Here is a 144179-nt window from a genome sequence, read left to right on the forward strand (position 1 = left end):
AGGTGACCATTTTATACAGGATCATCTTTCAAAATGAACAAATACATGTAACATGTACTGAATATCAATATCATGATCATTATTATTGCAATGAATAGACTTTTCATGTGCACTATTCAACAAAATCCATGTATATGTTGTTCTGCTCACAAATTTATTTTGAATACAAGTATCCTGTTCACTTTAACCCATGCTATAAATTAATTCATCACTGACTCTTAAAATAATCACTTATCTTTTGTGCATCATGACGAAACACTAATTTCACTACCTTAAATATGACTGTAAAACTGAGGACTCTCTCTTTGGTCAGCCAACATGTATACACTAGGATTAGAAACAACTGTACACACTTCAAAAACAGTATCCGGATTAATTAGTTGACCAACTTGCCAGGATCAAATAGACAGTCACCTTATGTGAGAAGCCTGTGAAATAAAAATAGTAAGAAGCTATATATGGCTAGTCTTTGTGACATATGAACTGATAATTATCCTGCCTTACTGGCAAGCTTTTGGGGCCCCCCGAGTGGTCTAAAGCACTCGCTGTTACGGATCATTGCAATCTCACTCCTGTCTGCATGGGTTCAAGTCTCAGATTCAGCAAGGTTCAAGTCTCAGATTCAGCAAATGTGGTTATGTGAGAAAACTTTCCAGTAGCTTATTGTGGGTTGATGGTTCTTTCCGGGGTTTTCCTGGGTTCTTCCTCCACCATTTATACTGGCCACCATGAATAGCCTATCTTGTGCTGAAAAATGATGTTAAACCCTACAACAACAACACCACCACCAACAGATAAGCTTTTAGAAGCTTACTGTGTCAAAATTGTTTTATATATTGATTAAGAATTTATTATAAATTTTACAGTGTCATCCCTATGTCATATAATGCCATGCTATCAGATAAATTAGTCTTTCAAGTTAGCCATTTTTATAAAATAACTGAAAAACTGAATTCAATTAAATGTTGTATGCATTAAAGGATGAGTAATGTTTGAGTTCTTACAACTGATAATTTTGCAAGTCATTGCTGGCATTCATTGAATCAAACACCACTATCTGACTAGTTCTAATAGGTGATCAACTCTGTTTTTATCCGTTAGACCTTTATCTTTGATAGTGAAGAAAATCCTTCTAGCTTGCTATTTGTGTTTCAAAACTAAATATTTATAACCAATAACATGTTGAAATGTCTTCCCAAGATTTTCCCATATTCATTTTGAGAAATTCTGTGATGACAGAATTAGACTCTTGTAAGGCAAGATGAAGGATAACACGAGTAAACCAAACTATTTTTACCTAACTGAACCAGGGGTTAAGCCTGTTGCAGCCTGGATGTAGAAATTATGAATCCATTGAGATTATTATTGTCGGACAGATTCACAAACATAGTTGTTATAATAATAATAATCTTGAACAGTTTTTGTGATCAATTTTTTTTAATGTATAATGAAACAATTTCGTGTGCAAACATGTGTAATGTTTATTATTATATTTGTGTTTAACCTTGTCTCATGTATTACATGACTCAGTTATTGTTTTCTACCTGTTTTCAAGGTTATTGTGGAACTCCGGGGGGGGGGGGGGGCAATCCGAATGCTGTGGTCCATGCTGATGTTGGCTTGAATAATAGTATTGGTTTACTCACAGTGAGAGACCAATGGTTCTGGGCTAAACAAGTCTGCAGGAAATAATAAGGCTTTCAAGGAATTCTTTGGCAGACAGTGAGTGGGCCATGCATGGGTGTTCATTGAATAATTTGATGAAAGCTGTGGAACCAGAAATGCACCACGATTGTCAACTATATGCCACAAAATAAAATGCTCCATTTTTTAAACAATATTATCCAATATTGTCATATGAGTGAAAATAAATTATACATACATCTGACTAGTTGATGAATTAATACTATGTTCCCATTTGTGTATAAATTCTATACTTTGATCATACAAGGTAATGGATCCACATCTCCATCATATTTATTCATGAGTTCCATCCACTGATTCTCATCTAACCGCTTGTTTGAGTTACATGTTCTTTTTTTTCATTTTGGAATGTTATGAATTCTCATTTCCACTGCATTCAGTTAAATCCTTTGTTGGACCATATACTTATGAATATGGTGTCAGATTCGTTCTTCATTAAATTACATTATAAATAAATATCTCATCCATCAAACAGTGGTCAGTGTGTTTGCTAAATTCATTCCAACCTGTCTTCATCCTGTTATAGGATTACAGTAATGGCGGCTATAGGTGGAAGCTAGTAAAGTGGGCTCTGTAGATTTTGGCAGTTATAATTGGTTATTTTTACAGTGAAATGGTTCATACTTGTTGGGATTATGTGTGAATATTCAAGGAATGCAGGACATACAACATTACTGGTAGATCTTAATAAATTTTGGAAAAAAATGTGTTTTTACACTCAAAATTCAAGTATGATGGAATAGAGATGGAAATTTAGTGGTGCAGTTTTGAGATATTCCCTACCTGATCTGTTTGACTCATTTACTTATTTCAGTATAGTTTGCCTTCAATTGTAAGAATTGTTTGGCACATGGTGAGTAATAAATGTCAGTGTCACAACTGAGTAGTGAGAAAAAATTAGTCCAAACAAGATTATCTACAAGCATGAGTGGAAAGAAAGATCAAGGCAAGCAACAAATAAAAACCAGATTACAGAGTGGCACCCTAATGGAGACATCTGACACAAGTATGAGTGAATCAACCTTGAGTACAATTCAGCTGGACTTGGATGAAATAAAGCAAAGTCTCAGAGGGAGCATTTCAAAAGCAGATTTTACATCTGCTATTGCAGACTTGGTGAAAAAAGATGACCTAACAGAAATTGTCACAACTATTGTGAGGAAATTGTTAGAGAATGTGAAGGAAGATCTGAGAAAGGAGATAGTAGTAGAAAGTGAAAGGGGAGTAAAGGAGAGGACAGGAGAGTTGATGGATAGGGTAGATTCACTGGAATTTGAAAACCACCAACTGCGAGAAAAATTACAAGAAGCAAAGAAGGAAAATGATAAAATGAGGATTGATGTGAAAGATTCTGAGAGGAGATCAAAGCAAGCAAGTGCAGCTTCAAACCAAATTGAACAATATTCAAGGAAGCTGAACATAAAAGTTTTAGGGCTGGAGGAGGAGGAAAATGAAAGTCTGAGAGAGAGAATTCCGAAATTGGTGAAGGAAGTCACAAAGATTAATTTAGATAACAGGGACATAGTGGCTGTGCATAGGATTCCAGGTTGACAGGGACAACCAAGGCCAGTGATTGTCAAATTTTGGAGTCTGGATTGTAAACTTCCAATTGTCAAGAAGCGGAAGGATTTTCTGCAGTACAAAGGAATTAGACTGGTAGAGGATGTAACCAGGCTGAATACTGAACTTATCAATAAATTACCCAGGCATCAATAAATTGACAGTGCATGGTACTTTAATGGATCTGTGTATGGTAAAACCAAATCAGGAAAAAGGATAAAATTTGACATCTATGATGAAATTGATGAGAAAATTAGATTATAAGTGTAATATGCAATTCTGTGAACTTATGAAATTGACCAAATAGGTATGTTAACTTTCGTTTTTATACTCCTTTTTCTACTCTAATTTGTTTTAATATTTTGTTTATAAGACACTTCTTTCCCTCACCAAATTAGTCCTTAATTAATATGTTTGTTTATTCGCTGGTCCACTGTCATATCTCTCCCTAATAAATACTCTCACTAGTTTATAAATCATCTTTCACTCTTATACTCTCATATACACATTTATTCAGTTGTTTACTCACTTTTTTCAACATTACTCTTCCACGATAAATCTGTCTCACATTTTTCGCTCATACATTCAATCACCCACCACTTCCATGTATGCGCTCTTTCACCCTTTCTTTTTCTTCCCTTTTACCCCTTCTTTCATTCATTAAGTTGTAACTTATAACTTATATTCTTTTTTAATCTGTGCCGTTTGGTTTACAAAACTGTCTTAGCTCCGGAAAGGTCTGTCAGAGGTGCATAAGAGTTATCGCAAATGGAGTTGTTTCACTTGTTGTCCATAGTATACTGTATCAATGTTAAACGCAGCCAAAGCTACAGCATTTACTGTAACACCAGGGATGATTTTATTATGGATGTTTGTATTCTGTGTGAGTGTGAGTGTGAAAGCCATGCATATGATAAACTCAAGGTGATAATTACTTCATACATTCCTGTACAAGAATATGTATGTGTAAAATTTCTGCTGTTTTCATGGATAATAACATAAAAATTATATCAGTTAATGTTAGAGGCCTGCAAGGTTCAGTCTTAAAACAAAGGGATATTTTCCACTGGGTAAAACAAAAGAATGTATCTATAATATGCTTGCAAGAAACTCATAGTACAAAGAACGATGAAATATATTGGGCAGCTGAATGGGGATACAAATGTATATTTAGCCACTTCTCTAGCAAGAGTGCTGGGGTTGCAATATTTTTTAGAAATACTTTTGAATTTATAATTCATAGAGAAAGATGTGACAGTCAAGGGAGATTTATTATTTTAGATATTACAATTAATGGCAAAAGAATAACCTTCATGAATTTGTATGGTTATAATGATGATAATCCTAGCTTTTTTAGAAAGTTAAAGGAGGAGACTTTATTTTTTGAAAACTCATCAATTATAATGTGCGGAGACTGGAATACTGTTCAAGACTTAGATTTGGATACTTATAATATTTTACATGACAAATACCAACAGTTTAGAGCAGCGATTCAAGACCTGAAAAACGAATTGGAATTAATTGATCCCTGGCGAAATTCCAACCAAGACTTAAAGATGTATACCTGGAGGCAAAAATCTCCCTTGAAACAAAGTAGACTAGATTACTTTGTTGTATCGGATGACATTCATATGAATACAGCTGATGCATGTATCTTACCAGGGTACAAGACTGATCATTCAGCTAATGTTTTGAGTGTGGCGTTTTCAAGGTTTCCAAGGGGAAAAGGATATTGGAAATTTAATACCCAACTGTTGAGGAACATTGAGTATACCGATTTGGTCAAAAAGTGTATAACTGACCTGTAAATGAATATTATGTAGGGGGAAATAAAGATGACTCTCTCCATGTTTCTCTTTCCTGTAACGACCAAATGTTCTTTGAAATTTTGAAAATGAAAATAAGATCTGAAACTATATGTTATTCTATTAGGAAATCAAAAGAGAAATGGGAAAAATTAAAGAAAATTGAGCAGGAAATAATAGAAATTCAGGGGGGACTGTCAAATAACATAAATGGGGAAATTCTGGAAAATTTCGAGAGAAAAAAGGCAGAATTAGAGGAATCTAGGAAAACATACATAGAAGGTGTTATATTAAGATCTAAAGCTAGATGGTATGAATTTGGGGAAAAAAGCACAAAGTACTTTTTAAATCTTGAAAAAAGAAACTATGTTAATAAGACAATAAAGGAAATTATTTTAGATGATGGGACAAATATATCTGACCAAATAGATATTTTAGAAGCACAAAAACAGTTTTATATGGAATTGTTCAAAAGTAGAATTGCTCAGCTTGATGACAAGGCTACTCAAGAAACTCGAAATAGATTTTTTAATCACAATATTAAACTTAGTCAAGAGGAAAGAGAATCATGCGAGGGTCTGCTTACAATTAACGAATTCGGTATGTCTCTAAAATAGATGGAAAATGGAAAAAGTCCTGGCTCGGATGGATTCACTGCAGAGTTCTATAAATTCTTTTGGAAGTCTCTGGGGGGATTTATATGTAGATCAATAAATTACGGATATACTGTAGGAAAACTTTCAGATTTTCAGACTCAAGGAGTCATCACATGTCTACCAAAGGAGGAAAAAGACAGAAGATATTTTAAAAACTGGAGACCTATATCACTTTTAAATACTGATTATAAGATTGCTTCGGGAGCAATTGCAGCTAGGATTAAAAAGGTTCTTCCATCAATAATCGGCGATACTCAAAAAGGATATATGAAGGGTAGATTCAATGGAGAAAACACCAGACTATTATATGATATCATGGACCAACTTGAGAATGAAAAGAGATATGGTTTATTATTGCCAATAGATTTCAAAAAAGCCTTTGACTCAATTAACTGGATCTTTGTGGAAGAAGCTCAACAATCTTTTAATTTTGGTGATTCCGTCTGTAAGTGGTTTAAACTGTTTTGTAATGACTCTAACAGTTGTGTTATAAATAATGGACATATGTCATCTTTTTTTAGACTTGAAAGAGGATGTCGTCAAGGAGATCCCCTTGCACCTTATTTGCTTATCATTGGGGTTGAGATTTTAGCTATAACTTTAAAGCAAAATGTGGATGTACGGGGAGTAATCTTTGACACCAGTGAATATAAATTGGGTCAGTATGCCGATGACACTTTTATTCTTCATGATGGATCTAGTTTTTCTCTTGAAGAAACTATGAATATCTTGAAAGGTTTTTCTCTATTATCGGCACTTAAATGTAACATAACAGAAACAAAAGCTATTTGGATTGGAAACAGGAAATCTTCTAATGAAAGAATATGTCCCGAAATGGGCCTAATTTGGTCTTCTTCTAACTTTACACTCCTTGGGACAGAATTTTCTCCAGATTTACAACAGATGGTGGAAATTAATTATATGAAGAAACGAACAAAGGCAAAACGAATACTGGCAAGCTGGAGTCAAAGACATCTGTCAATAGTTGGTAAAGTAATTGTTGTAAAAACTCTTGTTCTGCCCATATTAATACATCTTTTTTCAGCGCTTCCTAACCCATCAGCAAAAGTTAAAGCCGAAATAAATCGCACGTTATTTAAATTTGTATGGGGTGGAAAAGTAGAGAGAATAAAACGTGATATACTAGTTTCCCCAGAAAACGAGGGAAGACTAAATATGATACACATATTTTCATTCATTAGGTATATTAAGATAAGATGGGTTAAAAGATTGCTGGAAAAGGAAAATGGAACGTGGCAGAACTTAGTCAATACAACTATACTCAGAAATAAAAAGGATATTTGGAATTTAGGGAGAAGGAAATTAGAAGAATTTTTAGTAGGTTCATTAAAAACAGTTTTTGGAGAGATGTAATTTTGGCAGTATCTAAATGGAAAGAAGAACCGCAAAGTCCTAACGAGTATCTATCTATGAATATTTTAAATTTTGTCCCCCCTAAAATGATCTATCAATACAAATCCTGGACAGAAGCTGGTTTTGAAATTCTGAATGATCTAGCAGATGATCATGGTTATTTAATACCTTTTGAGATAATAAAACAAAAAACTGGAAGTGATGATTTCTTGAAATACTTCTCCTTAATATCCAGAATTCCTAAAGCATGGAAAGATGCCATAAAAAACCATCTAGTACATAATAATTTTGATAAGCAGGAGGATAAAATAACGAACTTGCGAAAACAAGATTCACTCATTTTTTTTAACAAAGATCTTTTACAGGAAGCTAAAAGGCAACACACTGCGAAGCAAGAAACTTGGATGCAAGTATTTAATAAAAATATAAGTAGTGAGGAGTGGTCTGATATATATAGCCGGGCAAAATGCTGTACCAAGGATACCAAGTTGATCTCTTTTAACTTTAAATTAATCCATAGAATAATCGCTACTAATGATTTTCTTAAAAGAATTAACATATTTGATGACAACAAATGTACTTTCTGTAAGAGTGAAACTGAAAGTATTGAGCATCTCTTTTATGACTGCAGTATTACTTCACAGTTTTGGTACCGTTTTATTGAAGTTTTTGCACCTTTTTGCCCAAATATTGTACATCTGTCCAAAAAAGAAACACTTTTAGGAAGTGAACAACTGGACAGTTTGGGTAATTTTCTGCTTATTTTGGCAAAATATTATATTTATACTTGCAAATTCAATATGAAAAATCCTTCTATTTTTGCTTTTAAGCAAATAGTTGCAATGCATAAGAACATTGAAAAATACACTGCTAAGGTAAATAAAAAAGAGGACCAATTTCTTCAAAAATGGACCTCAACAATGAACATTTAACTTGTCTGTGACCTGATGGTAAACAGGAACAAAATACTGTAATATCACAAAAGCCATGTCACCTAGATTGTGTGCCATATGCATGTGTATATGCGTGTGTGTGTGTTCCTTTTTACTTTCTCTGTAGATTATATTTATTATCCCAAGATTATCTGATAACCAGAAATGTTTGATTGTAAGGTGACCCTGGGGTGGTTCCCCGACCCATTGGCCAACCTATTACGGGGTTAATAAATAAAAAAATAAAAAAAAATTATGAAAAAAAAAAAAATTAACTGAGCACATTGTGATTCAAATTAATATTTAAATAAATAAATAAAGACTTCATCCGGTTATTATAACTTGTATCTCCTTTCATAGAAGAATTTGTGTCACCAAAGAGATCTTTAATTCACAGGCATATCCATGAAGATATAGAACTAAACCTGTCAGACTGACACAAAAGGCAACTTCCATTTCTGCTGTGATAACAATACCTACTTTTACCATCATCCAGCAAATGAATTGTTTCAACCCTCTACCCTCATTATAGAAACTGCCTCACTTTCAGTTTAATATATTGACACCTCTCAGTTACACTGCCAATGTGACTCTGGAGTTCAATGAGTACTTGTGAGATGAGAAATGTTTGCACATTGATTCACACAATATTCCTGAATATTAACAATGACTTCCTCATGGAGCAAATATTTTGTTTGCATGCACTAAAGATATGCTCCAGTGACTGCTTAAAGCAGTGAAAAACCATTATTTGTTTACTAATACCTGATTGATGACTGTAGAAAGATGTTGACCGTTATATACCTGATATTTATGCAAGAAATGTTTGCTGTGAGGGTGGGGGTTTAGTAATTAGACTGAGCATTGAGACCAGGTGCCCACTATATAAAGGTTACTCTTCAGACATGTTTGATTACACATGTTTTGCAGAGATAAGGAATTCTGAATTTGGTTTTGTTGTTTGTTTGGTTTTTAATGACACATCAATATGTGAAAAGATATATTCTGCTGAGGAAAATGGGGTAAAGTGACTTACACAGCAACAGTTGGCCTGGTTTCCATCTAAACATTTCAAAAATTAATGTACAAATATTATCAATCAAAGATTACTGTATATACTCGCATATAAACCCATTCACGTATAAGCCAACCCCAAAACAGAACAGGTATAAACACTAAGTGCATGACCCGTGTATAAGCTGACCTACAACTCCAAGACATCTCAAGATGCACTTAAGTTCTAAATGCATTTATTTAGGCAAATTTATATTAAAAAAATACATGTATATTTATCTTGAGGTTGGCGTGCATGATTATTAAAATGAAATTTGTTTGAAAAGTAATTTATTTGATTTTCTGTTTTCTTATTGTTTATGCCTAACTTTGACAAGAATTTAGCAATCGTGAGTTGCTGTGACACTACCTCTCCCTTCTAACTCGATTATTGTTTATTTATGCATTATTGCATTGGACATTTTATATCAGTGCACCGGTAAGTGTTTTTACTTTGCTTTGAAATTGTAAATACCTAACTCATTAAAATGTAATCCCAGAATGACAACACAAGGAACAAACAATATGGTTCGATTCAACGCTTGCAAATAGGCTACTGAACGTATTTACATAATGGCACCACTGCATGTACATTGTAGGTTTGATTACATGCTGAATTAAGAACTTCCCTTGGAGTCGAATCATGGGCACCATTGCGCTAAACTTTAATGATATCTCCAAAATATAATAATAAAGGTTCGGAAATAATGCATCAAAAATTATACTAATACCATAAAAACTGAGTTGTAGTTTGCTTTGATGTAAGCGACCGTACAACATACCTGTCAACTTTCATGCCAGGAGGAAAAACAAAACTCTTAATGTTGTGGGTTTCTCCACGCCTACCTAACGATTTCATAATATCTTCCGATTTTTGCAGAGAACTTCCAATTATTACATTATGTCTTCAATTTTTATATCTTCTAAACAAGAAAAGTAGTACATGTTATGTTATGTCACCTGTGAATTATTGTTGTGACGAAATAATTACTTTACTATAATGAATTCGCTTCTTCACTAAATAGAATGTTAAATTTAAACATTAATCACATAAATTAATGATTTTTTTTACCTCTGCAATAAAAAAATAAAAAAAATAAACCAGAACAAAAGAAAAAACACAACAATAAAATCATCCACAATTAATTTCAATCCCAAGAATGATCACTGTAAATACTATAACTCCATACGCTATAGCACCATTCCCATGAAAGGAACTTTACATGAGTGAACACCTGGCAATTTTATACGGTATATACCATGTTAATTAACATAGCTAAATTAAAAGAAGGAATGAAAATACATACCACGCAGCAAATGTGTCCTCAAAAAACTAATTCAGAATACATTTTTTATAATAAACAATACTAAATGCTTTACGAGCTGACAATAAGGGAATAAGGTTGGATATAGAAAGAGGGGAAAATAGCTGCCACATGTACAGTACCATGAGGCTGGCTATTTGGAAACCTTTAGTTCAACAAAATTGGGAATCCTTTATTTGCCAATCAATTGCTGGTGCTTGCTTAACACACAATATTGTAGAATGTGGTTTCTTTGAATTATGATGGAGGGCCAACTGTTTTCACAAAATAGTTGCATTGCTAAGGATTAACTTTTAATTAGTCATGCTGGCTTTCTTGCTTGTTTATTTAAGACTAATCTTTAGCTATTGTGCAGTTTGACCACAGCTGACCAGAATATGAAAATAGTGCACATCCTGGGGGAAAATAGGGCACATCACAGTCAGAAAGTCTTTTTGTGAATTTCACGCATATTGGACCAGGAAGATTGATCAATATTTAGTGAAAACAAGACTTTAAAAATGCCATGCAAAGCCTACCAATTTTAGGTCCCAATCTCTATTTATTTTATTCAGTCCCCCTACTTGGTTTCTTAAAAGTTCATATGTATACCTTACACCCTGTTTTACAAAACTACGGCAATCATGCTAATATTCTGGAATAAAAGGCAATTACACATAAATGAACTGGTATAGTTACCAGTCAAAATTCCCTCTTATCACAAGCCAGTTTCAGGGTTTTAATGATTAACTGGCATGTACTGCTGTCACAAAATGAAAGACAAATTCACCGACTATCAACATGGTAGACACCGAAACATCAAGCTTTCCATTGTGTGTAAAGTTATGATGTTTGTTCAGCTAAAACACAAAACTAAAATTGACTGATGTTGATCTTAATTGATCTATATGAGAATTTTAGCCTTTATTATTACCACTCTTCATGAAGATGTAAATTATGATGGCTATGTGCCTTGTACAATTAAACGTGTGTAACTTTTTAAAAATATTACCTTAATTTGTAGGATTGCTTATATCATTAAAAATAAGTAACTTGTGAGCGCATGATTCAACGTAAATGAAACAGCTATTAAGGACTGACTTAATTGTTATCTGGAAGAATGCAACTTGGTCGAAACAATGAATAAAGCAACATCTGCATCTAACATGTTTGGGAAGAAGTAAGGATTTAAGTGATGCTATGCATGCTTTGCACTGTGTAAGTACTGTACATTATAGTTCAGAATGGTCTCCCTGGTAAACTCAACCAGCCCATGAATTATGAAGTCTGCATTTACCTTTATTTAACTTCGTGTTGGAGAAATCAGAAAATATGAAGTTTAATAATTGTCGGGTCACCGAAAGTTTCTTTTCTTTACATGCCTATGTCTTAGGAAACAGAAAAAAATATTGTTTCATGTCCCAAGATTTACAACCATTACAGTAGTCAACAAAAAGACCTAAAAACTGTCAAGTTTAAACACTGGCCTGCGAATGAAGCTGCCCACCCCCCTTCTTCCAGGCCTTTATTTTTCCTAAATTATTTGGCGTATATGTGAGTGTATATGGTAATATGTTGCAAAGAACAGAATTCCGCAACTGTCAAAATCATGGTATCACTGTCATCATTCATGACATGACAAACAGATTAATTTGTACTGATTTTGCTAAATGTAACAAGAAGAACTCATGGCTGTTCCAGGGTTGCATCTAGGACATGCGATCGTGCAAATTCCCCCAAAATTTAAGATGTCCCGCAAAATTTTTATTCCTATCGGGCAAAATCGTGCAAAAAATAAGAATTGTGCGCATTTTTCTGTGAAGAATGCGTTATTTTATTATTTTTTTTGCTGTAAAATTCCCGGTCGTCACTCTCGGCAAATATGTTGTACTTGCATAGTCCTAAATACATCACGTATTTCTGTGTGTCATGTGCTCAATTCTGAATGGTTAATAAGAAAGCTCAGAAAAGCACGTTTGGTACAGAGGCTGGTTTGGTGGGACAACGTGTTAAATAGCAAAATCAGTTTAAACTCGGACATGTTTTCATTATTTTAGCAGTAACACTTCTAATAACAGTCAGGGTGCAGAAGTTTCTGTCAATAGGCACAATGACAGCGAACAAACACTTCCTCAGGCTAATCCCATATCGGACAATGCTAGTAATGATGTGCTTAAAGATGGCAGTGTTAAGACTAAGGGTCCATCTAACACCAAGAAAAAAAAGAACTCTTTCAATTGAGACTGGAAACAAAATTGACCATGGCTGGAAATGAATGGAAAAAAAATGAGATGCTTTGCAGATGGTGTGTAAAAACTGGCAAAAAAAATTCTTTCACACTTGGAAATGCTAATTTCAGGACATCAAGTCTTGAGAGACATGTTGAATTACCAGCTCACAAACAGGCGATTCAGGATTTGAAACTAAGCAAAAATCTTAAAACTAAATGCATGGCAGCTATCAGCAGGAAATCTGAATCAATTATTCATGCTATGTCAGTTGCCTATTACTTGGCGAAGGAGAATACTGCTTCTCTAAAATATGGCTCACTGTTTGATTTTGTTGAATTTCTGGGTGTTGGTGTTGTTAACATGCAAGTAGGCAGAAATGCAACATATTCATCAAGGGCTTCTGTAAAGGAATTTCAGGTAAGTTCTTTTATTTTATTTTCTTTTTTTTCTATTGAAATTTAGATTGAAAAATGGTGTATACTAACAAGCAACCAAAACATGATCAGTTAGGTTCTGATCAGTGCATATCTTGAGGAATCCCTGTATTACTAAAAAAAGAACTTAGCATCGTAATTGGGCAATGAAATTGCATTCGTTAGCTCATCGTCATAACTTCCTGTCAATTTTTAATGGTGTATAACGTTTTTCTTTTATAATTAATCTGGATTATTGGTACCTGTTATTTTTTTGTCCTGAAATTCTTTCCTGTCTAGACAGGTCACATTAAAGTATCACTGTAACAAGTTTTCGTGTGTTTGAAATGATCATTGCAGCAAATGACATTGACCCTGGTCTGGTTATATCACAACTGTGCACGTGTAGGGACCCATCAATGATGTATATAATACTAACGTTTTTTTTTTTTAAAATTCTTGTATACAGACAGGCATTATGACTTCCTTCATTACTAAAACTGAATGACTGTAATTAACAGAGAGAGAGACTGTATTGCCATATTATGTTAGCAATTAAACACTTTGATGGGATTTCTTAAAACGATCAAATTATCACAAGGCAACATCCTCAGACACTCCATGGTCTTAGGTTAAGGTTCTTGCACAATTTGCGTCTGATTTTGGTCATTTTACTTTGGGTTTTTTAAAAAGCATATTTATTTTACATTTCACAAATACTTTAATAATAATGATAATAACATACTGTTATACTTTATCATCAAGCTTTATTTTTATTTTTGAACAGGATTGCATAGCAACAGTGATAGAATCTGAGTTAATGCAAAAAATTCTATGTAGTCCATTCATTAGCATCTTAACTGATGAGAGTACAGACATTTCTAATACCAAGAAGCTGGTCATTTATGCCAGAATCATTGAACCAACCATGTTTGTTTCTACAACTCATTTTCTTGTTAATGTGTCAGTGGAAGGCCAATCACACACTGCTTAAGTTCTTTTCAAAGAAGTTGTCCAGTTCTTGGAAAAGAAGGAGATTCCTCTTGAAAAAGTTGTTGGTTTTGGCAGTGATTGGACATCAATGATGACAGGTCACAAAAGTGGTGTAGCAACATGGTTCAAGGAGAAAAGCCCTCACTTGATCAGCATTCACTATATGGCTCATAGATTGAATCTGTGTACCTCTCATGCATCAAAAAACATTCCGTACCTCAAGGAAACCTTTGAAGGCACAGCAAAAGACCTATATATTTTGTAACAATAAATCTCCCAACAGAACAGCTGAACTGAAGGAAATCCAGAAAATTCTGGACAGTCCTCAACTGAAAGTCAGAGAAGTGCATGACATAAGATGGTTGGCATTTTATGATGCACTATATGCAATTTTTCACAACTGGGGGGCTCTTGTGAATTATTTCAAAAAGAATAGCCGGACAAGAGTGTCAGGATTTGTTGAATAAACTCATAGACTACAGATTTGTGGCATGCATGAATATTATGATGGATATCATACCTCACTTAGCACAGCTAAATATGCTATTACAAAAATCTGACTTGGATATAGCAGCTGTGTCATCGGTATTTTGAATTCTACCTTACAGAAAGCAGACATGGGAAAATCCTATCACCAGACCTGTATGTCTGAAAAATTGAAATCATCTAAGGATGGAGACAATACTAAAATCACTTACAATGGTGTTGAACTCAAGTTACACAGGAGTACATTGAAAAAAGTTTCAGATGATGTGTCTAACCTTCGCCACGAGTTTGTTACACATTTGCAAATGGAGATGGCTGCAAGATTTCCTAAGAGCAGCATGCAGGTGGCAACAGCATTTGAGGTTCTTGGTCTACGTAACCTCACATTCCTATCTTCTGAAGAACAAGAAATGTATGGTTATGACCAGATAAAAATTCTCTGTGATCATTTTGGTCAGGAGAAGAAATCAAAAGAAGCTATCAGTCCCCCTTTGTGTGACCCAAAACATGTTTTGACGGAGTGGTCTCTTGCTAAAACTATCATTAATAGAGAAATGTACCCTAGAGACAAAATGTGCGGACTCTGGCAGATTGTACATCAACATCATGCAGACACATTTCCAAGTCTTCTTCAATTAGCATCAGTGGCAATGGTTATGCCATACCAAACCACAGACTGTGAGAGAGGATTCAGCAATTAAAATCAAACCATTACTGCAGGAAGAAGCCATCTAGAAGAAAGGGTTCTCAACAGACTCATGATGATTTCAATTCAAGGACCTCCTCTGAGAGACTTCAACTTTAACAAGGCTTTGGTAGAGTGGAAGATGAGGAAGGACAGGAGGCTGTTTAGGAAATGGTGATCATATTTGCAGAATAACACAATCACAATTAGTCAGTCTGAATGCAGATATATATATATATATATATATATATATATATATATATATATATATATATTCCAGTTAAGAGTTAACTGTAATAAAAACTGTATATTGTATATATTTTCCCTAATTCATTTTAAGCTTTGGACTTTTCCTTAAAAATTATTTTTTGTCATCCATGAAAGGAAAATATGGATTTGTAACCAATCAGAATTGAGAATGTGACATGCAGGAAGTACATGACACCTTTTTTAAGATCAGCCAGAAGAGTGACACTATTTGCAGTCTATGGTTTGATTCTTCAATGGTTAGCATGTAGATAAAATATTGTTATTAGAAAACATAAGACTTTGATTTCAGTTTTAAGTGTTCTACTATAATATACAGAAGACATGATATGCATTTAATGCACTTATAATACTTGCTATTGCTCTTTTTAAATACATTGAGGTTTTTTACACCATACTGCAAGCCCCCCCCCCCCTTTATGGCTATGTTGGACCCCCCCTTTTTTCAGATTCAGTGGGGGCAAGTACCCACATTTATCAAATCCTAGATGCATCCCTGCTGTTCCATTAAACATACAAGGGACCCAGGGAATGCACTTATAAAGTGAGGTACTCACCCATAAATGCAATTTAGAATTTTCTGATCATATTAACATGAACTCAACGATATCAACCTACACTGGCACATATTTCTTTTTTGAAAACTGCCTTCAATAGGTACCACATATGTTTAAACAGAACAGCCCTCAGTGGATTTTCTCAAAGTTAATGGAATTTATTACATGGTCTAACTTCAAGCAAACTCTCCTCAATAAAGGAGTGCTTCTAACTAGAATCCATCCAACATATATATTCTAGAGTAGGTTCATAATGAGATTACATTTTTTATAAATATTTGTAAGACAAAACTATAATAATGACTGCAACTTACACTGAACATTGAGGTAAAACCATTCCATTCCATTCAGGGATTCTTCTTTCTGTCCACTGGGATGAATCCTGTTGACAGCTCTACATCTGTATGTCCCACTGTCATACCTGCTAATACTGTCTACTGTCAGCATGGCTGTGTTGTGTGAGAAGGTTGCATTATTATCTTTTGTCCACGATACAGACACTGGCAATGGATTGGAATCAACCTTACAGGTCACTGAAAACATCTGGCCCTCACTGACTGTCTTATTTGTAATTGGCTCTATGACAGGGCCATCTGAAATTAAAAATAAATGTCTACTATGTTAAAGAAGTAACATATTTCACTATATCATTTCAATGACTACAAATAACCTAAAATGTATCCTATCTGCATAAAAATATGGCTAAATGTAATTACAAACAGCAACAACAGTTCGGTTCTGCAATTAATTTTACATCAATGCTTCATGATGAAAATGATAATAAAACCACTGGAATTCTAACATCTATTGCATTTTTTTTAATGTGGTTGCCTATTTAGCAACTGGATAACTGTACGATGACTAATACAACTTTGTACAACACCATGATAATAAATCTGTTTGGATTTTCCACCTTAAACAAGTAGTTACCTTCAACATTACTTAAAATTTAATGTGTGTCAATTATCAATTAATTTTGCATATACTGCCTACTTGTTGTCAGTCCAGAACATAGCACAGAAGAAATTGACTTTAATTTGTACACAAGTACTCAAAGCAAACTTGACAATAAACTGGGCCAATTTCATGAAGGCATTATGCTTGGTGTGACAATGGGTTAAAACTCTTCTAACATGGCCACTTATATAAACATATATTAAGAAGAAACAAGGTTTGTATATTAAACACAAGTTGCAGTTTCACACAGTCATCAATTTCTTAACTCATTAACTCCTGGCACCATATTTATGCATTAGGAGGTAGTAACCTACTTCAGAGGTCATTTAAGATATACCAAAGAGGGTGGTATTAAATAAAAGTAGACAGATATAGTTCTACAATGATACCATATAATCTGGACTTTCTACTAGTATTGTAAAGGGAACAAATACATTTTTTGAGACCTGATTTTTTTCCACAAAAAAAGCACCCATTCCTGGAATTGGATTTTATGTCCAGATTTAGACTTTCTGGCCTCAGACCTAAGGTATACAGTCTGAACAACATACAGACAGGCAAACCTTTGCAAAAAGCAGGATAAGTTGGGGATTGGGACTAAAACGTGGCCAGGAAATGAAAATCAAGGGTTCAATTGGGAAAAGAAAAGAACTGGATCTTACACCTTTCTGAACCAGTGTGAGTGAAATAGATAATGAAAAATTGTAGTTCTAACAACTAAGCATCAGGCTAAATGAAAATCTCTTGAACGCAGATTTATTTGGCTGTATTCAGAAGTTGCAACCAAAAAATCTGTTTCCTACTCGCATTTCAGGTGAAAATTACAAAAATCTTAAGCGGTTAATGAATTAATGGCATTCACATTTTTACACTGACACTAAATCTTTCAGTAATGTAAGCATTATTCAGATGCGGAGAAATTTTCCTTTCCAAAGTGTTTGGGGCTCCGAGTGGCCGAGTGGTCTAAAGCACTCTTACAGATCATTGACATCTCACCAGTTTTAGTGTAGGTTCAACTCTTGGGCTCAGCCAATGTGGGTACATGAGAAAGCTTGCCATAAGCATCCCCTGGGTCAGTGTTTCTTTCCTGGGTTTTCCCAGGTTCTTCCTCCACCAGTTATACTGGCTGCCATGTATGGCCTATCTTGTGCTGAAAATGACATCATACACCATAACAACAAAAACAATGGCATGTTTATTAGTTACATCCACCATAAGTTAATATCTGGCAAATGTTGACAATTTATGTAATCATTTGCAATGTGATAGATTCCCATGCCTGGATTTGATGATGAAATTTTATTTGCACAAGGAAATTCCTTCTGTTTTGAAGACAACATTGTAATGTCTTCAAAGTTTAATGAGATATAAAATTGGTAATAGGATGTTTTCAAAGAATTCATGCCATGCAAAACAATGGGCTTGGTGGCTTAAACATTAAATGGCCAAAAATGCTGAATGAAACTCACTGAAAACCAACAGGTAGTCTGGTGGAGAGTATTTTTGTTTTCTTGTCATCTATAAGAATTGCATATAAATATATGATAACTGTATCTCTTTACATAATCTGCATACTGGAAATACAACATACATAAAAGGGCATCACCTACCTTCCAAAGGTGGAAAGACCATAAAGTTCATTTGTGGATTGATACGTATAGTGAGTCATATCAATACACAGCACAGGTGTATAGTTTCACTTGATTCAGCTATGTCCACCTAAGCGTGACATCGGTGACCTGTTGGCTCTACCCAGTTCATATTGAATTTCCATAGGGACCACAAAGGGGAGAATATCAGTCAAGCAAATATCAATCACAGGTACATACAGTCAATTTGTTAGTGACAGTGTATGCTAAGTAGGAAACTATGCCAGTGGAGAATCATGGGTAATTATGATTGATGCTCTGGCCAAAATCAAAGTGCATAATAAACATGCATGGGTTTGACTTTCCTTGGGTCAGAAATGGGGAAAATGTAAATTCCATGCATCAAAACCCAAGGGTACAAGTCTATTGAAAACCGTTAGATGTGTTGAGAAGCAAACTTTCTCCACATTAAAATGGCACCTAGATGCCTGAAAAGTACCAATGAAAATGGCTCCATATAGTCCACTGTCAGATCCTAGTGTTTGTTGAAAAGAGGCTGTGAAAAACATTTCAGAATTTCGTTGCCCATAAATATTACTTATTATGCATATTCATATTCTACAGTGAAAATAATGAGTTTTGACATTAAAAATGTGTTTGTTAATTCATAATTTCCTCTGTAATCACTGAAAACATTACATTATAGAAAGATCAAAATGGGACAGTACTCATCTACATATAAAAAATTAAAATAGCTTTTTTATTATTGCAAGTACATAAAACAATGGATGTTTGGTATAAATGTGTATAACCTGATATCTAACCTGTAATATTGTCTTGCTGGTTTGAAAAGTTTTAAATAATTTGATTTGTATAGCCCCAGTTACATGTGATGTTAAATCACATCTGACCAGTTAAATGATCAATGACTTGTCTTGTCCGTACATTAAATAGTAAGATGAGTGCTGTGGAATCACTTTACATTGTGTTTGAATAAAGAAAACTTAAAAATATTTTTATATATTCACTAGTTGATAAATTTAAGAATTTACAGAAAAACTGCCCATGTCTGTCTGCTTTCATGGTTACATGAGTAAAATTTGGGTTCTATTGTTGCACACAAATCAGTTTGCTCTTGGCACACTTGCTATCCTGTTGTCAAAAACCATCAAGTAACCAATCAAATGTTGTTTACGGTTGATCAGGATGTGTGCTGAGGATGTCCGTAAGGATGTTATGTGATGGTTATGTGAACCTTTAAGTTAAGAGATATGTGACAAGATAAAAGAATTCTTTAAATGGGTAGCATATATACTTAACATAAATTGTTTATCTTTAACTACAAACATGTGATGAACAGTACAATGAAAGAATTCAGTGAGAAACACCAGTATTTTCTCTGCACTCTCGAGATGGTAGTTTTTGACTGATAGCGAAGCCAACCTCACATAACATTTACAAACTGTAAGTGTTTGTCCATGTTACGTTGTTACGCATGGTCAGATGTAATGTTAATAAACTGAAATTCAATACCAATTTATTCTACTGACAGGCCTGAAACGATTAACGATTAGTGGTGTCAGCACACGCACATCAAAATATTAACTAAAGCAAATTACTACATATGCTAATCTTTCAATATCACAAAAATTCCCACACTCAAAAAAGCTGTCTTCATTTAGTGTTTTGTTTTAAAAACAATTACTGTTGCTACAAGTATGTACATATGCCATTTAAAAAAAAAATCAGTTGGGCACCGGTTTTGTTCACGAGCATTTGTAAAATTTCTGTTCTAAATATAATTATTTACTTTACAATGCTTGCTACAGGGCAAAGTGTAACAACTGATTATAGTTCTACAAACATCGTGACTAGCAATACAGGGCTATTACTGGCATCAGCGGCCAGTGCTGCTATTTTTACATGCACTTAATATGACAAGGTCATTTTGTTCTTGATTTAAGCCGATTGAGAATTTGGGAATTTGTTATTTATTTGCATGCGTGTAAATATGTGAATCAATATCGAATGTTGTGAAATTCATGCCAAAATCGTTCCAGTTCCAGTTCTCTGAATATGTTTTGTTTTGGCTTCTTTTAAAATCAAGATGATCATTATGTAGCATTTTACAATATTATACAGGACCCTGGGTGGACAAGTAGTCTAAGCACTCACCTTTACTGATCACTGCCATTTCACCTGCGTGGGTTCAACAACAACATTATACACAATGCTATGACAAACTGATAATAAACCACAAAATACACTTACACTACACATCAACCTGAAGCTGACTCTCTAAGGGTGTTCCATACACCCCAATGTTCCTGAGCATTTTAAAGGTTAAGTGAACTTCTAAGTCATTATTATTATTATTATTATTATTATTATCAGGTCATAGTGACAACAAAGTAGACAATAACAATATATGTCTTACATTGTACATCAACTTGAAGCTGACTGTCTATAGGTGTTCCATATCCATTGAGTCCTTTACACCCCCATGTTCCATTTGTCTGTCTTGTGGCTACTGGGATGCTGAGGTTAGATCTTGATTCCCTTTGTATTTCATTCCCATTGTCTGTCCAGACAAATAAAGAGGGTTGTGGATAGGCATCTACTACCTCACACACAAAAACCACATTCTCACGGCCTTCTTTGACTCTGTATGGATTAACGTCTCGTACTGCAGCCTGTAGCTTGACAACAGGTGCATCTGAAAAGAGGATTATGTTGATCAACCCTACTATTGAAATTATTGCAATATACCTTTACATGTACTACATGCAAAACATAATTCTAAATTTACCCCTGGTTTCAAGATTGTAATAGTATCAATATACTCCAGCTCAGATTAGTCTTACAGTGTTTGATACCTAACATAAAAGCAATGACAATTCAGTGATAGAATTGTACTTGCTTTATGGTTGAGGGCTTAGTAGAGGACTACCTCTACTACCTCACACACAAAAACCACATTCTCACGGCCTTGTTTGACTCTGTATGGATTAACGTCTGTACTGTAGCCTGTAACTTTACAACTGGTGCATCTGAAAATGTACATAATAATTAAAATAGCTGATTAACCCTCATCTTCAGACTCTTATTATTCTCACTGTATATCCAAAGCAAATTTCTCAACTTTCTCAAATCATACAAACATTACAAAGTTTGATACTTAACATCACAGTGATAGACTCTGACCTCAGTTTTGGTCTCAGTGTAAAGTCTTCATATCTTGAGGGCTCAGTAAAGAAAATCAATCACAGCAAATGTAAATAAATTAATATTAAATAAAAATATTAGAGGTATAGAATTATTTGATTTTCTCAATTAAATTGTTTATGTACTCAGAGATTAAAGACCTCATTATCAAGAGATATATAAATCCCAGGTAAGCACGTATGCTGAAACAATTTGGTGATACTGAGGAAGGAGAAATTACTGAAATATGTATCAATTTCAATATGTTTTAGCAATTAGATCAGCATTTCCCAACTTTTGTGGCCATGATCTTAAAAAATATTTTTTTGAGCCTCACAAACCCATTTTCACCTTTATAGTAAATTTTGCCACCCTCAAAATAAAAAACCTGGTGTGGACCATCCTTGACCCTCCAAAATGCCCTCACAACCATGAGTTGGGTTGCAACCTGGGGTTGGGGATCACTGAATTAGATGGAAATATCTACATTCTTCTTCACCTTGACAATGGGTCTGAAAAAAGGCCAGAAGAATATGTCAAAAATTTTGAGGGTATGTTTTCATTTAGGTCTTTTATGGTGCAATATTTATCTCATGTGACATTCTGCCATTATTGTACAAGTACTAATATCATCCAGTGCCCAGAGTGCTACACAAAACTGTATTTACTGTAATTCCTTCACAAAAGCATTCAAGTTAATGTGTTACTGCTGTGATACAATATTGGTGAATTTGGTATAATGAACTTTCACCATTATAATTCAGGTTGTATTGGATGTCAGATTGGCATCGTTTTGATCTAGGACCAACCAAACCTAATATGCCTTCTGGTGAATACTCCAAGTTGATATGACATTTTTGTTCAGCAAAAACAAGATTTTAAGCAAGGGTACCATGGTGGTCATTTTGACAGATCATTGGCATTAGTTAGGACCATGCAGACATTATAAGAAGGCATTTGCTGAACACCAGATATTACTTTACATTAAAAAAAGTAGCCAAAACAAACTTTCCAAGATGGTTTCCATGGTGGCCATTTTGTATGTCAAATAGACAAATAGCATAGAAAGGCATAATAAGACCAAGGGCTATCCCGTCTCCCTCAGAGACATCCAATTTAACAAGCAAATCCAAACACTACATTAAAAAATGCAAATGAAGAAGGTGGGTTTAGATAAAATGGGCAGTCACACAACAGATGCTTTTCAATATTCCCCATTTTACTTTCTGAGACAATGTTTTGATGTAAACTAGTGATAAAGGTAGTACAGGTCATGTAAATAGATGGGGTCCCTCCATAAAAAAGCATGCAAGTGACAGGGCATAAACATTTCGTCTTTAGTTGGTAATAGCAATGTCAATATATGTACTTACCAGTCTGCACCTTGAACTTCCTCAAAATGTACTTTCTTAGTTATTTCTGCAAATCTGAATTATATGGGTCCCTAACACTGATCCGAATCACACAACTGTACTGTATTTTCAGATTACATTTCCAACAGAAATCACATTCTTCTTACAACATTCAAAAACTAAGGGAATGATATTGCCAGTAAAACAATATTTAATCCTGTCTTTTTGAGATTTTCAATTAAAAGAATTCACATTTTCCCCAAATTATAATTTAAAACAAACAATGACAGAATAGAACACTTCAGTGTGCAGCTGCATCAAGGCCAGTTCCTTCAGTCACAAGTACATCATACAGAACTATCCCAGCTAATAAATCCAGTCCATCACAACCAGAACATGTTATTGGATCAACAGAAAAAACTAAACAATCCTTCCATTCTAGACCAATAGGAACAATTGTTCAATATGCATTCATTCACAATATGACCCAAATTTCATATTTTAATTAGGAATAAAACAAGATTTATTTTTTAATGAATGACTGCATGCTGGGCAGTGCTATTGCATATTAGTACAGTACCATTAATGTGTATTGTTGAACCTACAGTTGTGTATTTACTTTTGAATCCGGCATAAATTCAGTCACTTTGTTTGTTGATGTGTTTTTGTTTTATCATTTAGCCTAAGGTAGAAAAGCAAAAATGAGTATATAATAAAAAGGTTATTACATCTGTATGGGGAAAAATGAACTCATAATGATGTGCAGTATTGCTCACAAAAAATTGTATGCCAAAAAAATGTATTAACCTTTAAATCCTGCTTCATTTGTAAAACACTCTACATGATTTAATCGTTTTGATTTTACATATAAATTTATACTTAGAATTTAATTCCTTAAATCAAGCAAGTGTCCAGTCTGGTCAGTTAGTTTGAAATGTATCCTTGATAATAGCGGATTATGACATCGTAGATAAATCGGATTGTTCGGTTCTTGCACGATCAAATATGAGGCATAAATGTATACAAAATGTATCCTTGCTGAGCCCGATTTGATTCTTTAAGATCAACCCGATAACTACCATCGACTGCATCACATACAAGATTAACTGCAATCGTTAAAGTTATATTTAAAATTCCCAGCTAAATATGACAGCCTCCACCATATCGATCATTGTTATATTGGAGAATACTTGCTGGTGGGCCTATTTTTTCCACTCCAAGTATTTTTGGAAAATATTCATTGATGATATCATCGACTGATTTCTTTAGTTCAGCAGCATTAAATCCAGGAAAATTAAATATTGCTAGATCGGCTTCTGATAGTGGATTTGCTGCTATCAAATATTTTATTATAAAATATTGCCTAAATGTGTATGCTGACTCAATTACAGTTTGCATAATACTTTGATAAACATGTTCAAGATCAAATCTGATTTAATATTTCTATTTGTGTAATAATCTCTTTTTTTGCAGATGTCACATCAAAAGGATACTCGGTAAACAATTGGCATAATTTTTCTTGTTGTCGTTCATGCTCAAGATTAATTTTATCAAGTCTCTTATATCGCTCTCTTCATATATATTTATGGGGTATCCATATAGCCACTTTACATGATCGTGTGTGGCGTCAAGTGAACCATCTTAATTAGCTTTTACATGGCATATAGGTCCCAGCCCTCATACTATGGAACAATTCCCCAGTACGAGTGTTTATCCCAAGTAAAATCAGGTTGCACAGGCTCAGGTATTGCTGTAGGTGCTGGCGGTGCTATTTTGGGACATCCTAACATGGTTCTGATCGATGAAGAATATATATAAACGACGTAATCGGGTGAATTTATTTCTATTGCAGCTGATAAAGTTGGTTCATGAACTGTGATAGCTATTTTTGATTCTCTTCTAGTTATAGATTTGGTTGTATGCTGGAATTCTTTGTTGATTTGTTCAATTTAATAATTACCTGTTGGTATTCCAACAACTTGCCAATCAGGAGTTCCATCCGGTTTATGTTTATTTGCAAATACAAGCAAATTATTTGCAGATAATCCACCAAATGATTTTGATCTGATATTTGGCCAACTGTAATATACTCATAATTGTGTAAGAGCTATTTATTTCACTGAAATTGCAGTTGGAAAGTTCACGCTACATTCAGGATTGGTTGAGCTTACCGATATCATCATGGTTTTCAAAGGTGTTGTATTCATGACAATTTGCTGAAGTAACTCGGTCATTATTATTTAAATCCCGAGTATCTAAATCAATCACAGTCATTGCTTCTTTGTAGATTTTAATCATCTCCATGAACTAAAAATCTTATATTTTTCCAACGTTAAGACTTGTTGACAATAACGAGGATAATTTCGAGTATTCTAGTATTAATGTATGTAATTCTACTACATAATCATGTAAATTTGCATTTGTGTATGTACATATCTTTTTGTGATGATATTAAACAGACCAGCAATTGTTGTTGCCCCTGAAACAAATTGTTACAACTACTAGCGATGGTGTTATTGTTTTTAGTAAACGCTGGTTACAGCAATAACAGCAGACACCAAATACACAATTATGTCAATGACAACTACACATCTACGCTATTGTTTTACTTTTACTGTATACTCGTCAACAATATTTTTTAGTTTTGTTTGCCATTCACGTGCTTGATTATATCTATAATACTGCACTGCAATATCACGTTGAATGTTGATTGGGTAGCTCAGATTTTAGTTATTTAGTAATCAATTGAGGTGTTTCAGCGACAAATTCCAGACACCATCTGTAAGACGCTGCGACTAATTTTGTATCAGATGATTCCAGCATAAACGTTTCTTCGTCTCCTTTATTTAACACAATAGACACAGTTCCAGAAAAACTATCAGTTGAATGATGCCAGGGATATGTGGTAAATATACTCAATTTTGCACCGCTGAACACGGACAGCCTATATAAACCAGTGACTTGTACAGTATGTTTGATAGTGCTATTTTGCTGTGAACATGTTGAGAATCCTGATGACAATGTGTTTACTATGTTGGTAATCTGCTTGTGGGGAATTTTAATTTTTTAGTTTTTTCTAATTGTTTCAATATCTGAAATAGGTATTTTAATATCATTGAGTTTTGTGTTAATTTCAGAGAGTTTTACATCAACAGTCAACAGACTTCCAAAGAAATCTGTGATTTCATTAAGTTTTCGAAAATTTCAATGGAGATTTGAAAACATATTTAAGTGAACGTTATATTCAGTTGGCAGCATGGTTAATTTAGTATCTACTGTATTATAGTTATTGTCTACATATTTTTATGTTGCGGCATCTTCATCAGATGTTGGATCTCTTAAAACAACTATTTTATTTCCATTCATGCTGAGTTCACCTGCCATTGTTACACCGGTCGATCATAAAAGATTAGCAACACTTTTTGCAATTTCATTTCTAATAGTTGTGATTGATATATTTGAGTCTCTGATTCTACCGTCATCAGTAAATACTGGTATATTATCGGCAGTAGCATCGAGAACTCTACAAATTACATCATTCCATTTGACATTACTATCATGAAAAAAAACTTCATCCCTGTCAACTCCAGAGAGGTTCATAATATCAGCAAGTTCATCTTTAGTCGCGTAATTTGACAAATCAGTATCATTTTTTTCTTGTCTTTGATAGAAGATCTTCCGTAAATATCTACGATTATACTTTAAGATCTATTTAAATCATCTACTTGTATAATCATGCATGACTTTATGAGGTGGTAATGTTAATGAAGATATAGCATCAAGTACAGCAATTGCTTCACGCCTGCATATTGGCAGATTGATTATTGTCTGTGTTGGTAATGTTGAATACCAGACTGGAGTTTTTATTGATTTCATGTAATTTTTAAAATTCTTTTGGTGGAGCCAACCCATACGAATCAAAATAATTCCACATGGATCAATTGCATATGCCACCCAATGTGTGCCAGGACCAGAACTATTATCCAGATTACTAATGCCTTTTTCAATATTGTTTGGTTGTTTTGGTAATCAATCACGCATAAAAACACCTCTAAAAGTTTTAATATATTTTTAGCAGTGTCAAGTAAATCAAAATTTGACATTGGAATGACTAACAAACTGTTCCTGGAAGTCTCAGACCTTTTCCATATCGATAAGAAGTTCCTGGTAATCTTAGGCCTTTCCATCTTTTTTTATTCATGGTCCTGTTGTGTTCTTCTTTAATGCCATTCCAGCAGCGGTTCCAACAGCACCAACAGCTAGAAATGCAGCAGCTATTAACACTGGTATAGTTGCAAGAAGTGGAAATATACCACCCGTTTTAATTTAGTCTTTAATGGCACCAGTAGAAAGATTGATTTTAATGCCTGTTTTTGATTGTTTGGTGTTACTGATATGTTTAAGCTGATGTTCAGTTAGTGATAATTTATTTTGACCACCAGTGATCTGATCTTTTTTAGTGATATTTTTATTCCACAGTTCTCTGCTGAATTTGATTGAATCTTTTTAATCTGACCAGGAGTCAGACTCACACTAACATGATTATATGACTTAATAAATATTGTGAGCGTTTTAATAAAATGTCTTCTACTGGAGCGTCAATAACTCATTCTTCCACCAACACCTTCAAGTAACATTTATTTATCACTTAGTATAACAGCGACTGCTCTCTAACCAGCAGCAGGTAGTCGAGCTACATGAGCTTGAAAGTGTAAATCAACGACAGATTGCCTGAATAAATCTAAATGTTCCAACAAAAAGTAATAATAATAATGCTTTATTTATAGAGGGTGACTCATTTGTCATGGACTATTCTCCCTTGAGGCCCTCTTAAGGAGAGTATAACAATGCACATTATATGAAGATAGCAATAATTAGTGTTTATTTTAACATGTTTAGTATTAAAATACAAAATTCCATTATCTATTAGAAACACATACATGCTCATGATATCTTTTCTTAAATACTCTAATATTTTCAGCAGATTTTACATGTAGTGGAAGCTTACTCCACAGAACTGTACCAGAGTATTGAAAACTCTTTTTAAATTGCTCTGTTCTTGGTTTTGGTACTAGAAGGTTTCCATGTGATAGTGATCTCAACTGGTATTGTGTTGAAAAAGGCCTGAATAAGCCCTAAGATACTCTGGTGCAGTTCCATGTAGGCATTTATATAAAAGAACTGCCTTGTGAAAATCTATCCTGTCATATATTGTGAACCATTTGAGTTTTGTAAATAATGCTTTTGAGGGATGATCAATAGATGCATCTCAAATTACACGTGCTGCTTGTTTCTGAAGTTTATAAATCCTGTCAAGCTCAGATTTAGCACGTTTTCCCCATACATTAGAACAATAATCCATTGTTGGAAGAATATATCACTTGTAGTATAGATTGCGAGTTTCCATAGGTAAATATTTCTTGATTCTGCTGAGAAGGGCAATTTTGGATGACAGTGTTTTACAAAACTTATCAATATGGTCATTCCATAAGAAATTATTATCTACGGACACACCTACAAGCCCTTCATGTTTGACATTTTCTAATGGATGACTATTTATTGCAAGAGATAGTTTTGGGTTCCCCAACTTGTGTAGCTTTTGTGATGTCCCCAAAATCATACATTTTGTTTTACCTTCATTAATTACCATTCTATTTTGTTGTGCCCAGTTTTGGACTCTAATAAGGTCTGAGTTTAATCTTGTTTGGATAACTTCATTATCAGAACTAGATGTATACAAGGTTGCATCATCTGCAAACAAATCTGTATTTGTGGATTCATTATTTAATGGTAGATCATTGATACAGATAAGGAAGGGGAGAGGGCTCAAAACTGAGCCTTGAGGGACTCCTGAATGAATAGTGCGAGTTTGAGAGCTAATATTGCCAATGCTTACTTGTTGAGACCTTTGGTTTAGGTATGATCAAAACCAGTTTAAAGAAGGATTGTCAAACCTGTAACAGTTCAACTTTTTGCAGCAGAATTTCATGATCAACAAGATCAAAGGCTTTCTTGAAGTCAAGGAAAACAACCCTAGTCATGTTCATTATCCATTTCCTTCAGCCAAAGATCAATTAATTTGGTAAGTTCTGTTTGGCACAAGTGGTACATTCCAAATCCTGATTGTGCTTTAAGAAACAGAGAGTATGTTTCAAAAAATTTGTAGACCTGAATGGCTACATGCTTTTCAAACAGTTTTGACAATACAGGTAGAATTGATATTGGTCTGTAATTTCCTGGATCCTCCTTTTCTCCTTTCTTAAAGATAGGTGTAACCTTTGCACATTTCAGTGTTTCTGGAAAATTACCACTCATTTTACTTATATTTATGATATGTGTTAGTGACTTTGTTATTAGTGGTGCAGCAATTTTAAGAATTCATGGACCAATACCATCCAATAGATCGGATACAGCATTCTGAAATCCCGCTGAGATATCCGCAAACCAGAATCAACATTCTGATCAAGCCCCATGAATGTCATCATATGATGATATGCACATGCAACATGATTGTGTTCAAAATTCAGAAGGTTCTTGATGTCCATTTATTCTCAAAGCAGTGAGACAAATACCAATGGATTTCTTTCCTGTGAATCTACTCTGGCATTTTCCCGAAATATGATGAATATATGTCATGGTGCTGACACTCCCTGATGTGATGCTATCTGCCATGTGAATAATCCAGCAGCATTACTCTGAATACTATCTGTGGTCATTGTCAACCATGATTATAATGATTTACCACCTGAATTCATAAAAGAAAGTAATTTTTGTTCTTCATCAAGCGATGGAGTCACTGTTGGCATCCACAGCAACAGTTAGTGTTACTTTAACAACACCAACAGCAGCATCACGCCATATTGCAACTTTGTCACTGGCTTTTCTAACAAGTACCTCAGTGTATTTAGTGCCAAGTATAAACTTTCTAACATTTCTGCAAAATCCAAAAGTATGAGTCAGTGGAATCACACATGAAAACTCTTCATCACCGTTTAACATTGATCGAAGTGCAGCAAATCCTCAGTTCCAGCTGCATTTAGTGTTACATTTCTGTTTTCTGGATTATCAGTTGCATCCCTTGTAAACATCACTGACAGACCAGCTGATCTTGAGTAATCATTGCTCTATCTTGCAAGGAAAAGTATCGTAGCAACGCTTACATTTTTGAGACACCATTCAGTATAATTTTTTCCGTCAATCATCTATATAGCGCTGTTAAATAACGCCATGAAACCATTATTAACAAAACCAACTCGATCACCAATTCCATATGCTCTCAAAAGTCTACCTTCAATCTCGACAAATGCCTCAGTGGGCAAGAAATTCCTGCTTGTATCCTGAACCTGTAATTTGATTCTTCCAAGTGTATTAGGTACATGTGCATCATAAGAATAATACTGATGATCATACACACCCATCTTTGAGAATTGGTGTGTACATGTCAAATGCTGGATCAGATACACGCTTGAATATTTTATTTTAATTGTAATCATCTAACACGAAGACCACTTCCTGCTATCAGACATGCAGTTATATTTTTTTTTCTTTTCTGATAGTGGCACATTAGCCAGCTATGCTCGTTTTTTATTTGTGGCTGAATTTATTATTTTACTGACATTTGCTGTCATTTCAGTGCTGGCCAGTTTCACTGGTGGCTGTGGTTTTCGTCGTACTGTGTTAGTCTGTCCTTGAGTGCTGAAAACGCTTTACTGGCAACACTACCAATTGCGCTAGAAATTTTTTCATTAACAAAATCAATAGATTTCATTGCTAGTTGTTTTGCAATCCATATTGCTTTTGGGGCTACCCTTCTAAATAGACCATGAACAACATTGCTGAGCCCATCACCGTTAAGTTGCTTTGTATGTAGGTATTTGCGAATTGATCACCCTGACCATTACAGGTCCACGTTAAGCATTATGTACAATCATCTTATTTATTATTTGTTTATTTAATCACTGTGATAATCATCAACGATTTCATCAATGAGAGACCGATAAACATCAATGTCCATGATACCACCTGTAAATAATCTTTGACAAATATCAGCCGCTTCATTTATACTTTCAGGGGAATTATTTCCAGCACATTTCCCACCAATCAGAATTTCTAGTCGTTCTACGTCGGGAAAAAAAACATTGTTAGGACAAGCAATAAAACCACTTCCCTTTGTAGTTTGGGAAGAAAAACCACTTCCAGTAGCGCCAAAAGAATCATCGCCAGGATCTCTTTCCTCACTTACTGTTTCTTCTGCTTTTTCTTCACTTAGTGAAGAAAGCAATTTCTCCCATTGTCCAGTTTCTTTAAATCTCAATTCTTCTTCTCTGTTTCTTTTCTTCTTCTCTTTGCTTCACTTCTTTTTCTCACTGTTTCCTTTCTTCTCTAGACTTTTCAAGTTCCAACATCATCTCTTGCTGTGGTGAAGAAGATTGTTGTCGTTCTATTTGTTATTGCAGTGGAGAAAGTTGATATGAAGGCTCTTGCTGGGGAGGTTGTAGTCTTTATTGAAGTTGTTTTAAATGAAATCTATTTATGTCATTAACATATTCATTGTATACTTCTTCATCACTTTTAGCCTTATAATACACACGATATAGCCATTTAAAATAACTATCTGCACTTATGTTAACATACTCAGGTTTTAAAATTTTAGACTTTTGAGAATAACTATCATAAGCAACATGAGAAAAATCCTTTTCTTTAATTTCTTTATGCTCTTCAATAACACCTTTTCTAAATCTTTTAGTTAATTCAACATTTTATTTTCTTACTTTAGGTTTAGGTGCAAGATCTTTTTTTACCTTGGCTATTTCAGTACAAAATTTGCCAATACCTTCAAGTATTTCTTCATCTGCAGGGGGAGGCTGTGCGGCAGCTATCTCAGCTGGAAGATCCCGTAAAATCTTTTTTGTTTGTTTAGTTCTTTTTGCTATTTTTTCAGCTTGCTTAACAGTTTGTCTAACTGATGGAAGAGAACCTTCAGCAGCCTCTGCAAATCTTTCAGTAACTTTTCTAACAGGTCTAAGTAACTGTTCTGTACCTTCTGCAAAAATTCAACTTGTGCTCCTTGACATTCTTGCAATTTTTGTATAACAGAATCACAAACAGGACAAAATTTTTTGATTGCTTCTAATCTCTCTCGAGTTAATCTCGCTGTATAAGACTCCACAGCTGGTGCCATTATTGATATAACAATGATTTAATTACAGCAGCAGAGGAGGTGCAACCTCAATGAAACATCACGGTGGGTAAACACGAGCGCATACTTTATAAAAAACACTAACGACAACGATAAAGTAAAAAATGAACTAACACAATTAGAGAACTCTCGGTTAGTTAGAAGCATAGGTTTGACGTCACTGACTTTATTTTTTTTTCATTTTCATAGGAAGCTTAAATTTTCCAAAAACGATGCTCCAGCAAAAGTTCTGTTCACCCCCTTTGCTGCTCATACACACCGATGAATTTCTCATGGCAATGTCATGTCTCTCACATCAAGATATGTTAGTAGACAATATTTATTCATGTAAAGTGTAGTGTTAGCAAAGAGATCTCATTTATTTGAAAGAAGGTCCAGTAGTTGGTTCATAATTAAAATCTTACATAAGAAGTCTGAGTTTGAGTGATCCTTAATATTCCAAATATAGTCCTCATTGAGTATTATGTACAGAAAAGTAGTGCAGGTGGTCATGGCTTCATAAAAATTGGGTTCATACAGGTATGAAATCATAAATTCAAATGGGTCAGGCAAATCAAATTGTTTCAAGTTGTAATGACAAAAGAAAAATTTAATTATTCACGGAAATCATATTCAATTTAAAAAATTGCTACCCAAATTCATGTGAATGTCTAGATCATCTGTTGACTACAACAATTTATGATACAGTAAATACGCACATTTGACAATGACCTCCAATGATATGTTGGATCCTCTCCTTTGCCCACGGATGGTGTTAAATGCCTCACACATGTATTTTCCAGTTTCATTTTTCTGTATAATGCCAAGAGAAAGAGTGTTACTGCTATGTATCTGTACAATGCCTTTCATCCATCTGTATAAGCATGCTGGATTACATGTAGCTCTGCATATGATATCCACTGTTTTCTGACCCTCTTCTACTTGATACACAGAAATATTCGGAGTGAGGTAATTGCTGTTCCCAGGGCTATCTGAAGAAAAATAAAACAACACTTGGACAATTATACATCAACAGATCAATACAGAGAACTAGTTGGAGTTAAATAACTGCTGCTTCCAGGGCTATCTGTAGAAAACTTTAGCAGTTATATATCAATACACAGAAAAATTGGGAATGAAGTAACTGCTGCTCCCAGGGCCATCTGTAGAGAAAAAAATCTTTGGCAGTTATATATCAATACAGAGAAAAATTTGGAATGAGCTAACTGCTATTCCCAGGGCCGTCTGTTGAAAAAATCTTTGGCAGTTATATATTAATTTACAGAAACATTTGGAATGAAGTAACTGCTGCTCCCAGGGCCAGCTGTAGAAAAAAATCTTTGACAGCTATACATCAATATACAGAAATATTTGGAATTAGGTAACTGCTGTTCCCAGGGCAGACTTTTGCATAAAAATGTTGCATCAGTTATACATCAAAATATATACATATTTGGGGTAAGGCAACTGCTACTACCAGGGCCATCTATAGAAGATGGAAAAAACCTGGACAGTTATACAGCAGTATACTGAAATATCTAGGGTGAGATAACGTAATTCCTGGGCCACCTACAGAATACAAAAAACTTGGAACAGATCAACATCAATAGAGAGAAGTAGCCGACATGACAGAATTGCTCCCAAGGTCATCTACAGAAAATATTGGACAACTATACATCATTGCATAACCCAAACAAAGTAATTAGAAATTTAAGTGGTGTATCTTTACCTCTTCTCTATCCCGCAAGGTGTGGCTCACTAAAGATTTCTTCAATTTTTCTGAATTACAAAACATCTGAAGATGTTCTCTGATGACCACAATCTTTACAGCTGCTTACTGTAAATTAACAATTTCATTACTCTAAGTTGATGCTTTTTTACTTGAAAGTCAGGTCTTCATCTTCATCTTCCAAATCAACTTATATATGGATTATGTCATTGAACTTGCATCGACTTATATATGGATGATAATACCCAGTATGCTATTAAAATTGCTCTGAAATTAGCATAATCGAAAACAGGTCAGATAGAATTAAAAGTCTTGTTAAATTACTATGTCAATAAATTGTTACATGACTGCGATTATAGTTATAAGTTTTGTCATTATTTAGTTTGCATTCTGCATGTATTTTCTTATTTCTCAAACATGAAATAAAAGAAAACAATAACCGGTACAAAACTCACCGGGCCACATAGCACACTTATGGTCTATACTCTATGGTGTACTGTACTAATTCAAAGCATATTGTTTGTTCCCATAAAAATATATGAAATAATTTTGTTTTATTCATCCATTTCAAATATACCTCATTCTTCCTGATCACATTTTAGCAACTGGTCCAATGATATTTGATTTTCCAGCATACTGGTAGCGATTACTAGCATAGATTATTCATTGATCTAATTGATCCTACAAAAGGAAGTAATCCAGATTAACTCGAGCATTCTATGATTATTCATAAAATACTGTAGATTATGCTTTCTACTGAATCATATAAATCATATGTTTATAAATGTATTTGACAAAGTTTCTCAAATAAATATGGTTTAAACTAAACTAAAATCAGATATATAGATGGACTCAGTCCTCTAGTTACGTCCATTGTTATTGTGACCATGTTCCCATGACTACAGTTATTTATATCACCAGTATGCAAATTTATTGGCACCTACAAAATGGTAACTCACAGATCATCAATGATCCATTTTCAGTTTCGCATTTCAGTTTAAAGCCAATTGTACTGTCAACACATTACCTATATTTATTCTTAACCAGCTGTCGTTTCGGTGTCTCTCTTTGATTATACTGAAAGGTGGGAATATGGCTGCTCACAGGAAATATGGTGTTAGTGAAAAATGTGTCCGGGATTGGTGTAAAGCTAAGGTTGCATTATGCTCTACAAAAAAACCCAAAGAAAGCAAGCCATGGCTGCAAAGCAAGATGGATTAATACTGAGGATAAATTAGAAGAATATGTCTTGACACAATGCGCTGCATGTCATGGAATGAACTCTGTTGATCTCAGACTCAAGGCAAAGGAAATCGCAACTGAATTAGGAATTAAATGTTTCAGTGGGAGTATGTCATGGTTTTATTGCTTCATGCAAGGAAGGGGACTTAGTATAAGACAATGCACCACTATGGCACAGAAATTATCAGTATGCTTTCTGGAAAAATTGAACAATTTCCGTGAGTACATCCAAGTCAAGATTAAGACTGACAATTTGGAAATGACTAACATGATAAACATGGATGAAGTGCCATTAACATCGACATTCCAATGAACAGAACAGTTGATCTTAAAGGATTTAACAGTTTTACTATTAGTACAACAGGTCATAAGAAGTCAAACTTCACTGTAATTCTCTCATGTTCTGTCAATGGCGGAAAGTTGACACCAATGTTGATTTTTAAAAGAAAAACAATGTCAAAGGAGAAATTCCCCAGTGGAATCATGCTTGAAGTAAATCCAAAAGGATGGATGGACAATAACATGATGGAGAAGTGGTTAGATAAATGTTGTGCACATCAAGTTGGTGGATTTGTCCTCACTAAGAAGTCTCTTCTCATTATGGATTCTATGCGTGCACACATCACTGCCAAGACAAAGGTGAAAACTGAAACCAAAAAGGCATCGTTAGGCATCATCCCATGTGGTAAGCCAAAGTTATTACAATCATTAGACATTTCCGTTAATCGCTGTTTCAGAATTCAGCTTTGGCAAGTTGTGGAAACATTAAATGACAGCATGTGAGCACAGCTTCACAAACATGGAACGTATGAAGCACACAACATATTCCCAGGTTACACACTGGGTTAAGGATGCATGGGACAGGGTTCCTGAATCAGCTATAATTGTGAATGGCTTGGAATGAATTACAACATCGACATGCTTTCAATTATAATTGACATGTATTATAAAACTGTTCATTTGTGTAAATTTGTACAGCATTTCACAGATATGTTAAAGTATAATAAAAAGTATTTTTGTTTCATTTGTAACATATTTTTCCTTAACTTTGTTAACATTTCTGATTTCCCTATGGATAGCGTCATTTCCCCACTGTTAGCCTCACTGAGTTTATCTCATCTGTTGAATTCTGCACTCAAGACTGGTTTCAACTGGAATAATCAGGTTAAAACTTTAGACCTTTAATTAACATGTGCGTAGCATGCACATCCATGTGGCTCTTGTTGCAATGGATATCATAATTAAAACAAGCATAGACTGTTTATTCAGCTGTGTCAATTGATAACAGAATATAGCACAGGAGTAAAATAACAAGCATGGTAGCACTGGTGATGCAATTTCACGATTGCCAGTAATATGGAATATGATAATGATAACGATAAGTTACTGTGTAAAATATGAAACCAAGTTTTTGACCTGGCCTTATCTTATACTCCGAATCAACTTATATATGGATGATTAGGATGGCAAATTGACAAAATTAGTGAATTCGACTTATACTCCGCATCGACTTATAGGCCAGAAAATAGGGTACATGCAAAACTTGATGAACTCGTGGACTTGTTTGAAACTTTTTTAACAAGCTTCCCTGTTATGTGTCCACAGTGGTTGACTAGAGGGCCTAGGCAGTAGACACTTTCAGTGGGATAATTTGTTCATTAACCCCTTCCAACCCTTGAGGCCAATCCAGGAGGTACTTAAAGTATGGACCTCTCATTCTGATTGCCCATTTGTGGCCCCAGCAATCACGGTTCAATGATCTTGTCTGTTGGTAAACTAGCCAAGGACATTACCCTAGAGAAGGTACCTCCCATCACATAACAGCATTTATCTTACAGCAGCCCAGATTCTCCACCTTCACACTTGGCTCATCTCAAGCAATCTCTCTGCCAGAGAAAGTCTTCCAGCAAAGTTGCAGAGTTTATTGCTCAAGCAAGGCGACCCCTGACCTCCAAGGTCTATGATGCCAAGTAGAGAATCTTCTGCTATTGGTGCAATTGGAAATTTATTAATCCTGGCAGTCCCTCTATTGAGTGCAGTGACTGATTTTCTTTTCCTTTTATGATAAGAAACAAGGCTTGGTTTCTATCATTAAGAGCTATTGGCAGGCTCTTTCTTACACGTTCAAATTTTAGAAAGGTCAGACCTTTGATTTGGATTTTCATTGCTGATCTGATCAGGTATTTTGAGCTACAGAGACCAGCAGTTTTTATAATGAAAGCACCTATGGACCATTGAGTAAAGTTTCTTTCAAAATCCCTCAAAGTAAAGCTTCATGACCTATCAATAGAACCAGTTTGGCAACCACTAGAGTATCGACATATGACTTAAGTATTTTCTTTCAGTGTCGCCTTTTGTTTTGCCATTTCTGCTTCACCGCGGACCAAAGCAACAAACTGATTGTTGTTGTACTTGTCACTAAACTACTAACTGAGTGTTGTAACTGTCACTAACAATATCAAATATTACCATGTTATGGAGTCAGTTGTTATTGAAGGCATGCTGTTATCTGTCAGTGACCTGAATGTTTGCTTCACAAGTTGTTCTATGATGCAGTTTTTTATGGTCTGGATGAAGGTATTTTGTACAGCTGAGGAATTACAACACTCAGAACTGGGCATGGAATAAATTCAAGGAAGCGATTGATAACATTGTCTGTTGTAACTTTGGTCAAGTTTGATAAAGAGGGTCTTTCGCATAGTAAAAGTGACTGGTCCTTTCCAACGATAAGACGTGGCACTGAGACACTGTTCATTATTTAGTCCCAGAAGGGATTGCAAGCCAGGGTTAAGTCACACCTTGAGCAACAGATATGGAAGTGGGCTGCAAGCTTATCAGAGCTGTAGAGGGCTATGTGAATTCTTTAACAGTGTACTCTGCAAAGTACTGCTACCTGGTTGTATTTGAAAGCTTCATTATTAAGCCAACCAAGCCATTAGTGACTTACTGAATGCCAACCATAAAATCCCCCCAAAATTTGTCAGTACACTGTAACAGAGGGATTGCCTCCTAATTGTGTACAGTTTTATACAATAAACATGATATCTGCACTGGACACCTATAAAGATGCTAAATAATAAGAGATGAGGAGTGTACAAGATGATGCTGGTGGGAAGTGACTTGATTTGGGCCATCAGTCATAATCATGAAATAGATTTCTTGTCAGTGTACCTGACATTTTTATTAAGTAAAACAATCTGACTGTTTCTAACCCTGAATGAATATAAAATTGGCAAAACATGCCAATGATATATTGAAAAAACCAGCTAAACTTTGCTGTTTAGTGTGCATTAGCAATTTGAATTTGTGGTGTGTCAGTACAGGGTTAGGGCTGCAAACATAAGGAAAGGCAAAACTGCTCTTTTTTGGTTGATATCTTCTATCAAATAAGAAGAATGATAGCTCAAATGTCTGTTTCCACAGAACATGGCCTCCAATGCCTACAGTAAACCATGTTACTACTGTGTCTATCAAGAAGTCATTGTTAGGTTGTGAGTGTCTTCCCAATCAGACTGGAGAAAGACAAATAGTATTAATGTGGCTTTTACTGAGGCTTACTACAATGATTCCCCATGTTAAAAACATAAAACAGTACACAAGTGTTTTGCAGAAATTAAACACGCTGTTGTACTAATGTACCTATGCAGCAAGTATAATTGAATACTGGAAAAAAAATTAGTGACAGCAAAGCAAAGGAAAGATCTGGTCCCTACTATGATCGGTCTACCATAATTGCCTTGACAAGTTTACAGAGCTTTACTATATACACTAGATATACTGTCCACCAATATATTCTTTTTACCAGGAAGGTGGCAGATTCAGAGTATAATCCCTTCTAATGCTACCCAGCAAAGGAGGATCCAAACCTCAACACATTGTGTGCATGCCTACTTCTCTCTTAAAGTATGCTATTACCAATGCACTGTCGTCTGAGACCATTATGCAGTGACCTGTTATTTTCTTGATGCACCCCTATAAGACCCAGGAATATGCTGCCTTTATCTCCATATTCTTTATGTATGGATTTTTCTGGGGACCACAAATCATGATCAATCAGTCCCTCTGGCTCAAGATGAGCATCCCACCATGAATCTGATGCATCTGCAAGCAAAAAGGATTCGGGTTTTGGGACGTGTACAGACTGAAAAGAAACCAGTCCTGACCTATCCACCAATAAATGGAAATCCTCACTCACAGAAATCTGAGCATTCAAGGGTCCCTGAGAAACTGGAGAGGATGCAAGTATAGTCTGCCAAGAGTAGCAGGTATGCTGTGGAGTTCAAAGTCCCCAGCAGAGAAAGAAAGAGCCAAGCCAACAACATAGTTGGACATAAACTAATCCTCTACTGATGAGGAAGTTCATCCCCACATATACATAATCTTGAGAAGGAACCAGCTCTGGGATCTCAAGGTTGCATGAAAGGTCCAGTCTGGTGACCAGACCATCCAAGAACTTGAGCTTGCATGAGGGACTCTAATCAGCAATGAATGTGGATAAAGCAGACAGCCTCCCATGATTCTGATGAACACCCTGGTTGTGGAACTAGGCCAAACAACTGAGTGCAAAACTGGAAAATCTGCCCACAAAAAACAAAGATTCTTCATGTGAGGAGGAATGATTGGGAGGTGAAAGTATGCATCTTGTAGCTTGATGGAGAGGTTCTTAAGACATTCCTGATTGAGGCTGTAGTCTCCATCCTGAAAGGTTTATCATGCACAAAAATCATTTCCTTCAAGTCAGATGGTTAGAGCACTTAACCACCTTAACAAATGACCAAATATCCTCCACCACCACCTGGGATGATGGTTTGGAGGAGGAAAGGGACCCAAAGGGAGGAGGAGCACTCCCATATGTTCAGAGTCAAAGTTACTCGAGTCCATGAATGACGCTGACAGTCTTGTGAAGCAGAACTCTTTGGCCCCAAGTTACTCTGACTGGTCTCACTTCTGTCCAAGTGCATTCAAGTCTCATGTTTGATCAATGTTGGCATGTGATAAAGCTTGCCAGTAGTTTCCAGTGGGTTGGTTGTTTTTACTGGTGATTTTTCTTCACTAGTCATACTGGCCACAGTGTGCAGCTTATAGTGTACTGAAAATGGTGTTAAACCCACAGCAACAACAATTCTGGCTGGAAAAAGATAATTGGAACTTCATCCCTTAATTCCTCAAGTAGAGCAGAGGAATTGTCTCTGGGAACTGATTCTGCATACCCCTTTCCATCTGTTCAGTCTCCACTACATGAGAGGACCAAGTTGGTCTGTGAACTGAAACATCGATCTCTCAAGAATGAGGCCAAGAGCCTGAAGTCCAGGATGCAGAAAACTGAAGTAACAATCTCTTTTATGCATTTGATGAGCCAGAATCCCACAGAAATTGAGTGGGATAACAGTGTGGTGGGTGCTAATCCAATCATCATCCCTAGTCTGGTGCAGGAACATCAAACTCCCAGTCCCTAGTGGGTTTCAGTATTAGTGTGGAAAAGCAGGGTATGGACCTGATCTCTATTCTTATACAGAGGGTTTACCATGACCAGTGGCCATTGCTAAAAGACTAGTGACTTTACCTGGTGACTGGTGTATGACCAGTCAGACAATTCTAATTCAAAGTAAGACCCTTCCTCAGATCTTAAAGACACATAGCTGCCAACCTTCCAGGCTCACAATTAGTGAAAATAGGGATAAAAAGTCATGAATTTGGACATGAATTCGTGAAAAATACCATGACATTAACTCTATCCACTCTGACCACTCCGACCATCAAAACTACACTGTATCAAGTTCGCAAAATAAAAATAATACACTATATATATGCAGAAATATTTATTTATCAAGACATGATACTGTGGCAGACTTGAACTTCCTCAACTGTTTGATCGTAAATTTGTTTTCTAAACAGTTCCGACTTCTTGCCTGCTGGTTGATCTTGGGGACTAAAATTGCTGACAAATTTTCTGCAGCTAAGGAGGCCCTAAAGTCTGTCTTATTTTTCCTCACAAAAGAAAATACTCTTTCGCTGTCACTGTTGCTGTAAGGAATGCACTGGAGCTGCAGCATTTTTGGTTCTTCCATAGGAAAATTTGGAAGCGATTTTCGAGTCCGGGAACATTTGTCAGAACAAATGTTTAGCATGGTCTCCAGCTGATAAAGGTAGCTTGTGTTCGACAAGAAAACTCACAAATAATGCTTCAGCCTTGGTAGCCTGCAGGTCTTCCGCCAATGGTATAAAATATTCCAGAGCTGAAATCTGCAAATTCTTAATTTTCCCAATTTCTACGTGTTTTTTGCAACCGACGTTCTTCCTCACATCGTCTCTGCGATGGCACACTGAGTGCAAAAAGCATGAATGAATATCAATGTTTAATGGCAGAATGCACGGCCAAGTTTTGATATATTCCAAATTAAACATCACTTTTTGAGTAATACATTTCTTTTTCCTTGGTAGTGAAGACATTTTCAACATCTTACATGGGATGCTGAACGGTGACTCATGCGCATAGCAAATTTCTGGTTAGGCCCCAGTTTTCTCTCAAAAGCATTTGTAAAACTACTCTTATACATATAGATTAAAATAGGCTCAACTGCTTGCTACCGGGCCAACTGTACTATTCGGCTGTAGATCTACTCTACTAATATCGTGACCAGCAGTACCGGACCGTTTCGGCAACTGCGAATATCATGACTAGCGCTTAATGGGAAATCGGTTATTTTATTAAAGATTTAAAATAATTCAGGATTGGAAAATTCATGAATTTTTGGCTTAAGGCGTGAATCCGTGAATCGCTGAAAAAGTCATAAAATTCACACCAAATTCGTGAGGGTTGGCAGCTATGAAGACATGGATCATAGCTCTCCCTTATAGGGTAGCTCAATCCTGTTGCCAAAAGCAGGCTTGTAGAGATGAGAGGACACTGCTCTTCCTGTGTGGGGTGGGGGACAATGACTCTGTGTCCAAGAAATTCCCTTAGGAAGTCTCTAAGGAGACTAATACAGTCCTGCTTTGAACCCAAAGGGACATGATGATGATCTTTTACCAACTCCCATGTAAGATGCAATGTGTACCCTATAAATCACCACTGAGACTGATCCAGTCCTACTCTTAACCCTTTAGGGCTCAGCAAGGGGTCCTTGACTAACTTTCTCGAGAGGGGCCCTTGTGAACCACTAGTGTCTCTGAATAAAGCAAACCAATTAAAATTAAACTCTCCACGATGAAAAAACCTGAAAATTCATAAGATGATATGCATGCCTAGTTTCTACCTTTGTATGTATGTATGTCTTCAGCAAGGTCAAAGACCTCATCTGACCACATACATCAAAAGGACAACTGTCTGTCCTTACACAACTGGTACATGCCCAGAAAGTGAGATACAATCCCCAAGGGTATTCTTTATGTGCACACTTTACCAACAATTTGTCTCTTAATCCATAAATCCACATTTCAGATCCAGAAATCAAAATCAGGCACCAAAGTGTAAAAGTTACTATAAAATTTGCTTCAATAATCCATAAATAATCTGTCCAAAATAAGAAAATTCAAAGAATCATATATGAAAATACAGTCAGTCAGAAAACATAGATTCACCTATGCAAATTTGGAGGTGTGTTAATTTATCAATATCTGATCAGTCAAATTCAAGTAATGCAAGTGTTAGTGTTCATCACTAGACCCACTAGAGACTGGATTATCTTACTGTTCAAACTTCTCTACTGGATTCTCTGAGCCAGTGATAGAACTAAGTTGACATATGTCAATCTGAAGTTTGCAGTATGTTCAAAACTCATTTAACCCCTACCCACCTTTTTTTTTTTGCTTTGTCAACCAGTTCTGAAATTTATTTTTTGTAGGCTTTGCTGATACTACTGAGAGTTAATTGCTTCCTAAATTGGCTTAAAAAATGAATTAAACTTGAACACTATTCTGACAACTGAAATAATTATGCTTTGCGTTTATATTTGCAGTAAAAACTGACTTCAAACATTGCCGCTATTCACAACCTTGTCCAAAATATAAAATACACATAGCTTAAACATTTTAACTCAAAGCAATGATACACAATAATTTTTGCTCTCATACATGCATCTAGCATCTCTTTGATTTACCTATCGGGTTGTTTCAGGTCACGAGGATACCTATGCATAGTTCACCCACTGCAATTTTCAAGCACATCTTACTTGCTGTTGTCCAGTTAAGTAATATGTGAAATGGTGTTTTGTACCTGACCACTTTGCCTTTTAATTGCCACTGTTTAAACAGCCCAAAGGAGAGTTTTGCATCAGCTCCAATCATGACTGTTTACTGCTTATACATGCTACATATAATGGGCATATACTGATAGTCGTGTTTATGTATATATTTTCTAGGATTACTGAAAATAGCTTTCTCAAAACACAGCAGTGTCAGGGTGTTTTGGAGTACACAATTGTGTTTTTAGCATGACACACTGTGTTACAATTTGATTAAAATCATATCTCCACTTCGCTCAAGACAGTGGCTATCTGACTTTAATCAGACTGCATAGTGTTATGGTAGGTGTGTCAACATCTAGAAAATAAATTTCTGCATATCGTCAGTACAGTCAAAGTTTTCTCTGAAATATTTTATTATTTTTTGTTACCAAGCATGACGGACACCTCTTTTATAATACAGGACAGGCCCAGTCTGAAATTAGAGGGGCTATAGGATTTTTATATTACTGACCAATGTTGGCTACACGAAAGCATATGTCATGCCTATGATAACGAAGATGTGACACAAAAATAATACTGGACAATTGCTTTGATGATTTTTCTTAATTTTCCTATTAGTAACTGAAAATATATTTAAGAATGGAATTTGTTATCTGGACAATTATTTCAATAATTTCAATAATTTATATTTAAAAAATTATATTTTTCATGCATTCCTTTTGTTTATATACATGTGCTAGCCAACATATGCAGCATAAAACATAGTGAAATGTCAAAGTCTATCAAAACATGTCCAGTAATACAATATGTATTTGGGGCCCTGAGTGGCCGAGTGGTCTAAAGCGCTCTCCGTTACGGATCACTGCCATCTCACCTCTGTCTGCGGCGGTTCAAGTCTAGGATTCAGCCAATGTGGGTATGTGAGAAAGCTTGCCAGTAGCTTCTCGTGGGTCGGTGGTTCTTTCCGGGGTTTTCCCGGGTTCTTCCTCCACCATTAATACTGGCCGCCATGTATAGCCTATTGTGTGCTGACAAATGGCGTTAAGCCCCAAAACAACAACAACAACAACAACATGTATTAGAATTAATGGCTTGAAGGTTGTATATATGTGTACTGTTCTGGTCATTTATGTATATTAGTAAACATATTTTTTTAAATAATTGCAGTGTTATTTATGTTTAATTTACATTGTTAGTTTTTTTTTAAAGTTTTTGTATTTCATTGTATGTTGGACTTGACCTTGTCCAAAACTGAGTTTATTTCTGTTTGACCCAAATTGATTTTTTATTTTATTCTTTGTAAACAACAATAACATAGCTAAATTATTCTCTCTGTGTATGGGCCTCATATCAGGATTATTATTAATAGAAGTAAATATATTTATTTGGGTCTACGTTTTGGAATTTTCTGTGTGTAATCCCGGTTATGATTTTTATTTTGTAAACATTAGGATCCTTCTAAGAGGTTATTTTCCATTAGGTAATGGCTTTTTATAGAAAATCCAAACTGTGACCTGAGGCCAAGTAGAGAAATATATAATCTTGTAGCTGAGAGGATTATTTAATTTGTGCTTTAAGTCTTAGAACGATCAAGTTGTATTATCTGTTGTGACCAGTAATTTTGCTGAATTTTTTTCCTTCAAATTACTGAATTCAAGTAATTATTTTCTCAGAGATACAAAAGCACTCTTATAACATTCTTGGATAGAGAGATTCACTGGAAATGACAATGAATTAAAACCTGGAATTAGATTACTGTAATTCAACAAAAAAACTGTTGACACATCAACACTTTATATAAACTACCACAGACACATCATCGCCTTCAGTTTGTGGACTTAATCTGGACTTCTAGTGAATTTTATAAGGACTTTAAATTACTAGGACTTGTGTCTGTAATTCTTGGACTATTTTGGGGATTTAATTTGTAATACCAAAGTTTCTTTTCTCATTTTCACTTTGTATTCTAGGGAAATACAGTATTTGTTAAATTTTACAAAGTTTGTTGCCTTTCACTCTTTTCTGTGATTTATTTTAAGGGTATATATTCGTAAGAGCAGTAAGATAACACCTAATAATCCTGTAGTCCATTATGAATATGCAAGTAATGTTATACATATCAAATTACTTCTATTCCATTATGAACTGAAATACTTACACAAAACATTGATCTTTATGGTATCTGTTGCCATTAGAAGAATAGATGACTGCCCAGTTGGATATAAAACATTGCTGGCTGTACAGGTATAGTTTCCGTCATTAAGCCTTGAAATGTAGGGAATCCTCAAGGTATCAGATGATGGTACTATTACTCTCCCATTTCTGGTCCACACAATGTCTGGCTGGGGATTGGCTGTCACAATGCATGCTATGCTGATATTTTCTCCCTCTTCTACTTCCGTGTAATCAATGAGGGATATTGTGGGTCCATCTAAAAATAAATTTACATTATGACTCTTTTTTAGCTTAAGAACATACAGAGATGTTTATATATATATATATATATATATATATATATATATATATATGGTCTACCAGAAATATAATGCATCACACTGGGTCAATTAGATCAAGTAACAGTAACAACATAATTTGTTTGTATGTAAATGTGCCAAGTGCATAACTGTCAATGTTGTGCACTTATCATAAAAGGAAAGTTGTGTCTGGATATTTGTTTTATGCCATTATTGGGAATATCAAAGTATACTTTCACAAGAATAAGTCACTCATGAACTAGTTGCTAAAATTACATAAAAAGTTATTTCTATATCAGAAATAGCTAGTATCATGTAGAATTTTATTTTCATGGGATTTTTCTGTGTTAATATTTGGGGGGTTAAAACTAAATTTATGTTTAACTTACTCGCTGCTATTGCATTGCCTTCCTTTTATAGGATGCTTGGTCCAAAGTCCAAACTAATTATTCTCTCCTCCAATTAATATTGGAGGGCCAGAACTGAAATAACATGATCCAAGTACAACATATGAATTTTGGACAATCATATGACCTCAAGTGATAATTTTGAATTGATCCTTTAAGCATGGAGTTGTAATGTTTCAATTACTCCCAAAAAACATCGGTGACCTCTGCTCTTTGAATACATGACCACTGTGGTGTAAAGACACCAACATTTGTGTACTCCTGCACGTTTATGGTGGACAGAGGGGTTCAAATAGTTGCACAATGTTTTGAACTTGGTCATTTTTTGTCAAGTTTCAGAAACAAATAAAAAGAAATATTCTAGTTGCAGTTTATTTTGCCTATTAGCAATTATGTTAGCATAATCTCTGACATATTTAAGCTACTCATTTACGATAACAAAATATCATATAATTGTTTGCTGATCGGCAGATGAAACAGTATACCTATTTTGTCACTACAGTTGCATCTATGTAAATAAACACTGGCTCTATGACGATGGAAATAGTTTAAATTGTAACAGATCGATGAAAAAGTTCAACAACAAAAAAAATGGTCAAAATTTCAACATTTCGTTTTAAATTAATGCAGAAACAGACTGAGTGTTGCAACTGATTTCAAGAACGTGAGTTTTTCCAGCTTATGTTCCTGCCAGATAACCAATTTTGTTCATGTCCATTGTTACATACTAGTTAGATTCCAAATTTACATAACACTTTTAATATTGGGTCTATAATGGTTTCATAACTGATTTTCTTTCAGGTCTTTCCCGAGATACATCCAGGTAAAAGCCAAGAACAACTCAAAGGACTGTACATCACATATGTGGACCTAATATAAAGACCAGCTTGGTCAGGTCAGAAATAATAATAACCTGTCACAGACCTTCCCCATCTTATTTTTTAGCCCCCACATTGTTCTCAATCTTCTTCAGCATGATGCTCAAAAAGTAACAGAAGACCTTGAGGACAAAGATGCCATCTATATCTGATTTTGTACTGATGGCAACCTCTTCAACTTAAGGCAACCTCAGGCCCACACCAAGACCTTGGAAAAACTAATTAAAGAACTTCTCTTTACAGATGCCACCACCGTTGTTGCCCACATGGAAGCCACCTTACAGCACACACCATCCTGCTTTGCAGAAATTTGCCAGCTCTTTGGTCTTCAGGTCAGCCTAAAGAAAACAGATACTTCACCAGCCTGCACCCAAGGAGGGGTACTGGCCACCAAACATCTTCACTGACCAGACAGAGCTGAAAGTAGTCCACCAGTTCACCTACCTGGGCTGTATGATATTCTCTGATGCCAAGATCAATAAAGAAATAGACAACAGACTGGCAAAGGCAAACAGCGCTTTTGGCAGACTTTATAAATGAGTGTGGTACAATGTCGTCTGTAGAGAGATACAAAGATCAGCGTCTACAGTGCTGTCATACTGGCCACCTTCCTATATGGCGTCGAATCCTGGGTCACCTACAGCCGATACATCCGCCTCCCTGAATGCTTCCAACAGCGCTGCCTCCACAACATCCACTGGAGTCACTTCATCACCAACACTGAAGTCCTCAAACAAACAGGGATCCCCAGCCTTTTGAGGCCATGCTTATGAAGATACAGCTACACTGGGCAGGGCACATGTCCAGGATGGTGGATCATCACCTGCCAAAGATCTCACTGTATGGTGAGCTGTCCATTGGCCACCATGATAGAGGGGCACCTCGAAAGAGATATAAATACCACTTGAAAAAGACCCTCACCAACTGTGGCATCGATCACCATCAATGGGCATCACAACCTGGTGACCATCAAAGCTGGCGACATACAGTTCACTGGGTTATTGCTATTTTTGAATAAAACAGACGGGCCAGCTTGGAGGAAAAAAGATGGCGAAGGATAAACCAGGAACCATCGGTAGCAACAACCAAACCCCAGACATTTCCCTGCAGCCTCAGTAGGCATATGTGCCTGTCATGTATTGGGTGCATCGGCCACCAGTGCACGTGCAATAGATATGGACGTATTCCTTCCTAAATCTTCTCAAGCAAAATCAAGCCAACAACAATGTAAAATGTTCCTGCTATCCCCACTCCATGGTTAGACAGTGTGTAAACAGGTCTGACATCATATTTCCTTTAAAAAAACATGTGAATGGAAATGACTTGTCTGTAAGAATAACAGAAATGGCAGAGGGTGGAAATGAACCATCATATATGAAGTGTATTTAGATGATGTAATGAGACTATGGGTATATTCAAAAAACATTATGGGCAAGAAAAATCCAATCATGGATGTAACGAAGGACATGAAATTTAAATTACCTAAATAAGAATATTAGCACAGCAAAAATGTAACGCAATTATGTATACTTAAATCTTTAAAACTTAAGGTTATTTATTTGGACACTCCTTTCATTTATTTCATAATCTGTAGTTAAATAAGCAAAAAACTGTTGCATCACCAACCAATTAATAATTAAAATTTTCATATACAGATCCAAATGTTCAGTGTAGTAAGATTGGTTCTTTGGTGTCTCCATTATCTTTATTATCTCACTGTCACAAAATCTTCTCGATCTTTTCAATGACATTAGGAAAAATGTTGGAAAAAGATCCCATTGGTAACTGACTTTCCATTTTATTCTGAACATAATAAATGTTCATTTTTTCACCAAAATACCAATGATCTACAATCTTTACATTTAATTTAAAATACTGCTGAAAGGGATACTGACCATCATGCCATATATTTTTGTCCATCCAACATGTACATTGGACTCGTATTAAACACTGTTTTCGAGCTCATATTCACTCAATGGTATGTCTATTAACAATTTTCCTGCTCCAATTATCTGATATGCTTTATAACTTTAAAAATTCTTGTCATCATCACTAACATCAGCCAGTATTTGCTGAAAGAAATTGTAATTAACCACATCGGGAATCAAACATATTAAGTTTTCTAGGTAGCCCTAATTTTAAACACGCATTTGTAAAACTTCCTTCATGAAAGGTTTAAACTATGCCATAATAATGCTTCTTCCTGGGCACCATGTGCAAATCAAATTTAGTTTAGCAACCATTCATAATGTGCTTGAAGAACCCAGATGTGTAAACAGTTGCATACCCAACAAACTGATGTCATGAGAAGAACAGTTAAATAAAAACTGCATACTTCGCTGAGCACATTTTCATATGCAGGCTTTTTAAACTAATTTGCAGGAGTTCACGTGCAACACTGTTCTCTAAGTTCACAAATTCATACAATTTTTGCATCATTCATGCAATTGCAACCCTGTGATAGCATCAGTGTTTAAGTACTTTACATATCAATTAATGACTTCTGCATGAAGTTTCTCTGTTGCTTTGGCAATAATTCCTGGTTGTCACTCAGGGAATAAGCTACATTGATTTCTGATTGGTGGTTATTGTATAACTGGGAAAGAACAAGCAGTAACCACCAATGAGAATTCAGTGTAACATATTTAACCATGCGACACACTGGTAGTGTAGCTTTCAAACCGACCAAAGCAGACATGATACAATTTTACGTAGAAACATCACTTAAAGGAGGTTATTAAATGATGAGTAAACTACTTGATTATGCATGTGGAACACATCTGGAATGAATAGTATGTACTGAACATGTTGCTGGGTTAAGATAATTACCACGTTTACTGTATATATTGGGACATGATAAAATAATTATTTTTTTCCTGTTCCAGAACATATGGTAAAATAAATTTTTGCTGAATTTGTGCCCTCCCTCCCATACATTGCAACTAAATAGATAAAACACTTATCTGATAATAAAAAGAAACAAACTTATTGTTATCATTTATTCCTTTTTTCTTCATCATGAAAATTAAAGAATAAAATATATCTACAAATTCTGTATATATAGTGCAGTCTTCCATACTGCAGTGTGTATCATTTCGTCAAATAACACACAACACATTCTTCACTGACATGAACATTGAGAAACAAATCGTGCTTGGTTGTACTCAAAAGGTTTGACTATGTTATCCAACTTAAAACTGGATCCAACAAAATCACAAATGAGAGGGAAATAATCAGCCGAGAGATTGCTTGAGACACATGGCATTCACACATTACACAGTATTATGTGCAAAATAACCAAGACTGAATTATATCCAGGTCAACTATATGACAGTATCTCACAAATAAAAATCATTATTTGAAAATACATTCACTTGAGTGCAAGTGATAATCTTTTTCGCTAGGGTGGGTTACAAAAAGTATCATTAATGTAAGTTACTGCTGTGTATACTATTTACCTGCAGACATCAATGCATTTTCATATTAATTATAACTACAGATGCCAAGCAAATAGAAGCCCAGGTGGTGAACAAACAACTGGCAGCAAGCAGTAGACTCAGTGTTTGAACTTACCAACAGGACATCAAAGACAAAGCCTGTTTTTATTAAAAAGCAAGCTGACTTTGGAAGCCAGCTTTGGATAATTTGAAGCAGATTTTTTTAAAAAGGGTATTAATAAAAAGGTTAATTTACTACAAAGCAAGCCAAACTCGAATGACAACTTTCTATTCCTTTATGTGTGACAAATTGTTTTTTGAATATACAAAGATGGCTGAGATGTGGAAGCTAACTTTGGTTCCTTTAAAAACAAACTGAAACATTGGAACAATTTTTAATGTGACACAATATAGTGCTTTGCTCACACACATCAACAACCCAGTGTCACCCAGAATATTTGGTGAAAAATAAAATCATTTGATGAATTCATTAAAGCCAGAAGAGAAGATGATTTTAAAGACAATATGATTATTAACATGGATGAAATTCTTGTGTACTTTGATCTCATTCCTGGATAGTCTGAGTTTTCTCTGACCCCCGCCACCCCATTTTTGATATTGGACATTGATGTTGGGGTGTAGGAACAGAGTCCACTGCCTGTCGAAAAGTTGGAATTCATCAACACCATTTGGTGTCGGCATAGGGTAGCTGCTTAGTAGCCGGCCTAGCAAATTTGAACGACCTTTCATCAAGATATACCTGCATGAAACTGACAGGAATATGATTTATTTTCTCAGAAATTGCGAGGTAATGAAAACTGACAACTGGGACAGTCATATTCTTCTAAGTAAGAAATGAATGGGGAATGAAAAAAATCACAGCATTTCTCGCACTGTTAAATTTTAAAGAGAATGAAACCCACTAGTACTTACATGTGATTTCTTTCTCCATTTCAATTAAATGCATCATTTTCCCCAACCCCATTTCTATCTAATTAAAGTTACTATCATGAAACATTTTATAATTTTGGAAGCATCTAAATATTTTCAGGATTCTTTACATGGAAATTCATTTTCATCTCTCACAATACACATATGTGAATTAATTTTAATGGGCAAATCTATGATCATTAAATAGCACTACCGGTATGTACAATTTAAAATGAGTATTCTAAGCTGTTTACTGTTGCTTAGCCAACAGGTAAGTTCTTCATAATGGAGTGGACGTCCACTATTACATCATTATATTGATGTGACTTTCAAAACTAGGGTTATAAAACTTAATCCATCCAACACAAACCATGATGTGGACATCCATAATGACCACTGCATCCACTCCATGATAGAAAGAAGTGCAGATGGCTTAATATCCACCATGGGAATGTACAGTATTAATATGTGCTTGCAGGACATATGGAAAAATGTAATACTATATACACCCCTACCAATGTCTTGGTGAGTCACACAAAGTAACTCACTTAACAACAGTAAGTGTATGTATATTGTATGATACAAAAATCCAATGCAATGTAATAAATTATGTTTTTTCCAAGAGATTTGTCCAGAGCAACTCTAAACAAAATATATGCTTATTCATGAACATACCAGGGCATACTTGGCCTTAGATCTGGTGAACTAAACCAAAAATAAATAATGCTATGATACAAAGATGATCCCAAGGAGTTCTTTCCCAAATATAACTATAAAAGTCTGCATCACATTTTCATTTAACACAACCTCATTTGTATTTACATTAATAACACCATATTTCTCATATTCCACATGTACGAATAATGTGTGATGTCAAAACTGACATTGTAATGTCAAAGTGGATGAAGGTATTATGTCCAGAACATTCAATGTACTTATAAGTCATGTTACTCCACCAATGTTTGCAAATCAAATTAGTATCCATTGTCATGTGATAAACTAATCTTACAAGACTGACCATGTCAAATGACCTTATGTCTTTATGAGTTGAAGTAAAGGATCACAAAAGACAAATTATCTGATTCATTTCATAAGTATCCTTTTAAATGAGTACTCAGGTATGATCCGCCTTTTGCATAATGAACATCAGATCAAAGCATGTATACTTACATTGTACATTAAGATCCAATGTGCTAGAGTTTCCAGTTCCATACTCATTCCTGGCCATACACTGATACACACCATCTTGAGATTTCTCTACATTCAACAGTTCATAAGATGACCTGCTCTGACCTTGTATAACAATGCCTCCAAGCAACCAACTATAATCATCTGGCCCGGGCATCGGGTTGGCATCAGTCACATTACATATATATACAAATTTTGGTGAGCCTTCCGTAACATTAAAAACTGATGCGTTGGGAAAAAGCTGGACAGCTGGTGGATCTGGAAGATCAAATTTTGATTTGTATTACTCTCATAAAATCAAGAATTCCTAAATGGGATCAGTGCCACTGCACAAAACAAATTCAGGAATCACCAAAAAAAATATGTCCCTCTTCTTAATCTTTTTATTTCTTTAACTGAAATAATCTAAAATGTTACTGAGAAACCCCAGGATATCATTTTTTAAACTCTATTCTTATTTGTCTGAGTTGAAATTTTCTAACATTATTCAGCACAAACAACTAGGTCATCACCTTTGAACCAAAACCTGATGATGTGGATAAATTATTCAGTCATCTCAGTCAGAACTGTTAAGATATATCCATTATTAGTTTTTGTCGAAATCCATAATTATTGTATATTGTAACTGTTGTATTTGCATGCTATTATAAAAAGTCACAACCAGTGAACAACGGTAAATGATATTCAAGGTAATCATTAGAATCTGCATCAATTATGGTATTTATCGTACTAACTGTATGAAAAAGTCTATCAGTATCAAGATCAAACTATGTTCAGGAGAAAGGGTGAGAACTTAAATATGGCCACAACTGAGAGATCCAAAAGTTGTTTCATTGATAAGTTCATGATAATATGACAATCCATTCAGAAGAATGGCTGTAACAAACATTTTTAAAAATGACCACAATGATGATCAACTTCAAGGTCAGAATTGAACCATTTGTATCTAGGACATACTGCATGCACTTAACACAAGAAAACTTTAGTGAAAACTCCAGACAGTCATCCCCACACTTTAGCCAAACCAAATACTGAAAATTTGCTCAAAACAATTATGGAGACTGGATAAAACTGCTCAAGATGCTCCCTTGCATATAAACTTTAGTAACTGTTTTCCCTGAAAGATAATCTCTGCATGAGAAAGAGAGTAAACTAATTCAAGGCATAAATATCGTCATCAAAATATGACAGTGTTGGACAAAATCTCATAATCACTTTGGAAACGTTTACTCCACTGCGCAATTATCAGCTGTTAATATCTCCTCTCTAATTTCTGCATCACTTTGACATACCAGCTGTTAATTTTCTAACATTTTACAGCTGTTTCCCAATCTATTGTTCACAAATTTATCTACATGAAAATGACAATAATAATAATAATAATAATTATTATTTACAGCATATGTGCATCCAGAAGAGTAAACAATTCTTTCATGTTATAATTTGGTTCTGTAACATTACAATATAAATTACCTGCAAAAACTGAAACTAACAGAAGTATTTAATATCCCATAATTATCTGTCATGCTTAAAGAAAATATCTTCTTGAAGATAATGTAAGAAAGAATTCAAGTAACAATGCAACTCCCAAAGTTGACACACTGCTAATATCAAATTTAAATAGATGTACCTACACAAAATATTAAGCTGAGTCTCTCTTGACCTTGAAAAATTTCCTCTCTTGGTTTCATCCTGTGCTTCACAGTATATATACATATTATGATAAGACCTGTTACCCATCAGTGTAAGTGTACTGTAAGATATGTTTACTGACAAGTCAACCTCTGGTTTTGGGCCTGGTGTGGAAATAGACAGATCCTGGATTAGTATTGGGGACTGGTTCTCTGATCTTTTGTACCAGTTAAAAAAGGCACGTGGTCGGCTTCCATTAGGGGATGTATCACATCGAAAATCTTTATTGGATCCATCTAGTATAGGCACCGGTGTAACAAGTGGTTGACCAGTTCCATCTGTTAGCTGTACAGAAGATACTGGAACTGACAATAAAGATGAAAATAAATGCCAGAAAAAATCAATTTGAATCAGTTTTCTAATATGACTAAACAACATATTTTATATTTTTAACATGTGTACTCTAGAGCTTTTTATGTTCAACCCCTGTTCAATAGTCCCTCTATGTATAAACTTGTATGGTAGTGTTGGAACTCAGGTCAAGGTATGTAAACTTGAACAATAATTACTGTACAGAAGCCATTATTTTTTTAATTAGACTTTCACCTCTGACTTTTTGGCATCAAAATCTATTACTTTAATGAACCCTAACTGCTAAAGCTGTCTTCCATACTTTAATTGTTGTAATTTAAACAGTGGTCTAGAATTAAAGTCATTATGCAGAAAACATTTTTCTACTTTCAGTCAGTGACTTTAACAATTGCCCTTTTGACTCCAAAATCAACCATTCCTAACCAACAAGTCGTCCACAAACTCTGGTGAGGGCAAATGGTTTAAAGCATAATTTTTGTGCAGAATGCACTGTTCTTCAGTGTTCAGTCCAAGTGACCTTGCCCTTTCAACCATTTTACCCCCCAAATCAGCAAGTTTATTCTTTATCCCAAATGCAAGATATCCACAAGGTTTGGGCCAGATATCTGATATATAATGAAGTTATTATGAAGAAAGTATTTTTTTTTTCAGTTACCTTGACCATGATCACTGATTAACTGATGCCAAAAATCAAGTGGCATTTACCTTGCATAAAGTACAAACTATGTATAAAGCTTGGTTGAGGTATGTGTTGTAGAACTAATGATAATAAGCAGAAAACATTCTGCTTCTTTTGGTCACATTGGCCTTGTTCTTTGATTATATCAACCTAAAATCAATAAGCCTCTATATTACTCCAAGTGTAAGCAATCCAATAGGTTTAATCTAGATATAAGATACACCATTAATGTTATTTTGCAGAAATGCTTTTCAGTAATAGTGACCTTGACCTTTGATTTTTTTTTTACCCCATTAGGTACAAGTTTCTTTCTTATTCCAAGCATAAGCCAGCTGGGGGCGCTCACCAATTAATATGTACTTTAGAGAGAGTTACGTATGTAAGGTGAAGTAGTTTGCATTTAAAACATGCACAATGGAGAGAATGTTGGCATATCTATATGCTATAGTAATGCAATGTAGATGATATTTCTTTGGATATTGTACTTTTGGAAATTTTACACGATTTAAGCATGCTGCTAACTAAAATGACTGCTCCCTTGTGTTAAAAAATCAGTCTGAATTAGTCTAAAGTACACCATACATAGCAGCTATTAAAATAGGGCAAATGAATTTTGCCAGACTAGACAATACCAGCTTCTGAAAGTGCAATGAATGAATTACCAAATATATAAAATGTAAAAAAAGTTATCGGCTCTTTTCTATACAATTTACCTCTGAAGTTCAGGAAGTGAAAATGACCAAGTAGAGCTAGCACTTTTTTGAAAGGTTCACATTTGAAGTAAGGCCAAGCTCTACACTCTATAACCCATAGTACACCCATCAATCATACATCAAAATAAAGGGAATTAAAGGTTTCTTTTAATTATACCTAAGATATACAAGGTCTTTTTTAAATAGCCAGTATAACCAGTGAGGAAAGCCGGGGAAATTCTTTCTTTAAAATCTTAACCCTATGGAAAATGTGAAACTGTGTAGCACCACCTCTGCAAGGTTCAGTAACTTTAGATGGTGGAGATCTTAATTTATTGTGCAGAAACCAGTTTTCTTTCTTTGGTCACCTTGACCTTTGACCATAAAAATGTTTGGGTTCCTACAAATTGAAACTTATCAGCAAAATTTGGCAATGGTTGGTTCATACTGTAGAAATGAAGTTCTCATGCAGAAATGGAAATGTTAACAGACAGACATACAAATAAGCAGGGTCATTGCAGAATATGATCTGCCAAAATCAGACATAAAAATATGATGAAAATGGTTCAATTATTCATTTGTGCAAGTAATTTAAACTCTTATTTGAGCAAGCAAATATCAAAATGAAACTTGTTTCTCAGAAAAGATCAAACTAAATACTAAGTAAAAATTTCTGGAACTGTAAATGATCATTTGCGTGAAACAGCAGTAATTCTTTTCATGATGTATCTTTGTCACTTAATGAAAACACTTCTGCAGCGAAAGTAAAACATTTGACTAAGCAAGAAAGGACCAGAGTTTGCTTTATGAAATATCTGCTACATGATACAGATGACTGATCCTGGTGCTAAATGAATGACAGGTGTAACTGAGTAACTTCAAAACTTATTGGTAATTTCAAGTATACTCAGCCTTGTTCTACCGCATTTTTACTTTTATTTTCATTTTATTCTTGTCCATTTCGGTTAATTTTGCATAAGAAAAAATAATGTTTTACTAATAAAGACCAAGTGAAATTGTACAATTTTGTGCAACCAAGGATTAACTTGTTTCATGCTGTACATGAATTTCAAAGAAAACATTAGGGTCTCAGGTTATTCAAATGTAAGAGAAATAACTCACTGAGATTAATTTGTACTACCTTATTGTTTGACAGCACTGAATCTGACTTTACATTCAACGAGCTTGACAAGAATGACATTGTTATTTTTATTACATATTTATTTGCTTTAAACTGATATTCTTGAGGCTACAGTCTTTGAGTCCACAAAGTAAACAATTATTCAGTGAAGCTAATACATAGCTACACAGATCAATGCATCTTGTACAGTCCAATTCAACCTCACTTTAGCAAGACTTCCATCATATTCTATTTTCAGGTTCAAGCTACTAGGCATACCATTAATATGCTTGGTGCTTTCACAAGATTACATGCTGAACAAAATTCTGTATGAAGAGATATGATTAGTAAAGTCATTTTTTTCTACCCAGATATGCATATTAACTCCCAGTCTGCAGCAATGTTATGGTTCATACAGGATTAATATGTAAATAAAATTCAATAACAGTTCAAGGACAGAACCCAAAATCTCCAAGAGTAACAATGAATGAAGATATTTGTATTAGCTGAAATGCCTCTAAAATGCTTTCTCAAGATTAAATATTGAGCTATAACCATAGATGAAGAAACATGACTGGTGAAATCTGTGTTTTCTACCAAGGACTTACAATGGACATTAATATGTCAGTTTGCACCAATGTTGCAAATTTCAGAATGATCTGTGTGTTCGTAAAAGAAACATATAATTGGTTTACATGTGTAACTAAAATATATGCAAATCACCAAGAAACATGTGTGTTCCATGTCATGGGGTAGATTGGGTTGGGTTATGTGGTCCAAGTGGGTGTCTGTGAAGTGCCAAATTTTATGTTGATCTAACAAGAATACATTAGTGGAAACAAGAATACATTAGCTGAGACCAGACAACCATTAATTAGATTTATTGAGACAGACGCATATCATATCGCCATACTACCGTGTACGGTAATGTCCTTTAGAGGGAGAATTTCGTTCCCAATTAAACATTTGTTTATACAGCAGCCAGGCGGACAATTTGGGACAAGGAAAACTTCATTTTCATGGTAAAGTTGTCACAATTGAGAGAACGCAGAAACTCTGTTACTCAAACTACCAGGGTCAAGCTGACCCTGGCTTTGGCGCCTCTGGAAAAAGGCGGCAGAGATATTTGATTCTGATTGGTACGTTAAATGAGAGGGCGTGTTCCAACACAAAATTTCATAGGTTTTAATATCAACCGCATTGAATTTTAATCAGTCTAAACTTTTCCTACAAGAGGAGACCCAAAGGTTACGACTCTGGGTATTTGCAAGAAATTTCCGTAAAACAACTGTTGTATAAAAAGGGGACTATTGTCGAAAGGAACTGACGAACTAATTTACCGATTAGAGGGAGGAACGTTGAAAGCAAAGGTAGTGTGACAATTCCATGTAATTTGTTGATGCCATATATAATGCTTAGCTGAAGTTATTTATTTGTATCTGCATGAATCTTTTTTCTACATTCGTGTAATAATTTGCTTTATGAAGTATAACTGTGTTGAGTTTACGCACAGGAAGTTGTACATTAATCTTCTTTAGATAAGTTTGATGAATTGTTTGAATTTGTCGTCTTGTTTGCATAAAAATTATGTTCTAAGAATTTAATACATTATATTAGTTAATATGATTACAAGAACCCGTGTGAATTTGCCGAATTTAGAAGATTTCACGTATGATTAAGAATAAGTGTGTATTGACAGAAATGATCTAGTAATTGATTGATGTGATGTATCCTATTTATTCGCTGTGTAAATTGAGGCTGGCTCAGAACCCCAGGCCTTGCATATGTGTTAATTTGTAAGGTCAAGGCGTAATGAATTAGCCATTTAACTAACTAGGGTCATTATAGGACATGTGGAGTCAATTGATAGCCTTAGCGTCTGTTTAGCACTGATAGTGAAATCTGATAACGAGGGAGAATAATGAAGAATTAACTGTTTCATAAATAATGGGAAATTTAGGTTGTCTCTATTTACATTTATTTAAATGGGAGAAAATAGCTCCTGAGACAAATGAGACGTATGAGACGATTATCCTATGACGCAATCCTGCAACATATTAATTTCTGAAGACTTATTCTGAGAGTGTCCTGAGACGGATGGTAGGAAGTATCATCCTGAGATCCAAGGGTCAGAACAGCGATAGAGGAAGCAAACAGACTGAGGACGAGAAGGTTATGAAATCATACAAGACGTTGACTTCGACTGTCCACTCGATCCTATGATGAACTAAATCTATCAGTAAACAGATTGGCTATTTTATGTAAATCTATTTGCGTTTTCTTTGTATTTCGGAGAAAGTTAAATTTCTAAAAGCAGAGTACATTCCTGATATAATGAATTTTCACAGTGTTTGTATGTAATTGATTAAATTGTTTGTTTACATGTACGGGGGCTCGTGTTGGTTTGTCCTATATACCTGCTCAGTTCTCTATCTATTCCACCTATAAGTTTCACCACTTATATTTATATTTACTCGAACCGGGCAATAACATCGAGGGCGGTCAATCCCTAGATAATGAAAACCAAATACGGAGGGACATTCACTCCCCCCGATAACAGTGTCAAATATGCATGACCCAATAATCATGTTTCGCAAACCACATTACACAATTCAGGGTAAGTTATCCAGTCATAAAAACCTGTACCAACTTAATGGAAATTCTATTCTCAATAAAATAAAACAAAATACATGCATTCTTTGAAGAACATAAATGACCTCAAATCTAAACAAGCTGATAGACTAAGCATATTCATACATCATTATCACACATACATCAAGTAGCACACCAGTTTTGGAAACTCACCCCTGCTATCTCAAATTCAGAAGGATGGTAAAGCATAGGAAATTAAGATAGAAGTGTGGCAGAGGATTTATCAATGGCTCCTTGCTGAAACTGATGACTACTGGGCCACTAGGAGGTTCCTATAGAAGGTGCTATAACCAGTAGTAATGATAATTGAGAATTCAAACACAGTAACCGATTAAGAACTCAAAACAGGAAAACAACAGCAGGAGAGAGTGATTATGGAAATCGAGTTTGAGAAATCTAAGAGGAAATCAAGAAAGAAATCAAAAAGAAATAGAATCAGAAATCAAGAAGATGATCTGGGGGCGGGAGAAATCGTGGAAATATCACATTGGAAATCTACGGGGAAATCTAATGATGAGAAATCAATTAGAGAAAGAGTGTGATATATAATATATAATAAAAAATGCACCAGACTAAGATGTATCTAGAATTTGATACGAAGAGTGCTGTGGAGAAATATTTGACCGAAGACGGCAAAATAAGAATTGTGCCGGTTGTGCAACAGCGGGGCAAATTTCATGTGTGGGATTGTAAATTTGATAAGACTGTTGTGGAGGAGTTCAATCGATGCTATCTGGGGGAAATCAGGGTTAATGAAATCTTGCTGAAATCTGGGCGGCGAAGACTGGCAATCGATCTGGATGAAAAGAAATCAGTGGCGGAATTAGAAAAGTTTTGTGAACGAGAGTATCCTGGGGAGAAGAAATTTATTTATACAACGACACATGGACATCACGTTGTGTTTCCGGAGATCATCGTGGACTACGAGACGCATAAATCAGTGCTGAAATCGTTGGCAGAGCGATATGGGAAAAACGTGGATGCACAAGCGGGGTTGTATAGTTTGAAACTGGTTGGGACGAAATCGGATAAACCGGAAAGTGTGTGCAAGAGATCTTTGGACGGGTTGACGTGCTATCAATCTCTGGTGTCGATTTGTGAAAATGTTGAGGTTGAGGTCGAGAGAAGTGAGTGCGATGGAGAAATACCCTCGGAAGATGTTGCGGCAATATCTATGGCGCTGACTGGAGCGACTGATCAAATCCATGAGATGGTTTGGAGTAGTGGGAACATGATGAGTTATCGTCGTGAACCGGGGCATCACTGTGGGATCTGTCAGCGGAGACACGGGTGGAATGGGAAGTATGTCGCGGATAAGTGCGAAAATGTGCTTGTGGTCAATCACGATGATTTTTATATGGTCAAGTGTCCTAGAAGTCTTGGTGCTGGGAAGTATGTTATGGTTTACAAGAACGATGAGAACAGAGTTAATAAATATTTAATCAGTACGGTGAAAGATCATCGTGTCGAGAAGATTGTTAACTCGCTGCCAGTTACGGAAAGAGATCCAAACTATATAAAGTATTTGTTGAAGTATCAACGAACCCGGAAATATCCGGGAGAGTTTCCTTCGAGAAATATGGCAATAAAATATACTGAACCACCTTGTTATTTGGGAGGACAGGGCTGCAGAATCATTGACGGGGACTACATAGATGGGTCGGCCTGTGGAATGGGAAAGTCTGAGGCGACATGGAAAGCAATCGCAGATGAGAAGTCTGTGTTATATATTAGTTACAGAAAGACATTATCAGCGAAGACTGCTGCGGAAAATAATTGCAAGTTATACTCAGATATAACTGGAGAAATTAAGTGTGATGAACAGCGCGTAGTTATACAAATAGATTCGATAAGCAGAGTTACTGAGGCGCCTGGAATACTTATCCTGGACCAGTTCCATGGTATGTTGCGACAAATATTTAACAAGTCACCGCAAGAAAGTAAAAAACTTTGGGATAAGCTGACTAAGTTAATGCTGCTGGTGGGACAAAGGGTCACACTAGAGGCTTATGCTAACGACGCTGATGTTGAGATACTGCGGGCGATGAGAGTCGAGCCAAAATTCTTCATAAACAATTACAAAATTGATACTGGGAAAACTATCACAGAAATTAGTTCGCATGAAAACAATGAGGCTTCGTTGTGGAGATATGTCGAAGAGGACAGGAATAATCACGTTGCGGTGTTTTGTCATTCTAAGCGACATGTTGAGCGACTGGCCGTGGAAGGACAACAACGTGAAGTCTCATTAGGTAAGTATCACGCTGACACCGATGCCGCGCAGAAGAAGAAAGATTTCTCTGATGTCACGGAAGCGTTCAAGGACAAGCAAGTAATCATTTTCAACAGCACACTAGAAGCGGGAGTTAGTATCGTTGATGAGAGATTTACTAGAATGTATGTATTCTCGGGAATGATTGGATCGGTCGAGGCACTGATTCAGGCCATCCACAGATTCAGAAATATTAGCGAAATTTATTATTCAGCTGAAAAAATAAATTACTCTGGGGCGCGAGGCAATACGAGATTGTTGACGCACGACGATATCATAGCGAGAATAATACAAAATGACAGTGAGATGAGTGAGGCCGACCGGAAAAAAGAACTTAGTCTTCCGAGCACATCAGACATCAATAGCACTTATGGCCGGGCATTTATCAGTGTTAGGTTAGAACAGAACAACTCAGAGAAATATTTCAACCAAAGACTCTTTGCGATGCTCGAGCGAACAGGATACAAATATATCGGAGCAGCTCCGGACAGTTATGTCGCGTGGAAAGAACGGCGGGAGAAAAAAACAGCAGAAACTTATCGATGAGATAATCTGCGACAACAGTAAGGTTGACCCGTGGTTGCTAAAGAGCGTTGGTGAGCGTATGTTGGATTCGATGAAACCACCGCGGCGAGAACAATCAGAACAGTCGAATGACGATGATGAAGATTTTGATCTTGAAGAGCTGCTGAACTCTGGCCCAGAGGAGCCGACAATAAAATACTACAAGTACGACAAAGACGACCGGTGTGATAGTTACCAGAAGAAATTTAAATACGCCTGCGGAGTCTATCAACGAAATTTCATCAAAGAACAACCAACTATTGTCGAGCAAGCGTATCACGACTCGACTTACAACCACAGAGATGCCGGGGAAAAACTGATCCGACACACCGGTAATGATAATTTATACGACGACACAAGAAAATGTTACGGAGACGAGAAGCACCTGAAGTACAGGCGAAAACACATTAATGCGTTAACGGCGCAGTGTGATCTGCCACCGTGCGTGAGTTATCAAGATCAGGTCGAAGTCGACCTTAACAACGCCGCGAAAATAATTCTGAAATCACCGGAGAAATATCAGGAGTTAGTCAACGAGAACATAATTCGGGCGCGAGGACCAAAGACACTAAAATCGGTTAAAGAAGGACTAAAGCAGCTATAAAGATACTTCGGTGGAGAAGCCAGAGCTAAGGACAAGATAAATGCGAGGCGAGGAAAATATATACTGCACTATCTACAGCGACCGAAGCCAGATTGTTTTAACCTGCAGATATGGCGCGAGATGATTATCGACGACGATGAGTCGCCGTGGGTTATCAAAGACATTTTAGCAACTGATGACCAAACGGTATGGTTAAAGTTTTTCATATGGAAGTATAACAGATGGTTTGAGAGATTCGAACAAGAGTAGTCGATGAGAGTGAAATATTAGAGTTGAGATACAAAATGTTGGAAGTGGCAGGATTATACAATATTATATTGGAAGTCTGCCACTTCCAACATTTTTAAAGTTGACACTAATATCGACCCTGAAAAAATGATTAAAAAAAACGGTCATGACATACCAGGTCGGAGCAGATATATAATAATATTATTGCATAAAATTTGCTACTTAGCACTTTCTGACACGACAAAATAGGTTATTAAAAAAACATAAAACATGAAGCCGATAAGAGTGAAGTATTAGAGTTGACATACAAAATGTTGGAAGTGGCAGGATTATACAATATTATATTGGAAGTCTGCCACTTCCAACATTTTTGTACTTTCATGTCGAAAGGTGACATAAAAATCGGCAGAAAAAAATCACCCATGACAAGCCAAGTCGAAAACGGGGCGAACTAGCAGACTCATTTTATTTTCTTTATGTATTTTGCTACTTCACCCCTTTTCTGTACTAACTCTAATATTGTTGTGTCATGACATGACGAAACTAGCAGACTCATTTTATTTGTTAGTTGTGCTCGGGTAGATTGTCACCGTGATTATTTTATTTTTTCAGATGCACTAGTGATGTTAGGCATATTAGATAAATGATAACAGATATATTATAGTAGAGATAATATGTTAGCAATAAATGATTTAGTGCAAATACACCGCGGTGATGGATACTACGAGATAATAAAAACTGCGGATCCGCCGGGTCTTTCCGAGGAAGAATTGGAGTGTCGGCGGCAACAGCAAGGAGAGGCTACAATGAAGGTTTTGAAGACGCTGGCTGCCATCCGACGGCGGCGCGATACTGAGCGATATCGACAGCGACAACAAGAAATCAAAAATGATCTGCAGCGGCAACAACAACAACAACAACAACAAGAACTACAGCGACTACAAGAACTGCAGCAGCAACAACAACAAGAACTACAGCGACTACAAGAACAGTGGCAACAGCGACAACAAGAACATGCGCCACCGCGACACAACGTCAAAAAACAGCATCGAAACAACCGCAAGTGGTAGCGCGGGGTAAAAAGAATATTGTTGGGCGGGCCCAATTAAGCGGTGATTTCCTGCTGCTGTTGTTGGTGGTGGCTTTTTCGGCTGGTATCGCGCCAGAAACTCTTCGATGGTCGGCGTTTTTGTGCCCCAATTGAGCGATCTTAGTTTTCGTTGGTTGTAGTAGTTGAGTGAGGTTCTGTAGGCGTTACGACCACAACCGTTACAAAGTTGTATCTTGCCGCGGACTCCAATGCCACACTTTAAACACGGTCTTGATCCGGCGTTAGCTCCTGTTCTCATTGCATAACTGTGGATTGTGCAATATTCACCGGTGCATGGTTTTTCGCAAATTACTGTCGATTTGGGAAATAACCATTTGCATTTATTCTCTGCCATTGTTATATACTTTTGTGTGTATTTAATATGTTATAACGATATCATATTTCTTTTTTGTTGTGCTTCATGAAACGCCTGAATCTCTGCGACGAGATCAGCAATGATTTTCTCGAGATTCTCTACCCTGACAATCAAATCTTGAATATCGGCGGTGATACTATAAGTAGCGAGCTCAACTTGTTCCGGAGATATCGAATTATCTGCCATTATATAACAAATACTTTTTGTTAATTATCTCGCATAATTTTTATTATACTGTTATTCTGGTGTCGCGAGGGTTTATTTTTTCGGCGGCGTGCCATCAAAGAATAACGTGGCAACGATAACATAATGATATGAACATTATAGAAGAATCTTGGAATCGGCGATAACAGTGGATCTCTCAGAAATTATAGCGCCACGAAGTATTTTCAGTATTTTGTCGCGTGTGATGAAAAACCTGGTTTTCGAGAAACCCTGGTTTTATTCACAACTCCATGATTATCACTGTTTTTATTTTTTCGCCATGATTTTTACATGATTTTCACAACATACTCGCATGATTTTTCCAACAACATCAACAGCAGCTGATACATTTTATAATTGTTGATGCTGTTGTAATTTTTGTTATAATTTTTATTATGATTTTTATAAATGCCTGCCCGAGCGACATACCTGTCACCGAAGCAAGAGACAGAAATATTTCAACTGCGCGGCAAGTGCAAGGTCATCGACATATGTCGGCGATATCATATCGGGACGCAACGGTGCTACGAAATCTGGGCCCATGACAACAGTGTCGTTGAGTTTCCCACGGCACTGAAAGGAATTACTGGAGGTGGTAGTGAGCGGGCTAATGCTGCCAAAGAAGCTATTAATTCTCTTGATGAACTACTTTCGTTACAACAATCGAAACTCACCGCAATGAATCTGCGTAAGGTCGCGCTGGAGAACAACATTGCAACGAGAGAAATCACAATTGGCGAGTTAGAACAACTTGATATTGACCGAGAAAAAGTGGCACAGGAACTAACTGCGGCGCGAAACTACGCCGAAGAACTCGCGAGGTTACGTCGACAGCGTGACGATAGTGATCTGACACTACAACAACTGCGCGAGGCCGTCGATAATTGCACCGCAGAGATACAACGATACCATCAAATATCACAGGATAACCAAAACGAGATTAAACTGCTGCGCACCAGCATCGACCGCGACAACGATGCGCTCCAAGAACTTCTTCGGGCACGAGATTCTGCCCGCGCCAACATAAAAAAAATACAGGACGAGAATGAGAAATTGTGTCGGAAGTATGAGAGCGTTACCAAAATCATTGAAGAGAATCGAAAAATTATCGATGAGCTTGATCGTATTCGATTAACGCAGCAGATTCGGCTACAACAAGAGTCTGTCGAGAACGCAGTGGAAAGAACTATAATGGATAACATTAACTGAAATTGCGATAATGACATAACGCTGTTGTGTTGATTCCGTCGCGAGTGAATCTCTTGTCGTCAAAGTTATTTAGTCCGACTTTTGTAATCTCGTCGGTGACAACTTCGTGACAATATGATCTAAAACCTCGTGTCGTTACAGTTTTTAGTGCGGTGCCGGGTGTTCTTGCCAGCGCATCCATGTAGTCGTCGAAAGACAATTTAGTTTTGACATAAACGTTATTGACTCCTTTGGGGGTAACCCACATTATACTTATATTTTATCTCTAATAAAAAGTGTATTCAAAAAAATAATTCCTGTAGCGCTCAGATAAACAATATAATAACTTGCTGCTGGGCTACAGTGAAATAGCATCAACTGTTGCCAACATCATGAAAAGTTTATGTTAGGGACTTTGATTTGTGCCCGATACAGCATCTTGTTGTGCTTTCTTTGCTGCTAATTTTTCTTGTAGTCGCATTCTTGCTGTGGTGCTTCTGTCTTCAAGTATCTTACCCAACAGTTTGGTTCCATAGCGGGTTTTTGATGATGCTCTGATGTTATCCTGGTGGGGCTTAATTCGTAGTGTTGATTTTGGGTTTGTCATGTAGTGCGACTCAATTACGGCATCAATCTTCGTTGCTGAAATTGGCATGATATCAAATTATTATTTTTTTTTTTAATATATAAATTGAACAATTAAAAGTGTATCGTAATATATAATATAGAATGTCAAGTGGAATCAAGGCAGCAATGCAGCGTCGTCGTGATGCCTTTGAAAAACTAAAAGCCCTTATGCCAGGCCGTGTTGAGTGGCCAAAATCAAATGTGGAGCTTGCAGCGATGTTGGACAAGATAGCGTTTCTCGAGAAACATCTTACTGCCACTCGGTTAGGTAAGTTTCACGTCGAAGAGACGTTTAAGGGACTTGGTCAAGAGTTCACATTTATTCCCGATTCGCCAGAGTATAACAGAATTGACGCGCAAGATATTCGCGAGATTATCAAGGCTGTGTTGCCACCGATGCTGAAGAAATATCCGGCGTTGAAAGTTAATCTCCTCTATGATGTTGAAATGAGCGCGTTAAGCGATCCAACAAAGAAAGCACAACGAGATCTTCGCGCGCACCATCAAATTGTTTATGCGGCAAGTGATCTTGATGCGGTTGCTGACGCGTTTCACCAGAGTATTGAGGAAGTATTTGAGAAACATCAAATACCAGGATCTGGTTGGGTTGTCGATGAAGTTAATAAAATCAAAGTTCGTGCAGACTCATTTAGTATGTCCCGGGTGGGCACTTACTGTCCGCTGCCGGACTCTATCATTGCAAAGCGGGCTTGTGTTAACGTGAAGAACAGCGACCATAAGTGTGTTATGTGGGCGCTGTTGTCGACGTTGTATCCCGCGGCGAAAAATCCCGACCGGGTCAGCAAGTATACGCAGCATCAACATGTGCTTGATCTGACCGGAACTGACTTTCCGACGCCCCCGGAACAAATCAGACAAATCGAGACACAAAATCAGATTTTATTTCCCAGCGGGATTAATGTGTACACACTTGACAAGAAAACGCTGAAACCAAATCCATACGATATTTCTCCCACGGCGAAGCATGTAATTGACGACTCAGCGGTTAATCTGTTGCTGTGGAACAATCACTATTGTTGGATAAAACATTTTAGTCGGTTTTTGAGTTCATCAGCTACTGCACATCATGGTAAGATGTATCACTGTTATAGTTGTCTCACAGGATACACCAGCCAACAGAAACTTGCCGAACACAACAAATACTGTTATGAGGTGGCTCCAGTTGTTACTCCGACCGCCAACAACAACATTCTATGTTTCCGGAAATATCAGCACGAGAACAAAATGCCATTTATTATCTATGGCGACTTTGAGTCGTTTATTGTCCCCGTGAACTCCAATCGCAGGTCACGACACACTAGATGTGTGCAGCAACATATTCCCGCGAGTTATTGTCTCAACACTGTCTGTATCGTTGACAAATACTCGGTGTTATCTCCTGTTTATCGAGTCAATCACCACGATGATTTGCCGCCGGAGGTTCACATGCTAAAATATTTATTTGCAGAACAGGCACGAATAACAAAGATACTTGCTGTCGATGACAAATACACGAAATTCGAATCATACAAGTCCACGAACACTTGCTATCGCTGCAGAAAACCACTGGCGGCAGAGAAAGTTCCTCTAGTCAATGTTTTCGCGGACAAATATATTGGAGCTGTTCATGAGCGGTGTAGACAGTTTCAAAAGTTTATCCCGGTTGTGTTTCACAATCTTCGAGGTTATGATGGACACTTTATTCTTCGCGCACTTGGTCATCCCGAAATAGTCAAATACTGCAACGACAACAATATCAAGATTGGTTGTATCCCCAACAACTCTGAAAGGTTATTATCGTTGACTATTGGCAATCTGAGGTTTATCGACAGTATACAATTCATCAACTCATCGCTGGACAATCTGGCACGAAACTGTAGTAACCTGCGGCACACCAAGAATATTTTCCCGAGCAGTTCTGCGACAAGAAGATATTCAAAGGAATATTTCCTTATGAGCATTTTACTGGACCGTGGATCTTTCACGAGCGCTCACTTCCGCCGCAACAAGCATTTCATTCTTCACTAAACAGCAGCGATATCACCGATGAACAGTATCAACAAGCGATCACTGCGTGGGACAATTTCCACTGCGAGACTTTCGGCGACTATCATCACGCGTATCTGCAGTTAGATGTGCTGTTGTTGACTGATGTTTTCGAAGAGTTCAGAGTAACCTCGATGACGCAGTATAAACTCGATCCTGCCCACTATTTCTCCGCGCCCGGTCTGTCGTGGGATGCGGCACTGAAACACTCCCGGGTCAAACTTGAGTTGCTCACAGATCCTGACATGTACTTGTTCATCGAAAAAGGAACTCGCGGCGGGATTTCGACGATAACAAAGAAATATTCCTGCGCCAACAACAAATATCTCCACGACACTGATCCCGCCTTCGACAGCAAATTTATTTGTTACTTAGATGCGAATAATCTTTATGGCACTACTATGTCGGCACCGTTGCCGTATGGCGGTTTCAAATGGATTCCACCAGAAGAGTTTAATACCGAACACAACGATCCTGATGTTGGTTATTTCGTTGAGGTCGACGTCGAATACCCGGCGCGGTTACATGATCAACATAATTATTATCCATTTTTGCCAGAGCATATCGTGATTCGCGATGATATGTTGTCGCCGCAACAACTAGCACTGCGAACAAACGGCGGTTGTCCTTATAACAAACTCGTGCCGAATTTATTCGATAAACACAATTACATTTGTCACTGGGCGCTGCTGAAACAAGCTCTTGATGCTGGTCTTGTCCAGAAGAAAGTTCATCGTGTGCTGCAGTTCTCACAACGACCTTGGTTAAAGTCGTATATAGATGCGAACACCGCACGAAGAACCGCCGCGAAGACTGATTTTGAGAAGGACTTCTTCAAGCTCATGAACAATTCTGTGTTTGGGAAGACAATGGAAAATGTGCACAGGCGAGTCAACGTCGAAATAGTAAATAATGTTGTCCGGCGCAATAAACTAGTCCGCGACAGTAATATTCAGCATACCAAGAGAATCTCGCATAGACTTGTCATGATCACAAGAAAACAGCGGACAATAAATCTGAATAAACCGATTTATGTTGGCGCGGCAGTGCTGGATTTGTCGAAGACGATTATATATGACTTTCACTACGGGTTCTTTCGAAAACATTTCCCGGCGTCAACGCTGTTGATGACCGACACTGATTCACTCGTTATGAGGTTGCCTGTGATGATCTTTATCAGGAAATATTTAACAACCGCGAGTTGTTTGATCTGTCAGATGTGGACGCGAACGGCATCATGGGCCAATTTCGCGACATAACGAACAAGAAAGTAATTGGCAAATTCAAAGACGAACTCGTGTTTAGGCCAATTCGCGAATTCTGTGGACTCAGATCAAAGATGTACGCGCTGATCACCGAAGATGATGTTACCGTGAAGAAGGCCAAAGGAGTCAATAACGTTTATGTCAAAACTAAATTGTCTTTCGACGACTACATGGATGCGCTGGCAAGAACACCCGGCACCGCACTAAAAACTGTAACGACACGAGGTTTTAGATCATATCGTCACGAAGTTGTCACCGACGAGATTACAAAAGTCGGACTAAATAACTTTGACGACAAGAGATTCACTCGCGACGGAATCAACACAACAGCGTTAGGTCATTATCGCAATTTCAGTTAATGTTATCCATTATAGTTCTTTCCACTGCGTTTTCGACAGACTCTTGTTGTAGCCGAATCTGCTGCGTTAATCGAATATGATCAAGCTCATCGATAATTTTTCGATTCTCTTCAATGATTTTGGTAACGCTCTCATACTTCCGACACAATTTCTCATTCTCGTCCTGTATTTTTTTTATGTTGGCGCGGGCAGAATCTCGTGCCCGAAGAAGTTCTTGGAGCGCATCGTTGTCGCGGTCGATGCTGGTACGCAGCAGTTTAATCTCGTTTTGTTTATCCTGTGATATTTGATGGTATCGTTGTATCTCTGCGGTGCAATTATCGACGGCCTCGCGCAGTTGTTGTAGTGTCAGATCACTATCGTCACGCTGTCGACGTAACCTCGCGAGTTCTTCGGCGTCGTTTCGCGCCGCAGTTAGTTCCTGTGCCACTTTTTCTCGGTCAATATCAAGTTGTTCTAACTCGCCAATTGTGATTTCTCTCGTTGCAATGTTGTTCTCCAGCGCGACCTTACGCAGATTCATTGCGGTGAGTTTCGATTGTTGTAACGAAAGTAGTTCATCAAGAGAATTAATAGCTTCTTTGGCAGCATTAGCCCGCTCACTACCACCTCCAGTAATTCCTTTCAGTGCCGCAGGAAACTCAACGACACTGTTGTCACGGGCCCAGATTTCGTAGCACCGTCGCGTCCCGATATGATATCGCCGACATATGTCGATGACCTTGCACTTGCTGCGCAGTTGAAATATTTCTATCTCTTGCTTCGGTGACAGGTATGTCGCTCGGGCAGGCATTTATAAAAATCATAATAAAAATTATAACAAAAATTACAACAGCATCAACAATTATAAAATTTATCAGCTGCTGTTGATGTTGTTGGAAAAATCATGCGAGTATGTTGTGAAAATCATGTAAAAATCATGGTGAAAAAATAAAAACAGTGATAATCATGGAGTTGTGAATAAAACCAGGGTTTCTCGGAAAACCAGGTTTTTCATCACACGCGACAAAACACTGAAAATACTTCGTGGCGCTATAATTTCTGAGAGATCCACTGTTATCGCCGATTCCAAGATTCTTCTATAATTTTCATATCATTATGTTATCGTTGCCACGTTATTCTTTGATGGCACGCCGCCGAAAAAATAAACCCTCGCGACACCAGAATAACAGTATAATAAAAATTATGCGAGATAATTAACAAAAAGTATTTGTTATATAATGGCAGATAATTCGATATCTCCGGAACAAGTTGAGCTCGCTACTTATAGTATCACCGCCGATATTCAAGATTTGATTGTCAGGGAAGAGAATCTCGAGAAAATCATCGCTGATCTCGTCGCAGAGATTCAGGCGTTTCATGAAGCACAACAAAAAAGAAATATGATATCGTTATAACATATTAAATACACACAAAAGTATATAACAATGGCAGAGAATAAATACAAATGGTTATTTCCCAAATCGACAGTAATTTGCGAAAAACCATGCACCGGTGAATATTGCACAATCCACAGTTATGCAATGAGAACAGGAGCTAACGCCGGATCAAGACCGTGTTTAAAGTGTGGCATTGGAGTCCGCGGCAAGATACAACTTTGTAACGGTTGTGGTCGTAATGCCTACAGAACCTCACTCAACTACTACAACCAACGAAAACTAAGATCGCTCAATTGGGGCACAAAAACGCCGACCATCGAAGAGTTTCTGGCGCGATACCAGCCGAAAAAAGCCACCACCAACAACAGCAGCAGGAAATCACCGCTTAATTGGGCCCGCCGAACAATATTTTTTTTACCCCGCGCTACCACTTGCGGTTGTTTAGACGCTGTTTTTTGACGTTGTGTCGCGGTGGAAGTCGCGGCGGCGCATGTTCTTGTTGTCGCTGTTGCCACTGTTCTTGTAGTCGCTGTAGTTCTTGTTGTTGTTGCTGCTGCAGTTCTTGTAGTCGCTGTACTTCTTGTTGTTGTTGTTGTTGTTGTTGCCGCTGCAGACCATTTTTGATTTCTTGTTGTCGCTGTCGATATCGCTCAGTATCGCGCCGCCGTCAGATGGCAGCCAGCGTCTTCAAAACCTTCATTGTAGCCTCTCCTTGCTGTTGCCGCCGACACTCCAATTCTTCCTCGGAAAGACCCGGTGGATCCGCAGTTTTTATTATCTCGTAGTATCCATCACCGCGGTGTATTTGCACTAAATCATTTATTGCTAACATATTATCTCTACTATAATATATATATTATCATTTATCTAATATGCCTAACATCACTAGTGCATCTGAAAAAATAAAATAATCACGGTGACAATCTACCCGAGCACAACTAGCAAATAAAATGAGTCTGCTAGTTTCGTCATGTCATGACACAACAATATTAGAGTTAGTACAGAAAAGGGGTGAAGTAGCAAAATACATAAAGAAAATAAAATGAGTCTGCTAGTTCGCCCCGTTTTCGACTTGGCATGTCATGGGTGATTTTTTTCTGCCGATTTTTATGTCACCTTTCGACATGAAAGTACAAAAATGTTGGAAGTGGCAGATTTCCAATATAATATTGTATAATCCTGCCACTTCCAACATTTTGTATCTCAACTCTAATACTTCACTCTTATCGGCTTCATGTTTTATGTTTTTTTAATAACCTATTTTGTCGTGTCAGAAAGTGCTAAGTAGCAAATTTTATGCAATAATATTATTATATATCTGCTCCGACCTGGTATGTCATGCCCGTTTTTTTTTAATCATTTTTTCAGGGTCGATATTAGTGTCAACTTTAGAAATGTTGGAAGTGGCAGACTTCCAATATAATATTGTATAATCCTGCCACTTCCAACATTTTGTATCTCAACTCTAATATTTCACTCTCATCGACTACTCTTGTTCGAATCTCTCAAACCATCTGTTATACTTCCATATGAAAAACTTTAACCACGCCGTTTGGTCATCAGTTGCTAAAATGTCTTTGATAACCCACGGCGACTCATCGTCGTCGATAATCATCTCGCGCCATATCTGCAGGTTAAAACAATCTGGCTTCGGTCGCTGTAGATAGTGCAGTATATATTTTCCTCGCCTCGCATTTATCTTGTCCTTAGCTCTGGCTTCTCCACCGAAGTATCTTTATAGCTGCTTTAGTCCTTCTTTAACCGATTTTAGTGTCTTTGGTCCTCGCGCCCGAATTATGTTCTCGTTGACTAACTCCTGATATTTCTCCGGTGATTTCAGAATTATTTTCGCGGCGTTGTTAAGGTCGACTTCGACCTGATCTTGATAACTCACGCACGGTGGCAGATCACACTGCGCCGTTAACGCATTAATGTGTTTTCGCCTGTACTTCAGGTGCTTCTCGTCTCCGTAACATTTTCTTGTGTCGTCGTATAAATTATCATTACCGGTGTGTCGGATCAGTTTTTCCCCGGCATCTCGGTGGTTGTAAGTCGAGTCGTGATACGCTTGCTCGACAATAGTTGGTTGTTCTTTGATGAAATTTCGTTGGTAGACTCCGCAGGCGTATTTAAATTTCTTCTGGTAACTATCACACCGGTCGTCTTTGTCGTACTTGTAGTATTTTATTGTCGGCTCCTCCGGGCCAGAGTCCAGCAGCTCTTCAAGATCAAAATCTTCATCATCGTCATTCGACTGTTCTGATTGTTCTTGCCGCGGTGGTTTCATCGAATCCAACATACGCTCACCAACGCTCTTTAGCAACCACGGGTCAACCTTACTGTTGTCGCAGATTATCTCATCGATAAGTTTCTGCTGTTTATTCTCCCGCCGTTCTTTCCACGCGACATAACTGTCCGGAGCTGCTCCGATATATTTGTATCCTGTTCGCTCGAGCATCGCAAAGAGTCTTTGGTTGAAATATTTCTCTGAGTTGTTCTGTTCTAACCTAACACTGATAAATGCCCGGCCATAAGTGCTATTGATGTCTGATGCACTCGGAAGACTAAGTTCTTTTTTCCGGTCGGCCTCACTCATCTCACTGTCATTTTGTATTATTCTCGCTATGATATCGTCGTGCGTCAACAATCTCGTATTGCCTCGCGCCCCAGAGTAATTTATTTTTTCGGCTGAATAATAAATTTCGCTAATATTTCTGAATCTGTGGATGGCCTGAATCAGTGCCTCAACCGATCCAATCATTCCCGAGAATACATACATTCTAGTAAATCTCTCATCAACGATACTAACTCCCGCTTCTAGTGTGCTGTTGAAAATGATTACTTGCTTGTCCTTGAACGCTTCCGTGACATCAGAGAAATCTTTCTTCTTCTGCGCGGCATCGGTGTCAGCATGATAATAACCTAATGAGACTTCACGTCATTGTCCTTCCACGGCCAGTCGCTCAACATGTCGCTTAGAAGGACAAAACACCGCAACGCGATTATTCCTGTCCTCTTCGACATATCTCCACAACGACGCCTCATTGTTTTCATGCGAACTAATTTCTGTGATAGTTTTCCCGGTATCAATTTTGTAATCGTTTATGAAGAATTTTGGCTCGACTCTCATCGCCCGCAGTATCTCAACATCAGCGTCGTTAGCATAAGCCTCTAGTGTGACCCTTTGTCCCGCCAGCAGCATTAACTTAGTCAGCTTATCCCAAAGTTTTTTACTTTCTTGCGGTGACTTGTTAAATATTTGTCGCAACATACCATGGAACTCGTCCAGGATAAGTATTCCAGGCGCCTCAGTAACTCTGCTTATCGAATCTATTTGTATAACTACGTGCTGTTCATCACACTTAATTTCTCCAGTTATATCTGAGTATAACTTGCAATTATTTTCCGCAGCAGTCTTCGCTGATAATGTCTTTCTGTAACTAATATATAACACAGACTTCTCATCTGCGATTGCTTTCCACGTCGCCTCAGACTTTCCCATTCCACAGGCCGACCCATCTATGTAGTCCCCGTCAATGATTCTGCAGCCCTGTCCTCCCAAATAACAAGGTGGTTCAGTATATTTTATTGCCATATTTCTCGAAGGAAACTCTCCCGGATATTTCCGGGTTCGTTGATACTTCAACAAATACTTTATATAGTTTGGATCTCTTTCCGTAACTGGCAGCGAGTTAACAATCTTCTCGACACGATGATCTTTCACCGTACTGATTAAATATTTATTAACTCTGTTCTCATCGTTCTTGTAAACCATAACATACTTCCCAGCACCAAGACTTCTAGGACACTTGACCATATATAAATCATCGTGATTGACCACAAGCACATTTTCGCACTTATCCGCGACATACTTCCCATTCCACCCGTGTCTCCGCTGACAGATCCCACAGTGATGCCCTGGTTCACGACGATAACTCATCATGTTCCCACTACTCCAAACCATCTCATGGATTTGATCAGTCGCTCCAGTCAGCGCCATAGATATTGCCGCAACATCTTCCGAGGGTATTTCTCCATCGCACTCACTTCTCTCGACCTCAACCTCAACATTTTCACAAATCGACACCAGAGATTGATAGCACGTCAACCCGTCCAAAGATCTCTTGCACACACTTTCCGGTTTATCCGATTTCGTCCCAACCAGTTTCAAACTATACAACCCCGCTTGTGCATCCACGTATTTCCCATATCGCTCTGCCAACGATTTCAGCACTGATTTATGTGTCTCGTAGTCCACGATGATCTCCAGAAACACAACGTGATGTCCATGTGTCGTTGTATAAATAAATTTCTTCTCCCCAGGATACTCTCGTTCACAAAACTTTTCTAATTCCGCCACTGATTTCTTTTCGTCCAGATCGATTGCCAGTCTTCGCCGCCCAGATTTCAGCACGATTTCATTAACCCCGATTTCCCCCAGACAGCATCGATTGAACTCCTCCACAACAGTCTTATCAAATTTACAATCCCACACATGAAATTTGCCCCGCTGTTGCACAACCGGCACAATTCTTATTTTGCCGTCTTCGGTCAAATATTTCTCCACAGCACTCTTCGTATCAAATTCCAGATACATCTTAGTCTGGTGCATTTCTTAAATTCTACAAGACATTTGGTCAGGTGTTCAAACAGATGGTATGCACTGTATAAAATTATACAAAAACAAGGCTGATAACAGCTTTTCAGTTCTGTATCAAACTATCTAAGAATACAGAGCTAACGAAATGTTCAATTAAATCTGACCATGTTCCACTGCAGGAATATGTCCATTAATTCAGTTATGACAATTCTTGTGGATATCCCTTTACAAGATGAACCATTTAACTACACCTGATTTCCAGCATGCCAATCTGTTAAAAATTTCTTTGTCTTTTCAAAACACTGTTAAATATGCCATAATCCTCCTGGGTTTACAGTTGCGCAGATACATTTAAATAGTTGTGAACATGGCATTCTACTGACCAATTATGTGATTTAACTGTTTCCAAGTATTCAAGTCTTGTATTTAGTCACACTGATTATAATCCACATTTTAAGAAATTTGCTGCATCAGAACCTGTAGTCCAAAGCACACGCAAAAACTTTACAGCACACTCACTCTTAAAACACAATAGTGTAGCATGTATGTAAATTTATGCATTATAAAGTTCATGAAATTTGTTTAATGTGGCAAATTATAAGCTGAAATAATGCACAAAAACCAAAAGTTTGTGAAGATTTGATCAGTTAATTGTTAAATAAATGAGAGAAAATGCGTCTAAAGTGGGGATCGCTTAAACTGAAACTTATATGTCATGAACTGCTACATAAATCTCACAAACCAAATAAAAGGCTACATCATTTTCATCTAGTGGGTGGGTTATGAGCAACATGGTTGTAATTTAAATATCGTTAGTAGATAAAAATGACATACGCATGAGGGAGTAAACACATAAAGGTTTCAAGACTTGGTTGCGTTTCAAAAAGAAATGTCAAAGAGTTGTCAAGAGATTACAAATGTAGCCTAACAAGGGTTCATCTTGGGTCCAACTTCTTCAATGGAAAGCATTGACAGAGGCATTAGAACTCACTCAACACTAAAATGCCAAAGTGGTTGTTGGACAGTAGGCCAATGTCTACATTATAAAGCGTTCTCCACTTGTCATTTGTCTTGTTGCTATGTTTGAAAGCACAGTTATATTAATTTTATCATTGGACAAGGATTTGCTTTGCCTGAAAGATTCCAAAACTCAATAGGATCAGCTGATCGATATTTCACTCAGTGATTGCATTGTGTGTGGGGGTGGAGAAGGGTTGTTAAAATACCAAACATCCTATGGACAAGCAAATGACAAAAAAATTAACATACTTTTCCCTCAACAAATTTACTTGAAAGTGAACAGCTGAAAATGTCTAAAACCCGAGGACATGGACTTAAGATATTTATTCCATCTCAGTCAAGCTAAATAATGTTGGGGACTGCTCAGGTGACCTTAGTGGTTATTGTCCACCTCGAAATCAGGAGGTCGCAAGTTCTAAGTCATACCAAAGACTTACAAAAAATTGGTACTAGCAGCTGCCTTACATGGTGCTCAGCATTAAAAGGTTAGTGTTAGGACTAGTTGGCCTGGTGTCAGGATAATATGAATAGGTGGGACATGATGCTACATGTCAGACATCGTAGTAATATGACTCACATTGTTAAAGCTACATTAAAGATATAAAAAAGCACACAACCACACCAATAATGTTAGGAGAAATAGTGTGTGAATGAGTTTGAAGTATAATACTGTTAACTATGAAATGAAATGTAGTCCAGTTGCAACATTCAGACATTCTAGAATTCTTTCCTGGTTGTCTTTTTAATCACTCTTTATGGTCAGACAATTTCTATGGTTAGTGTCTGGAAAACTGGAGGGTCGTGATATTTGGATCAATAATATTAATTAAATTTTGAAGTGATTTTGGAAAAGGCAGGTTAGGTTAGTTTTGTGTTTTTGATTTCATAAGAGCCTTGTAGTTGCTTGTCCTGGACAAGCTGCAGGAGAATTTTTTTACTGCCCTGAAGGGACATAAAATTTCCAATCAAAACAATTCCAACAACTTTCAAAGTTAATGCAGCTCCTGCAAATTATTTAGCAAGAATGATACCTTAGGGAAAACTGACAGAAATAAGGGGATACAATTTTTATTTCTCTTATTTAAATGGCAGTGTTACTAACTTACTTCTCTGAACAGTTCTGACAGTGGAGATGCTGTTACATGGTTGGCAGATTTGTCCAGATTCAGCTGACATATCACACTTCCACAGTGCCATGTGATCAGTAGCATCGGTTCCATTCATTACTATATGGACTTTCATCCTTTGCTCACAAGTGACGTTGTAGGAATGAGGATCTGGATTGGTATTCTTAAAAGGCACACAAATGGATGGACTGTTGATCTGGATCAAGACATATGCAATTCCATTTCTACTGAGATAAACATTATTAATACCCACATCCTCATTGATAGCACATGTCAATGATACGGATCCTCCAATGTCAAAGTAAGGTGAACTGCTTGAAGTCAGTGTCACTGTTGGAATGGCACCTGGATAAAAGAAATAAATATGATTTTCTCACACTTGAACAATTTCTTTTGAGGTCATTCCCAATGAATTAATTCATACTAACTTGAGAATTTTCACTTCCAGAAATGATGAGGAATTGCTTAAGAAAATAAATCCCACCAATCTTAATAACATGCCAATATTGAGAAAATTTTTCCACAATATAAATGTAGAGAAATACGAGTCAGCACAAACACGAGAAAATCTTTTTCAAGTTATTGTTCAAAAAATCTACTTCAGAAATTACATACAAACATTTGTATTTATTTTCCAACTCTAGACACCCAATTTACCTGGTGGGCCATGATGGTTCTAGTAACCTTAAATTAAAAGCCACAATGACCAATATTAAAATCACTGATCCTGTATGGTAATTATTTTCCATAAGCACTTAATCTTCACATCATTAGCATTGGAGAATTCTGGACAACTTTATCACTATGTGATAAAAAGTAGTCTAGAAAAGCCACCGATTTGTATATGCCACTCTGAAATGGGGGTTATAAACCACTCTAGCATGGGGAGATGAGGACTCTGGATCACTTTTATTTGTGTGCATCATGATGTATTAGAGATGTGCTTGTAGTAAAGTGAAAATGTCTCTTCCATGTTATCCTTGGAGCGTCGATTGATTGGGATCTAGTGATGAGGTTCGCAGTGGTATTCCAATAGTGGTATTAAGAGGAGTCCAAGGAGTGGTTGAAGCATGCGGATGAGGCTATAGCATATGCAAATAAGGATCTGAGTTAAGTTCCTGAGATGATGTATTGTGAGGAAAGCAATGACAAGAACGAGAACGAGGAGTGGGTGAGGCACAGTCACAGTCAACAGCATCTGGTACAGCAGAATAATCAGCAGTATTCCATAAAGTAAAATGTTTTAATTTGTCAGTGTGGCAGTGAGATCAGTTTTATTATTGGCTGAAATGGGTGACCCTGGTTCAGTTGGTGGGCCGTATGAAATTTATAAAATACGAGTATGTGTTCAAGCATATATCTGAGAGGATGGGTCTTCACGAGCAATGGCGTCAAAGATGCTGTGGGAATCCACAAATTGAATTGTGCAGGATAACCAAACCATGTGATGAGAGATTTTTTTTTACCTTTGGTGGAGATGACTTTTTCGACACAAAACAGGTCTTGCTTGGTTTTTTGTAATTCCTGCTCATAAAAGGATCCTTAGATGGGCTCTCCTAAGGAATATTTGGGCATGCATGTGACTGGGATGTTTTTTTTTTATGGTATCAGCAGTGAAGACTTCTTCTGTCCAGTTAGGGGTGTATCCCTTTTCAAAGGTGGTTTTTGTCAAATGATTCTGACGTGGTCACTTAATTTGAATTTGGATCTGAAATATAAGGCATCTGTGACCTCCTGTTTTTTGTCCATCGAGGATGCTTCCATGGGTGTCATTTTGATGATTCAATGCTTTGTGTGATTGTATTGGTCAATGATTCCCAGCAGTGCATCCAAGTATCAATTGGTATTATTGCTGGCGAATCTCTTCCACAAGTGATTTTTTTTAGTTCTGTTAAACCGCTCAAAGACAGATGTTTTGATTGTATTGTGTATGCTGTATAAGTCAATGTTGTTTTGTTTAAGCCAGTCTGAGAGAGTTTTGTTATAAAATTCGCTACCATGATCTACCCCCAGTTTATTGGGCTTTAAAGCACCTACAATGCTATCCAACAGTTCAGCGATAGAATTTCCTTTTTTGTTTTTCAGAGGAACTACAAATGCATATTTGACCATCATGAAATATTTGAAATGATCATTGCATGTGCTGTAATCTCTCATGTCGACAAGATCTGCTGACCATATATTATATATATGCCTGTGTGCTGGTTTATGAAGTTCTTTTGCGACAACTTTCAGTTTTGAAAGATCTTCTGCTGACTTTTTCATTTTACCTCTGAATGTTTTCATGCCTATACCCAACTTATGCTTGGTTCCTATGATGCCATGCACAAGAGCTCGGTTCATGCACTCTCTGAAACTTTTAGTCCCTCAGCATGATTCAACTGCATCCCACATTATCATCGGGATGATCTCTGTAACTGATATCATGTTGCATCACAATGGTATCAACACCACTGTAGGGCTCTTCACCAGCGGCTGATCATTTTCATCCAGTTGCTGTTCTAAGGGATTCCACAGTCCGATATATTTATGTCCTGGCAATGTCCATCCGCCATGTGGCCATCAAAGTTTTCCGATCAGTACATGGATGTCCACAGCACCACTGAGAATTTGTCATTCACCACAGCATTTACAGTCTCCCACGCACAGCTTTCCACACAAAGGTCCTCACAACTCGTGTCAATGTCACAGTGCCAACAATGATACATTTTTTATACAGTACCATGACACTAAGTCGCACACAATTCTGTTGTCAATGTCCCCGACAGCATAGTCACACAGTCTACATTTTAGTTATCTCCGCTGCTGACTGCATGACCTTACCTGTGACAATGTGTGATTTTTTTTTTGTAACCACATACTGCACACATCGATTTGATCATCAGGCAATGATTCTTTGTAACCATAAGGCACCACAAGTTCATGTTGGTTGTTATATGTTATAGTTTACACTATTTTGGCAACTACGTTGATAGAAACACTGTTTCAAAAGCTGTAAAATAACTTTGCTGATTTTCCTCCATACCTGCATTGGATGTAATCAATGCAGTACCATCCACATGTGCTTTCATTGACACCTTGAAGCTGTAACAGTTGTACACTGATTCTTTATGTGGCTGTTGGTGTAACACACGACTTCATCAGGAGGAGGAAAACCAACTGAATTGAAATACTCAAAGTCACTGTAACATGGATCATTGACGAAGGCAACCCAATAAGTGCCATGTCCATCATAATAATTGTGCAAGTCAATCACGCAGCTCTCATCTGGTGTGATATGTTCAATATGCTGAAAATTAGAAAAAACACCTATGAAATTTTCAACGCTGGGTACTAATTCTTGCTTGAGGTCAAGGTTGGACAGTGGAATCTCTGGAAACTTTGTTTCCTGTGATGCTAAAACCTCTTATTTCTCATGCCTCTCCTGAAGATACTTTTTCTATGTGTGGTCCTTGAGCCCTCAACCAATCCTGAGCAGTCCTGGCTGTAACATTCCAGCAATGCCTGCTAAAAGGGGTCCGATGAATCCACCTTGTTTGGATAACTGAGATGCTGACAAGTTCAGAATGATACTTTTTAGTGCAGCAGCTGCATGTTTGGTGACCAAGGTGGCTTGGCGATTTGTCAGCATTACTCAATCCAGTCCTGTGAGTGCCATTGCTTTAATCCAGATCGACACAGGTCTTTTGTGCTTGGCTGCCACAGTGTTACTTTTCTTTTGCTGCGGCGACGGCATAAAATCTACTGGGATGTATGATATAGTGTTATATTAAATGCCATTATTTTGGGGTTTTTCTTTTGACAGGTTTATTTAGACAGCCAGGGGATTAGGTGATGATGGCACATTTCTGGTGGAGACTGCAGCGAGCAACGCGGTTGCCATAAATTATATTTCCCATCACGGCTTTCTGTGTAGGTACGGTTATGGTTCCCATCATTGCGGCAAACCCCAACAGTGCAAGTACTGATGGTGTCATGGTCTTGCTGACATTAATGATCATGCTAGCAATCAACCTTCCATCCCATTGGGGTAAGTAGCTATTGATTTCTTCCATGGTCTGATGGTTCAGCTGGTATTGCATTGACTTGAATAACAACTGTTATTTTGCAACGTGATTTGAATTCCTGCTGCATAGTCTGCTTTGCCCCCTTGCAGGTTGCACTTTCCGGTGGATTTCCAGAAAGGCCTTATGAGGAAGCAGATACACATCTTTGTCACATGTCTATCTTTCAATGCATGCTCGCGTTGAGATTGGTGATGTTCATGTCCTGGTATTTTATGTACTTGTAATCTGTTGTTGAGTCGTCGATGAGAGTGTCATTGTTCAGCTGAAGGTAATCAGGAGTGAATCTCAAATACATGAGATTGTCATATGGCTTTAAGATTTTTGCATCTTCCTCTGCACATGCAGATAATAGGTGATTCTTTCCTTGTTATTATCAACGTAATTTCCAGACAGATCGGTGAGCCACATGGTTATTTCCAAGATCACTTAAGTGCTCAGGATCGGATAATAAATGAAGGAATTTGGATGAATTTGCATCAGCGACCCCAGTGGGACGTTAATCACCATGGAATAGATCATGTTGGAGGTTGAACCAACAGTCTACAAGGATCCTTGAGGGATCAAGAAGTTGATGAGAAGACTGTCCATGTCGGTGATGTTCATGGTAAGATCTCCTTCACACACTCTAATGCTGTCCACAATAAATGCCTGCACTAAAACCAAGGATAGATCCAATCAAGTTGGAATATCAAATCCAACCACATATCCTCCGAAGAGGGTGATTCTGGTGCGAAGCATAGAATTATTGGTCTTGACTTTGATGTTCGCGGAAGTGTCTGTTAGCAGTGATCAGCCTGGAGATTTCCGTGACAATGTTGGTGATGTTGTATCCACCTGGTGAGATCATAATGGTCTCTGATGAAGTGCCTCCCAATGGTGCTGTCATCCAGTATGAAAACTGATTGTTTTTTGTGGTGACGTTAAAGAAGCTGTTCCATATTTCAGCGGAGATCAGTGCGATCTCGTATGACAGCTGTTGGTCTAATTCCAGAGAGGGATTATACCCAGACCGTGGAAGTGACAGAATGCAAATCAAACAGCAGCGTGGTATTGTCAAGAGCCATTTGGAAAAGTTTTTTTTTTTTAAATGGACTTTTCTATCTAAGTATATGTGACAAAAGTGGGCTAGCACTACAGAATCTGATACTGATCTGACAGCACCAGTTTCTGATCCAAAAGATGATTGAGGATATCCACCATCTCGTTATCGCTCTCAGCGCCAACATTTCCCACTTGTTTAAAAGCGATCAGCAATTTTAACTGCAAGACAATCTCAGTCGGATTTTTGTAGTATCGGACGGTGTTGCTGACAGCACTACTTCTGTCGATTCCACTTCCTTCTGTTTCAGGTTAATCCTCTTCCCTGGGTACTAAAAGCCATAATTTAAGTCTACCAGCTAAGAATAAGGGCTGTTGCTATTATTTTTGTACAGGCTGTTGTTGTTATTTTTGTACAGGCGTTTGTTCTGATTTTTGTTCAAGAAATGTTTAATACCTTTTTTCATTACTTATGAAGACTTTTGTTGAATTTTTGAATTCATCAACAAATTCAATTATCTCATTATCCTTAAGGTTGCTAATTAATCTACCATAAGTATCATTTACATTACACAGTACACTTCGTGCTGCTATAATGTCGAAATAAGCATCATCAACCTATTTTCTCTTCCTAAATATCTTGCAATAGCTGGAGCTTTTTTATTATAAAATTTTGACAACCATTCCATGGATGGATCTGGTTCTGAATAATCAGTGCTGCTAATATTCCAATGTATAGCTTTATCACACATTATTTTTCCATAATTTTCAACTATTTTGTTTTCTCTCATACTCATACAACTTTTCTGATTCTTCCTTGACCTCAGGCATCTCCTCTAACTCTGATTTAGCTTTCTCTCCTTTCTTTACATCTTCACACTCTAACGGTTTTTTCCTAGCTGCTATAGCTTTAGGTTTTTCTGCAATGGCTTGTGCAGCTTCTTCCAGCGCAGGCATTAACTTCTCCAGCAATCATTTTTGTGATCACTGAGTCAATTTGAGTGTATCCAGCAATGAATCTTGCTTGGCATCAACATCATTTTCTCACCTCAATGTGTTTAGCAGGAGTGGCTTGAACATTGCACTGAATTGAGTGCTGGCCTATCTCATCTTTGAGGACACGCTGGCGTAACGATGCACGCTGCTCAATAAACTTGTTGAGAACATCACACTGATAACAACTGGTGATCTTTTCAAACAACATGCCATTTTACGATGATGATATCCTAATCAGGTATGTAAAATTCATCAAAGCCTTTTTGATATCATTCAGGAATCATTTCCGCATCGTGATGAAACATCATAAAATCATGTTTGGAACTAGACATCGCAGTGGCATAGCAGTCTTTAAATTGCTTTTTGCAATGATGCTGCTGCAATGGTCTCTCATGGTTGCATCAGTGTCTCTGATATCGAGCAATAAAAACAGCACAAGCATCCAGTGTTACGTCAGATGTAAGACTAAGTGAGATAAATGCTGTTACAGTGCTTGTTCTGCAACAACAAAAAATACAGATGCGGTTCATGCTTCACAATAGATTTTAATATCGGTGAACACAATGATCTTATGTTTGTCCGAATCCAGTTCTTCTATGGGTCGTATCTGATCTGGATCTGCTATGGGGAAAACATTTTCCATGTCTCCTACAGAATTGCTAAACTCGTCCGTTATTTGTCCTGGTGAGGATTGAGCATATAAATAATCACGCGATCATACATCAACATGTTGTTCAGGAGCATGTTCATGAGGAGATTTATTTTACCATGACTAGTCAGACCCACAATAATGTAATGGCAATCAGGCATCAAAAAAATTATGCCAGTGTGCTTTCATTTTTTACTTTATGTCGAAATTAATGATGTTCATTTTCTATATAATTCACCATTGTGTCTCACACGTCCTTTGGTACTCTCATGGGATCAGGAAGCTCTTCTGCAAGTCTGGATGGGCTAGATAAAAAAGTTAACCATGATGGAGATTCCATGCAGGGTAATCTCAACATGAGCAGTCACATCATCGTCAATCTCAACAACGCGAGTTATCCACCCCTGGACACCAATGCCATGATTATCTCACGTGAACAGGCTCATGCATATTAAACTGTCACTTACAGGTGGAACTCATGCAGGCTGCTTATACATGAGAGGAATGATCTTATATGGATTTCCTGCATCGACTGAACAATCTCTGGTGTCATTGCAGGCCATGTCATCGGTGGATCTCGAGGTGGCACTGGTGAACAAATATGATAAAACAGGAAGAACTTTCACCGGCAACTTAAATATGGGTGGAAATACTTTAAGCAGACTTCCAGCGATGTGGCCAATTACCGATAAGACCCAGGCAATATCAACAGGAAATCTCACCATGGATTATCCACCCATGACTAACAATGAAGTGTCCATAAAAATGTACATGGACACTTGATATGTCCGAAATAATGTAACATACATTCCAACACTCACAGTAAATACTGTAAACCAATGTGGCGTAGTTGTATTGGCGTCAACTGAATTTTCTACGTCTTTTAAAGTTTATAATGCATTTACTTATCACATCTGACCCATTACCACTGGAAGCGATTGGGCAACTGCCCAAATCACATCCAATTTTTAGCTACAGATACAGTTACCGCAGGCAGTTGCTATCTTGAAATTTCAAGTGTGTGGACAAACTTCTCACGCAAAGAGAATTCTCACGTGAAGACTCCATGGCATTAAACCTGACAGCACTGTGGATGTGCTTTACAATGGTACAGGAGTGATCAGAGCAGCCACACTTGAATTTTATATCGCCAGCATTTTCACAAAGTATTCCACATTTAAGTTTATAGCACTCACAGCAGAACCACCCAAACCAGGCTTGATTTATTTTCAGAATTTTACAATGGATGAATTAATATAATTAATAATCAGTGACATGGTGGAAATGGTCCAAATAGTGATCAAACTTTACCAGTTGTTGTTCGATGTTATTTAAAAGGCAGGATGCATCATATGCTGGAAATGCCTATCACTTACTTAAGCATATCATGGGAGTTCATGCTGATAGCAACCAAGTGAGAAATGCAAGTAAATCATCACTTTAAACTGCTCACAAATGATGGAAGCATGATGAGGTGTTACTGTCTCACATTTCCATGGTAAGCATGCATCAGCAGTAGCTCAGAGAAGCCATCGATAGGTATTTTGCCATGTTCAAATTTTGTAATGATCGAGAATCGACAAGACTGGTCAAAACCATCAGGGGCATTGTGCACGACATCATTAAAGAGTTGCATCCAAGCCTCATGGATGCAATCGTGAAAACCAGATAAGTGAAACAACGATGGTTTAGTCAAAAGGAAGAGAATGATGCACACAAAAAAGATCACAACTGCATGGTCAAAGTCATGGTACAAAAACGATTTCACAGCAATCAAGCACTGTGTGATGCTGTTGATAAACGAAAAATTTTCAAGCACATCAGCAATGAGTACAAGGATGTTAACACGAGAAGTGATAGTGCTAGATGATCGATCTGGCAGCGGTTCTTCTAACGATGAGGTACCAGGGATCGTCCTGGGCTTTGCCAATGTCGCAAATTGTGATTTTTTTCCTTATTGGTGACAAAATATACCATCTGGTGATTTTTTTTTGCCAAAAGTCTTTTTATAAAAACATTAATAGACTTGGAAAAATATTTGTTACTTGTTCTGGAGACATTTGTTGATAATTGGCGACAAAATATTAAGGTTGCCGAATTTTTTGGCAACAACTTTTTGGTGACCATCCCTGAAGTACCAGCTGAAAAACCACCAGGACATGCTCCCATGAATGTGGTAGGCCAGAGTGTTTCTCAAGAAATATTAGATTATAAAAAAGTAAATAGAAACATGGAGAAAATAACTAATGCTTTTTATCATCTTTTCAGATATGACCATGGTGATCAATACACTATAATGTTTCATGCAGCAGTGGTGGCAAATTGTTATGTTATTTAGAGCATATTAACCAGATGACTGAGATAAAAAGGAATCTGGCATTTAGAATGTCGATTAACTGTGGTCTCACCAATGTGTTCGACAACAGACCCACCAAAGTGGATCAACCGCTTATCAAATTCCTCAAAGATTACCTGCCACAGCTTGAAATGCTAACCAAGAGTTTAGTCGACACAGAAGCAAGAAGATGATGAAGCCCATCATCGACTTCAACCACATCAATGAGAATTTGTTGGCGAAGCAACGTTGCAAGCTAGAATCATATTACCACTATTACCACTGAAGAGTCTACGTATATAAGAACGTTTAACGACGATACAAGAGAATTCTAAGAGTGATCTTGGGGGTACCGCTCGCTGTGACTGCCACCAGTGTGATATCCACAGGGGCGCTAGCCAATCTGATGATGCCGATTTTGTCTGGAGCTAGGCTGGACTTCCAAGCGATGATGAAATGCATCTAACCTAAACTGTAGTCCAAATAAAATTAGCGCCAAGCAGGTCATGCTGTCATATCAGAAAATGCTCAATACGATCCTATTGTATCTGTGTGTGGCTCCCTTTCACATACAACTGCTAACTTGCGAGATGAGAACCATAGCCGATCAACCAATTGACATCACTGAACTGATTCTAAAAGTACTATGACAAAAAATATGAGGTTTAAAAAATTAAATCTGTTCATATATTTCAGAAAAATGTCTGGCAGTTATGCTGTCAACGACAAGGTTTTGTCACCAAAGTGATCCTGCATAATCCAGAAGCGTCCCATGAAGCCATCGCTATGGTGTTATGAAATAGTGTCCCTGTGACGTTCAAACTGATGCTGACAAAAACAGAGAACAGCATACAAGCAGGTGTTACTCACACAAGAGCAACTTTTGGATTTATCCAGAAACAGCATCGTGAAGATCTTTTACGAGGAGGATCTGATGAGCCAGGACTGCATGAGATGTATGAGTGAAAAGGTGGTCAGGATAGGAATCGATCGTGTTGCTCACGGCAGCAAAACAGAAACAGCTCTGCGAAAATGAAAAAAATCGATAAAGATCTCATTTTCAACCACTGAATCTCCTGTATTCATTGAGATGGACTCCTCAAGCTGATGTACAGATCAACACTTTTTCCTTCGTAAACTCTGTTTTGGGAGTCTATGACTCTGTAGAACCATCTAAAATATAAGTTTTCCACAACTGTTTTTTGGGGGGTGTTTTTGCTATCCATCAGTCTTATATCCAAGTTGTCTAATTATTGGATTTGTCACTGCTCAGATAAACTATGGTATATCCTATGGGAACGACTCCACGATGAGCTTCAAACACAAAACAATGATGGAACATAGTGGCCCTGATCCCACTGATATACAAATGAACGATGGAGTATCCAGGAGTGCTGAATCTCAACACGTGCTTCATCCTAGTGTGCCCGCTATGCACATCTCCATCCATGATAACTTTGTAATGACTAAACACGGGACAAACTCTGCATCATTTCCTCGCACAGTGACATCATGCTTAATCTTCACCAGAAACTCATCAAACACCTCTGATTTTTTTTTTTTATTCGGTTGGTGGTTCTCAATTTTTCATAGTACACCTCTCTTTGATAAATTGCTGAGAGGGGGCAGGGGGTGAAAAGATCTGTTTAATGGCTGAATACTCATTTTAAAATTGTGTTGTGAATAATAATCAATAAAATGCTTTATCTATTGATATTATTCATATTTATTTATATTTAAAAAAAAAAATTTTCAAGATGCCCAATCACTGAGAGACTCTTAACATTATTCCAACTGGTTTCAGTGTTGGCTCCAACTTGGAATAACGCAACAATTCGGAATCCTGAGTTGTTCCGCTCTTTCTCAGACACTGTGTGACGATATCAAGCCATATAAACAGACCGAGTGGCTGGTTTGTGTAATTCAGTGTACATGGCTGAACTGTCCTACATGTCAAACATTGAAGATAAGTAATTTTTTTGTATCAGTTCCATTTGTGCCTTTGGAGGATTTTAATGGAGACATTTGTTAAATTCCTTTTGCGGGGAAAGTTACGTGAATAATAATACAACAAATAAATCTGTGACAAGGGTTTTTGACAAAAATGTATTTTATATTTTAGATGGGAGACTTAAAGATGTGTCACATTTCTGAAAGCATTTATTGGCAAAGTTAGCAAAATTAAAGGACAACATTATTAGGGTTCTTTTCACTTCCATCACTGTTTCAAGTTAATTTTAAGATAGGTGGTGAAGTTAAATCTTACAAAATATTTTCTAGGTACATGTAGTATATTGTATTAATGACTGTTAATATGATTTTTCTATCTTTACTAATTATTACAACAATGATTACAAACTTTTGATTCCTTTATATTGGTTAAATTTTGGGAACAAGTTTTTTTTAAAAAAAATCATTTTGATTTACACAGATAAATAATAAACTTGCTTATATACCACTCAGGAATTTATCTAATACTTTGTTTGATATGAACATAATGAATAAACTATGCTGCTGTATAAAGCAAAGTTAGAAATCAAGTTCACAGGAATTTTAGGCAAGACCTTTGTTTGTAACAGCTGAAGAGAATAAATATGACTGAAAGAAATATTATGTTAACAGTTGAATTTTAATATTGTACTCCATCGATTTATGATGGTAGCTGTAGCAGCTTCTTATTTCTGATGGTAAAAATCAAGGGACATATTCTGAGATTGCCAGGAATGTGGTATGGTCAAGGTCTAAGATTACCAGGAATGTTTCACTGAAACTCCTCATGTCCAACTTTTATTTACTTGAGGATGCTTGGTGATTAAATATCAAAAACTTATGAGCTGTTTTCATGCACGATTAGTTACCGAACATACAAACCGTGTTGAAACTGATATCACTGATCGTGATAGCCGTTCTGGTCCAGGCACCCACTGGGTTGCACACACGGTTGATCGACGTGGTGTCATTTATTTTTATCTGTACAGATTGGAGCCACAGAAAGAATTTTTAAAATAGATTAGCCAGTGACATACCATCTTGTATTTAACATTACAAATGCAGATATTAACGGAGCCACCTATATGCTGTCCAGAAGTACTTGACGTACTTAATGTTGTTGCAATGAGTACACAAGCGGCCATTTTAAACAAGTTAATAATTTATATTGGAAGATATTCATGGAAGATCTGCTACATGTAAGTGTTGTTGTTGTTTTAGGGTTTAACGCCATTTTTCTGCACAATATAGGCTATACATGGCGGCCACTATAAACGGTGGAGTGAGATGGCAGTGATCCGCAACGATCAGCGCTTTAGACCACTCGGGGCCCCTTACATGTAAGTGCCAGTGACATTGATTTATCCACATTTGTGGCACGAGATGACCTTGTTGATCTTATTAGTATTTACCGGTACTGATTTTGGAAAAATCAAAGACTGGGGTTGGGTCGTTGGATTGATCAACAATGAAAGCCATAGAAATGTTGCTAAAACGGGTGATTCAGTGATTGGTTTACTCATCAGTGGAAACAGAATCGCTGTTTTGGGAAAACTATTAGAAAATGATGTAGCAATGAAGAAGTACATGTATGACAATGAAGTCAGCATTAAAACTTCAATCAAAACGATTAACAAAACACTCGTAGAAATATCAGTAGCAACGAAGAAGTACATGGATGACAATCAAGTCAGCATTAAAACTTCAATCAAAACGATTAACAAAACACTCGCACAAATATCAGGATCAGTTAATAAACTTCAAAATAGATTTGATGAGAAGATCAACTAGTTGAAAACAGAATCAAATAATATACAGAACCAAGTTAATAGTATTCAACACGAGCTCAGCAGAGTATCAGAGTCAGCTAATGGGCTTTGCTGGAGGAGAATGGACACTATGATATTTGATAAGAAAATTACAGAGATAAATACTAAGATCATCTGAAGACTAGAATAGATATTATATAAAAGGAGTGCATATATACTCGATTCATATATCATCATTAACCAGAACCAATGTGTAGAGATTACCAAAAACAATGATGAGTTAATCAGTGGATATTTTAGAATATCAATTGCATATATTTGTTATCAAAAAGCAGATTATTATGATACTATATAACAATCAAATCATTAGGGCACCATAAGTTTCAGAAATCATACATGGAAGTTTCTGGAATTACACTGCGAATTATCACTGAATCTTTTCCAGCTGAAATCTAATTAACATTTTCAGCTCATGTAGTGATTCATCGCTGAGTCGTTGGTCGTACAACATTTCCTTGTAAACAATGACATAATTTTTTTTAGACAGTTGTGTTGTGGCAATTCTCCTGTAAACAAAGAAGGTTGTCCTTGATTGCCACACATGATAATTGCTTTGTGTTTTGTAGACAGCCAATAAAGAAACATTTTGAGCATGTCTTTGGACACAGTATATATTTTGTCCCAAATAATGATTTTAGGAATATATTTCTCACCCATTCACTCAAGAGTCCAGGCATCACCGTGCCATCAAAAGAAGCTGTGATACTTGCATGATGTAACACCACGCTGTTTCATCTCTCTGGCAAGACAGTGAGTTGGGGTTAGAACAATCATGAATTCTTTTATAATTCTGCCACACGTGTTGTTTTACCAGTACCCTCAGGACCATTAAGATAAAACTTGTGATGCCGAGTGTTTGGATCATTCACTGATGGTGCGAATGATGGTTGTGATAATTTATCATTGCAGTAATACACACTATGAAGTTTATAATCTGCAGATTCAGTATAATTGTGTATTTGTTCATGCTTTATTCTTTAATGACCCCAACTATCATCGCTGTCAATAAGTGACTTCACAAGTTCCATTTTTGATTTACTGCTATAAAATTAATCAGTGGCAACTCTAACAATGTCATTTTGAAATCGGTTAACCATAGATAACAAATATACTGATGAATATGCAAGCATTGAAAATCTCAAATGAATAAACTGCGGTGAATCACCATCATTGTAACTGATGATTGTGCCAATATTTGTTCCATTTGGTAATTCTGCACACTGCCATGAGGGGCCCCAAGTGGCCAAGTGGTCTAAAGTGTTCTCCATTATGGATCACTGCCATATCACCTCTGTCTATGCAGGTTCGAGTCTCAGATTCAGCCAATGTGGATATGTGAGAAAGCTTGCCAGTAGTTTCTTGTGGGTCAGTGGTTCTTTCCGGGGTTTGCCCCGGGTTCTTTCTCCACCATTAATACTGACCGCCATGTATAGCATATCGTGTGCTGAAAAATGGCGTTAAACCACACAACAACAACAACAACAATGCCATGACACTAATACACCTTTTGCTGCTGCATCTGCAATCATTATAAAATCAAATTCTGCTTGGTCCATAATTTTTTATTTTTTTTTACACTGACGCTTACATTTAGATGAGGCTCCTTGGGTAAATGTTCAGCTCATATCTTTTGCAAATGATCTATCATCACCTTTGGCAACCAGACCCTTTTTTGTGACCTGTATGAAATTATCGCTAATGTTACTGTGAGCAATGTAAGAATCTTAGTTTCGAGCATACATCTCAATAACATCACTGGAGCCCAGCCATGTTGATTTTTTGCACAACATTCATTGAAATTAACTCGTGTTTGGTTTATTAAAATGACGACCAAACCATGCAGAAAACTCAAATGATTCAATCTCAGCAAATCTAGTTAGATCAACTGGAACATGAGAATCCACTGGCAGAGGACCGTTTATTGCAACTCTGGTCATTTTGCGTGTTGGATGACCAAATCATGAAAGATATGGCTTACATTCACCATATCCAAGAAAACTAGCTGGGTAACAAGCCACCAAAATAACTGAAATGACATCAACGGGTTCATATTTTGTGTTCCAAAGGCCACCGTATCCAAATTCAACACATGAACGAAATATACTGAGAAATTTCTTTGGAGTTGGATGCAACAAGAGAAACCACAGATGAGATTGTAAAACAGTTACTGAGCAATTATTTGATGTCTTGGGTGACATCATAAATGCTACCAAAATGCATCCTTGCTGAAAGCTTGTGGCAAGCTTGCAGTAAGCTTACGATAAGCTAGTTTGATGTTTATAAGCTAACATAGATGCTTGCGCAAGCTTGTACAAGCAAGTGCAGGCTTAGGCAAGATAGCTGGATATAACCACAAGCTTGTGCAAGCTTGCACAAGCTTTCTTGTTTGCTTCAGAAATTAAAACTAGCTTGCACAAGCTTTCTTGTTTGCTTCAGAAAGTAAAACTAGCTTGCGCAAGCTTACTTGTTTTCTTCAGAAAGTAAAATTAGTTTGCGCAAGCTTTCTTGTATGTTTCAGAAAGTAAATTTAAACTAGCATGCAACAAGTTTCTTCATATATATATATATATATATATATATATATATCCATTGCTTGTGAAAGTTTGAGACCATATATCCAACTAGCATGCACTGTCACGTCCCTACGAAAACAAATTCATGACTTCATGAACAATCATGAACTGTTCATGAAAGTTCCTCAACTAAGTTCATGAACACTTCAAGAATTTTGATGAATCATGTACTTGAAGTTCATGAACACACTGATGAACTTTTATGAACTATTATAATATCTTTGACGTTCCTGAAATGTCATGAACTTGGTTCATGAACAATTAAAGCACTTTGATGCAATGCCAAGTTATTTCTTAACAAAATGTATATTAAATAACTCTATCATTATATTCATAAAATGTTCATCAAAATTGTTTCATACAAACTTCTCACAATATTATTGAAATTTAAATAAAGATGAATATTTTTTTCTTTTTTTAAATGATATGATACTGTATAAATGTTCATACATATCTTTAATTCAATACTTGTGTATTTAACCTGAGTAGTTCTGGATTAATATGGGAAAATATTTTCTGGCCAGCATGAACAAAATGTATTTGCTTTAAAAAGCTTTCAATGACTTTGTCCTAACGTTTTTTTTCCCTTCCATTACTGTTATAAACTGCATATCCTATTGACTATGTCACTGGTTTCCAATTTGCCGTAAAAGCCGAAATATATTAACAACGATTATTCTGCTTGGATGACTGTGAAAGAAGACGTGATATAATTGGTTAATATTCGCGCAAGATTTCAACAGTTAAACTTCCTCAGAAACGAAAGATCATGCAGATGGTTAGGCAAAAACCTCTAACAAAAGCCGTGGACTCCGTGGAATGGACAGATGAGAATATTTTCAGTATCATTTTTTTTAATGTAAGTAGAAGTGCAGAGAAGCGATTTTGAAGAATATGAAGGAAATGATTTGGTGAGAGCAAAATTAGGTGGAAAAGCGTACCAAGCCTGGATGACCAAAATTACAGTGAGTATCTTTTTCGGTCATTCGTGATTATTTCATTAGAAATTATATGAATATTTTATTGGTTTATATATGTTGTCATATTATTTATAACCAATCTAATGATACACGATTTTGTTCAGACCTAATTTAAACTTGTTCATCGAAGTTTTGAAAATCGCTAAACATCATCACCCCCACCCCCCAGTTCTCAATACCAGACGTGGTACGACATCGATAGGAATTGAGATGTTTGAGATCGTTTTCTTTTACATGACATCACTATTTCTATAATCTGATGTAATTTTGTAATTTAAAGAAAAACAACAAACAACAAAATAGTTAATGTGTGAAATTGTACACAATACAGCACAGGTGCTCGACGCGAGCTTGATGTTAAGAAAAAAATAATAATCTAAAGGAAAAAATCACACAGAGTGTCAAAATTACCTTAGATTACCCCCATGACCCGTTCTGACATAGGACCCTCTCTATCATAATATACTCTCTTATATATTATGATAGAGAGGGTCCTATGTCAGAAAGGGTCATCAGGGGTAATTTAATGTATTTTTGTCACTCTGTATGATTTTTTTTCCTTTAGCTGATTGTTTTTTTTTTCTTAACATCAAGCTTGCGTCAGGCACCTGTGCAATACAGGTGCAAATAACAACATGATGAAACTGGAAGCAGCTATACGCAACATGCTGAGTCGGAGTGGATGCATTAGTGACATATTAAGGGCCTATACTACACAAGCCTGACGTTTTATCAATAAAAAATGGCGAAAATATTTGAAAGCACGAAATAACATTTATCTGTAATATATATATATATATATATATATACACGAACACATGCGGTTATTTAGTGTAATGATGTTGTCAAACAAAATTTCATATTTTACTGATTAAAACATCCGACTCCTGTGATAATACCTATGGCTAGACAGCTTCAATTAATATAAAACTAGTGACAAAATTCTGCAATAATGTAAATGCTCAGAAAGCTGTGTATTATGTGTAAGGGATTAAATCATTTTTGAGTTGGATCATAATATTCCAGTAAGTAAAGTGGGGAACAATGATAATGTGCTAAAAGCTAAAAACAATGTTAATTAGAGATTATCTGTAATTAACTAACTTTACCTTTTTTTTCCAGACCAGACAGCAGATAAGTAATATAATTAGAGGATGAAGTTTTTAGGTTAAGGAGGAAAATTTGAAAACTGGAGGATCCTATGGCCAAGATGGAAGAGACATTAAACTGTGACTGCTGCAGCAATGTTAAAGATCCAAACAGTAATCGGATGGAACAGTTTAAGTTGCAGATGGAGACATTCAGTAGTGACAATGTGCAGGATTTGATTAAATTATAGGCCCTGAACATCTTCACAAAAGAGTTGTCAGACAGGTCAATCTCTGGAAGAAGATTGGTGAGGAGAAACCCCAGCTGAAAGACAGCCCCACGACAATGAAATATGCTTCAACAGTTGATTGCAGACAACTGCCCCAATATCTCTTGAAAAATTTTCAAAGAAAAATTACAAAACATACAAAAAGTGTTGCTAAGGGTAAAAAAAAAAAAGAATATCGCTTGTCATTTAAAATTTATCTGAAATTAAATAGTTTTTAAGATAATATGTAATGTGATGTGATTTTGATTTTTAACATAGCTTTAACAATTTTTCAGTCATATCGCTATGATGTCTGCAATGTGGCAGTTTATAGTATGTCTAGCACTGGGGCATCATGCCGCAGACAGGTAGCATGATGTTCCACCCACTCACATTATCCCGACACCGAGCCGACCAGTCCTAATAATAATAATAATAATAATAATTACTTTATTTAAAGAGGGTAACACAATTAGCTAAAAACTAATCTACCTTGAGGCCCTCATACAAAGGAATTCATTTATTTAAGCTGCATCTCTGAAGCCACTGGATATATTGGGTTTGGAAGAAGGAAATAGAGTGGGCATTTCTAATCTCAGCTGGAATACTATTCCAGAGCAGAGTTCCAGAGTATTGGAAACTTTTTTTAACACTAACCTCTTAATGCTGAGCGCCAAGCAAGGCAGCTGTTAGTACCATTTTTGTAAGTCTTTGGTATGACTCGGCCAGGGATCGAACCCACGACCTCCCACATCTGAGGCGGACGCTCTAACCACTAGGCCACCGGAGCGGTTTACTCCTAATATTAAGATAGGAAGATCAATTAAGGTTTGTTTCTTAAAACATTGGTCTGAAAATGAAATGTTGTGTCTGAATATATTGGTAATTGAAGATAGTTCTTGAGTTACCTTGGAAAACTTTGTTGATTAGCATTGAGTTAAAAAAATATGATTGTTTCTTTATACTGACCAGATGGCATAGTATTGTATGTTAAGATGTCCATCTGTCCTTCTACTCAACTTTCATCAGTTTTGTTTCTATCATCAACAGTTAACAAACTTTGTGAGTAGCTTGCACTTGAGGTAAGAAGAAACTTATTGATTTTGGGTTGAAAGACAAAGGAACAACAAAAAACTAAAATTAGTTTAAGTACAGTTATACTAATTTTACATGACATTCCACAAGCAGAGATGGATGATTTTCACTTGTGCGTAAGAAAAAGGGTTGTTGATATTAGGTTCAAAAGTGAAGAGTTAACTGACTGAAAGACAGTATTTTTTTTCTGTACCGTAACAAAAACACTACTTCACAGACACGGTGCACACGTTTGGATGGCTTGCTCTTTGGATAAGGCAGAAGCATGATGATTTGGGGTGAAAAGGTCGTAGGTCATGGTTGCTGATTGAAAGAAAAAATGGTTTCTGGCAAAAATTTCAGTTAGCTCTGTAGATGAATAATGCACTTGGACAGGCATAAATTATGGGAAAATCCTTGTTCTGTGCCATTGTTTTCTTTACAATAAACTTTTTGTTTATTATAATAAAAATGTAATACTTCAAATATTTTAGCAATATTTATTTTAGGAGCTGGAAAACCACCATTTTATTGGATCATGGTGATCAGTTCATAAATTGCATAAAGTTTAAAAACCTTTTCATGTATTTTATTATTTTAATTTTTTTAAAAACCTTATTGTACTATTTTCTTTCAAATCCATCCTGTATAGGTCCAAAGGTGCTCGCCTTTACAAATAAGTGACATCTTTGTGATTAGCCAGCATGGGTATATGAGAAAGCTTGCCAGTAGTTCATGTGGGTCCCTGGTTCTCCTGGGATTTTTCTGGCTTGTTCCTCCACCAGATATACTGGCCACCACGAAAATGCATATCATTTGCTGAAAAATGTTAAACCCTCATTATGAGAAATTTTAAACAGCAACCAAGCCATTATGTTGAGAATCCAATAAAAGAAGATGTATATACAATATAGCATACTTATATAATATTGTTTGAAATGCAATGCAAAAAACAGGTTTTGAGATTTTTAGCCAATAAAAAGAATGATAAAAGAATTATGAAAGAGTTTTATTCACTTAATGGAACAAGGAAAATAAAGTTTGACATGTTAAAACAGAGGTGTTAATATAGATCAGCATGTCAAACTTTCACCCTTATTTCCAAAACTAGGTTTAACATTACTAGGCCACTGATATAGTGAATCTGGAAACCATTTAGAGTATGCCCCCCACCCCAATAAATTAGATGCTAATGTGCTACAGTACCTACTGGTAAATCAGTGAGCAGCAAAAGGGGATTGGCAGACCTTGGAAGGGGGGGGGGGAAAACAAACTTGACCCTGTTAATGTATCACAATGACAGCGTGTTGTTACCATGGACTAAAAAGTCTGCACTGGGAATGCTGACTGGCATTGACAGGCCATATTATGAGCATGCACATCCTGTAACTGCTGCTGTTTATGCACTTTATTTATGATTGTGGTCCCCCCCCCCTTCCAAAAAAAACCTGAAAATGTGAAGAGGGGTCTGGGAGTCTGAAGGCCCCTGTCCAAAAATGCATTTTAGACTCAACTGCTCCCGGTGGACCATATTATCATAATATATTGCAAAGTTTTACTTCATTCCAACAAAATAATCTGCATATTTAATGATTAAATAATGTAATCTTATAGTTGCAATGCAGTGGAAAACAAATCTGTTCCACCAAAACATTAAGTTTAATTCCATTGTTCAAGTTTATTCATTCACTACAAGCTTACCCAAGGTTGCAGAAGTTTTGTGTTCCCCTAGCTGCAAGTGTCATGCCCCTATGAAATGATCATGAATAAATTCATGAACTGTTCTTGAACGGTTCAAGAACCATTCATGAAAGTTCATCAAAAGGTTCATGAATTATTCATGAATGTGCATGAACTGAAAATGGTCAGTTCACGAAATAATGAATTCATGAACAGTTCTTAAAAGTCTACAAATTGGATCATCATCATTCATGAACAGTGCCTATAAAAAAAATTACCTGACAAGTCACAAATACCTATTTCATCCTGAATCATAAAATAACTTTAGAAGTGGGTTTTTTTAATACAGTATAAAATGCAACATATTATCTTAAACCCAGCCGAGTCATACCAAAGACTTACAAAAATGGTACAAACAGCTGCCTCGCTTGGCGCTCAGCATTAAGAGGTTAGTGTTAGGGCTAGTTGGCCCGGTGTCAGGATAATGTGACTGGGTGGGACATCATGCTACATGTCTGCGATATGACCGAAAAATTGTTAAAGCTACGTAAAAAAAATCCAAATCACACACACATAATATTAGGAGTAAATCATGTAAAAGCAAGCAAAATATTCATCTTACTACATCTATATACCTGAAGTACAATACATAAAACCTGAAAAAAAGAAAAATAAACATATCCACCCAAAATGTATTAAGTTGTTTACTTATGTCCATCCCCAATAAAATAATGTTGTTCACATATGGTTATCAGGCTGTTAAAATACATTTCCATTATAGTTCCAAAGTATTAACTTTTCCTATCCAAGTCTGTTTAGAAGTCTTTAAAAAATAATTTTATCTGAAATATCTTCAAACCCCCTTTTGTATAAAACTTTAACCATTGTCTTTTGATAGGGGGACTGAGTGGTCTAAGGTGCTCACCTTTACATATCACTGACATCTAACCTCTGGCTGCATGTGTTCAAGTCTCATACATGGCCAAGGTGTGTACATGTGAAAGCTTGCAAGTAGCTTCACGTGGTATCTTCCACCAAATCTTCTGGCCACCATGTATAACGTGCAGAAAAATGGTGTTACACACTTAACAAACAACCAACCAATCAACCATTTCTTTGGGCTGTGTCTTCAGCCACATTCCAAATAAACTTGGAGAAAAGTTCATTTATCACATTAAACATTATTGAAGATGAGTAATTTTTAGTAAAGTCAATAGCTGTGTTTTTGTCCACAAAATTGTATGATCTTATTTTGACTGTATCATATTATCCACATTCAAGGAGAGTTTTCTTCCCAATAACAACTTTCAACCCATTTCATGCCTTGTTTTAACTGTCCTTCATCTTTTAGCTGTATCAGTTAAATCATCTTCTTTATCAAATATGGTAAGGCATTAGTCTTAACGACCTAGTTGTTGATCAAGTTGCTGATTATGTAGTAAAATCATTCATTACCTTTAAATCTCTTCATTACTGCATTCTTAAACCACTTAACAGAGAGAAGCAATCCAATAAATTTAGAAAAAATTAGCACATAATTTATTTCTCTAAGTTACAAACTGAAAATTTAAGAGAAACTAACAGTAATATGAATTCAATCACAAATAATCCTAAATGTTTTATCATGTGTTCAAAAGTATAGAAAATTTTGAATAAATTTTAATACTGAATGTGTTGTTCTACCAATAGTCTTGAATGTACCAATGCACAAATTGTCTTGATGTCTCACACCGATATAATCTAGAATGTCTATGAATGGATTTACAATACAGTAAAACCTGTTATGTAAGACCGCTCCTTCTGCCAACCAAAAGCGGTCTCTCAAGACAGGTGGTCTCTCATAAGAGGTGTGTGAAAATGGACTGGTTTCCAGGGTCAATAGTTAGCATTGTTGACAAATAAATAAAACCCATACTCACTGTACATGTATCATATCCTTTATTCATAAATCTTGTTAAATATTGCATGCATTCCTCTCAAAATATCTTTATATAATAAAGATATACATCTATCAAACAACAAGAATAAAATTTATATTTCAGCATCACATTAATATGTACAAAAAATGAACAGTTAGATATGATGTATATAATTGTATACACTTATTCACTTGTTTTTTTTAAAAAATCCATTATACTTTGTTGACATGTTTTATTCAGCTGTTTGGTCTGAACATGTATCTCAATTATTGCCTTTTCCTGAATCAACTTTCCACTTACTGGTATGTTTTTACTCCTTGCAACGCAAAACCACTCCCATAGTCACTCGTTCAGATCTCCGTAAACTGTCCGTCGTGCCGTGGCATATTTCCTCTGTGCTTGTGCACCTTTCTGCCATTCATTTCTAATGGACTCCTTGTCTTTGATTACATTTTGAACTTGCGTTTTACTGACGCTTAAGCTGACTGCTATTTTGCAAGCAGTCTCCCGTTTTTCATTTCTTTCAATGACATTAATCCTTTCTTCCAGTGTTAAAATTTTTCTTTTTTTCAGTGGAGGTTCTGCCATTGTTATTAGTGTTGACGTTATAAAGACTATCGGTTTTTATCAGGTTTTGGGGAAATGTGGAATAAATATATATTATGTACCAATGAATGAAACCAAAAGACATAATTAACTCATCAAGAAACAATACATTTATTCTGAGACGAAGTTTAAATCAAGAGCGTTATAGCTCGATAAACAAAGGTTGTGAACATCTGCACCCAGGTAAACAGATGGTGGCTTGGTGAAACACTAACAAAAGAAATAAAAAATAATTTTAAAAATATCCGGAAATGATTCTCACTTACTAGTATTAAAGACAATAAGCTCTTTCACCCTCCAGGCCTTATGGATTAACTGGAAAGACAAACGATGTACTCTAACCTACACTGAAGCCCTTTCAAACAATTTCTCACTGGGACATAAGGACTACCGGCGTTTTGTGAGTTTTCATAAAGATAAAGAAAAAATACAGACCTCTACAATGGCGGTTAGTGACATGTACTTTAGTCTGGTTTACTGCAGTTTACAAATGACACCGTACGCTGGAGTTGTAAATTTCACAAAACTGATACTGTAGAAAGACACATTTTATTTAAATACTTTATTAAAGCAATCTTTACTATGTATGCAGTCTTTGTTACAAAGGATTAAATGATGGTTAGAGGTGTTTATCTCGATATATGGTTGTTCAACTATAGTGTTATTTAATGTGCACTTTGTTTGCATACTACATTTATCCCAAGGTCTAGTGTTTACAAAGGATTAAGGTAAGGTCAGTGGTGTCAATCTGTTTTGTTTTTTTGGCGAGGCGGTCGTTCATAGCAGTGTCAAAATGCATATTTTGCCAAGAAATCGCAGTCGCTGGTCGCATTGAGCAGATGGTCGTTCATAACAGAGCGTTTATATAGTAAAATCGATCCATGCATTACGATTGTGGTCGGAAATGACAGGTGGTCGCTCATAGCAGAGGTCGCTCATGACTGGTTTTACTGTAATCCCAAATTAGTGTTAATTCCAAAAATCAATGAGCACTTTGTAATTCCAATGAATAATTAGATAAATAATCTCAAATTATATCTGAACACAAGAGAAACTGATTGAACAGATTGAACTTCAAAGGTGAATAAATAATTGTTTACTTCATCTTATATATACTAACTTCACTTGACTTAAGACTCATAAAATGGAAAATTCCATCAAATTATAAACAAGTTCACTTCTAGAACATTCTAAGTTTGTAAATAACTTTAGACCTTCAACTCAAATCAAAGATCTTTTAAAAAATAATAAAAGTCAGTTAGGCCAGAACTCTACCATCATTCTCACAGAAAAACGTCAAGGACACAAACTATAAATTAAACATATGCTTCATAAAGAAAGATTTATACAATAAAGCTTTCTTTTACGTATTAATCAATTATACATAAGATACTACAATAATTAAAACTACATAAAAAGATCTCTTATGGCACCCCCTATAACAAACATAACATGTATCAAATATGCTTGCTATGAACAAAATGACAACTAAGTACAGGAATGGCATATGCACTTACTAATAACAATAAATATTTATTTTGTCGGAAATGTGGACATCGTTTTACTTGCAGAGAAAATGAAACAGAAGCCATAAGCTAAATGCAACAAATTAATCTAACCCAGTCAAATGTGAAATATAGGTGACAGTAACCTTTCATGGTATGGGTGTGTCCCTATATACCAAGTTTAAGTACATGATATATACTAAAAAGGTACAATTGAACATAACTCAGCGCGACTACCTTTCAAGATGAGCATGTAGTACTCATCAAGATACATCATGTCATAAGGTTTCATGATTCCAGATAAGATGTATTACAAAGTAGATAAAATACCCGTGTGGTCACAAGCTAAATGAAAAAACAAAAGCTAATAAGGGTATGGTACTAACTGGGATGCTCACAATCATCTCATTTTTTTATTTCTAGCATAAACAGTGTTACAGACTGAAACCATGGCAGTAAAGCATTAAATATGGTTCACAGTAACCTACTTTTGTTGATGTCGGCATAGTGCTCATCAAGATACATCCCCTCATAAAACTTAATTAATTTTGGTATAATAGTATATATATATATATATATATATATATATATATATATATATATATATATATATATATACACAGTCTGGCAATAAAGACCTATTTGGTTTAGAGTAAAACATTAACTTAAGCCAGTAAAATATGAAATTTAGGCCACAATGCCATTCATTTGTGTTAAAGGTATGGTACTAGGACAGAAGCATATAATCATCTAATTTGAGAGCAATAACATAACATTTATTATAGATCAGTGAAGCGTGAAATATAGATCACAATGACCTATATTTGCAAGATGTAGTACCCATCATCTTACATGACCTCAAAAAGTTTCATGAATCTAGATATCAAAGCTTATATACAAGGTGCAAGAAACTAACTAGTCATGAGCTAAGCACAAAAACCTAACCACTGCCAGTATTTCTATTGTGAAATGTAAGTCACTGTGGGCTATCTTTGTAGTAAGGATATGGTATCATCATACAGTTTGATGATTCCATCATGAACAGAGCATTGGAAATAAGCATATGCTAAGAATTTAATGAAAGTCTGTGAAGCATGAAATATAGGCCAAAGAGACCTTTGTATATTTTAAGGATGTAGAACTCATCTGGATACATCCCTTCACTAAACATTTCATGATTCTGAGTATAAAAATATTTACATAGTGTGCAAAAACCCTGAGCTAAATGCAAAACTTGACCAAGAATGTACATGTTTGTATACTTGCATGTATCTGTGTTTGAACTTGCCTATTTCAATACAAGCAGTGAAAACTAATTTAAGTCACATATTATCCTAGTCCATGCTTCACTATAATTACAACCAATGCACGAGAATTTAATATCGATAATGATATAGATATTTTGGGGCCCTCAATGTTGGGTCCTTGATAATTCAAACACCATCTCTTCCCCAACATGGTAATTAATTTTTCTGCATTTTATTTTTTGCTCATTGAATAAATTATTTTTTTCACGCATGAAAAATTAAAAGAAACAAGGTGCCTTAGTACTCTGTTTATACAAAGAAATGGTATCATATATGGGTATGCAAGTTTTCAAAACATAGGTTGTGAGTTGTTACTCACTGCAAGATACAAAACTGAGCACTTTGTAAATCATTAACAATTTCAAACATATTAAAATCATTTAAAAGTCTGTAGGATTTTATTATTCTGCTTGTCACAGAATGCACCATGTCTCTTAACCAAGTCAAAACAATATTATGAAGATCACTGAATCTAGGTTACATGTTTAATATTAGTTATTAGGTTATTTAGTGCCAAAGCAATCTGAGTAAAGTGTTTAGCCAACTGAGGCTGATCTGATGGTAGGATTCTAACCTCCATCTTTTTATTTGCAACCCTTAATCATATTTTATGTTAATACTACTAACCCTGTCTAAACTGCCAGGAAGCTGTAATATATCCATATAGACATCTATTCAGCAATTAGCTAACAAGTCAAAAATGTATACGCTGTATAAATGTGATTGGTTTGGTTCTTTAAATTTGCTTTATTTCTTGAGCTAAAGTTATCCAAAGGAAACAAATGTCAGATGCTCTATTCTCCAAACCCTAACCATTTCTTCAATTGACCAATAATGAAGCCTAATACTATATGATAGAAATTCAGTGTGGCAGGACAAAGATGAAAATAACTACTGCAATATGTAAAAGACAACCATTCACGAGACTTGCATCTTTAACACATTAACCCCTGGCGACAAGTTAACGTGGCAGGAGGTAGTAGCCTACTGCCGAGCTCTGAAGCGCCTTGGTCATGCATGAAACACTAAAGTGGGTGGTATTATAGAAAGGTAGACAGATGTAGCTCTACAATGATACCAAATAATCTGGAATTTCTAGTTGCAATACAAGACAGAGGGGAAAACCACATTTTTCGGACCCGATTTTTTTCTACCTGAAATTCGCCCTGGTCGGAATCTGATTTTGTGTTTGGATTTTGGACTTTTTGGTCTCAGATCTAAGGCAAACTGGTATGAACTGCAAACAGACTGACGAACCTTTGCAGAAAGTAGGATAAGATAGGCATTTGGAATAAAGAGTGGTCTCGATACAAAAATAATGGCTCCGCTTAGAAAAACAAAACAAAACAAACAAAAAACATCCAACTTTTACCATTCTGCTCATGTGCGAGCCAAATAGCCAATGAAAAAAGATGTTTCTAACACAACTAGGCAGTATGTTATTGAATGATGTATTCAGAAATAGCTATCAAAATGTGTTTCCTACTTGAATTTCAGGCAAAAACAACAAAAACCTCCAGGGTTAATGTGTTATGGGGTAGCCTGAAACGTGGGTAATAAGGATTTTGACTACTTGATAAAATAATGAGTAGCTTTCACATGATTAGTGGGGCTTTTTATTAAATGTACTCTTCCAAAATGTGTAATATTCAATTCTAGTTTCAGCTGCCTGTTCAGGCTTTCACACTGTAATTTCCTGCAATTAAGACATAATTGTTCTGTGTTCCTGGGCAATGGAATTTGTTGCAATAATCAGGAAAGTATACAAGAAGATTCTTATCATGTGAAAAAAATAATGAATTCACAAGAATGACCCAGCAACAGCAAAATGCAAAACTGATCAATTTACAACTACAACATTCAGTATTAATTGTCTGAAGGGGATTTGTTTCTATTTTAACAGCTGCATATTGTCATGGGTTCAAAAAATCTAATAAGAGTGAACTGACAAAGCATAGATCCGAAATAACTAGTTAAGCTCCACCCCCTTAGAGACTGTTACTATGAACCCCAAGCTGCCCATTAAAACGGCTGAATCATGCACCATTTCAGATTCTCTCTCGCGTATTCCCAATAATATTTCACTTAAATACCTTCCTAATCAAAAGAAACTTTCCAGTAAAGTGTTGCAGAAGGGTTTGAACTACTTTATGCAAGGATATATACACGACATCAAAGTTTTGAATTTTGAAAATAAGATTCGCGTAGAAGCGAGATGATGTGCATCTTCGAAGAAGAACCAATCTCCGCACCGTCTGCACATCGAAATTACTGAGGAAAAGTGTGAAGATGCATATTGTTCATGTAAAGCGTGGTAAGATTTAATGTTTTGTATTATTATTATGAACTATTTTTAATGTCTGAACTTTTAATACCCTGAAGTAATGGCAACTGTTATAGTATAAGTCTTACAATACAGGTCATGTAAGTGTTCGGTACCAACTATTTAAGTAATGTGTGTTATTGTTTACAATTTGATTGCACATACTTTAAAATGGCAAGTATTCACTTTATTTGGATCCTCATTCAACCATATTCCTTTAGAATGTCATTATATACACACTGTTCGAGAAGTACATACGGCAAAAACAAATGTTAAATTACGTAAATGGATATATTTGGATAAGGTCAACCTAAATGTGTTAGCGTGCTGTAATCTCACAATGAAAGCTGCAGCTGCTGAAAAATAAAATTGTAGTATCATGTTAGCTGTTGAATTCACCGAAGGTCCTTTTCTCTTTACCCAGTTTATGACCTGGCCACCTTTGTAAATGTCCACAGTGATCAATAATTTTAGTCAGGGGTCATCCATATGACGTCACGTAATTTGGGCGGATGTTTTGTACCTCGGACCCGTGATAATAACTCAGTCCCCTCGTTAGATGTCACAAAGCTTTGACACTTCCAACCAATAAAAATTGTCAAAATTAAAATTGGTTTGAAATTCTGTTACATAAGAAAAACAACACGACACTGCATTCTAAATTATTTATCTTGTAGATGGCGCTGATGTTGGTTTTGTGACATCACATTTTTTAAATACCCCAACTCGCATCATCATACTTGTTTGATTCCACTCTGTGTACAACATCATGTATGGATGGACTCTGGAAACTTTTCGATGACATTTATGGTACAATGCCTTCACTGAATAGACTTTGCATAAACTATATTACTATTCATTTTTAGATAAATTAATATTTATTTTTGTAACTTTGACACATGTTGCTTGGAAACCTAATAAATAATATATAAACACTTCCTCTGGCATTTCACTGAGTGGTGTAAGCAGTATGTTTCAGATATATGCACCAATAGCATTTATTTTACTAATTAATGTGTATGATATCTGAAAAATATATATGTATTGTTGCAGGGTCAGTGGGCATTGCTCCCAAGTAGTTTGGCTAATTAAGTCCCTACAGGGTTTCAAACTACATAACTTCACCACTGTTACTGACCAGTTGAGGTGCACAAGCATATGTCAGCAATGGCATGTTCCAAAGGGATCAAAAATAAAACCAGTACCACTTAACCATGTTGTTGTTGCTAGACCGACAGAGAGTAGGAAACGGAAGCCAGAGGTTTGCCAGACAGATATAAACAAAAAAGTATGAATTTAAAATACAAATAATTTACCAACAGAAGTACTTGTTGTTGATGGAACACAGAGTTAACTATTTATTACTTCCAGATTAAAATAAACACAACAAAAAATATAGCTTTAATACTATTTTTATTCATTATGCTGATACAACATATTTGAATTGATACATAATAGAAACTTATTCATGTAAATCTACAATATAATGTCATCAAATTGAACAAGTAATAAGGTATGCATTGAAAATATGTGCAAAAATTATAGATGCCTAAATTAGGCACTGACATGAAGTAAACACAGAAACAACATTGTTTAACACGATTATTTCATTTCTTTCACATTTAGGAAGAAAAGGACATGTCTCATCTCTCTAGTCTGAAGGAAACACCCCTAGAGTTCAGAATTGCATCAAACATTCCCGAAGTTTCAACACTTCTAGGAGACGTGAAGATCAGGTCAATATTATTGTATCAGGTTCTATCCAATCATAGTATATTCAGTGTTTATCCTTAACAAAAACATCTTGAAAAAGAGTTAGAAGACAACACACTGTCCATATTTTGTTTGCCTTTTGAAACAAAGATGTAGGAATACAATGTGATAAAAGTTTGTACGTTTTAACTTTACATACGAGACATTCTATATGTACCTTATGTTTAGCAATTTTGTTAGTCAAAGGCGTCTCAGAAGCTGTCATTTGCCTACTTGCCGATGCAAATGGTGGAATGTTTATTTTCAAACCAAGTTTATTTATTTCTTTTGCAATGTTAAAACCTTTGTCTACCATTATGGCATCTCCTTCTTTAATATAACTAATTGATTTTAGTGTTTTAAGCATATCGTAAAAAACAGATTGTTCTGTGATAGATTTATCTGAAATTGATCCTATAAATAATTTTGAAACAAACATTACACAGCCATTAGGATCACAACCTATCAAACCCTATAGAGTTGTTGCAGATTTATAATCACTATATAACTGGCTCTGTAGTGCACTTGGAATTTGAGTTCAATTTCAGTTCCATCTATTATAATAATGGTAGTGGGAAAATCTTTCCTATATTCAGATGGCATGTTTTTTATTATAGTATCTCTATGTGACCAAAGTGAAAGCTGGCCAAGTTTTAAATAAATAAGATCGAGCCATGTTTTAAACACAACACTTGCTGACTGTGCTGAGAGTCCAAATCTTTTAAACCAAAACCATGCCTAAGCCTACATATTGTTAAAAACAGTCCATCTTTGTGTCCCTTTGTCCTGGTCCATATTTGACTGGACACTCTATAGGGATTAGAAAGGACAATAAAGCTAAAAATTTTATGTATGTGATTCCTGTTTAGCATTTAAACAAATTGTTCAATGTGTTTTCTTTATACTTCACAACTGCTACACTTAATGTTTGTTTCTTTGCAATTATTTTCTTCAGATGTTGAATTTCTTTATCTTTCGATGACACTTCAAGTTCATGCTCTTGTATCTTTCTTGAACTATTCGACAATTTGAGCCTTAGATCCTGATTCTCAGCTGCATCTGCTAACATATCCATTGCTGATATCCCTGAAAAAATAAGAAAAGTATTTCTTTTCTTCATTTCAAACAAAGTACCTGAGAGAAACTACACAAATAACTCAGGACTGTGGTAATACATCTGTGACAAGGGCTTCTCCAGTCTGTTTACCAAATGAGTTAAACCACTCCATGAAATCACAAGGTGCATAAATCTATGTGACACTGACATACAGACAACAAATCAGGCCTTATCGGATCACTGGTTTAATGAGAGAAAAGACAGACTTACAGCATCTAATTTTGGAAAAGCAATATCAAAGAAATCTAAACCCAGTGAAAAGTTTATTAACAGTTTATTTTCAAAAAATGATGTGAAAGCCAATGCTCTTGGATATGGTAAAAGACACAAGAAAACTTATAAAGAAAAGTATCTTGAATTGTATCCTTCTAGGCATTTCCATGAGTGTGGCTTTGTGCTTAATAATGACTTTTCATTTTTGGGTACCTCGCCTGATGGGAAACTATGTGACAATAGAGCATGTGGAATTGTGGAAATTAAATGCCCCTTCTCTGCTAGAAACATGACTATTGAAAAGGCATGCAATGATATACCAGATTTCTATTTACAGATGGATGAACATGTATCATTAAAGAAAACACACAGTTACTATGCACAGATTAAAGGCCAACTTATGGTTACAGGTTGTGAATTTTGTGAATTCATTGTGTACACACAGGAGGAAATGTATGTGGAAAGAATTAATCCAGACATTCCATTTATGACTTCAATGTTACAAAATTTAGCTGAATTTTACTGAGATTATGCAATTCCATATCTGCAATATTCAGAATAAGTGACTAAAATACTTACATGGGTGTTCAGTCTGTGTAGACACCCTGCCTCACAATTGATATCTGGACTGTTCAATCTGTAAGAAATAAATACTTATGCACAATGATGCTAGTCAACAAGTAGTTTTCATATACTGATTGTGAAGTATATACATTTTATATCTATATTTTAATTTGGATGTATGGACAATGTAGTCTGAAATAAAGAAGTTTTATTCTTATTCATGACCTGGTCATAACACAAATATATGCTCCATTATACATGCACTGACAATAACCCATGGTATTAACCTGTTGTTAATTCCTTCAATACAAGATAAAAATACCGAGAGGGCTGGTTTGGGATAAATGTATACTTATAATTAAAGCACTAGCATTACAGGGTTACATGGATGCCCGAGTGGTCAAAGACTATCACCTTCACTGGTCACTGCCATCTCATCTACGTCCACATTGGTTCCGATTTTGGGCTCAGCCAATGTGGGTATGTAAAAAACTTTTTAGTAGCTTCCCATGAGTCTCCGGTTCTTCCCGGGGTTTTATTCCAAGTGAACCTGCCCGCCATGAATAGCATATGACATACTGAAAAAATGTAGTTAACCCATGATAACAACACTTACATAAACCAGCTTTACGAAATATGTATTAGATATTTTTTCTATTTAACATTACTTTCTAAAATACTACATATACGTATTTACCATAGTGAAATCTAAACTGTATTACCTTTGAGCAAGCGGCCTTGTGTTGGTTTACTCTGGTGATATTAAGCTGTTCGTGTGGTCGACCACACGCTTTGATCCATCGTTTTACCTTTTCCAAATCACGTTTCGGAGTTGGAAAACATATAAAACGGCCTCATTCCAACCTTTTCAGATATCTCTCATCTGCATTGCATTTTCCCCATGCACATCGAAGCACCATTTTCTCAATATATGCCAAAAATCACTAAAGTCTGTAATGCAGCTGTATTCTCACCACACGTTTGTGGGTAAAACATGGCGGATGTTACCGTAGCACTGGACGATCTTACCCGATTGGTCAATACCGGTATATTTGATTGACAGGTCAGATCTATGCATTGTAAATATAATAGACAGTGTGTGAAACTAGCCAAGAAATCCAAGCCAAGAGGACCAGTAACCCGGAAATGCTACCGGTCCCATCCATAACAATTTGGTACTACATTTCATCATACAAGAAGGTAAAATGTAGTCAATGTCTTAAATGTAAATGCTGTTACTATCAACCATTAGCATGATGATGTTGACAATGAAACAATGAAAATAAAGAATGAAAAAAGATATTTAAATGACATAAACAAAATTTATTTATTATATTCTACTTAACATAGCCCCATTTGCTGAACAAGACAATGATGCTTACTGTCCAGCTGATCCAAATCCAAAGAAAAATAATCCAGGGGTTGAGCATCAAAATATGTTGCTGTCACTGTTCAGTCTGAATCATAGAATTGTTGTCAAGGACTTTATCAGAACTAGGACCAGCACTATAGGGCTCTGGTATTCAAAGTGCAGCTGCACATGAAATTAGGTCTGCAGAATGATTTCCAGCAGTGGATTGCTGGAACTAGTTCACCTGCTTCTACATCACTAGATTGAAACTGAACAGTTAACAGCATTTTCATGGCTTTAAAATGCATCCTGTTTCTATATTCCATGTCAATTAGGCAATCCAACTATTTTCAACAAAACATCACTTTTATCTGAAAGTGTCATATTCTTTTTGAACACTTTTGTTTTCCTTATGTATGTTGGAATTTTAGCCTCTGGTAGCTCAGAGGAATCCACATACTTCTACATATATACTTTGGGTTTTGGAAGTAGCATGTGTCATCAGACATCACATATACACGAAACAGTTTTTAAACTGGAGCTGCAAGTGTCTATTAAATGCAGACTATGTACAAATTATTTATATTAACATCTCACCCAGATTAGTGAGTGGTCATCAGAAACAATGCCTGTTATGTATTTATTTGTCATTGAATATGATAAAATATACAACTTACTGGCAAAATTTACTTGACATACCTAATAACTCAACTTGTCAGAAGAACTGGCTTCTTATATTTTGCCCCCGTCTGCTGTAAAATTAGCTGGCACCAGTCCAGCAGGCTGGTGGCAAGTTCGCACCCTGATAAAATATCCATCCATTGCTACGAGTATTTGTTATTGATATTTTTTTTAATCACATTGCAATAAATCAAGACAGAAAAACAAAGCTTTTCGAAAGACATATAATCTTACCAGTGCATTTGTCTGTCCAGAAAAAACTAAATAATATTCCTATTATAAGGAAACCAGCATTCATTTTGATTGGGAATTATCCAAGTTGTCTTCAGCAACTCCAATTAAGATGACACCTAAAATTAAATGAAATGTAAAGTATGTAGAGATCCATAAAAACAAGCTCTACAAAAATGCTAAATTTGGAATCTATTTTTCTGAGATACAAAATAAATCAGACTTAATGAAACAGCAGCAGAGAGGGTGAATCTGACAACTTTTTAGAAGGTTCCAAATACCAAAATAAGGCTTTCTAAAACAAAAAAGGGTTTAATGACCTTAAATCAAAATAACTAACTATGTTGAGGGTTCTCCGAGAGTTCCTCTCAGGGGTTAGTTCACGCTGTTTCTCTGACTGAAAACTCATCAACAGCAAAGTATTACAAAACATGAACCTTTGTAGTCCTCGTTGCTACTACTAATTAAAATTTTTATCAAGACCCACATGATATTTTGTTTTGGGATCATGTAGATTTATTGTTATAAATCCGTATGTAGTAGCTTTCGCTCGTGAAAAGAAATCTACTTATATCCTTGTCCTACATGTAAGACATAGCACATTTTGATTTTGTTATGACGCCAACAACATAAATATCAGCATCGGGTCTTACAGGTAGGACTACTTACATCCATGTTACCGTCACACCAGTTCTGATGAATACATCGTTGCGTGTGTACACCAACTCCTTTAAACACAGCAAGAATATTAGTTTTCTCTGATTACTGATGGTATTTTTGTAAACTTTTGAGTAACATAAATCACATTCGTGTTTTTATGCCTACCTCCAGAAAAAAATCCTAGCTGGATTTGATTGTTTATCAAGCATTACGTCATCGTAAACAACCAAATTATTAATAAATCCATCTAAATCATCGACACTCGGTGATCCATCAATGAAGTCTTTCAGCACATTATAGCATATCTGATCATCTACAAACGGGGCTAACAAATACAACTTATCCCACCTGACCCACCTCATTATCAAATTAAGTAACAGTTGTGTCGACAGGGGCTCGTTACAAACAAAATCAAGGGATGGGGGTTCTAACTTGTAATAATATAACACAAGGGAAGACTCTGGTCCGCACCCCTCGGTAGTTCCAACACTGCTAGTTTATCCTAACTGTGTCTGCTAATTTCCAACTTATATCCAGTCGTAATCAAGAATAGTTCAATTTTCAAAACAGCTCGACACACTTCGTTCAATTTGTGATGTAATGGAGAAAATGCAATAATTATTCGCCAACCTTGACGTTTGGACAACTATCCTACTCACAGGGCAATTTTGCATTCGGACAGTCTTGAATTTCACCACTGACCGAAAGGTAAGATCCGAACAAACTCGAGTGCGCAATTCCGCGGTAAATACAAGCAGACGAAATCGAACACAGAAATGGACAATTTTATTGTGCCATGGTAAAATTAGATTATTAGCGTATATACTGCTAATTATCAAAATGTAAAATTGTTCAATATTTTATACACACTTGAGTTTGTTCGGATCTTACCTTTCGGTCAACGGTAAAATCCAAGAATGTCCGAATGTCTTACCACTTCCAGATGCGCCTATGCTAATCATTCGGATAGAATTTGGTAGCGCTGTCAGGTATAATAGCATTAAGAAAACGGCGATCAGCCTTGGTTATCAGCCTTGCTTAATTAAACTCAAAAAAAATCCATTGAATACGACAACTAGTATGTACAAATTGATGTAAATAAGTCACATAAAAGGATTAATGATAAAAATAATTTTTTTAATTAAATGTAAAAGCTACTTGTCAAATTTATTATCAGGTTCTCCAGTTAGGGACCGGTCATTGGGCTCATGGTCGATCCGTACCCAAGTAGTTTCGTACCCAAGTCAATTCGTACCCAAATTAGTCGTTTCATACCCAAAACAATGGTCGTTTCGTACCCAAATGAGTCGTTTCATACCCAAATGAGTCATTTCGTACCCAAGGTGCTGGTCGCTTCGTACCCAGTGATATAGTCGTTTCTAATGTAACCACAAATATCATAAAATGATATTTCATGCGTATTTTCTATGTTGCTTTTTTTCCTTTGTGATAGATATACATATAAATAATGATGATAATAATAATAATAATAATAATGATGATAATAATAATAATATGACTTTGTATACTTTAACGGGAATCATAATTGAAATGTTATCAAATGCTAAAATCCACGGATAACTAGTAAGTTTAAGCTTTCAAGCTTAATTCAATTTCACACGTGTTTCATTATTTTTTTTTTTGTTTTTGTTTTATTTTGAAATAATTTCAATAGGTGTATAATATTCAGCAGTATTTAGATTCAGAGAATTTTTACTAAATTCCCTGTCAATAATTCTTTAACAATAATACTATATTTACATCACTTGTTTACTGGGGATTAACTTTATCTTCGGAATTTAAAATTGGTTTACTCAGGCACTTATACTTTAGTATAAAAAGCATATGGCAAACTTGGAGTTATATACAATGAATTCAATTTATTATTAAGCCAAAAAGAATCAATTATCAAATTCATTCATTTGTTCTCATGGACGCATATATTGTTACTAATTGTCCCTGCTCTTACTCTCCTTTGTCGGTTACATTACAATTGGCATATGTTCCACTCCTAATTGTTTTGTTGTCAGGTATTGTACAATGTACGTTTGATTTCCATCTCAGTTTATTTTAATGTTTTTCTATCTATTCATATAAGTAAATGAAACCAACTTTTATAATGCGATACAGATATAAATAGTTGAGATGGTTTATAAAAAAAGTATTATAAGAAATAGTCAGACTTCAACACACACAAGCAAATACAAGCAAGAAATGGACAACTGTGTAGTTTGCTTCCAAAGAGTGAGACCACAACAACATGCTTTACAATGTAACGCTTGCCAAAAGTGGCAGCATCATAAATCTGAGACAGGTATGTATATTATTATTAATAGTGTGTGTGTGATTTGGATTCTTTAATGTAGCTTTCACAATTCTGCATTCCTATTGCTACGATGTCTGCAGTGTGGCAGTTTATAGTGATGTAGAGCACTGGGGCATAATGTTGCAGATATGTAGCCTCATGTCCCACCCAGTCACATTATCCTGACACCAGGCCTACCAGTCGCAACACTAACCTGTTAATGCTGAGTGCCTAGTGAGGTATCTCTTAGTACCATTTTTATAAGTATTTGGTAAGACTCATATGGAGTTCAAACCAACGAACTCCTGCATCCGAGGCAAACACTCTAACCACTAGAACACCGGAGCGGTAATGTTAATAGTAGTAGTAGTAACAGTGCTAAAAGTACTGCTGGTGGTTGTTAAAATAATATTAATCTTACTGCTGTAGCTACTATTATGTTGATGTTGTTTCTTTTCTTCAAAGGAATATCACAGACGCTATCGGCAGTTATGTCGTGGGGATGAGACACTGAGTCGGTGGCATTGCAAGGACTGTTCCCGACTTCCTCCACCGCTGATTATGACAGATGACAGTCTCAACAATATGTCGAACATTTTGCCAATAGCAGAGAGTACGCTGCTGAAAGAAATGGTGATCTTATAGACCAGGCAATGAATACTGACGTCATCAATGATTCTGACATGCCGATCGACAACTCTTCAGTCCAGTAAGATATATATCCTTCTATTTCATCTTTATTTAATCGATCTAAACGTGAGAAACAAGTACGTAATAAATGTGCAGCATTTTCACATTAGGTAACCACTGAAATGTTCTTTATTTCCAGATTGCCACCAGATGTTAGTTCTCATGCCTGGACAGCATCCCAAAATACAGAAGTGATATGCACCTTTAACATAGACGCCTCCTTCAAAGTTACGGAAAATCAAGAAGAGTGGGTTTATTATTTTATAATCTTTGAGAATTTTATTATGTTGTAATGTAAATTTCCGTTCAATACAATTAAAATGGTATGTAGTTGAGAAATTAATAAGATTAAATATTATGATTAGCTAACTAGTGTTCTGGAGAAAATCATAATATATAAGACACTGAATAGCACAGTATCCAAAAAGTACCACATGCTCGATTGAAATATTCTTTATTCACAAAATCGAATTTTAATCTTTTTATACAGGTCCATACAGGAACCGACGTTACAGTTAAGACTAAACCATGTACGTCAACCAGACTTTCAGATCGCTCTTAATGGTTCCAAAATGTCGCGTCCAAAACTTGAGGAGGCTGATGGATATTCATACACTGTCAAGGTTAGTAGTAATATTGGTAATTGCCATAATGTCATCATCGTTATTGGTCATATTTGTAGAGGTGTTGGCGGTGGTAGCATTGATATTCACACATTTGAATGTTTAAAAATCTTTCTTCTAGCGTACAAGGGCATGCATAACATACTGGTCGTGCTCTGTCCACTCTAAAAAGATGCGATGCCCAGCCACCATATTATTATTATCATTATTTCGTGTTGTAATGTTGCATATTACAGTAATTTATCTCGGTCTTTTTCATTGTTTGTAATTAGGTATTCAAAGCGTTGAAGCGACTTCTCCCGTCTCCTCCCACTGTCAAAGGTATTGTTGCAGACTTTGAAGCAGGTTAGTACAGTAGTAGTAGTAGTAGTAGTATAAGTTATAAGTAGTATTAGTGGCTTTAGTTGTTGTTGTTACTTGCGTAATATTAATATAAAGAATTTTGTTATTCTTCTCCAATTACTAGCCAACTAAATATTTTTTTTATTTTTACCGATGAACTATTTTCAAGATTCTGGCTAGCTGTAGCCAATTTATACATTTGTGTACCCTCTGTTCATGTTATCTTTCGGTATTATTTCATTGCACCTTTAAATTGAAACATAGTTGCAAACAATTATTTATGTATATTAATTAACACACGCACAGACTTCTTCATCATCATCACATTCAATTTTTAATTAATTAGGTATCTGGCTAGCTTTCCGGCGTGTGTATCCAGGAGTGCCTATCCACAGCTGTGCATTTCACCTGGGGCAAGCTATGTGGCGAAAACTTAAAGAATTGGGGTTGAGAACAACCTACATTCAAGAAAGAGTGTCCATCAGTTTTGCAGGAAAGTAAGAAATAATACCGACACTCGAATAAATTCGCTAATGTGTTTTTTAAATGATATATTTGTCATTATAATGTGTTATCTTATTAATAAATTGCTTTCATTATGTGTCTCTTTTTCTGGTGATGGCATTACCATTTTTGCCTGCAGAACATATAGCCCCATGCCTTTGCCCATCTTCAGGATTAGTCCAAGATGATTCCCTTGTTATATAGTTGGGTTGACTATGTAGAGTCAACCTGGATTACGAACATCACATTCCCAGGCGACTCATGGTCTGTGTTCCGAAAATCTGTACGAACCAACAACGATGTAGAGGGTTGGCATCATAGGATCAATGCGAAAGCCGGCAAAGCCAATCTTCCATTCTATGTGCTAGTCAGTCTTTTATATGATGAAGCCACTTCAGTTGTAACACAGATTCAACTGGTATCGGAAAAAGAGCTAAGAAGATACCAGAAGAAACAAATATCAACAAATGCAGGCGAGAATATTCTCGGTGTGGGAGGAGTATCAGAACGGCGTCATCTCCTCCTCAAAATTACTGAAACGTTGCAGCAGTATATACGGCCCGACAACTGAATGACAAGGCAATTTAATTGCATTATTATACCATGCATATTGTAATTGTATTTTCTTCATGTATGCATGTAATAAAACTCTAGAATGTACATTTCGGAATAATGTTGTTAGTCTTTTGTTATTTAAGAAACCTTTTCGAGCTATTCTTTCATCTTACTGAGACATCTCCTTCAGTCATTCTTTGGATGGTAATTTTTACTATTCTAATCTGGGAAAATTATATGCCGTATTACATAGGGTGCTGTATTGAATACGTTTCAATACTGACTCAATCAAAGCATGCATACATATCTTTGATTATTTAAATAATTAAATCTGTTTTAAAACAACAAAGTAAATATATGTAAAATTCAGTGCCAAATTAAATCTCTCTCTCTCTCTCATTTATGTGGAGGATAACAAAAGTGAGCAAAAATGTGTACAAGTATACCAATGCAATCGGCTGTCTCCCCCCTCCCCCCAAAAATGGCTTGGTTGCCCGTATAATATACCATGTTCAAGACCTTTAAAAGCAGACAACAAAAACTGAAATTAACACCAGTATTGGGTCTGGAGAAGAGAAACTAACACAAACGACACTATTGTATCTGCATTCAGCCCCATTATCAAAAGATCGCAAAATGTAAAGTTGTTTTGAGGGGATAACCATTTGTAATTTATCGGACATGTTAGTCATTACTAAATAATACCAAGTAATTGTTAATTGGAACTATACAAAAATAATGGACTTACTCAGTTATTTAAACCTGGCCAACGTTTTTTTTTTCTTCTTATTCGCAATGTGAATATTTTTTTTAATTCCTTTTGTACAAAGATGCTATTATACAGTGAAAACAATACAATTACTATAATTATCTGTGTTTGGTAAATTTTTTGCCCGGATATGCTTTGTTTAAGTTAGGAAAAGGGAGCTGTAAATATGAAAATACTTGTACACTTATAAATTAATTGGTGCAAAACGACAAGCACCTCGGGTACAAAACAACCAGCAGCTTGGGTACGAAATGACCAGCACCCCTTGGGTACGAAACGACCAGCACCTTAGGTATGAAATGACCAATATCCACGGGGTACGAAATGACTTGGGTACGGAACGAACAGGTACCCGTTCATTGTAATGTCATGTTTTGTAAGCATCTGTCGACTATGATCAATCGTAGAATTTGAAAGTATTACAGAATAAGATAGATAGTAACTTACCAGATAAATATTGTTACTTGCTGGGGCTTAGACGATGACAAGAGAAGACACTCGAATTTAACCAAATAGAGCACATATTCAGGATCATGGTGTATGAATGTATTGTATTTTGAAGCAATAATTGATAGGCTGAATTCAAATCCTAGCTTTGACCTGAGTTTCATCTTTAAATGGTTCGTGCCGCTGGAATAGTCGAGAACTCGCCTTGGGATTACTTGCCCCATGAATAGTTCTACAACGTAAGACACTGCACAAGTTGGTTTTGTTTTAGTGCTAGTCCTGATGCCCAAAACATAAATATCAGCGTCATGGTCTTACATGTAGGACTAGCTCCATGGAGAACCTGTCCCTTGGAGAAATCATCATTCCAGGTGTCAGGAAAAGTCGCCCCGAAGATCATAGATACTAATTAAGAGGTATTGCCCAATGATGGATACGCTTTATATGATCGATATTACCGAATAACCGAGATACATCATGCTACATGTCTGAGGCATGATGCTCCAGTGCTAGACATCACTATAAACTGCCACATGCAGACAGATCATGTACATATACATGCATCAGTTAGGACTTAATCACACTTAAATTCAGATATACCACACACACACACACACACCTGTTCATTTCTATAGCAAGTGTTTACTTATGCCCTGTGTATGTTGGGCTGTTATTGCCGGTCATTGCAGAAGAACTTTTTGCTGTTGTTGATTTTGTTTAATATATAGTACAAGTCACACAGGACAAGTAGGCATTCAGCACCAACTATTTCAGTAATTGGTGCCATTTTTTATACATTGATTCTACATACCTTTGAGTAACAAGTATTCACTTCATTTGGATTCTTATACATCCATATTCCTTTGGAAGGACATTATTTTGATGCCCCAAGAGGTCCCAGCAGCAAAATCAATATTAAAGTACATAGATATTTTGACAAAATGAACCTAAAGGTGTGATCCAGTACAATCTGGATTGAATGGTGCGCACTATGATGTCACAATGAAAGCTACACATATTGATAAACAAATTCATACTGCCCTCGACTGTGATGATTACACTGGACATGCTCTTATTTTGACCCAAGTTCAGTACATGGCCACCATTGTAAAAGTCCATAGCGATAGATATTTGTCTGGAAGATTCATGGAGACAGATAAGGTGCAGAGCATTCAGTAATTAGGATTGAACAGACTTTGGTTAAATAAAATTAGTGTTAAATTTTAAAAGAATTTATATTTGATTAAAAATGAGTAAATGCAGATATATGACCTATGTGACTTGTACTATAGTAATGTCACCATTGTGTGGTGTTATATCATATCAGACTTGTTTGTTTGAAACTTACCAAAAACAAGATGACATAATAATCTTTGTGGTGTCCTAGATAGTAAAAACTGAAGTGCAACCTCATTTATTTCATCATATATCTGATTATTTTCAGGTTTCCTAATTTAGCTCATAAGCTTTGTCTCCATCCCCAAAAAAAACATTGTAACTGTCTATTTAACTATTTATTTTAAATGATCCCAATTATTTTCATTGGAATTTAATATCTGCCTCATACTTTTAGTAATAACGAAATTATATCACCAAATACCCTTTTTTATAGAAACAAACCTGGCTTAGAATAACTTAAATATGAGTATGTGAAGTCTTCACTCCATCTGTTTGTCCACTAACTTCACAGATGTGCATCAGCACCCCTACCCCCTCAATCAACTATGTAAGATGCTTTTGAGGTGTAAAATCCAGCGCTTTTTTATTTCTACATGCAATGTTACCTACATTTTAAGCTTCACCTGCTGGAGCTTATGCAACTGGTACAGGAAGCAAATTGGTGATAACTATGCCAGTATTTATTGACAATTTCATCTTCTTTGAGAATTGATATTATTAATGATAACTGATTGATTTCTTTGTGAACACTTAAGGTATAAATTTGACAGTCTTAATCAATCTACAAGTAAGCTCTCTCACTTCTCCAGAGAAGCGCTCTAACTGTCTCTCTCTCTTCCGTCAGCCTGGAGTGAATTCACCAACCAACCTAGGGCTAGTTTTCCCTAAGCGAGTTCTCCATGGGTAAGTTCTCCATTTGCCAAATACATGCCACATGACATAAAATGCGACATTTAGTCCAGGGTAAATAAATGCATCATTTTTTATGTCCCTGTATTATTAATATTTGCATCTTATATTTTATTTCTTTCAAACACACATTATCTGCAATAATACACTTATAAGTAATAATAACAAAAATTATCCCAAAAAATTACAATTACAATACTTAGTGAAGTTTTTTGAAGATTTTTTTTTATGTTACAACAGAGTTATTTTCCCATTAGATTAAAATATTTAAATGAAAGATTTCATTCTGTATGGTTTTCAATTAGATTAATTATTCCTAAACTATTTGCATATCTGCCCATATGTAGAAATGTCAGAATTTTGGGAAATTCCTACCAGGTACCTAAACAATGGGTTACCTGGGTACCCAATCAAATGAAAATTGTATTAAATGTTAACCTGAACTGCTTTGTTGTAGGTTCACATGTGCTAACCCCCTATAAAGGTATAAGCATAATTATTACTAATATAAGCAGCAAAAAAGCATAATCCGAGCATAAAAAGAGCAATATACACCACTCTCTTGATAACTCGTGCACCACAGGTCCAAAAACAAGCTGCGCTATAGGCAAGGGTATAATTTATCGAGGGACCTCCATAACTATATGAAATGATGCCATCGTTGCTTGACACTGTGAAAGCCTCTAAGGGGGGTAGGGCTAGCTAGTCTGTTTAATGGATGAATACTCATTTTAAAATCTTGTTGGCAATAACTGTCAATAAAGTGCATTTTCTAATTAAGTTATTTGCTTTTATGTAAAAATGACCTTTATAGTCAAGATGCCCAACCACTGAGAGATAGATAACAATTCCAACAGGTTTCAATTACCAACTTTGATCACGATTTCCTCTGTTCAACAAATACAGGTCAGATTTTTGGTACTTTCTACAGTGTATCCCCTAGGGGTGCAAGACATAGAGTCAAAAATCTCCTTGGTGTCAAAACTGGTGGTCAGACTGAGTTAAAAACATACTTTAGTATCAAAACTGGTGGTTAAATTAAAAATGTTGGGGTCTCTGAAGCGCAAATGAAGGTAAAGGGAAACACTGCTTTCTAGTAATATAAAACAGGCTCTACAACTGACCCCATGTTATAAGCGGGTCTGCTACTTACCTGGATCAGCGGTTAAAAGTTTTGTCTCAGATCATCTAAATTCATTTGGATTAGTAGTTACACTGTATTTACAGTTTCTTTTTGGACACCGTTTCGGGGGGGGGGGGGCAAATATAACATTTATATGCCTTGTAAATTTCAGATCTTGCTCCACTATAATTTTTTCTACATCTTATGCTAACAGCTGCCTCGCTTGGCACTCAGCATTAAGAGGTTAGTGTTAGGACTGGTCAGCCTGGTGTCAGGATAATGTGACTGGTTGGGACATAATGCTACCTGTCAGTGGCATGATGCCCCATTGCTAGACATTACTATTAAACTGTCACACTGCAGACATCGTAACGATATGACTTAATTTTTTTTAAAGCTACGTTAAAAATCCAAATCACATACACATACACACCCGTTTTTCATTCACTATCCTTTCCGTGGTATTGGACAAAATACTTATTTTTCTTTATGGCAGCATGTCATCATGTGAGCTAATGGTAATTTCATTATGGATGGGAAGGGGCCCACAAATCCACAAATTTATCTTCCCCTGTATTTTTTCAGACACCTAATTAAAGATTTTAATGTCTTTGGACGACAAAAAAAAGTAATTATTTGTTGCCGTCTGAAAACATACTGTAAATACCATAGTACAATAGTAGAGACAAAAGAAATTGATAGGTTATTTATGAGCATCACTCACTTTAACTAGTCTACATGTCTACAGTAACTTTCATGAATAGTTGCAAAGTCCAAATAATGATTGTTGTATTATACTCGACCTGCCATGGTTCGTCCCTCAACGGCAGTCCAGTGCAATAAGTTTTTAAGTTTAACAAAATCCCTCTCCTAACATTTTTCAGTTGTATAACATCCATCAGTCACATCTATTCATCCCCGTTTGGGGGTTTATTGTATTGCCACTATAACACTTGTGTGTTCATTAGTACTTTCAAGACTGGACTATTGTAACTCAATTCAGTCTGATTCATCTCAATATCTACTCCAGAAACTTCAGAAAGTTCAAAACACAGCTGATCATACTTAGAGTACCACGATCAGAGCACACCTCCACGCTGCTCTGTATCCTACACTGGCTATCCATTCGATCCAAAATCAAACACGAATTTGTTCTCTGTGCTACGTTTCACTGTCGGACTCTAGTCCAACATACCTACCCAATCTCACCCATGTGTACGCACCAGCAAGACACTTATGCTCCTCTTCTGATAATCGTATACTCATTATTCCCACTATGAAAACAAAGTCACATGGACAGCATTCTTTTGCATACCAGGGCCCAGCAACGTGGAATGAATTGCCCACTGAACTTAGACACAAAGACCAGATCACATTCAAGAGGGCTCTCAAAACTCACTTATTTCGACTGAAAGAACAAACTTAAAGACCTAATAATGTTTCCTACATGAAATATTCTCAGCATGTTTTTTTATTTTTAATTTTTTTCTAATTTCATGGTATTTGTTTTTGTAATAATATTATTATATGTTTGTTATCTTATAGGTGCTGTCTAATGTTGTAAAGCGCTTAGAGCTTATAAAGATTAGATTATTATTATTATTATTATTATTAATGTCTGGCACCATTTATTTTCAATCTAGACTGGTTCACTATGTATGTAGTATAAAAATAGAATGAAACTGACAAGTTGTTTCGATACGAGAAACCCGTCTGTTTTCTTGGAACTGTTTCATATTTAAAAAATCACGCAAAAATTACACATTTACACATGTGAATTTTTATTTGAATTTTTTTCTCAGTGTTATAAAATAACATTTTTTTTACCCTTAATTTTAAACATTTCAGTGAAAAATTTCATTCTGTATAGTTTGTTCAGTTTTTCCTAACATGATATAAGAAGTGTATGTTATGGTAACCACATTTTTATGTTACATTTGCTGTCACAAAAAATATTTGACTTATGTTTCCTGGTATAAAAAAAAAAACAGTAAACATATGAGCAGCGTCCCTGACTTGAACAGCTAACACTCACTCCAGGGCCACAAACTTGAGGCAATAATGGCATTTAGTTAAACTGGGCATTTCTATTGTGCTCTCTTTTATTTGAATTGTAGTATGTATTTTAATTTTATTTCATCAAATATTTCTTAATCAGTACTTACTGTTGCTGTTGAGGTATTGACGAGTTGATGTCATCTGGAACTCAAAACAGGTGCATTTAGGTCGTGAGAAATATGGCACACATTATGAAATACCAGCGTTGATTCTTAAACAGGTCGCATGAGAAAGGAGAGAAGTGTCCTCCCTTGTATTGTTATATAGTACATGTATTGTAAGTAAATTGTAAGGAACCACAGGACTGAGCAAATCCCATAGCCCGACGTCCTGGACTAGTCATTTTTGAAGTCAGACAAGTAAAATTTTCCAAGCGCTAGTCCGGAACAAGTGCTTTTTAAAAAAGTCGGGCTAGTCCTTATTTTCATGCTTTAATCACTATATCTGCCTTTATTTGGCCAATTGGACACAGTACACAATTAATTTTACTATATGTTTTCTACATTTGTTTCTCAGTACTGACCTTTCGACTGCGTGACAATCAATGCAAATCATATGTTAATCTAAAATACCTTCAAAGATGACTTCACGGTGAAGTTCTTGTCAAAGGTTGGCCTGCTCTTTTTTTAGATGATTGACTGTCAACACAACAGCATGTAAACAGAACACATATTTCACTTCCGGATCATCACCAAGGCCTTATTACTCACCGTGCACTGTCGCCAAAATACATATAGACAACAACACCCTGAGCTCATATTATCAAGAATAAACAGTTACCTTTAAATCCCTACCAAAAATGCATAAATAAAACCCTTCTATCACCACCAAAATGAGAGAGGAAAAAATGTTTTAAAAATAGACTAGAACTACATTCATGGTACTGAACTGGAAGTATTAATTGTGACGCAATTCCAATTATGCCCTCTGGGCATACTTAGTACTAATATTAGTACCCTTACTCGTACCTCGTCAACCACAACAAATCAAGTTGAGGCTACGAAATCGTAGCTAACTGAATACTTGATTCTACCCCTCTTCGTGTATACATTTACATCCTTTTACCGCTTGACTGCATATTGGGCTAAGCGACCAAATTATCGGCAAATCAAAACACGTCAAGGTGGCGCTCACCAGATAATATGTACTTTTGAGAGAGTGACGTATGTAAGGTGAAGTAGTTCGCATTTAAAACATGCACAGTGGAGAGAATGTTTGCACACCTCTGTGCTACATTAATGTCATGTGGATGATATTTCTTTTGGATATTGTACTTTTGGAAATTTTACATGATTTAAGCACACTGCTAACTAAAATGACTGCTCCCTTGTGTTAAAAAATCAGTCTGAATTAGTCTAAAGTACACTATACATAGCAGCTATTAAAATAGGGCAAATGAATTTTGCCAGACTAGACAATACCAGCTTCTGAAAGTGCAATGAATGAATTACCAAATATATAAAATGTAAAAAAAGTTATCGGCTCTTTTTTATACAATTGACCTCTGAAGTTCAGGAAGTGAAAATGACCAAGTAGAGCTAGCACTTTTTTGAAAGGTGCACATTTGAAGTAAGGCCAAGCTGTATACTCTATAACCCATAGTACACCCATCAATCATACACCACAATAAAGGGAATTAAAGGTTCTTTGCATTATACCTAAGATATACAAGGTCTTTTTTAAATAGCCAGTATAACCAGTGAGGAAAGCCGGGGACATTCTTTTTCTTTAAAATCCGAACCCTTATGCAAAATGCGAAACTGTAGAGCGCCACCCAAATGAAAGAAAGCCAGTGTGATCAATTAGCAGTGTTGTAAGCGGTTTTGTTGCAATGAGTTCACTCAATCTGGATGATAGCAAGCGGCTCACTATGATTTTAATCCAGGGAGTCAGTGTAATTAAATTAATGAAATGTACTTTACCGACATCAGTGTTGGTTTCCTTTATGAACTGATTAAATGACAGTAATGATTCTTCCACGTGCGATATTGTGTTTGAAGCGAAACAATTATGCTAATTAATGAGCTGTTTCGTTTCGTATTTAAAGAGAAAATTGATCTTTTGATCACTTCAGAAGTAGTTGTCAAGCAAGCTGATAGTTAGTATGTGGATAAAATGAGCTTGCTAAATTATTTTCGCAAGTAAGGTATTAACGGCGATTTGGCGAAGGTAAATTTGTTTGAAAATGGAGGGATAAAACGTAAGACGGATACTGAGTGTGCAGTAGCTATTTCTGAGTGTGAACGAGGATTTAGTTCGATGAACTTAATGAAGACTTCTTTAAGGAATGCCTTAAACCAAAAGAGTTTACAAATGCTAATGAACATTTCTGCAAATGGACCAGAGCTTGAGTTCTTTAACCCAGACACAGCTATCAACTGCTGGCTTAGTGCTGGTGCAGGTGGCAGACATGGACATATTTTCAAATCCATCCGCAAAAACATATATACATGAAGAAGCCAAATATATGACAACCAGTGTTTTTGAAAAATTAAATTCTTTTAAGAAATAATTATGTTGTGTATCTTTTTTCTTTCTTCTATGGATTAAGCATATACGTCTCATCAAATCTCAGCATTTGATTACCATTTTGGGACCAGAGCAGCAGAGAGGGTGAACAGACCATAGAATTCCGACAAAACAAATAAAACAAACAAATAAATCATCTCGTAGAAAGGTCCAGATTTTACAAATGAACTTTCCTTGAGATGTTTATTTTTGCAATGACCGATTGTACTAATAAAACCTCAGTTCGAAATAGTATCTGAAAAAATAAAGTACTCTACGTGTTTATTTATTTCTTGTTTATTTTTTTGACGACCAACGTTGGTAGGTACCCTCTCTGCTGCTCCCCCTGTTACCCAAATATTTTATCAATACCCACACGATATCTTGTTCTTGGATCATGTAAATTTATTGTTATAAATCCATGCGGGGTAGCTTGCGCTCGTGAGAAGAAATTTTTGAATTTAATTATATCCATGTCACCACCACACCAAGTTTGATGAATATTTCGCAACGTGTGTGTGTCTACGCCATTAAACACAACTAAAATGTTGCAGTTGTCTCTGATCACCTTCGGAATTTGTGTATATCGTTGAGTAACATAGATCACGTCTGTATTTTTGTGTCTCCCTCGGGAAAAAATCCTAGCTGGATTTGATTGTTTATCTAGCATCACATCGTCGTATACAACTAAATTATTAATAAATCCGTCTATGGAATCTACGGATGGTGCTTCATCAATATCGGTTATAAACTCTATAACATCATTATCTTCATCCACTAATCGTGCGTTTTCATTGAAATCTTTAAGTACATCATAACATCGTTGATCATCAACGGATGGTGCTACTAAATATAATTTATCCCATTTCAACCATCTCATTATCAGATTAAGTAATAATTGCGTCTTACCCGATCCAGATGGTCCTATGATAATCATTCTGATGGAGTTCGGTAGCGCAGGATGATGCTTAACTGGCTCTCGCTGCCGAGTTGCTGAGAAATCAATTATATCCATATATATTATAACATGAATTTATATTGTTTACGCTGTAGAGTTAAAACTCCAACTGTTGATTTAGCCACGGTTACAACAAAAAACAAATTAATAGCGTACGGTGGAAAATGTTCTGTGTGCGGTAGAAAGAAAGTTTCGTTTTTACCTAATAAGCGCGGTGGTGATATTGCTAATTTGATGTCAAAGTTTCCAGGTGCTCCATGGGCTAAATATAGTGGAGAAAAACATCTACCAGGATATAATTATTGCGGTCCTGGTACCAGACTCGATATCAGGCTCGATGATCAAGATCAACCAAAACCAGGCGAGGAACCAATAAACGCTATTGATCGAGCTTGTCATGCTCATGATGTAGCTTATAAAAGTCAAAATCTACAAGATAGGCATATTGCAGATGTGAAATTAATTCATTCATTAAATTCTATAAAAAATAAAAATATTAGAGAATCATTAGCTAATTGGTTAGTAAGATCCTCGATGAAAGGTAAATTAGCGATTGGGGCTGGTAATTAATAATGGAATCAATTTATTATTCACCGAGAGGATACTGGAGAGGCAAAGCAGCAATTGGTAAACTCGCTGATGCAGCGGCGGTTAAACATTCTACTGCTAAAACGTGGTTATCTAAACAAGCAATATGGCAAATTTATCTACCACGTCCTAAACAAATTCAGTACGCGTATTTCGATGTCAGTGTTCCTAATGAAGTTCATCAAGCTGATATTCTGTTTTTACCGCATGATACTGTGCGTGGAAAAACGTACAAATACGCGTTAACCGTAGTTGATGTTGCAAGTAGATATAAAGAGGCAGAGCCGCTATCAGCGAAAACATCATCTGAAGTAGCCGATGCGTTTGAACGAATTTATCAACGAGGTGGTGGACCACAAGGTGGTCTACGATGGCCGCAGCTACTACAGGTTGATCCTGGCAAGGAATTTCTTGGTCCAGTATCATCGCTGATGAAACAACATAATACCAAAATACGACGAGGTCATACTGCAATTCACCGTGATCAAGCAATTGTTGAGCGATTTAATCGAACACTTGCTGAACGGTTATTTGGATATCAATACGCGAGGGAATTTATTCAGGATAAAAGATCTCGCGAATGGGTGGCAAGATTACCAGGCGTGATAGCTGCTTTAAATAATGAAATCACACGAACAACCAACATGAAACCCATTAGCGCGGTCACAAAAAAAAATATACCAACACAACGGAAAGATGCTGGAAAACAAAAAATATTAGGTGATGTCACAGTCAGATATTTATATGAGCCTGGTGAACTTGAAGGTAGTAAAGCGAGAGCAACTGATCCTATTTGGAGTGTTACCACACACAAAATATCTACCGTGACAAGATCCACTGGAAGAAATGTAGGCGTTTCTAGACCTGCAATCTACAGATTAGATTCGGCCGCTCCTCAACGTGGATTTACACGTGAACAACTACAAATAATTCCCGCGGATACACAACTACCACCGCGATCACTCCGGTGATTTCGATCACTTAACTAGCACTAGCGCCAAGGGTGCCTGCACTCAAGGCGCTAGCGCCTCTACGTCGATTACACTCAAGACAGGTTAACATGGTATTTTCTCGTGTATGACCGCGACTATTATCTTTTCTATCTACGGTAAATTGTCTTGAATCATTACTCGAATACCGCCATAACATTATACAATTACAACATGCGCAATGATTGTTCTGCTGCTGTTTTAACTCAATAATAAATTCAACATCAAGATCAAAGTCACGTTTATTTTTTTTTGTCAGATTGTTTGTATCCGATTAATTTTTTTCTTATTATATCATCATCGATGATGTTAAATTTATCAACGATTTCAGGAATTATAATTCTACGTAATTGAGATATATTTCTGACCCTCGATACCGCCAAATAAACTAAATTTGACCACTCGATGCGATCGTCTACAATCCAGACTCGTGTATCAGAAATAGTTAATCCCTGAGACGAGTTGATTGTCATAGCGTATCCCAACACCCATGGAGATTTGTCAGCGCGTAATGCATCTTCGACCACACTGATATCAACGGCGACAATATCATTTAATACGAGATTCTGTTTCCTTGACTCTGTCAAGGGTCCTGGAATATCAACATTAATATTCTGTTTTCGTGTATCTGATGGTCTATAACACAACGGAACGGGTAATTCTGAAAATTGTTCTTTATGTAGTTGAAATAACTGTTGTTGTAAAGCGTCTCTGACTATTTTTCTACTTGCTACGATCAAATCGGTGGGTCTCTATGAGTTCAAAAAATCACTCATTGATGTCTCTGAGATCACTCCACGTATTATTTCACACTGAATTTTGTTTGATTGTAATCTGATTAATTTTTTAAACTCCTTCAAATTTGCATCAAGAGCTCTATGATCATCATCTATTTCTTCGTAATAATCAACGAAATTTTTTAACCAATCATGTGGAGATGGTCCAACAAAGGGCGGCGGTTGACCATGATCGCCACACATTATTATGGCGGTATTTTTCGTCAACAACCAATCAAGAAACATTTTTAATGTATCCAATGACACCGTACATATCTCATCCCAAATAATTATTTCAGGTATATATTTTTCTCCCATCCGTTCAGGAGTCCATGTATCTCCGCGCCATCGGAAGAAACTATGATACGTGCACGATTGTACTTGCCGCTGTTTCATCTCGCGTGCAAGTCTATGTGTGGGTGTCAGCACGATTATATCTGAATTTCTAAACACATTAATCGTTCGAGTTGTTTTGCCGCATCCACCAGGTCCATTGAGATATACTGTCTTATATCTGGTTATTGGATCACTCAGCGATGGTGCCTTCGACATTTCTGATATTTTATTACCCTCACGATAAAAATCTCTCACTGGAACATCTGCTGATTCTGTGTAATTGTGTAATAGTTCCTTTTTTATTCTCCACGAACCCCATCGTTCATCATTACTTGTAAATTTCATAACAGGTTCTAAATATTTACTTGAAATATAAAATGAGTCTGTTGCGACTCTGACTGCGGTCTCAGGAAATCTATTAATCATCGATAATAAATTTATAGAAACATAAGCCAACATGGAAGATCTTAGATGAGTATATTGCGGGGATACGTCATTTATGTAACTAACGATCGTACCTAATTTTGTTCCGTCGGATAAATAAACACTCTCTCGATTTACAAACGTATTTTTCGCCGTTGTATCAGCGATTATAAAATCGTACTCGGCATCATCTAAAATTAATCGTGCGTGATGTCTTTTATAATCATATGCACCACCTTGAGTAAATTTACCTATAATTTTTCTACGGAGATCTTTTGCGGTTTTGAGTTTATTAGGAATATCATCTTCGGAAATATCAGGATATTTTTCCTTAAACTCGCTGATAACTTCAGAATCTGACATGGGCAACCAAACTTTGGTCTGTGCATGATATGATATAATTGCCTCACTGACCACCAACGATGTCAGTATCATACAATCTAGCATATATCGCAACAAAACTATAGGTGCCCAACGTTTTTCACAAAAATGTCTACCAAACCAAACATAACAAATCTTGTGAAGATTTTCGTTAAACTCGAATGATTCAATACAGGCGAATCCAGTCAGATCAAAATCAGGTAATGGTCCATTAATTGCCACTCGCGTCATCTCGTTTGTTGGGTGACCGAATCTTTCAAAGTACACAGAACAATCTCCGTATCCCAGAAAACTTCCTGGATAACATGCAACCATATCAACCGAAATAACATCATTGTAATTGTATTTGGTATTCCATAATCCGCCATGTCCATATTCGACGCAACTTGCGCGTACGTCCTCGAGTAAATCAAATCGTGTTGGTTTCCATGAATTTCTTTCTCTGGCAAAATGAGCCGCAACAGATGGAACGGTAAAACAATTAGTTAGTAATTTTTCAGTATTTTCCGCGTGCTTGCACTGTAAAAACGTCGCAAGATTTTTCATCTCGTCATGGAGGGATTCTGTGCGATATATTTCACCGTTTGGTTTGACAAACTGATCAAATTCACCTTCCTCATTACTTTTAAATAACCATACCGATACAGGATCGGTTTTACTTATTTCGTTGATAAAATCAAACATACTATCTGCCCCAGAATTATCTGCCACAGAATTATCTGTGGGGTAAAATCTAACAGTTCGATCACGTGGAAATATTGTTACCGCGTTAGTCCATGCGTGCGCGTTATGATCGATAATATTTATTGGAGCTCCTTTCGATTTATATTTCGACTGGTACAGTACTTCTCCCGTTATTGTCGCCACAGTTATTGGAAATTTTAATATTTTTCCTAACTCAGCAACATCTTTTATTGTAGCACCGGTATCCTTAACTGAATCAGCCCACGAGTTTATTTTTTCACGCCTTAAATCAGTTAATCCATTTCCACGCATCGCGTTTGTAAAGTGTTCTATTACTCGTTCAGCTACACAATTTAACCTTGAAAATTTCATCGGCGCTAGTTTATCAACGTTGGGTTTTTTATTTATCTCATAGATTCCATAAATAACCGCTGTTACAGGATATGCTCGCTCATAATACGGTTTGTCAATACCTGTCAGTAGACCCGGTCTGGAATTTTTACTTAATATGATAGTTTTATTATTACCAAGGACAGGATCATATTTGTCACGGATAATCCAACTACCTGTTTCTGTTAATACAATAAATTTTACTCTGAAGAAATATTTTTGATTGCCCTCGTATTCAGCGATGTAGTTAATGATAGTTGCCGCTCGCTTGTCGTTCATTGTGGCGTCCTTGACAGCTTCCGTGACAAAGTCAGTGTTGCGTATAATCTTGAACGTTGACCATGTATGAGATGCACCATCCGTGTAAAATTCTTTCTTGGCGTCGTGAATTTTCGAGATCAAACTTTTATTTTTCGGATCAACCAGATCTCGTACTGGCAAGTCAGAAGATAATCCGTCAAGGTTGAATTTATACTTAACAGGCCTAGTTTGGGATAATCTCTCAAACTCGTTCATATAATTAAAATAAATATTTAAATAAAGAAAATTATATATATATACAATGTCCCAATGCAGATGGTTGATGATCGGCTCGGTAAATCGATGCAACAAATCCTGTAGAAAGGAATTTTGTTGGATGCACTCACAAAACATACGACGAGGAAGTCTAGGACCAATACCATGTCTACGGTGTGGTATTGGAGTGCGAGGAAAGACAGAATTATGTGGGAAGTGCGGCGGGAAACGGTTCAGAGAACTTAAAAGATATTATGACAAAAAAAATAATAGCGGTGAAAACGCTATAAAATCCGTGAGGGATTATATATCAAGATTTCAGACAAACAATGATTTAAACATATAATATTATTATAATGGAGCAAAATATATTTGTCCCACATCCTGTCATAACAAACTATGAATCAAATATTAATGGTATCATCAGACACTGCAAGTTGAAGAAACAAGTTGGTTATATTACTAATGTTGGTTATCTAATGTTCACATGCGGGGGGGAAAAGAAACATTATCTGTGTCATAGATTTACGTATGAATGTTTCTTCGGAGTGATCAATGATGGTCTTGTTATTGATCATATTGACGGGGACACTCAAAACAATAATTTATCCAATTTACAAGCTATCTCTCACAGCGAGAATAATACACGCGGTAATACAGGAAGATGTAAGACAATCGGAAAGAGGGCGGTAATTTCCACAAGCATAGAAACTGGCAAAGTAATTATGTTTCAGTCTATGAACGCGGCTGCGAAATATTTTGATATTCACTCGCAATCAGTACAAAAAGTAGCAGAAAATATATATAAAACCACCTTCTCGAAAAAATATAAGCAGAAAATTATCTTTAAGTATCAATAACTATCATCACCACATTATTAACTATCATCACCACATTATTAACTATCATCACCACATTGAATTAATTTTTTTAATTTATGTCACAGTAGGTCCTCCATACACTACTGAATTTTTGATTATATAAGGGGAGATTACTTTGTAATATATAGTTTTCTTCGTAGATGGTTGGTTTTTTATGATCGTAATTAGTCAGTTTAACTAATTACATCGTAACTAATTACTCGTAGAAGTATTATTTATGTTTTTTAAATATTTCCCCATCATACAACATTACGAGAGATCATGATAATGTTATTGATCCGTAGGAAGCTGTGTGTGAAACAGAAACCGTTTGTCATTGTAATCGACCTGCAGTTGTGTGTTCATGCCACTGTTATTATTGATTCTCCGTCTGCTTAGGAAACCCGCTACAAATACAGAAACTGTTGTTATTGATTCTCAGTCTACTTGGGAAACCCGCTACAAATACAGAAACTATTATTCAGAAACTGTTATAAATACAGAAACTGTTATTATTCAGAAACCGCTACAAATACAGAAACTGTTATTATTCAGAAACTGTTATAAATACAGAAACTGTTATTATTCAGAAACCGCTACAAATACAGAAACTGTTATTATTCAGAAACTGTTATAAATACAGAAACTGTTATTATTCAGAAACCGCTACAAATACAGAAACTGTTATTATTCAGAAACTGTTATAAATACAGAAACTGTTATTATTCAGAAACCGCTACAAATACAGAAACTGTTATTATTCAGAAACTGTTATAAATACAGAAACTGTTATTATTCAGAAACCGCTACAAATACAGAAACTGTTATTATTCAGAAACCGCTACAAATACAGAAACTGTTAAATACAGAAACTGTTATTATTCAGAAACCGCTGTTTAGTGTAAATATTGGTTCCTTAGCTATATAGGTAGCTATATAGCTAGCTATATATTAACTTCCGAAACATATGTTCGTAACAATGTTTGATAGCTCGATCAGTATGGTATTGGACTGTGACGCTCGCGGTCCAGGATCGAATCCCCATGGCTGACAATTTGTTGGTGGTGTACGCATAATTGCGATTTTTATAATAGTGGGGGGAACCGCAAACCTCCCCCCCTCAGCAAAATTCCCAATCACAATATTGACTTGTGGTTGATACATATTTTCGTATCACCCATTGGATTAATTATTGTGGGTGGGATTTTGCTGAGCGTACATGTTTGTACTGTCCTTAGTTAGTGCCGTTTCATTCATAATCTGAGCTCGCTAATACACTCGATAGGGGCTCTTCATTCATTGTATATAACCATTTCATTGTATATATGTTATATGTATATCCTTTAAACTTGGTAGATTGCGGTGGCAAGCTACGAGTTTAATGAGGATTGTGCTGTCCTTGTGCTGTCCTTAGTTAGTTATATGTTATGTGTATATCCTCTAAACTTGGTAGATTGCGGTGGCAAGCTACGAGTTTAATGAGGATTGTGCTGTCCTTGTGCCGTCCTTAGTTAGTTATATGTATATCCGATAAACTTGGTAGATTGCGGTGGCAAGCTACGAGTTTATGCCGTCCTTAGTTAGTTATATGTATATCCTCTAAACTTGGTAGATTGCGGTGGCAAGCTACGAGTTTAATGAGGACTGTGCCGTCCTTAGTTAGTTATATGTTATGTGTATATCCTCTAAACTTGGTAGATTGCGGTGGCAAGCTACGAGTTTAATGAGGATTGTGCTGTCCTCCCTCTTGGGCCTCTAGACCGTTGTTTGGCGGGTTAGGGGCTCTCGTAGAGGGAATATTTGCCTAATGAACTTGGTAGATTGCGGTGGCAAGCTACGAGTTCTTGGTTGTGCTGTCCCTGAAACATCCCGACGAACTCGCTAATACACTCGATAGGTGTTCTAGGGATATTTTTTTTTATTTTAAAGATTTATATATTATATAATGAACCATGAAAATATCAATGATGTAATTGTCGCTATTAAAAAATTGAAAAAAGATGGAATTAATATATCTGATGAAGTTAATCCTGAAAAAATAGTTTCTGACTTTGAGATTTTACAAGAACGTAAAACCATGGGGACACACACACTATCATCTGAATACAGGCTCATGAAACGGATTCAATCGGCAATGTTTCAGTCGCTAGCTACCGTAGAAGATGATCATGTGAAGGAGTTCGTTCCTCTTTCTACCGCCGTAGAAAGAATTAAATCGTTATTATCCCACGAGTATGAGGCAAAGAAAACGATTAGTACCCGTATAAGACTATTAAGAAAAATAATGTCAGAAGGTAACTTCGTTACTGGTGAAACGATCCAGAGTAACCTCGTTACTGGTGAAACGGTCCAGAGTAACCTCGTTACTGGTGAAACGATCCAGAGTAACCTCATTACTGGTGATAATGAAAATGAAAGTTTTGGTAACTGGGGTCCATGTCAACGCTGACCACGTGTATTGGTAGTCAAAATCAAGAAAGTTCTAACCTTGTCAAATTGTTCCTAATAAATTTTATTTATTATAAATTTTATTTATTAATAATATTATTTTTACTGAGGATTTATTTTTTTTTTACTAAAATCAAGAAAAATGCACGAATTACTTGATTCTGACGGGGTAGTTGGTAGTCAAAATCAAAGAAAAATGCACGAATTACTTGATTTCTGACGGGGTAGTTGGTAGTCAAAATCAGGAAAATTGAGCAATTTCGTTGTATTTTAGTAAAAAAAAAAATAAAAATCTCAGTAAAAATAATATTATTAATAAATAAAATTAATTTATAATAAATAAAATTTGTTAGGAACAATTTGACAAGGTTAGAACTTCTTATTTCTGACGGGGTAGTTGGTAGTCAAAATCAAGTAATTCGTGCATTTTTATGTTTCTGAGGGGGTAGTTGGTAGTCAAAATCAAGTAATTCGTGCATTTTTATGTTTCTGAGGGGGTAGTTGGTAGTCAAAATCAAGTAATTTGTACAATTTCAGTAAAAATCAGGAAAATTAATAAATATTATTTTTTTTTGTGATAGAAATTTTAATTTTACTTTCATCGACTAGCTTTTTTAGTTGCCTAGGCCGATTAATTTGTACCAAACACAAATTTGTGCTAGTAATAATAAAATATTTTTTTAAGTTGATCGAATTTGAGTCTGATCTCTGTTACAAATGTTCTTCTAACTGTTAAGAAATCCTCGCGTGTAAAACCCTCCATTACATGAAGATCTACGACAAAAAGTCCTTAGACAGAAATCCTTACGACGGAAGTCCTTAGACAGAAATCCTTACGACGGAAGTCTTACGACTTTACATACAGATTTATTACAAGCTCTTCTTCACGTATGTCAATTAAGCGATTAAGGTGGTCTGTGAGTTTAAAATTGATTCGTGTTAACATATTATTGTGACACCGTAAATACACAGGATTAGTTGGTTCTTGCACGATTAAACTTCCAGGGGGAACTTGTGGTGTGAACGTGTACAGGATGTATCCTTGTTGAGCTTGATTTGATCTTCCGAGATCTATTTGATAGCTGCCATCGATTACGTCACAAACCAGATTGACCGCGACCGTCGGTGTTATATTAACGATCCGCGGGGATACGTGTCTTCCGCCGCCACGTGGATCATTATCATATCTGAGAACAACTGCTAATGGTGCTAGTTTTTTCCATGCATCGAGTATTTTAGGAAAAAACTCATCAATGACATCACTGACAGATTTTCTTAATTTATCCGGATTATAATCAGGAAACTTGAACGTTACAATGTCAGCTTCGAGTATTTTGTACTTGGCTGCGAAGGATTTTTTATAATCGCTTGATGACTTAAGAACCATATCTCTAATTCTGTTATAGATAACTTCAGAAGAATTAACTATATAATTTAAAACTTCTATGTACCTAATAATATTATCGCGCGCAGATGTTGAATCAAATAAATACTCTTGAAAACTATCACGTAAATTATTTACTTGTATTTCATGGTCTAAGTTTATTGAAGCAAATATAGAATCAATATTCAAAGCAATAACACGTTCATTAAGATTATACAAAAGAGCTCTAGGATCATATACAGGTGCTCCCCCCCTCCATCCTGGTTTTACTTCTATGTAATCTAGCCATTCTGAATTCATTTTAATATCATGACGAAGACTGGTCTTTGACGTAAAATCACCCCTCGTTGGTTCTGGTGGTCCTTCATACACCGGGGGAATTTCAGGCCATCCTAGCACTGATCTGATTGAAGATTCATAAATATCAACGGCATAATCAGGCGAGTTTATTTCAATCGTCGAGGACAGGGTGGGTTCATGAACATTAATTGATATTTTTGATTATTTTCCTGTTATTGATTTTATTCTACGCGCAAATTCCTCACTGATTTGTTCGATCTCATAACTGCCGGTTGGTATTCCAACAACAACCCAGTCAGGTGTTCCATCGGGTTTGTTCTTGTTAGTAAATACAAGCGAATTATTTGCTGGTGTACCATTAAATGATTTTGATCTGATATTTGGCCAGCTGTAATATACTCGTAATTGTGCTAGTGCTATTTCTTTTACTGGAATTGCAGTAGGAAAATTAACACTAAATTCAGGATTAATTGAACTTACCGAGATCATCGTTATCTTTGGCGGAGTTGTGTTGGTCACGATCTGCTGGAGTAATTCTGTCATTATTGATACTTGTATCTTTAATACCTTCGTCGTATATTTTGGTTATCATTGAAAATTCGAAATCAGATATAATTCCATCACTGAGACTCGCTGATAACAACGAGGATAATTTCGAGTATGCTACCGTCGTTGTGTGTAATTTTATTTTGTAATCGGATAATTTTTCGTTCGTACAAGTACATATTTTTTTTGTGATGATACCAAGCACACCTGCAATAGTTGTTGCTGCTGAAATACAGATAGTTACAGCTACTGGTGCCATCGTTGTCAACGCTGATAATATTACACCGGTTCCAGCAACAACAGCGGATACTGAATAAACAATCACATCAACGATAACCAATCGTCGTCGATATTTTTTTACTTTTACTGTATATTGATCGACTTGATCTTTTAGCGCCGCCTGCCATTCACGCGCTTGATTGTATCTGTATTGTGCACCGTCCATATATATTTTTATACAGTAACCAATTGATGTGCTTCAGCTACAAATTCCAAACACCACCAGTAAGATGTTGCGGTTAATGTCCTATCAGCTGCTTCCAGAATAAATATTTCCTCGGCTCCGATATTTAATATAACAGATACAACCCCGGAAAACCTGTCGGTGGAATGACGCCATGGAAACGTTGTAAATATTTCAAATTTTGCAGCACTAAACACAGATAGCCTGTACACGCCAGTGCTTGTTGCGGTATATTTGATGGTATTATTTTGTTTTGACCATGTTGCAAATCCCGATGATACCGTGCATACGATGTTTGTGATATGCCCGGGAGTTATTTCAGCTGGAATTTTAATCAGATTGGTTTTATTGATAATCTCAGGAATTCCCGCTACGATGTCTAGCTGTGTTCGTTTGATCGTGTCTAGGTTACTTTTGATATCAACGAGTTTTATATCGATGACGGAAGGAGTTCCAAAGAACTTATTTATGGCATCATCGGTTTTCTGAAAATTTCTTCGAAGCCTTGTAAAACCGGTTACGTGAACATCATATTCGGCCCGCAGCGTGGATAGTTTTCCATCCACGTCGTCGACGTATAGTTTGTTTGCGACGTCGTTGTCAGATTTTGGAGCTGTTACAGCTACTATTTTGTTCCCGTTCATGCTAAGTTCACCTGTCATTGTGTCACCGGTGTTTCTCACGCGATTAGCAACACTTTTTGTAATTTCATCTCTGATGGTTTTAAGTGACATACTTGAATCTCTGATTCTACCACCGTCAGTAAACACGGGAATATTATCCGTAACTGCACCGAGTACTCGCCGGACTATATCATTCCATTTGATATTGCTGGTTTTTAGTTTACCATATCGATCTTGAAAAATAACAACTTCATCTGGGTCAGCTCCAGCCAGGTTCATGATATCAGCGAGGTCATCTTTAGTCGCATACTTTGACAGATCAACGTCGGATTTTATTTTCTTACTAGTAGAAGATCTTCCGTAAATGTCAACCATTATAATAAGATCCGTTGTTTAAAATGCTTTACGCGCAACAAATCGGTTGCTTGTATAATCGTGCACGACTTTATGTGGCGGCCTGGATGATTTTGATATAGCGTCGAGTACATTAATTACTTCACGGCCGCATATTGGCGGATCTGTCATTGTTTGTGTGGGTAGCGTTGAATACCAAACTTTGGAACCTCTGGTTGTTGCGTGGAGTGGTGCGACATACTTGATAAATTCAACAGGTGGAGCTAACCCGTACGAATCAAAATAAACAATTCCACGTGGATCAACCGCGTATGATACCCAATGAGTACCGGGTCCGGAACGTTTGTCAAGATTAATAATACCTGTTTCTAGTTTGTTTGGTTGTTTCGGTAATTGATCTCGCATAAAAACACCTCTAAAGGCAGATATTTTTAATTTTTTAGCAGCATCAAGTAAATCAAAATTTGATGCTGGAACGTCTAACGAAATGATCCTGGAAGCCTTAGGCCTCTCCCCCAACGAGATCCCGGTAATCTTAGACCGCGTCCCTTTTTTTTGTATCCCTTTCCTGTTGCTTTCTTTAGTGCCATTCCAGCGGCTGTTCCAACAGCACCTAACGCGGCCGCTTTTGCTACGGCTGGAGCAGCTGCAGCTATTAATGCCGGAATGGCCGCAAGTAGTGGAAATATACCACCTGTTTTAACCATGTCTTTGATGGCGCTCGGGGAGAGATGGAATTGAACTCCAGTTTTTGATTCTAGGGCTTTATTGAAATGTTTAATCTGATTATTTGTCAGCGATAATTTGTTTGGACCACCACTAATATGATCTCGTTTTAGTGATATTTTAGTTCTGCATTTGTTGGCGGTTTTTGATTGAAGCTTTTTTACCTGACCCGGGGTCAGAGTAACATTAACATGACTATACGACATTTTTATATAAAATATATTTTTCTAAATAACACGATTAAAGATTTTCCACCGGTGCATCAACAACTCTCATTCGACCACTGCCACCTTCAAGTAACATGGCCTTGTCGCTAAGTATGACCGCGATCGCTCTGTAGAAGCCGGGAACAATTGGTGGACCGGGTATATCAGGAGGAGGGTTAGTAACATGAGCTCGAAAGTGTATATCAACAACAGATTGTTTGGATAAATCAAGATGTTCTAGTGAAAAATAATAAATCGGATATAGACCTGTAAAATCTAGTTGTGATATTTGCAAGCCGGTATCTATATTTTGATCACGTCCCATGAATGACATTAAACGATGATATGCGCGCGCTACATGATTTTGATCAAAATTTAGTTGTATATCCTCGGCTGGTTCTTGATGTCCATTTATCCGTAAGGAAACTTCATTAACTCCAAGGTTGTCAAATATCATATGTGAACGTTCTTGATTATTCGTCCGAGCATTATCTTGTAGTGCAATAAAAATATGTCGTGGTGCAGAAACACCCTGTTGTGATGCTATATGCCATGTAAATAAACCATTAATATTGCTTTGAGCAGCATCTGTGGTTACTGTTAACCATGATAGCAATGATTTACCGCCTTGATCCATAAAAGATAGTAATTTTTGTTCCTCAGTAATAGATGGAGTCATTACTGGCATCCATAGTGAAAGTTTTGATATATTTACTTTACCCTCGGCAACACCAGCACCTCGCCAGATTGCATCATTATCATCACTTTTTCTTACGGCACAATTGTGTGTTTAGCTCCAAAGATGACTTTTCTAACATTTCTGCAGAATCCAAAGATGTGAGATAATGGAATTGCACATGAAAAATTTCTATCACCTCCTGACAGCGCTGCTTGGCGTGTTGCAAATGCTAAGTAGAAAGTCGCGCTATCACCTTTTACAATATCAAAAGCAGCAGCTGGTCTGGCTGCGTGTTCAAAGTCAACTGGTTGTGGATCAGATGCAGTATCTTGTGGTGTCCGTATTTTAGCATACCTGATATGATCAGCGTTGTCGGTGATATCCTTGGCAAACATCATTGTTGGACCAGCTGATCTTGTAAAGTCGTCAGAATATCTCGCCAGACCAATTATTGTTGTAGCAACGTCGACATCATTCTGAACTGATTCAATATTTTTTCCATCAATCATGTATGTGGCGCCACTAAATAATGCCATGATCCCGTTGTTGACAAAACCAACACGCAAATTAGCAGCATATGGCGTATTAGCTACAACATTCGTTACAAGTCTACCTTCTACTTCAATAAACGCTTCAGCGGGCAAGAAATATCTACTTGTATCATGAACCTGTAATTCGATTCTCCCCCGCTGATTTGGTAGTCTTGCATCATAGGAATAAAATTGATAATCACGTACCGACTCGTACTTAAGGACAGGTGCCTCCATATCAAATGCTGGGTCTGATTCGCGCCTGAACATTTTTATTATAGTTACCATTTTTCCAAATGATGATCATCGTCGACGAAGACCACTTCCTGCTATTAAATTTGCTGTTATATTTTTTTCTGCTTCTTCAGATATCGCCGCTAGTTTTTGATTTGCAGCCTGATTTATTATTTTACTTACGTCTGCGGGCATCACCTCAGTACTTGCCAGTTTCACCGGTGGTTGTTGTTTTCGTCGCAATAATCGTGCTAGTCTTTCCTTGATCGCCGAGAACGCCTTACCAGCAACATTGACAATTGCACCAGGAGCTTTATCACGAACAATATCAATAGCCTTCATCGATAATTGTTTTGCTACAGGTGCTACTTTTGGAGCTATCCTCGTGAATAATCCTCGAATGACATCACCAAGTCCATTTCCGTAAATAACACTATAGATTGGTAATCGTGAGTTTACCGCTCTAACCTGTGTGGGTTTACGATGATTATCATGCACAATCATCTTATTTTATTTACCATTTATCTAACAACTAGTCATCAACGAGCTCATCAATAAGTTCTCGGTAAACGCCGATATCCATGATACCACCTTGAAATAGTCGCCGACAAATATCAGCTGCTTCATTGGTTATTTCTGGTGAATTATTTCTAGCTCGTTTTCCTCCTATGAGGACTTCTAACCGTGACACGTCATTGATGATATTATCAGGACATAAACCACGTCCTGTTTTAGGTTCATCTTGAGGTGGTGGTTGCATTACCGGAGTAGGTACTTCAGTGGTGTCCGGGGGTGATCAAGATGGTGAATCTGTCGGTGTAAATGTCATTTTCGGTGCAGAAATTTTACGTAAAGGTGAAGGAATTTTCTTCGAGGAGGGTGATTTAAGTGACTCTTTAGCCTTTTTAATTTCCGACATCAACCTTTGCTGTGGCGAAGAAGATTGTTGTTGTTCTATTTGTTGCAGAGGTGGAGGAAGCTGATACTGGTAGGACTCTCCTTGTTCTGGTTGTTCCCGTCTCTCTCTATAAAGTCTTTTTACTTCTTCTTTAAGTCTTTTAAATTCTTGACCTCTAGCTTGTTTTTTATTGTAATATACGCGATATATCC

At 36.4% G+C, this 144179-nt stretch overlaps 1 protein-coding gene and 1 pseudogene across 1 annotated transcript; both read right to left on the minus strand.

Moving 5' to 3' along the window:
- Positions 1–16311: 16311 nt before the first annotated feature.
- On the minus strand, positions 16312–55309 carry LOC149774856 (cell adhesion molecule CEACAM5-like). Its single transcript, XM_089944666.1, has 10 exons — positions 55199–55309; positions 54508–54748; positions 52754–53029; positions 45616–45888; positions 39187–39372; positions 33020–33292; positions 31894–32006; positions 30411–30465; positions 21004–21282; positions 16312–16613 (listed from the first exon to the last, which is right to left on the minus strand). Exons 1-10 carry the CDS (start codon positions 55307–55309, stop codon positions 16312–16314), a joined length of 2109 nt encoding a protein of 702 aa, XP_089800792.1.
- Positions 55310–108871: 53562 nt separating this feature from the next.
- Positions 108872–109929, minus strand: LOC149774857 (uncharacterized; annotated as a pseudogene).
- Positions 109930–144179: the final 34250 nt, after the last annotated feature.

The sequence above is a fragment of the Sinohyriopsis cumingii genome, unplaced genomic scaffold, assembly GCF_028554795.1.
Source record: "Sinohyriopsis cumingii isolate HCF-2022 unplaced genomic scaffold, ASM2855479v2 utg000127l, whole genome shotgun sequence".
Classification (NCBI taxonomy): Eukaryota; Metazoa; Mollusca; class Bivalvia; order Unionida; family Unionidae; genus Sinohyriopsis; species Sinohyriopsis cumingii.

Excerpts from the sequence above, each read along its gene's own strand:
- LOC149774856 (XM_089944666.1), bottom strand. The coding sequence starts at position 55,309 with ATGGTTGAAAGGGCAAGGTCACTTGGACTGAACACTGAAGAACAGTGC. Across the intron at positions 54,749-55,198 it reads AGTTTGTGGACGACTTGTTG|CTAACAGATGGAACTGGTCA; the intron begins GTTAGGAATGGT and ends TCTTCTGTACAG. Across the intron at positions 16,614-21,003 it reads GCTTCAAGTTGATGTACAAT|ATGGCCCTGTCATAGAGCCA; the intron begins GTAAGACATATA and ends TTTTAATTTCAG.